Source organism: Papio anubis, chromosome Y (genome assembly GCF_008728515.1).
Source record: "Papio anubis isolate 15944 chromosome Y, Panubis1.0, whole genome shotgun sequence".
Lineage (NCBI taxonomy): Eukaryota > Metazoa > Chordata > Mammalia > Primates > Cercopithecidae > Papio > Papio anubis.
This window is the reverse complement of record NC_044997.1, coordinates 7,866,375-8,010,553: the sequence shown is the minus strand read 5'-3', so window position 1 is coordinate 8,010,553 and position 144,179 is coordinate 7,866,375.

Sequence of the window (144,179 nt, the reverse complement as noted above, 5' to 3'; positions counted from 1 at the left end):
TATGAATGCACCTCTGTTTTGTATTTACTTTAATTTTCACATATTTTTTCCTATTACATTAATTTTATCATTAATTTATCTTCATTTCATCTTATTGTCTAATATGAATTTTTGTGAATGTATTTATCTTTTATTATTTTAGAACATGATGGAAGACAAATAATTCTGATAAAAGATGCCCACTATGCAAACATCTATGAAATAATTTTTTAAACAGCAGAATATACTTGAATATTTATTCTACTCAACAATTTTAGTGAAAGCAAAATTTTTCTAACCCCAGCTATAATCTTTGAAAACTTGGTTTTTATTTGACTTGCTTATTGTAATAGCTTAGCAACTTTCATGTCATAAGACAATGTGTATGCACAATGTGAATGCATAATGTAGTGTGCCAATGCACATGTGTGCCTGTGTTATATGTGTACCTTCAAGCTGTAGTCAAGATTAGCTCTATCCCAAATGCCATCAATTGAGTTTTCTCGCTTGGTACCCCCAAAATAGAGACTGCCTAGTGTTTTATTTTTCTATATTAGTGTTTTACAGAAATATTTAAAAAATAATGGGAAAAAAGGAGAGAATAAGGAAATACATGGTTTAGTTTGTAATTATTGATTAGCTAACTGACTTCACTTTACTAATGCTTACCTTAACTTGAATCAATGAAACTTTATATAAGCTTTTTAAAATCCTTCTGATATAGGAAACAAAAGATTGAGTTAAGAAATCTTCAAATATAATATCAAAGAATTCTAAATGTGTATTTTTAAAATAGTTTTCTTGAGAGATTGTTCAACACTGTTAATTTTTCAAAGGTGCCTGAGACTCTAGATTTCTAGATTTAGCAGCATTTCTAAACTCTCAGTACTAGATGCTAGTAACAACCTTACCAATTCCACTTCCAGTCATAAAGCAGACTGAGAGTGAAATCTAGCGTGTTATCTATTAACCTATAAAATCCCTAGACAATCACAGGGACTATCTGTTACTTCTATGAGTTCATCTTCTATAATTATTTTCCTTCCACAGCCTGATGCAGCCACAGGGACCTGGCTATTTTTTAAACAAGTAAGCAGACTTCCACCAGGGATCATCATACTTGTTGAACTTGCTATATGCTTACATGATTATTTCCTTATTATTTTATTTAGATATTTACTTGAAAGTCACTTTTAAGCAAATTATTGTACATTTGTTTTATATAAAACCAAAATGTACTTTATACTGATCTTGTCTCATATATTTTGTATGGAATGTAGAACTTCAGTTAATAAAAAGCAAACAAAAAACTCTATAGCATAACCACTAAAACAAAAAACTAACATCTAAAATCCCAAATTCAAAGTATAGGACATAATTTAAGTATTTTAAAAAAAAAATTTAAGAGAAAAAAACATAAACCTCATTGATACAAATAAACTATGAGATTAGAAAGCAATCAATGCTTCATAGATAAAAATGAAAAGTGAAAGGAAGGCAGCTTCAAACCATTCAAAGAAACCTCAAACCTATCATAAGCAGCCTGGACCTTTGAAATTAATAGCGCATATTAGCCGAGTTAACATGTAATCAAGAGAGATAATTATAAAATTGTAAATTTTTTGTGTGTAAATTACCATACTATGTCCTAAGCACAAATGAAGGCTTATCAAAATTTAAATCCACATTTTCAATTTGAGGCCCTGAATCCTGCTTCTGAAAGGAGAAAAGAAGCCCTTATTTGCTAAATTATTGTGTTATTTCTAGTCTATCTAGGGGATACGTGAAGAATTGATGAAACACATTTATTTCTGTTTTGCTTAATTCAGAATTCACTCTCGGTTGAGAATGCCAGAAATTTGTCCTAAACATTTAAGTTTCTGACAACAAAGAATACAGTTTTTATACAATAGACAAACTATAAAAAGGAGCAAAAGTTGAAGTGATCTTTATTTGCAAAAACCAGAATATTCAAAAGCAGTTTAATGCATTGAAAAATTTAGAAAATCATGCCAATTCTCATGACAGAATTCTCAAAAAGTATGTAAAACCATAGACGTTAATTCTCAAGTTTATCTATAGTTTCAATGTTAGAAGAAAGTGAAAGCTAAGACAGAATTATAAGCAATCCCCGTGACAATTAAAGAAGAGTGTTAATACAGATCTAGTTTTTAAAAGTGATAGTTTTAATATTGTTTTTATTTAAAACATTAAAGGAATGCAAGCTAAGCTTTTAATAACTAAGAAAACACCTTGGAGAAATGAAGAAAACCTAGAGTTCAAACTTAGCACATTTTGACATTTCAAATAGATTTTTCTGCAAAACAAAAACATAAAAACCAACAGAAACATATGACTAATGTAAAGTAAATGTAGAAACTGAAAATATCCCAAATTTTATCAACAAAGGAGTGAAAACAACAGTTTTAAATTGGGCTAAAGAAAAATGAGAGAACCGATGAACACCAGGAGAGCATCATGTGAGACAAAATATGTCAAAAAAATGAAAAATGAGAGATAAAGAGTACAATCACTGAAGGAAAATCAACAATAAAGGAATTTAACAGCAGACTTCAGCAGGAAAATATTCAGTCAATTTTAAGACATGAAAACTGAAATTACCCAGTCTGAGAAATTAAAAAAAAAAAAGTGAAACAAAAGTTAAGAAGTTAGAACACCATGAGCTATACCAATACATGCAATATGGGACATCTCATAAATATAGAAAAAGAAGAGCAAACAAACAAACAAACAAACAAAAACCTGAAAGCCAAAATGACTGAATATTTCCCAAACTTAACCAAAAATCTTAATCTAAAAGTTAAAGAAGGGCAAAATCTTCACCCAGAATATAGTCAAAGACAGCTATACCAAGAAATATCATAGTCAGTCAAGTGCTTAGACAAAGAAAATTGTAGAACTAGAAAGTGATAAGCAACTTGTTATGTTCAAGGGTGTCTTTATTAAGATTAACAGATGGTTGTTCAGTAGAAATCATGGAAGTCACAAGGTGGTAGGATACAAGAGTTTTAATAGAAAAAATGCTACCAAACCAGAAATCTATAACTGGTAAAATGATACTCGAGAAAAAAATGCCTAGATAAAGGAAAGCTAAAAGAATTTGTGACTAACCTACTCTAAAAGAGAAAATGCTATCACTATTACAACCCTGGCAAAGTTTTCTGTTACTGAACACTCAGTGTTTACACATATAATCTGAGATAATAATAGAAATTAAAAAGAATGGAAAATAACAAAAGCAGCACATTTTTATGTTATTTAAATTAAACTTTAGGTTTTGAAACAAATTAGTGATATTAAAAGTAGGCTATTTTAAATTTACAATAGTAATTGAAGTCCAAATATAACTAATTATAACATAAAAAATACAAAATTTTTCTAAATTAACCATATTAATCGGTTAATTGCTTAATATTATTGGTTATTAATTGGTTAATTAATGCCCTTAATTGGTGGAATTAAGGATAAAACAAAATAATAAAATATTGAAAACAAGTAAATCTCAGAGTAAGTAATGTTTCACTTGTAATAACTTTAAATATGAGCCTTGCATAAAAAGTCAAAGACTGGCACAAATGCACCCTTAGAGAAAAATTCATTTATATAATTTCCTTGAAAGTCTTTCTTTAGGTATAAAGACACAGAGGCCAAAACTAAAATGATACAAGATTCTAGTAAAAGTATGACAAGTGAATACAGAGTGTCTCTTCAACTATAAACAATAGGTGCAGTGTCAGAATCGGTATGATGCAATTATTTTGGAATTCCAGAGTCTATCTGAAGGTTTACAGCTTCCAAAAGTATACCTGTAGAGTAATCAATAATTAAATGTTATCAGTTTTAGAGCAGAGATAAACAGCGTCTATTTATTCTTTATTAACCACCGCTGTGGTATGCTGCCTTGCAAATACCTCTGGAGCAGCTTGCAAGAGCCATGGTAAACAGAAAGTACCCTGCCATTTAAATCTCGGAAGGACATGTGTACAGATTGCTACTTCTGGCTACAGAGGTTGTGATATAGGTGAATAGCCATTGTTTCATTCCCCAAACATTTTGCAGCCTTTTCCACCCCCTACTCAAGCAATATTCAGAATATTTAGAGAGCCAAATATTTTTCCTAACTTTTTTTTTCTTTTAAGAGCTCAGACATTTATGTACAAAAATATTCAAAACTAAACATATATAAATAAAAATTTATGATAAATAGAGATGTTAACCATATCTTCCTTAGATAGTGCAGACTCAAAGAAGACCCAAGAATTTCAGTAAGACTGATTTCCAGGACAGAAAGAGCCTATAGGATAAACAAACAAAACCCAAGCCAATCATAGGGAAAGAAAATCTGATTTTAAAATTAGAGCACTTTAATATTTAAATGCCCTTTTTCAGCATTAACAAAATCACTAAATATAAAGTGAGATCGAAAATTAGGGCTCATTCTAGGAAAAAAAAAATAACTAACAGAAACTTTTCCTACACAGCCCAAATGGGACGCTTACTAAAAAAATAATTTTTAAAATTAATGTTATTAGGAAGGTAATAGAATAAACCAAAAAGCACAGACAGTCATGAACAAAGAAATTATTTAAAAAGAGAGTAAAATTATTTTCAAAACTAAAAGAAATTCTAGATATGAAAAGTGAAACAACTGAAATAAAAATTTACTACAGATAGTTAAAAGCAGACTTGAGCAGATAGAACGTAATATCAGCGAACCTAAAGAAAGAGCATTTGAAATTATTAAGTAAGAAAGAGAAAGAAAAAATATAAAGAAATGTGAACAGAGTCTAAACCTGTGGGACACCATCAAACAGTCTTATTTACACAATTTGGAAGTTCAAAGAGAAGAGACAAAGAATCAGAGAGACCGTTTTTTTTGTTGTTGTTTTTTTTTTATTATTATACTTTAAGTTCTAGGGTACATGTGCATAACGTGCAGGTTTGTTACATATGTATACTTGTGCCATGTTATAGGCAATCTTATCAACCTCGTCAGCACCCAACTACGCATCATTTACATCAGCTATAATCCCCCAATGCAACTCCTCCCCCTCCCCTCCCACAATAGGCCCTGGTGTGTGATGTCCCCCCTTCCGGAGTCCAACTGATCTTTGTCTGTGTTCCCACCCCATGAGTGAGAACATGCAGTGTTTGGTTTTCTGTTCTTGTGGATAGTTTGCTAAGAATGATGGTTTCCCCAGCTGCATCCATGTCCCTACAAAGGACAAACTCATCCTTTTTATGGCTTAGTATCTCCATGGTGTATATGTGCCACATTTCTTAATCCAGTCTAATACCATGGACATTTGGGTTGATTCCAGCCTTGCTATTATTAGAATAGTGCCAAAATAAACACACGCGGTGCATGTGTCTTTATAGCAGCATGATTTATAATCCTTGGGTATATCCCCAGTAATGGGATGGCTGGGTCGCGTGGTACATCTAGTTCCATCCTGAGGGAATCGCCATACTGTTTTCTTCCCATAATGGTTGAACTAGTTTACAATCCCAAATTTCAACGTGTAAAGTGTTCCCGCCTTCTCCACATCCTCTCCAGCCTGTTGTTTCCTGACTTTTAATGATTGCCATTCTAACTGGTGTGAGATGGTGTCTCATTGTGGTTTGATTTGCATTTCCTGATGGCCAGTGATGATGAGCATTTTTTCATGTGTCTACAAGAATGTCTTTTGAGAAATGTCTGTTCATATCCTTTGCCCACTTTTTGATGGGGTAGTTTGTCTTTCTTAAATTTGTTTGAGTTCTGTAGGTTCTGGATATTAGCCTCTTGTCAGATGAGTAGATTGCAAAACTTTTCTCCTGGCCTAGAAGGCTCTGTTCACTCTGGATGGTGTTTCTTTTGCTGTGCAGAAGCTCTTAGTTTAATGAGATCCCACTGCCACTGGCTTTTGCTGCTGCTTTTGGGTGTGTTTGTAGGGGACATGAAGCTCGGCCCATGCCTCTATGTCCCTAGCTACCCCTAGGTTTTCCTCTAGGGCTTTAGGGTATTATTAGGTCTTAACATTTAAGTCTCTAATCCATCTTGAATTAATTTTCGTATAAGGGAGTGGGCAAGGAAAGGATCCAGTTTCAGCTTTCTACTGCTTCTACCTAGCACTATTTATTAAATAGGGAACTCTTTCCTCATTTCTGTTTTTTCTCTAGTTCTGCCCAAAGATCAGATGGCTGTGTGTATTGTGTGGTATTGCCTCTATACCTGGTTCTGTTCCATTGGTCTATATCTCTGTTTTTGGTACCCAGTACCATGCTGTTTTGGTTAAATGTAGCCTTTGTAGTATAGTTTGGAAGTCAGGTAGCGTGGATGCCTCCAGCTTTGTTCCTTTGACTTAGGATTGTCTTGGAGTGATACGGGCTCTTTTTGGTTCCATATGAACTCTGTGCTATGTTTTAATTATGAAGAAACTCATTGGTAGCTTGATGGGATGGCATTGAATCTAAATTACCTTGGGCAGTATGGCCATTTTCACGATATTGGATTCTTCCTATCCTGAGCATGGTATGTTCTTCCCATTTGTTTCTGTCCTCTTTTTATTTCGCCATGGAGCAGTGGTTGCAGCCAGTTCTCTTGAAGGAGTGTCCTTAACCTCAGTTGGATTCCTAGGTATTTGATTCTTTAAAGCAATTTGTGAATGGAAGTTCATTCCTGATTTGGCCTCTCTATTTGTCTGTTACTGGTGTATAAGAATGCTTGTGATTTTTGCACATTAATTTTGTATCCTGAGACTTTGTTGCTGCCATCAGCTTCAGGGAGATTTTTGGGCTGAGACGATGGGGTTTTCTAAATATACAACTGCGTCATCTGCAAAGAGGGACAATTTTATTCTCTCATTGAATATCCTTGATTTCTTTCTTGCCTGGATTTCACCTTAAGCCAGAACTTCCACCAAGTGTTGAATAGGAGTGTGAAAGAGGGCATCCCTGTCTTGTGGCCAGTTTCTTCTTGTTTCTCTCAGGCCTTGGCTCAAAGACTGCATACTGTAGATGTGGTGTTATTTCTGAGGGCTCTGTTCTGTTCCATTGGTCTATATCTCTGTTTTGGTACCAGTACCATGCTGTTTTTGGTTACTGTAGCCTTGTAGTATAGTTTGAAGTCAGGTAGCATGGTACCTCAATATTTCCCTGCAAAGATAGAATGGGCCGCTTCTGGAGGATCCATTTTTTCAGACTGCTGTATGGTTACAAACGAAAGACAGAAAATCTCACTTGTCAGTGCCCTGCCAGTGGAAAGTTCTTAATATCCTTCAGCAAACTTTTCACTTTACAAAGAGTATAACTACTCAACTGATCCAGAGAATGTTCTCGGGTAGAAATCTACTGAAGATATTTAAACAGTTTGGTAATGTATGTGACATATGCCTTAAAAATAATCCCCTCAACAGATAGCTTCTCTTCCCTTAAGCTCAAAAAAAATGGAAAGAAACCTAGGGGAAAGTTGGCAGATAGACTTTACCCATATCCCCAAAATAAAGAAAACACAGTATCTGCTGATATTGGTAGACAGTATCCCTAACTGTATGGAGGCATTTTTATGTAGAACAGAAAAATCCTCTGAGGTAGTAAGAGAAATATTTTAAAAAATAATTCTTTGCTTCAGCCTCCCTCAGTGCCTCCAAAATAACAATGACTCCTCATTTAAAGCAAACATTACTCAGGGAGTTTCAAGAGCTCCGGGCATACAATATAATCTTCATCGTGCCTAGAGACCACAGTTTTCAGAAAAGGTCAAGAAAATAAATTACATCATCAAGAGATTCCTCAGGAAGCTTCCTCAAGAAAATCAGCTCTTTTCCATTGCTCTTTTTCATGGCCTCAGTGTGTGTGAACTGCATCCTTACAAAGCTGACTTTGAGCTACTTTAAAATTATGTGTGTATGGCCTTTTAAGAAAAGGCCTTTTCTTAACATTGATATTTTTAGTAGGTGAGGGACTTCTGAATTTTTTAAACATACAACTTCTTGGACCCACTTTCAAGAGGCATTAAAACATCATCAGAAGTCCAACCCCAAAAATCCAAATCCCCCTCTCTTCAACCCGGAAAACTTGGTACTGGGGTAGGCACCTCCTCTTTCTCTCATCTCTCTAATACCTTTAATACCTTTCATACCTTTCTTCTCCTTCCTCCCTCAGCTGTGAAGATGGTGGACATTGACTCATATTTATTGCACTCAAGTGAAAGCCTGAAAACCAGTGAAAGCAGCTGCTGACAGTCTGGAAGTATTATAATGAAAAACATCAGATAAAAATTATCTAATACACCATACTTACAGGAAGTGTATTTCTTACTTTATCTCTTGCAGTGGGATTATACACTGAGGCACCTTCTGAGTGAAATATCGAACAGAGAGTCTCCATTACCATAAGATTTTACTTAGTTATTATCGTTATAGCAAAAATGATAGTGACAAATAAAAGATAAACATGAAGATTTTGATACTATTAAGTTTACTAACATTCACTGTTAGATGTAGCACTGTCACACACTCTAGGGTCCCTACAATATTACAAGAAGACAAACTGCTAGGTTTGCCTTGAAAATTTTTCTCAGATTTAAAACAGACTCTTTAATTATATGAACTCAATATATTAGTGTTCTGTCTGTTAGTGTTAATTTCACCTTTAACCATTAAGCACTTGATAGATACGAAGAGAACTTGTATGGAATCACTTTTAACTCCATCCAGAAAGACACATTTCTCCAGTGTAAGACTCAAACCCTTAGGCTAGGTGAGGTTGATAGAATAATAGCAAATGCCTTTCTGTGCTTTGGAGGCAAAAGGAACCATACTTGGAGAATCTCATAATGGCAACGCCATTCTTGTAATATCTGAGAGTATGGAGATCTGGAGAGTAAATAAAGCACAGGTGACATCAAATCTTGGGAACAACTATGAAGAAACGTTAACAATCTAACCAGACCTTTCCATTGGTATTTCTAGAAGAAATCACTACCCATAGGCAGAAATGCTGCCTCTTTCCAACATTATTATCAGGTAATAAATAACACCTGTTTGCAACCAAACGTGTCCACACATGGAATTCTGAACCCCTGTGTAATATTTTATAATGCTGGCATGCTACATGTATGCAGGAGAATTGGAAACATCTAGATTAACAGCCCCTGTAATGAGGGTTACCAAAGATACTGGGCAGAACATGCTGTGTCTCTGATTTTCTGAAATTCCACCTGCCAAAAAGATTCTTCCAAACTAACATGCAGAATTCCAAATGACACTGAATAACTGTACGGAGTATGGACATTACACCTCCTATTAGACATAGGAAGGCACCATTACAAGGTATAAACTAAATCAAACAGGAACCCTCACAAATGACAACTTAGAATCATCGGTTTAGGAAATGGGGCTTTACTTTCTCTGTGGCCCCTGGCTACATTTAATCCTCCCTAGGCACTAAATGGGAACAGATAGTATAATAAGAGTGGTCCCAGCATGTTATTTTTATATTTTGCCAAAATGACACCATCATCTGGTGACATTTTCAGTCAAGACTCTTCTTTGGAGTACATTCTCTTGCACACACAAAAATAAATCAGTTGTCTCTGTGCCATCACATGGAGTTTTGAGGGACAGAACTGAAGAAAACATGCACATTATAATCCTATACTGTAAAATTAAAATTGAAACATGCAAGATCAGGAGGCCTATTTTGATTTCTCTGTATTACTTTTCTTGAAGGATTAGTGGTTAGTATTTTCATCATGATGCAACAAGGGTGGAAGGCAACTATAGAAGCCACAGAAGCCCAATTGCCAATCATAAATTCCCTGGACTCAGTGATAATGCAGAATGATTAAACTCTGGATGTCTTTTTGGCCTAAGTAGAGCATGCCTATGCAGTATTCAATGAGACATGCTGCTTCCCTTTCTTTTTGTCCTTTTAGAATTTGTATGTTTTTACATTTTAAATCTCAGGACTATGTTGCTGAAAACTTTATGTAAGTCAGGAAATAGATAAGCCACAGCCAAGAAGAAATATCTGCAAAATACAGATCTAAGTGAGAACTTTCACTCAAAATATACAAACAAATCTTGAAGTTCAACAATAAAATAAACTACTCAATTAAAAGAGTAAAGTATAGAGCAGTATAGAGGTGGTCTCTGGAAAATGCTCTTCTGATTCCACGCCCAAAAGAGACTGTGTGGAAGAATCAGATCATTTGGGGATTGGAACATAGTCTTTTGTGTTGTTGAGGAGTCTTTGGGTGAGAGATCATACCGGAGATCCCAGAGAGGTGTCAGCAAAAGATGGCCGTGCTCATGACCTCACTTTCTCCCTTCATCCTGGGACTTGCAGGGCTATCTGGGAAAGGCAGGAACCATGACAAAGGCAAGTCCACGGTGGAGCAGTGTTCTCACATCTTAGACTGGCATCTCACTAGTGCAGATGAGGTTGAGACAGTGTCTCAGAGGCTGTCTGTGGTGATGGCAAACCTGAAAAGGGTGTCCAATAGTGCTGTTGAGGGTCACTGTGGATTCCCTATGAAAGCGAAGAAAAATCAAAGTTCACTTGAGCGAACAAGATGCCTTGTGTTTGAGACCAAGAAATGTTCAAAGATTCCTGTCTTTGAACTTTGCAAACAACCGCCTGCAAAGTGCAAACAACCTCAACCCTACAACGAGAGAAACACCCCTAATCTGGTGCACAGCCAGCTTACCCAAAATAGCTTTTGCTCTCTGAAATCCGCGTCAACTACATAATTTGTAGCTAGAAACAGTCTTATCCTGCAACATCCCAATGAAAGAGCCCCTTCACCATAAGAAGCCTGTGCAGATGAAATGAAAGAGAGGCTAGTTTACCAGGAAAAAGCCAGACACAGATGCTTGCTTCTCATAATAAAGTAACCATCCAACCCTCTAGTAGAAGTGGGAGAATGAGAGTATCCTTGCTGGCAGCTGCAATGAGACTTGACAATATTAAAAATATCAAAGCTGCCCAGTCATTAAAACGTGACAGTGTTTGGAAGGAAACATTTATGCAATGGATTTCCATGAGGGTCGTTCTCCGTGAACTGGGAAGAGTTTAGTGTGCAAGTCCTTGAATCAGACACAGGGAACCCTAGGCTGACCAGGAATATGGAAGTCAGGAAAAAAAGAGGCAAGTGTGGAGGCCACATCATACCTAGCATCAATCCATTCCAATCCCATTTGGTTCCAGGTATCAAAGCCATCAAATTTGGAGTTTACCAGGTTGGCCCCAGTTTGCTCTTCAAATGTTCCTTGCACGTTGGAGTACTCTCACATGAACACTAGGCCATGGTGTGGTCTGCTTGTGCAGTTAAGGGAAAGTGAGGATGGAGTTGGAAGCACCTTATTTGTTATCTGTCTTCATTTTTATGTAGGTGAAGTTGGGGGACCCCATCCAGCCCTCACAAGATTATATCCTCACCCCTATCTGATCTTATTACTGCTCACACTCTATGTCCCAGAATGGAATCCCAAGACAAAGGAGGATTGCCCTCTCATGTTTTGAAACACCTGCTCAGCTGGGAACCGAATTTGATGTAAATTCAAGGGGTACTGTGGACAGGACTGTTAGTATTTTTCTTCTGGGGTTGGCCACAGGAAAATGAAACACTGGGAAATGACTGTTTTTTTGGTGTGGTGTGCTACTCTTCTTTCTAGAAGGGTTGCTTTTTCTCAGTGGGAGATGATTTGGATGCTGACAGGTCTTAGCCAGCTTCCCACTTCACAGCAGATTAATAATTCACAGAAAAATAAAGAACCTGCAGCCCCACAGCCAAAGCCACCAAAAGGTTGGGAAATTCAAATAAAATAAAATAAAATAAATAAAATGAAAATAAAATAAAAGGGTTGAAGTGTGTTAGCCACATTCCTTTAAGTCTACTCTACTTACAGGCACAACCCCCTCTTTCCCCCACCCCCCCCAAACACATACAATGCCACCCACACACACAAGTTTCAAAAAGATTCCCCACTACAAAGTCTAGGCAGACCTGAGGAATCTTGCAGATACTTTTGGATCCTTAGGAATTTCGCAATTCCCGGGGCTGTTCTTGACATTTCTTCAGGCTGGCTCATGTCTGCTCTGTCCTAGGATCATGGGACTAACGCGTGGATGCCACAGATAAGACAGGCAAGAATCCACCACTGACGAACCTCCATGGAGGACACCTTCTCTGTCAAGATGCAGGGACTTGTCTCTACGCAACACTGACATTCATTTCAAACCTAGCCAGAACTCACCATAAGGCCTCATGCTCTCAGACAAGCGCATGCACATTCATTAGGCAGGTCCGGCAGCCGGACTGTCAGAGCTGTCAGCCTGCTAAGGAGAAAAATGGTACAGGCAGAGGCAGCATGTTATCAGGAAACTTTTCTAACATATAGAAAAGTTGAAACAATTCTAGCCAACACTTATATACCACCTAGATTGCACTCTTACGTTTGTATTATACTTGCTTCATCATTTTTATCTGTACATCCATTCATCTATTATGCTTTCTTTGGGTATTTCAAAGTAAATTGAAGACATCTGTGCTTTCCCCTAAGTATAATCTTTACTTTTAAACCAGAAGTCTGCTGTCTTATGCACCTGACCATCCTTCTATCATGATGCTCCCTGAGCCATAAAACCAGCAAGTTTTTATTAGTGATTTTCAAAAAGAAAGGGAGTGCATGAATAGGGTGTTGGTCAAAGAGATCACATACTTCACAAGGTAATAAAATATCACAAAGCAAATGGAGGTGGGGTGAGATCACAGGACAACAGGATGGGGCAAAATTAAAATTTCTAATGAAGTTTCAGGCATGCATTGTCATTGATAACATCTTATCAGGAGACAGGGTTTGAGAGCAGACAACCTGTCTGACCAAAATTTATTAGTTGGGAATTTCCTGCCCTAGTAAGCCTGGGAGTGCTAAAGGAGACCCAGGCTTATTTCATCCCTTTGGCTTTGACCATAAAAGGTGGTCACCCCCACAGGGGCCATTCAGAGGCCTACCGTCAGGGGCACATTCTCTTTCTCAGGGATGTTCCTTGCTGAGAAAAAGAATTTAGTGATATTTCTCCTATTTGCCTTTGAAAGAAGAGAAATATGGCTCTGCTCCTTCCAGCTCACTGGCAACCAGAAGTCGTATCTCTCTTGTTCCCTGAACATTGCTGTTATCCTGTTCTTTTTTCAAGATGCCCAGATTTCATATTGTTCAAACACACATACTCTACAAACAATTTGTGCAGTTAACGCAATCATCACAGGGTCCTGAGGCAACATTCATCCTCCTCAGCTTATGAAGATGACAGGATTAACAGATTAAAGTAAAGACAGGCATAGGAAGTCCCAAGGGTATTGATTGGGAAAATGATAAGTGTCCATGAAATCATCAACAATTTATTTTGAGAGGTTACAGTAAAGACAGGTGTAAGAAATTATAAAAGTATTAATTTGGGGAACAAATAAATTTCCATGAAATCTTCACAACTTATGTTCTTCTGCCATGGCTTCAGCTGGTCCCTCTATTCGGGGTCTCTGACTTCCAGCAACACTGCAGCAATTAGTAGGTTGTCTCAAGATCCAGGAATGAGATGGTACAAGTGATGGAACAAGGCCCCTGTAGGGACTGGGGCCAAGAGTGCAGAGGAGCCAAATAGAAAGAAGAATGGGCCTTGAAAAGGATACACAGATTTGCTTCCTCTGAGACTGGTGGAAAGGCAAGAATTGCAGAGGTGAACAACTTGGGATAATGAGAAACACACCCTAAAAATGCTCCATCTACTCAGGCAATTTAGAGGGATAGGTCGTGAGTTGTAGGAGAAGCTTGGAGGTGCAGACTAGCTTGTGTGGGTAAGGGAAGAACAGCTCCTCAAAGCAGAGAGGACTGATCACCTGTACTGAAGGCCCAGCTGTGGTTGGGCTAGCCTGGAATTGAGAGGAACCAAACCATATACTTGTAGGTGAGTTTCCTCTTCTAGCTCTATGGAAGAATTGTGTCTCTCTCTTCTGCCCCTTTGAGTAAGAGTGGAAAGAAGGAGATGCTTCAGAAATGGAGCTTCGCAGAACGTAATTTATTTTACTTGAGAAAGGCAGCCTAGTTAATTGAAGATTCTGGGGCTCTCTTGGGTAGTGAAGAGAAGCAGAGGAGAGGGCAGTTGGCTGCTAACCTGGTGGAAAAAGAGGGTTGAGTGGCAGTCTCAGTGATCAAGGACCAGATCTGGAGAGACTTGCAGCTGGAAGAATAAGGATAGCCCAACAGCACAGAATTGCAGAACGAGGTTTCAGGTGGGGACTGGAAATCAAAGACAGTGTGCTGCCACTGGAGGCAGCCATGGAAATGAGCAAGAGTGAAGATCCCTGGGGTAAAGGAGTTACCAGGGCCACAAGGGTCATCCATGTGGCCGTTTGATTTCTGCAGCAGGAAAGTAATCGGACAGGAGAAGAAGAGGATGAGGAGTTGCAGGGAGTCCCAAGTTGGCAAGTGGGATTAGATATACTCCTTTAAGAAATTTTACTCCTTTTCCAAGGGTGTGTCTCAGACCAGACTGGATTTACAGCAATATTTCCAGCATACATAGAGAATGGTTGCTTCCAGATATTAACAGTAGGAAGGCATCCCCCTAATGTCCACTCTTGCTTAGGGCTTCTCATTGAGACTTAAATATATAATGGAGGGACACCCCTCTAAAATTCTGTATAGTGCTTCTGAGAAATGGGCTTGCTCCAGCTATAAAAATGAGTGTTGGAAGCACATATCTTCGAGATGATTGGATTGTTTTCAGATTAATAAATTTGTCTTCAAGATAGTTGACTGACTAGATTCCTATTTATTTAACTGTGAGTATCTGAAGATTTTGAGGAAGATTGACAGCTTCATAAAAAGCACCATGCCTGTATTCCCTCACCTGGAATATCAATCCCCTTCTCTCTCTGAAAAAAGCATAATGCCATTCAAGACCCAGTTTGGATGTCACCCCTGTGGGGCCTTCCCTGGCTCCCAATGAGTGACTCATTTAGACCTCATGCCTGCATGCAGTCTTTATTCACCTCAGTTTTGAAATCATCATGTCTTACTGTGATTCTTTCTTCCTGTCTAAATTGTAAGGTCTTTAGAGATGAGGGCTATATCTGTCTACATTTTTATATGCAGTTCCCAGTATGCTGCTTGATGTGTGATAGGTAGTCAGTAAATTCTTGCTCTGTGAAGTCACAAATGGAAGGATGGCCCATTAATTTAGGGGTTTATATGAACTTGCTAACTCTGAGTCAGAATGACTCATGAACTGAAACATTCAGACAGCACCACCAATAAAAAACATGGGCATTTTATTCTTTTGGAGTTTTACTGCTGAATGCACATTTTGTTTAATTTTTCTTCCCAAATAACTTACCAAATTTTAGTTAAGGGGGGCCAGGCATAGTGGCTCATGCTTGTGGTCCCAGTAGTTTGAGAAGCCAAGGTGGGCATATTATTTGAACTCAGAGGTTCAAAACCAGCCTGGGTCACATGGCAAAACCCCATCTGTACAAAAAATTAGCTGAACTTGGTGGCATGTGCCTGTATTCCCAGCTACCCAGAACCTAAGGTAGAAGGATTCCTTGACCTCAGGAGGCAGAGGTTGCAGTTAGCCAAAATGACACCCACTGCACTCCAGCCTGGACAACAGAGCAGGACCCTGTCTCAAAAATAAATAAATATATATTTATTTATTTTTATATTTTATATTTTTATTTATAATTTTATATACATATGGATAAGGGACTGAGAGATGTTAAAGCACTAAGTAGTATAAATTCCAGAAGGCATGTTAGGAATATATGGAAATGTAGTTTAACAGGATGTGGGGAGTAAATATTATGAAGCTAGAATAGCTAGTTGAATAAGTTTGAAATCTTGCTTTCAAACAAGGAAGGAGTATATTCATCTAAACCTGTTGTGTTTTCGTTAACCTGCTTGCTAAAAATTAATGCTTTTCTAAACAGGTGGATACAAGATAAATTTATGTTCAAAGACAACTTTTACTAAAAGATACATAATTACTAAGAGGAAGAGAAGTAGAGTTGAAGAAGAGAGCTTAAGCTTTTGAATTGTAAGTATTGCATGCTCATTTTGGATATTCAGAATGATGAAATTAAAAAGAATTACTAAACATATGTGTAAATGTTCTAATGTTTATTGCCAAGTAGAGTTATTGTTTATAAATGTGATATCACCTAGCATTAAAATGTACAAGTTAAGAGGAAAAAGCACTAAGGCTTTGCTTTTTAAATATTAAACATTAAGATGAAAAGCAGAGTGAGAAGCTATCCTCACACTAGTGTAAGACCAGACAGATAATTTGGAGAAGGTGTTAATATAGGAAGAGATCATACTTTTGCAGTTAACTTCAGTCCTTGAGGTCTGATAGTTTCATATGTTTATGTATAGTAATTAAATTCCAAATAACCAGGCCTGCAACTTTTGCCATCTTTGTGCTCAGAAACTGAAAGTGTTGTTCTGTGACTTGGCTTGTACTGGGTGAAATTATTTCTCATGAGTTATTCACTTTTTCTAAGTGTTCACAAATGTTTCATTCTTCACATCTTACCTGGGATTGACAGCAAGTTCACCTGAGTGTCATTTGTGCAAGAAGCCTTCTTTTCCATCAGAGAAGTGCTGTTAATTGGCACCCATAGATACTTTAAGAATCTTAGCTCATTGAAGAACTTGTCTCCATCTTCTTTAATATTTTCTCACTTCTATACATTTGATTTATTTGATTTCAACTTTCTGCCTGCCTTAGCCTCTTTTTGGCAAGAATGAAAAGGTAAATTGATTGAGAGAGAATAAAAGGCAACAACATTTGAGTAGAGAGAATTCATCACTTCTTTACCTCCATTTTCTCTACTCCTGCCTCCTCCCTCTCAGCATATAAGCTAAACAAATGTAGTTTACCTCCCCATTGCTTTCCAAATTACCAGAAGAGGAAGCTAATACCTAGAGCCTTTAACTCTTCTTAGCCTAGTCAGTGTTTTGAAGTACTTCTCAGAATAAGTGCATCTCAGCACCTGTGAACCCACCTTTCTGGCTTTGAAATTGCTATTATGGTTGATTTGAAGTCTCACTGTGGTCACTGTAAAGACCATTCTATTTTTAAGTATTTGGAATAGTTAAGAATAATTGTGGTTAAGAATAAGTTATGGTTGAAGTCTCATTATGAAGACCATTCTAAGTATTTAGAAGTCCTGATTGATACATCTATCTTTTTCTCTTTCTTTTGGGGCTCTTTCAGTATTCAATCAATAGTTTTGTTTTTCGTGGTTTTCTTGTGTTATTTTGTTTTGATTTCATTTGGTTTTGGTATCGGTTTAAGAAACAGTGTCTTCCTATGCTGTCCAGGCTGCCCTTAAACTCTTGGACTCAAGTGATCCTCCTACCTCAGCCTTCTGAAAACCTCTGATTATAGGTGCAGGCCACCACACTTGGCTAAAGTTGATACATTATTAACCAACAAAAGCAATTATTGTAACATAAACATCTATGGACTAATTAATTAAACCCCACAGTTAGAAACAGCATTATAGAAGATTCGGGTGCATAAGTATCCTCCCTCCCTCCCTCCTTCCTTCCTTCCTTCCTTCCTTCCTTTGAGGTGCCTTTTCAAACTTGTCGCCCAGGCTGGAGTGTAATGGTACAATCTTGGCTCACTGCAGCCTCTGCCTCCTGGGTTCAGATGATTCTCCTGCCTCAGCCTCCTGAGTAGCTAGGATTACAGGCATGCACCACTACACTCAGTGACTTTTGTATTTTTAGTAGAGACAGGGTTTCACCGTGTTGTCCAGGCTGCTCTGAAACTCCTGACCTCAGGTGATCCACCCACCTCGGCCTCCAAAAGTGCTGGGATTACAGGCATGAGCCAGTGTGTCCAGCCCATAAGTATATTTTTGTTACTTTGTAACTAATAGTATCATTCTTTCATCCCAGAATTGTTTTTGGCAATTTATCACCTGTAACTATTGTTTAAGTGTTAATTATCTTCCTTGAGAAACCACTTCCCTCTTGAGACTCTCCCACTTCCCTTAATCAGAGACTCTCCCACTCTTCTCATTCAGATGCCACAGCCCCCTGGTTCTACTAGTTTTAACACACTGTAACCAGGTCAATTCATAAAATACACTGAGGAATTCTGGCTCTTTTTTTCTATTTCCTAGCAGTAATGGTCATGTAGCAGTTTTAGTCTGTTAAACTAAAATTATGTCACATGATGTTTTTCCTAAATTTGTTAACTCAGCTATTATAGTTCATTTACTTTACTGATTGACTGGTTGATAGATTAATTGATTGATTGATTGCTAATTTCTGGACCCAGAAGTTCCAGAAAACATAACAGCATGACTGAGGACTTAAAAGATGGGAGCAGAATGCAAAATCTCTTGAGCTATTTTTTACTATGAATTTTTGTATCAGTGAGTAATATCTCAGTTCTAAGACATTATGCTCATGTGGAAATTTTCAGGAGGTGTGAAAGCATCTGACACATAAAATGTTCTCGTTAATCTTTGTCATAAATATGCCATGAGGAAAGGACTCAACTCACATGCTCTTGGCATTAATGGCCTACTTTTATTGCCCTCTTCATAATTTGCTATCAATATTCCATTACATAGTACTTGCAAACATTTGTTGAGGTTATTTTTCAAACAAATTCTATGTTTTTTATGGAAGAATTTTTAAAAATCAATTCTGAAGTGATGTATTTTACCCACATTTTCTGCGTCAGTTTCTATACTAAAATAGTGAATATGGAAGTTTCTGTAGTTACTGAATTTTTAGGAATAAATGAATTAAAGTATGTGTGTTAATTTTATAATGTTGTGAGGCTAGTGAACTATTTGATATCATTGTTACAGCTTCCAAGGTTTTTGTGGTTTCTTTTTTTTTTTGGTGTTTCTGGGGTTTTTTTGGCAATTTTTGGATTTTGGAACCTTTTGTCCCCAGTGAGTGTTTTTTTTTTTTTTTTTTTTTTTTTTTTTTTGGTCATTTTGGAACCAAAAGGGCAGCTTGTAACAGCTTGGAAAGAAAAGCAAAAATTTGAAAATGTGCCTTTGGTTATTGCTAATTCAGATATAATGCTCTTGGAATTTAGTTCCCAGGACTGTGCTTAGTCCCTGGGCACAAAGTTCTTAAGTTGGTTTGGGGTGGGCAGATAGGACAAGTGGATGGGAAATGACTGTCTAATTATCATTTGTGATTGAATCTGTTGCGTGCTCTGTAAATTGAATTTTCTTCTGTGTTCTTTGGGTCAGCTGAGAGCAACTGAAAAGTGATGCTTTCAGAAACCTCATGACAACACGACCCTCCAATTTATGTGAGTAAGCTTTATAGCATCAAGGTGAGGAGTTACTGGACATTTTATGTTATGAAGTTATTCCCATTGATTTAGTACTGAGGGACTTTGAAGTCTACAGAATGTCATGTTCAGTGCCCCAGGTGCACCTCTGCCATAGATTAGCTGCATTGATAATGGTCTTTCCAGAAAGATAACTGAGGAACTCATATTTAATCATTCTGATTCTCAGGTATCAACTTGAACTAAAGGAGGACCACATCATTGGAACTAATCGAATGATCGAAGATGAAAGAAAGAATAAAGGTAATGTTTGTGTTTAGGTGGGGAAAGAAGCTGTATTTTTCAGTTCTGATAAAGTTTATTAGCTTCCCAAGTTGGGTCTGTCCCTGTCCTGTATTTTAAAAAATACAGCTTACATTTCATTATCCCTGCAAAATTATACAATTTTGTAATTTTAATTATATAACTTTAAAGAAACATCATTGTCTTCACTGTCTTTTGAGAAACTTTAATGTTTAATATTATTTGCATTCAGAAAGGCCCATGATTTATCCTGGATACTCTACTAAACTTGATTTCAAGGTATTTTGATAAATGTGTAATTATCCAGAAGTTGACAGCAACTTATTGCCTCTGGTACATATTATTCCTAACCATGAGATACTTTATTTTTCACTTATGGAAAATTTTAAGTTCTCTGTCCCATGTGGCATAGTTTCTTATTTCATTGCCTTCTAATGTATGTTTTCTTTTTAATATTTTACTTGATGTTTAGTATCCTGAATTCTTGTATATATTGGCCTGAGACTACAAGATGAGTAATTTTTCAATCTTCTGATATTTTACATGTCAGTGTATCTCTAGGAAATTATCTATAATGAGAAGTGAAATGTTGGTAGAAATTTCAAATAGATTATTAGGAGTGAACCAAGGATGGGTACTTGATGTTGACCAGACACCCAATGTGTGGTTTCTCCTTTTACTACTATCTTGTGGAGACTAACTCTTCTTTTATGGATTAGTACCATCATCTAGGTAACAAATTATACTTTGATGATATATTTACAGAGACTCATGACAGATGAAATGAAAATGACAAAATAATAATTTTAATACAGTAACAATATTGACTGTTACAATGTAATAACAGACCTTTGTCTTCAAGCAAGTTAAGAGTTATGGGTATTAGGGCCTTATGCTCTGAGTAGATGGCGTAACTCTCCTTAGCATGTGTAGCAGGTGGAATTTCACAACATACATGACAGTTACAGCATCACATCACCTGTTGGGTAACAGGGTTTATTTCTTACTTGCCCATGATAGTTTTTACCCCTACATATGCTATTTCATGTTATAAAATAATGATCATTAGGTGTGATATACTGGCCATAAATATTAAATAGTTTTTATATTCGCTAGAAAAACATTATGGTGTTTAATGGGCACTTTCTTTCAGGAAAAGCTGTTTGTTTGCAAGTGGATCTCCTAGCTATTAATGCAAAAAAAGGGGAACTCAATCAATCTGTAAATCGTACAAAAGAACTTAAGGTAATTGGTAAGCACATTGTTTTTTGGAACAGATTTTAAGCAATATACGAAATTTTAGTCATACATAATTTATTGCAAGTCATCCTCTTGAGGTGTTTGGATTGCCATTCATATGACTAAGAAGGTGATAGTTGAAGTTAATTCAATAGTTCTGAATTTCAATCAATATCACATAGGAAAGCATAGATAGTACTTTGAGTCCTAGGTTCCTGCTTGAATCCTCTGTGTGTCTAATTTCTTGTGTGCCTTTGAGTAAAAGTGCTGAGAATTTCTCTCTCCTCTGATCCTCCATTGCCAAGGAGTGCTAACAATGTGGCCCTGCTACTATCCCAGAGAACTTTACCATTATTTGTGGATAACCTGAATAAGTCACCTTTTACTAAAAATTTCTTAGATGACCTTGACTGTGGAAGCCATACGCCTTCTGCCTGGATCCCAACTGCTGCTAACAGATGCACAGATCATATTGGATCTTGGGGATGTTGTCAACAGGTACGGCAGGTAGAGAGTTCCCTCTATGCATGGTAGAGAAGAGAAACACCTTTCTCCAAACACTTCCTCCACCAGTGAGACCCATCCATGTACACGACCTGAAGGGGCCCTGAGGTCGAGATTTCTAGGGTCCCACAGTGGGTTTTCACAGAGAGCCTTTTTCCCAACATCATGCCAGCTTGGCCTGTACCACTTTCCTCTGCTTGCCTTCTTCAGGAATGTGTATACACTAGTCTCAGGTCACCAGGCCTGATTTTGAGCTCTGGCTAGCTTCACAATTAATGTCACAGCTTAGCAGAGGAGACCTCCGTGGAGGTGCTTAGGTGGTGGATTCTCACCTGTCTTCTATGTGGCTTCCAAGGGATATTCCCATTATCCGAGGACAGGACAGAAGTGAGCCAGCCTGAAGAAATGTCAAGCACAGCCCCAGGAATAAGCCATGAAATCTATAAGCATCCAAAAATCTCTGCAGAATTCTTCAGGTCTGCCTAGACGATGTAGGGGTGAGTCTTTTTGAATCTTGTCCCACTGTGATTTGTAGGTACAGTCCACCTGTGTTTTCTGGGGTTGCTGTATCCAAGTTGTGGCTTCCTGCAGAACCATGCTGGGAGTGTTGCGAGTGTCAGATGCCTGCATGTGTGTGTGGCATTGTGTGTTTGTGTGTGTGCATGTGTGTGCCTGTAAGTGGAGTTGGCTTAAAGGAATGTGGATAACTCACTTCAGTGCTTTTTTTTTTTTCTTTGAGTCTCCCAACCTTTTAGTGGCCTGTGTGTGGCTCTGCATGGGCTGTGGGGCTGAATGTTATTTGTTTTTCTGTGGATCATTAATCTGCAGTGAATTAGGAGGACTGCCAAGATGCACTAATGGACAAATAATCTCCATCTAAAACAAACAGACAAACAAACAAAACAAACAAACAAACAAACAAACAGGCCACTCTTCTAGAAAGAAGAAGAGCACACCACACCAAAAAACAAAACAAAACAAACAAAAAAAAACCCAGACATTTCCCAAGGTTTCATTGTCCTGCGGCCAACCCAGGCTGAGGCATTAGCAGTCCTGTCTGCGGAGCCCCTTGAATTTACCTCGAATTAAGTTTCCAGCTGAGCAGGTGTTTCAAGTTGTGAGGGGGCAATCATCATCTTGGGATTTTATTCTGGGAAATAGAGTGTGAGCAGAAATAAGGTAAGACAGGGGTGAAGATACAACCTGGTGAGGGGTGGATTGGGTCCTGCAACTTCACGTGTGAAAAAAAAAAAAAAAGAAAAAAAAAGAAATGAAGACAGATGAAACAGAAGGTGCTTCCAGCTCCATCCCCACATTCCCTTAATTACACAAGCAGTCCACATCTTGGCTCAGTGTTTGGGTGTGAGTACTACAACGTGCAAGCAACATTTGGAATCAAATTGAGGCCATCCTGGCAAATTCCCCATTTGAGGACTTTCGTACCTGGAGACAAATGGGAATGTAATGTGTTGATGCTACCAGGGATGTTGCCTCCAGACTTGCCTCTTCTTTTCTTTACTTCCATGTTCCTCATTGGCCTGGTTTCCTATGTCTGGCTCAATGACTTCCACACTTAACATTTCCCACTTCACAGACAACATGCCTGATGGGAATCCATTGTGTGAGTGCTTTCTTCTTAACACTCTCATGTTTTAATGACTGGGCTGGTTTGACACTTTTAAAACCATAAATTCTTGCTACGGACACAAAGAAGGAAACTCTAGCTTTCTCACTTCTATTGGATGGCTGCATAATTCCTGTAGGATGAGAAGCAGGCAGCCATGTCTGGCTTTTGCCTGGCAATCTAGCCCCTGTTTTATTTTGTCTACATGGCCTTCTCATTGTGGAGGGGTTCTTCCTTTGGGACTGGATGGGACTGCCTCTCATCATAGATTATTCAGCTGACAGGGACTGCAGAGAGCAAAAGGGATTTTGGGTAGGCTGGTTGCACTCCAGGTTCTGGGTCGTTCTCTGTGGTTGCTGAGGTTGTTTTTACTTTGCAGGAGGCTATTGGTCCTCTGATAGGAATCATGGAACATTGCTTGGACTACAGTATAAGGCAGCTCATTCTCTCAGGCAAGCTTTGATTTCTCTTTGCTTTCATAGGAAATCCTCGGTGCCACTCAACAGCACTCCTGGACACTCTTTTCAAATTTGCCATCACCACAGATGGCCTCTAAGACACTGTCTCAACTTCATTTGCACTTGTCAGATGCCACTCCAAGGTTTGAGAACACTGCTCCACCTTGGACTTGACTTTGTCATGATTCCTGCCTTTCTCAGAGAGCCCCTGTGAGATCCAGGATGAAGGGAGGCAGTGAGGTCAAGAGCCTGGCCATACTTTGATGACACCAGCCTCTGGAGTTTCAGGTATGATTCTATCACCCAAAGAACCCTCAGCAACACAACAGACTATATTCCAATTCCCATGGACTGGATTTTTGCATGTAACCTCTTTCAAGAATGGAGTCAGAAAAGTAGTTATCAGCGACAACCTTACAGTCATGAAATGCCTCGACCTCTAGCATGACCTGACCAAGGAGATGACCCGAAGGGACCCTAAGTTCAAGACTGTCAGGGTCTCCCAGTGGATTTTCACAGGCAGCCTTTTTCCCGATACCTGGCAGGCTCTGCCGGTACCATTTTCCTCTGCATAGACAGGCTGACGCTTCTGACAGACTTGTGCCAGAGCCTCCATCACAAATTAGCCTGTGCTAGTCTTAGGGCAGTGGGCCTGAACTGTGAGCTCTGGTTAGCATCACAATAAATGCCTCCATTCCCTAACCACAAATCCTTATGGCTTGACTGAGAAGGAGACCTCCGTGGAGGTGTGTGGGCTGTGGTATCTCACCTGTCTTCTCTGTGGGATTCACAGAATAGTCCCATGATTGTAAGAGAGGTCAGACATGAGCCAGCCTGAAGAAACCTCAGGCAGAGCCCCAGGAATAAATCACAAAATCCTTAAGGATCTAAAAAGATTTGCATGATGCTTCAGGCCTGCCTAGACTTTGTGGTGGTGAGTCTTTTCAAAACCTGCCCCACTGTGATTTATAGGTACAGCCTGCCTGTGTTCCCGAAGATACTGTCTCCCAGGTAGGGCTGTCTGCAGAACCACACAGTCTCAGAAGCTACTGGACTGTGTGTTTTTGTGAGAGTGTTGCAATTGTTGGGCATTTGCCTCTGTGGGTGGCTTTCTGTGTGTATGTGTCTATGTCTGTATGCCTGTAAGTGGAGTCTGCTTTAAAAAAATGTGACTAATGCACTGCAGCACTTCTCTTCTTTTCTTTTCTTTTTCTTTTTTTTTTTTTTATTCTTCCAAATTTTGGTGGGCTAACTCTGTGGCTCTGCTTGGGCTGTAGAGCTCTGTGTTTTTTATTCTTCTATGGATCATGAATTTATAGTGAATTGGGAGCTTGACTGAGACCTGCTGGGGTTCATATCACCTCCCTCTGCAAAGGAAGCCACTCTTCCAGAAAGAAGAGGAGCACACCACACCCATGAACAAACACCTGGTGTTTCCTTATCCTTCAGTCAACCCAAGGAGAGATACTAGCATTCATTTCCACATGACCCATTGAATTTATGTCAAATTTGGTTATCAGCCAAGTAGGAGCTTCACATCATGAGGGGGCACTCCTCTATCATCTTCATTCTGGCACAGAGAGTTTGAGCAGTAATAAGGTCAGTTACGGGTGTGGATACAATCTGGTGAAGGGTAGATGGGGTTCCACACCTTTACCTGAAAAAAGTTGAAGACAGATGACACAGAATGTACATCCAACTGCATCCCTCCATTCTCTTAACTGCACAGGCAGTCCACACCATGGCCCATTGTTAAGGTGGAAGTACTCCAGCATGCAGGGAACATTTGGAGTGCAAACTGGGGCCATCCTGGCAAACTTCCAATTTGAGGGCTTTCATACCTGAAGCCAAATGAAAGTGAGATGGATAGATGCTGGCTGGGATGTGACCCCCACAGTTGCCTCTTTTTTTCCTGATTTTCATGATCCTCATCCTGGATTTGGCTCAACATCTTCTACACTAAACATTTCCTAGTTCACAGAGGATGGCCCTCATGAGAATCATTGTGTGAGTGTTTCCTTTTAAACACTGTCATGTTTTAATGACTGTGCAGCTGAGATATTTTAAAACCATATATTCCTGTTAAAGCCATCAACAACAAAAAAAAAACTTTGTTCTCCTACTTCTATATGGGGACTGCAAGATTCCTGTAGGATGAAAAGCAGGTAGTCATATCTGGCTTTTGCCTGGTAATCTAGGCTCTGTTTCATTGCACCTGAACATCCTTTCTCACTGTGGAGTGGGTGTTTCCTTGAGCTGTTGCTGTATGAGACTGTCTCTCACCACAGTGATTAGCTGCCAGGGATTTCAGGGAGCAAGACACTTCAGGTTGGCTGCACTCCACGTTGTGGGTCATGGTCTTGTTTTGGGACTGAAGTTTTTTGCATTTTGCGGGTGGCTTTTGGGTCCCCTGAAAGAAGTCTTTCAGCATTGCTTGAACTTCAGCATGAGTCAGCTGATTCTCTTATGCGAACCTTGATTTTCCTTTGCTTTCATGGAAGGTACACATTGTCCCTAAATAGCATTACTGAACACCCTTTTCAGGCCTACAGTTGCAACAAACTGCTTCTGAGACACTGTCTCAACCTCATCTGTGCCCAAGAGAGGCCAGTTTGAGGTGTGAGAACACTGCTTCACCATAGACTTGCCTTGTCCTGGTTCCTGCCTTTTCCAGAGCGCACCTGTGAGACACAGGATGAAGACAGGCAGTGAAGTCCAGGGCAGCCATCTTTCAATGACACTTGCCTCTGCAGTCTTAGGTATGATTCCATCACCCAGAGATCCCTGAACAACTCACTAGACTATATTCCAATTGCCATGGAACCTGTTTCCTGCTCACAGCCTCTTTCAGGAATGGAATTAGAAGTGCAGTTTCTAGCAACCGGGTTACAGTCTTGAATCGGCTCCACCTCTAGCAAAACCCGATGCCCGAGGAAGATGGCCCGAGGAAGACCTAAGGTCGAGACTTTTAGGCTCTCTCAGTGGGTTATCTCAGGCAGCAGTTTTCCCAACACCAGGCTGGCTCTGCCTACACCATTTTTCTCTGCTTAGGCAGGCTGATAGCTCTGACAGCTGGACCCCCAAACCTGTGACATGAATGCAAATGCGCTAGTGTCCTGTCACCAGGCCAGAGCTGTGAGCTCTGCCTAGCAACAAGTCCCTGAGACTTGGCAGAGAAGGAAATCTCCGTGGATGTGCATTTGCAGTGCACTTTCACCTGTCTTCTCTGTTGGATACACAGGATATTCCCATTATTTTAGGAGAGGGCATATGTGAGCCATCATGAAGAAAGATCAAACATAGCCCCAGGAATAATCCACAAAATCCCTAAAGATCCAAAAGAATCTGCAGGACGCCTCAGGCCTGCCTAGATGTCGTAGGGGTGAGTCTTTTCGAAACTTGTCCCACTGTGATTTCTTGGTATAGCCCTCCTTTGTTGCCCAGGGTTGTTCTCTCCCAGGTGAGGATTCTTGCAGAACCATGCAGCCTCAGAACCTGCAGAACTGTAGTTTCTGTGGATGTGTTGTAAGTTTGGATGTCTGCGTGTATGTCGCTTGTGTGTGTGTGTGTGTGTGTGCATTTAAGTGGAGTCTGTGTAAATGAATTAGGCTAATGCACTGCAGCGCTTTTTATTTTTTCTCTCCCAATCTTTTGGTGTCCTGTCTGTGTGGCTCTGCTTGGGCTATGGGACCTTGTGTTCTTTATTTTTCTGTGGATCAAGAATCCACAGTGATTTGGGAGGCTGGCTGTGATCATCATGGTCCAAATCTCCTACACCTGCAAAGAAAAAGTCACTCTACTAGAAAGAAGAGGAGCACACCTCACCCAATAATAGACATCTCTGAGTGTTTCATTGTCCTGTGGCCAAGTAAAGGAGAGACACTAGCAGTCCTGTTGGCAGTGCCCCTTGTATTTACCTCTAATTCAGTTTGCAGTAGAGCAGGTGCTTCGTGTCATGAGGGGGCACTTCTCAATCATCTTGGGATTTTATCCTGGGACATAGTGTGAGCATTAATAAGGTCAGATAGGAGTGAGGATACAATCTGGTGAGGTTTGGATGTGGACCCACACCTTCACCTGCAAAAAAGATGAAGACTGATGGCACAGAAGTTACTTCCAACAGTATCACTGCATTCCCCTAATTGCACAAGCCATCCACATCATGGCCTGGAGCTCAAGTGGGAGTACTTCTACGTGCAGGGAACATTGGGAGTGCATACTTGGGCATCCTGGCAAACTCAAAATTTCAGGGCTGTCATATCCAGAACTAAATCAGTATGGGATGAATTGATGCTGGGAGAGATGTGACCTTCACACTTGCCTCTTCTTCTCCTGACTTCCATTTTCCCCATTGGCCTAGGGCTTCCTGGGTCTGTCTAAATGTCTACCAAAATAAATTTTCCAGTTCATAGAGGATGGCCCTCATTTTGATCCATTGCATGAGTGTTTCCTTCTAAACACTGTCACGTTTTAATGACTGGGCAGCTTTGCTACTTTTAAAACTGTAAATATCCATTATAGCTGCCAACAAGGAAACTGTTATTCTCCCACTTCTTCCAGAGGGCCTCAAGATGCCTGTAGGATGAGAAGCAGGCAGCCGTGAATGGCATTGCCAGGTAATCTAGCCTCTGTTTCAATTCATCTGCATGTCCTTTCTCACTGTGGAGGGACTATTTCATTGGGTTGTTGCTGCATGGCACTGCCTCTCACCACAGATATTTTGGCTGCCAGGAATTTCAGGGAGCAAAAGAGACTTTGTGTAGGCTGACTGAACTCCATGTTGTGGGCCATTGTCTCATTGTGGGGGCTGAGGTTGTTTGCATTTTACAGGCAGCTTTGTGTCCTCTGAAAGGAATTATTGGACATTGCATGGACTCCAGCACAAAGCATCTCATTCTGTCAAGCGAGCCTTGATTTTTCTTTGCTTTCATGGGGAATCCACAGTGATAACAGCACTACTGGACACTGTTTTCAGGCTTGCCATTACCACAGACAGTCGCTGATACACTGTCTCAACTTCAGGCGCACCAGTGAGTTGCCAGTCCAAGGAGTGAGAATACTGCTTACCTTGGGCTTGCCTTCATCATGGTTCATGCCTTTCCCAGAGAGCTCCTGCAAGGCCCACAGTGAAGAGAGGCAGTGAGGGCAAGAGCCCAACCATCTTTTGCTGACACGTCTGAGGTCTCAGGTATGATTCTATCACTCAAAGAACCTCAACAACACAACAGACTATATTCCAATTCCCAATGGACCTGATTCTTGCACACAGCTTCTTTCAAGAATGGAGTTAGAAGTGCAGTTTCCAGCGACCTCTTCAAAGTCTCAAAAAGCCTTCTACTTCAGTGAAACCCCACCATGGAGACAGCAAGAAGGGGCACTGAGGTTGAAATATTTAGGTCCTGCAGAGGGTTTTTGCAGGTAACCTTTCTTCTGATACCAGACTGACTCTGCTTGTACCAGTTTGCTCTGTTTAGGGTGACTGACAGCTCTGACCACTTGGTGCTTAAGCTTGCCACATGAATGTGCATGCGCTAGTCTCAGAACACCAGGACTGCCTGTGAGCTCTGGTTAGCCACACAGTGAATTTAACCGTTGCGTAGTGACCAGTCCCTGCAGATTGGTGGAGAAAAGGACGTCCGTGGAGGTCTGTCAGCGGTGGACTCTTGCCTGTCTTCTCTGTTGGATCCACAGGACAGTCCCATGATCCTAGGGGAGGGCAGCCAGCAGCCAGCCTGAAGAAACATCAAGCAGAGTGCCAGGAAGAATCCAAAATGTCTCTAATGTTCCAAAATAATCTTCAGGATTCCTCAGGCCTGCCTAAGAATTCCTCAGTCTTGCCTAGACATTGTAGGAGTGAGTCCTTTTGAAACGTGCCACACTGTGATTTCCAGGAACAGCCTGCCTGTGTTCTCCGGGTTGCTCTCCCCCAGGTGGTACTTACTGCAGAACTACACAGCCTCAGTAAATGCTGAGATACCTGTTTATGTTGAATTGTTGAGAGTGTTGGATGTCTGTGTGTGTGTTGGATATGTGTGTGTGTGTGTGTGTGTGTGTGTCTGTGTGACTGTAGGTGGAGTCTGCTTAAAGGACTGTGGCTAAAACACTTCAGCGCTTGTTTTTTTTGAGTCACACAACCTTTTGGCCTGTGTGTCTGTGCTTAAGCTGTGGGTATCTGTGTTCTCCACCTTTCTGTGGATCATACATCCTCACTGAACTGGCAGGTGGGCTGAGACCTGGTGGCTTACAAATCACTTCCCTCCTCAAAAAAACAAGCAAACAAACAAAAGACACTCTTCTAGAAGAGAAGCACAATACACCAGAAAACAGAGTGTCTCATTGTCTTTCAGCAAATGCAAGAAGAGAGACATTAGCAGTCATATCCACAGGGCTCCTTGTATTTACCTCAAATTCGGTTCACAGGAGAGCAGTTACGTCAAGTCATAAGGGTACACTCCTCCATCGTGTTGGGATTTCATCCTGGGACTTAGAGTGTGAGCAGCAATAAGATAAGATAGCAGTTAGGATACAACTGGGTGAAGGTTGGATGGGGTGCTGCAACTTCACCTACAAAAAAAAAAAGAAGGCAAATGACACAGAAGGTGTTCCAACTCCATTGCCACATTCTTTTAATTGCACAAGCAGTCCACACCATGGTTCTGTGTTCAGATGGGAGTACCCCAACCAGCAAGGAACATTTGAACTGCAAATTAAGGCTATTTTAGCAAACTGACAATTTGAGGGCTTTCATACCTGGAGCCAAATGGGAGTGCAATGGATTGATGCTGGGTGTGATGTGGCTTCAGACATGGCCTCTTATTCTCCTAACTTCCATATTCCTGATTGGCCTAGGATTTCCTGCACCTGGCTTAACGACTTCCACACTGATCATTTCCCAGTCACAGAGAATCCATTGTGTGAGTGTTTCCTTCTAAACACTGTCATGTTTTAATTACTGGGCTGCTTTGGTACTTTCAAAATCATAAATTCCTCTTACATCCACTAACAAGGAAAATCTTATTCTCAAGCTTATATCGGTGGGCTGCATGATTCCTGCAGGATGAGAAACAGGCAGCCATGTTTGGCTTTTGCCTGGTAATCTAGCCTCTATTTCATTTCACCTGCATGGGATTTTCATTGTGCATGGGCTCTTTCATTGGGCTGTTGCTGGATAAAGCTGTCTCTTGCCACAGATTATTTAGCTGCCAGGGATTCCAGAGAGCAAAAGGGACTTCTGGTATGCCATCTACACTCCAGGTTGTGGGTCACTGTCTCCTTGTAAAGGTTGAGATTGTTTGCACTTTGCAAACTTTGAGGCTTTTGGGACCTCTGACAGAAATCAGTGAACATTGATTAGTCTGCAGAACAAGGCAGCTTACTCTCTCAGGCAAGTTTTGATTTTTCTTTGCTGTCATGGGGAATCCACAGTGCTCCTCATAAGCAGTACTGGGCACCCTTTTCATGCTTGCCATCAACACAGATGACCTCTGAGACACTGTATCAACCTCATCTGCACCCATGAGAGGTAAATCCAAGGTGTGACAAAAGTGCTCCACCATGGACTTGCCTTTGTCATGGTTCCTGCCTTTTCCAGAGAGCTTCTGCAAGGCCCACAATGAAGAGAGGCAGTGAGGACAAGAGCCCAGCCATCTTTCTCTGATGCCTGCTTCTGGGGTCTCAGGTATGATTCTATCACACAAAGAACCCTCAACAACCCACCAGACTACATTTCATTTGATTCTTGCAACAAGCCTCTTTCAGCAATGGATTCAGAAGATCAATCTGCAGAGACCACCTCACAGAATCGAAATGCCTTCTCCTCCAGTGGGACCTGACCACAGCAATGGCATGTCCCTGAGTTCAAGACTTTCAGGGTTTTGCAGTGGGTTTTGGCAGGTAGCCTTTTTCACAATACCAGGTCACTTCTCCATGTACCATTTTTCCCCTGCTTAAGCAGGCTGACAGCTCTGACAGCCTGGTGCCTGAGCCTGCTTCACGAATGCATAGGCACTAGTCTTAGGGTCCCAGGCCTGATTGTGACCTCCAGTTAGCATCACAGCATATGTCACAGCTGCCTAGGGACAAGTCTAGCGGCTTGGTGGAGAAAGAGAAGAAGGTGCGTCAGCGGTAGACTCTTGCCTCTCTTCTCAGTGGGATACACGGGATATTGACATGAATCTAAGAGAGGGCAGATGTGAATCAGCCTGAAGAAACATGAATAAATTGTGAAATCCCTAAGGAACCAAAAGGATCTACAGTATTCCTCAGGTCTCCCAAGTTTTTATAGGGGTGAGTCTTTTTGAAATTTGCTCCACTGAGATTTCTAGGTACGGCCCAACTGTGTTGGTTGCTCTCTCCCAGGTATGGTTTCCTACAGAATCACACAGCCTCAGGAGCTGCTGGACTGTGTGTTTCTGTTGAATTGTTGCTAGTGTTGGATGTCTGCATGTGAGTGTTGCACTGTGTGTTTGTGAGTGCTTGTGTGTGTGTTTGCCAGTAAGTACAGACTTCTTAAAGGAACGTGGCTAATGCACTTCACAGCATTTCTTCTTTTTTTTTTTCTTTTTTCTTTTTTTTTTTTTTTGAGTCTCCAAACCTTTTGGTGGCCTGTCTGTGTGGCTTTGCTTGGGCTGTGGGGCTCCGTGTTCTTTACCTTTCCCTGGATCTTAATCCACAGTGAACTAAGAGGCAGGCCAAGACCCTGGTTTGGAAATCACCTCACCCTGGGGAAAAAAAAAAAAAAGAAAAAGCCACTCTTCTAGAAAGAAGAGGAGCCCACCACAAGAAAAAAAAACAGACATCTCCTAGTGTTTCATTATCCTGTAGCCAACTCATGGAGAAATACAGTCCTGTAGGAGGTGTCCCTTGAATTTACCTTGAATTCAGTTCCCAGGAGAGCAGGAGTTTGACATCATGAGGGGACATTTCTCCATCATCTTGGGATTTCATCCTGGGACATAGAGTGTGAGACTCAATAAGTTCTGAAAGGGGTGAAGATACAGACTGATGAAGGGAAGATGGGTTCCTGCAACTTTAACTGCAAAAAGATTGAAGGCAGGTGTCACAGAAGGTGCTTCCAACTCCATCCCCGCTTTCCATTAATTATACAACCTGTCCACACCATGGCCCAGTGTTCAGGTGAGAGTATTTCAACATGAAAGGAACATTTAGAGTGCAAATTGGGGCCATCCTGACACACTTCTCATTTGAGGGCTTTCATATCCAGCTCCAAATGGGAATAGAATGGATTGCTGTTGGGCGGGATGTGACCTCCACACTCGCCTCTTCTTTTCCTAACTTCCATGTTTCTCCATGACCTAGGATTTCCTGGCTATAGCTCAAAGACTTCCACAGAAAATGTTTCCCAGTTCACGGAGAATGACCCTCGTGGGAATCCATTGTGTGAGAGTCTCCTAAACACTGTCAGGTTTAATGGCTGGACAAATTTCATACTTTTAAAATCGTAAATTTCCGTTACATCCGCCAGCAAGGAAACTCTTGTTCTCCCACTTCTGTCAGAGGGCTGCATGATTTCTGCAGGATGAGAAACAGACAGCCATGTCTGGTTTTTACCTCGTAATCTTTTTCACTTCATCTGCATGGCCTTTTCATTGTGGAGGGGCTCTTTCATTGGGCTGTTGCTGCTTGGCACTGCCTCTCTCCATAGATTATTTAGCTTCCAGAAATTTCAGAGAGCTAAAGAGATTTTGGTTAAGTCAGCTGCCCTCCATGTTGTGGCTTGTTGTCTTGTTGTGGGACTGAGGTTGCTTGCACTTTGCAGATTTTTGGGTCCTCTGACAGGAGTAATTGAACATTGCTTGTATGCCACCATAAGGCAGTTCTTTCAGGTAAGCTTTGATTTTTCTTTGCTTTCAAAGGGAATACACAGTGCCCATCAACAACACTACTGGACACCTTTCAGACTTTGCACCACCACAGGCGTCCTCTGAGATACTTTCTCAACCTCATCTGCACCTACAAGAAGCTAGTCTGAGGTGTAAGGACACTGCTCCACCTTGGACTTGCCTATGTCGTGGTTTCTGCCTTTCCCAGAGGGCCCCTGTGAGGCTCAGGATGAAGGGCAACAGTGAGGTCAAGAGTCTGACCATCTTTCACTGGCACCCACCTCTGGGGTCTCAGTCATGTTTCTATAACCCAAAGAACCCTCATAAACATACCAGACTATATTGCAATCCCCATGGGACCCGATTCTTGCACAGCCTCTTTGGAGAATAAAGTCAGAAGGACAGTTTCCAGCAACCACCTTCCAGTCTCAAAATGCCTCCTCCTCCAGGGAGACCCAACCACAGAGATGGCCCAAAGGGGCCCTAAGGTCAAGAATTTTTGTGCCCCACAGTGGGTAGTCACAGGAAGCCTTTATTGCAACACCATGCCAGTTCTACCTGCACTATTTTCCTGTGCTTAGGCAGGCTGACAGTTCTGAGAGCCAGGCATCCTTGCCTGTCTCACGAATGAACATGTGCTAGACTCAGGGAACCAGGCCTGATTATGAGCCCTGGCTTGCATCAGAACAAATGTCACCATTGCCTAACTACAAGTTTCCGTGGCTTGGCGTCAAAGGAGACCTCCATATAGGTGCAACGGCATTGGGCTCTTGGGTCTTTTCTGTTGGTTTCGCCAGATAGTCCTGTGATCCCAAAGGAGGGCTGATGTGAGCCAGACTGAAGAAATCTCAAGCACAACCCCAGGAATAAATTGTGAAATCCCTAATAATCCAAAAGGATCTACAGGATTCCTTAGGCCTGCTTAGACGTTGTAGAGGTGAGTCTTTTTGAAACTTACCCCACTGTGATTTCCAGATACAGCCCGCCTGTGTTCTGTGGGTTTGCCCTCTCTGAAGGGGTGCTTCCCGCAGAACCACGCATGCTCTCCTCAGGAGCTGCTGGGCTGTGTGTTTCTGTGGGAGACTTGTGAGTGTTGGATGTTTGCCTGTGTGTGTGTGTGTGTTTCTGTGTGTGTGTGTGTGTGTGTGTATGCCTGCAAGTGGAATCTGTTTAAAGGAATGAGGCTAACACATTTAAATGTTTTGTTTTTCTTTTTTGAGTCTCCCAACATAGTGGTGTCCTGTCTGTGTGGCTCTGCCTGGTCTGTGGGGCTTTGTTTTCTTTATTTTTCTGTAGCTCATGAATCCGCAGTGAATTGGGAGATGTGCCATGACCCCTCGGCTTTCAAATCACCTCTGCCTGGAAAAAAAAAAAAAAAAGGCCACACTTCTAGGAAGAGGGCCCACCACACCAAAAGGCTGACATCTCCCAGTGTTTCATGTTCTGTAGCCAAACCAGGGAGAGACACTACCACTGTTTTCCACACAAAGCCACACACACATGCAGACATCCAGCACAACACTCCCATAGAGAAACACAACCCAGCATCTCCTGGGGCTGTGTGGTCCTGCAAGAAGCTTCACTTGGAAGAGAGAAACCCTGGGGAACCCGTGTGGTCTGTACCTAGAAAACACAGTGGAGCAGTTTTCAAAGACACCCCTACAACAGCTAGGTAGGTCTGAGGCATCCTGCAGATCCTTTTGGACCCTTAGAGATTTTACAGTTAATTCCTGCATCTCTTCTTGAGGTTTCCTCAGGCTGACTGACCTCGGCTTTCTCTTACAATCATGGGATTAACCTGAGGATCCCACAAAGAAGAAAAGTGAGAGTCCACTGCTGACCCACCTCCACGATGGTTTCCTTCTCCATCCTGCAGGGACTTGTCTCTAGGCAATAGTGGCAGTCATTGTGATGCCAGCCAGAGCTCACAGCTCAGGTCTCCTGCCCCAAGACTAGCACATGTGCATTCCCAAGGCAAGGTTGGGTGCCCAGCTGTCTGAGATTTCAGCCTGCCTAAACAAAGGAAAATGGTACAGGCAGAGCCGGCCTGGTATCAGAAAAAAAAGCTGACTGTGATAACCCACTGTGGGACACCAAAAGTCTTGATCTTATAGCTCCCTCAGGTCCTCTCCCTGGTCTGGTCTGACTGAAGGAAGACACATTTTGAGACTGTAAGGTGGATGCTGGAAACTGCTTTTCTAACTCCATGCCTGAAATAGGCTGTGTGTAAGAATCAGGCCCCACTGAGAGGTGAAACTGGCTGGGCTTCTGGGTCCAGTGGTGACTTGGAGAACTTTTCTGTCTAACTAAAGGATTGTAAACACACCAATCAGCACTCTAAAAATGGACCCGTTGACACTCTGTAAAATGGACCAATCAGTGCTCTGTAAAATGGACTAATCAGCAGAACATGGGTGGATGGGGCCAAATAAGGGACAAAAACTGGTCACCAGCCAGCAGCAGCAACCCCCTCAGTCCCCCCTCCCCCACCCCATGCTGTGGAAGCTTTGTTCTTTCCCTCTTCACAATAAATCTTGCTGCTACTCACTCTTTGGGTCTGAACTACCTTTATGAGTGGGAACTCTGACTGCGTAGGTCTGTGGCTTCACTCCTAAAGTAAGTGAGACCACGAACCCACGGGGAGGAACAGACAACTCCAGAGATGTCACCTTTAAGAACTGTAACACTCACTGTGATGGTCTGCAGTTTCACTCCTGAGGTCAATGAGACCACAAACCCACCAGAGGAATAAACAACTCTGGAAGTGCCACCTTTAATAGCTGTAACACTCACTGGGAAAGTCTGCAGCCTCATTCCTGAAGTCAAGTGAGACTACAAACCCACTGGAAGGAAGAAATCCCACACACATTTGAACATCTGAAGGAACAAACTCTGGACACACCATCTTTGAGAACTATAATACTCATGGCGAGGGTCTGCAGCTTCATTCTTGAAGTCCGTGAGACCAAGAACCCACCAGAATGAACAAATTCTGGACACACTATGGGGATTGGAATATAATCTGGTGAGTTTCTGTGGGTCTTTGGGTGATGGAGTCATACCTGAGACCCCAGAGACCAATGTCTGCGAAAGATGGCCAGGCTCTTGACCTCACTGCCTCCCTTCATCCTGGCCTCATAGGGGTTCTTGGAGAAATGCGAGAACCATGACAAAAAGTAGGTCCAAGTTGGAACAGTGTTCTCACACCTCGAACTGGCCTCTCACGGGTGCAAATGAGGTTGAGACAGTGTCTCAGAGGCTGTCTTTGGCAACTGCTAGCCTGGAATGGTGTGTCCAGTAGTGCTGTTGAGGGGCAATGTGGACCCCCCATGAAAGCAAAGTCAAAACTTGCCTGAGAGAATGAGCTGACTAGTACTGGAGATGCAGCAATGTTCAAAGGTTTGTGTCAGAAGACCCAAAAGCCTCTGGCAAAGTGCAAACAAACTCATCCCCAAAATGAGACCATAACCCACAACCTGGAACATAGCCAGCCTACCCCAACTTTTTGGCTCCCTGAAATTCCTGGCAGCTGAAAGATGTGTGATGATAGGCAATCCCATCTGGCAAGAGCACAATGAAAGATCCACTCAGTAATGAGAAGACCACGGAGATAAAAGTGAAACAGAGGTACATTACCAAGCAAAAGCCAAACACAGCTGCCTGCTTCTCATCCTACAGAAATCATGCAGCCCTCAAGAGTTTCCTTGTTGGTGGCTGTCACAACAGTTTGCAGTTTTAAGTTATCAATGCTGCCCAGTCATTAAAAAGTGACAGGGTTTAGAAGGAAACACTCATGCAATGGATTCCCATCAGGGTTGTCCTCCAAGAACTGGGAAAGGTTTACTGTGGAAGCCATTGGATGAGATCCAGGAAACCCTAGGTCAATGAAGAACATGAAAGTTAAGAAAAGAAGAGGCCAGTTTGGAGGCCACACCCCTCCCAGCATTAATCAATTCCATTCCCACTTGGCTATGGGTATTAAAGCCATAAATTGGGAGTTTGCCAGGATGGGCCCAATTTGCACTGCAAATGTTCCCTGAGCATTGATTACTTCCAACTGAACAACAGGTCATGGTGTGGACTGCTTGTGCAATTAACAGAATAGGGGAATGGGGTTGGAAGCACCTTGTGTTTCATCAGTCTCTCTCTCTCTCTCTCTCTCTCTCTCTCTCTCTCTCTCTCTCTATATATATATATATATATATATATATATATATATATATATCCATTCAAGTTGTGGTACCCCATTCACTCCTCACTAGATTGTATCCTCACCCATCTCTGATCTTATTGCTGCTCACCTTCTATGTCCCAGGATGAAATCCCAAGATGTTGGAGGAGTGCCCCCTTTGACCTAAAGCACGTGTTCATCTGGGAACAGAATTAGAGGTAAATTCAAGAGGTCCTGCAGACAGGACTGCTAGTGTCTCTCACTGTGTTGACCACAGGACAATGAAATACTGGGAGATGTTTGTTTTTTGGTGTGGTGTGTTCCTCTTCTTTCTAGAAGAGTGTTTTGTTGTTGTTTTTTTCATTTTGTTTTGTTTTGTTTGCAGGGAGAGGTAATTTGGATGCTGGCGGGTCTCCACCTGCCTCCCAATACACTGTGGATTCATGATCCACAGAAAAATAAACACAGAGCCCTGCAGCCCAATCAGAGCCACACAGACAAGCCACCAAAAGGTTGGGAGACTCAAAGAACCGCCGAAGTGTGTTAGCCACATTCCTTTAAGCAGACTCCATCTGCAGGTGCGCACACACACACACACACACACACACGGACACAATTCCACACAAAGACATGCAGAAATCCTACACTCACAACACTCCCACAGAAACACACATCCTAGCAGCTTCTGAGGCTGTGTGTTTCTGTAGGGAGCTCCACCTGGGAGAGAGCAACACCAGAGAACACAGGCAGACTATACCTAAAAATATCAGGGGAGCAAATTTCATAAAGACTCACCCCTAATACAAGTAGGCAGGCCTGAGGAATCCTGCAGATGCTTTTGAATGGTTAAGGTTTATTCAGTTTATTCCTGCTTGACGTTTCTTCAGGCTGGCTCACATCTGCCCTCTCCTAGGATCATGGGATTTTTCCGTGCATCCCACAGAGAAGACAGGCAAGAGTCTACCACTGCACTTCCACAGAGGTCCCTTTCTCTACAATCTGCAGGTGCTTGTCTCTTGACAAAGGCGACATTCATTGTGACACTTGCCAGAACTCAAAATTAGGCCTGGTGCTCTGAGTCTAGCTCATGCACATTTGTGAGGCAGACTCTGGCATCTGGCTGTCAGAGCTGTCAGCCTGACTAAGCAGAGGAAAATGCTACAGACAGAGCTGGTCTAGTATCAGGAGAAAGGATGCCTATGAAAACCCACTGTGAGACCCTAAACGCCTCAAACTCAGGACCCCTTTGGGTTGTCTCTGTAGTCACGTCCCACTAGAGGAGGAGGCGTTTCAAGATTTTGAGGTGGTCACTTGAAACTGCTCCTCTGACTCCACTCCTGAAAGAGGCTGTATGCAAGAATTGGGTCCCATGGAGATTGGAATATATTCTGTTGTATTGTTCATGGCTCTTTGAGTGATAGAATTATACCTGAAACCCCAGAGGCAGGCATCAGTGAAAGATACCTGAGCTTGATCTGATGGCCTCCCTTCATCATAGGCCTTGCAGGGGCTCTCTAGAAAAGGCAGGAACCACAAAAGAGGCAAGTCTAATTTGAATCAGTTCTCTCACACCTTGGACTGGCCTCTCATTGGTGCAGATGAGGTTAAGACAGTGTCTCAGAGTCTGTGTGTGGTGATACCAAGCCTGAAATGTGTGTCCAGCAGTGCTGTTAAGGGGCATTGTGTATTTTCCTTGAAGGTGAAGTAAAAACAAGGCTTTTCTGAGAGAATGAGCTGCCTTGTGCTGGAGTCCAAGCAATGTTCAATGATTCCTATCAGAGGACTCAACCCCCAAAATGAGACTGTAGACCAAAACCTGGAGCACAGTGAGCCTACTCGAAATCCCTTTTGCTCTCTGAAACCCTGAAAAGCTATACAATCTGTGGTGAGAGGCGTTCCCACCTGCAACATCTCAATGAATGAGCACCTCCACAAGGAGACAGCCATGCAGATTTAATGAAACAGAGCCTAGATTACCATATAAAACCACACACAGTTGCCTGCTTCTCCTATAGGAATCATGCAGGCCTCTGATAGAAGTGGGAGAACAAGAGTTTCCTTCTTGGTGGTGGTAATGGGAATTTATGGTTTTAAAAGTATCAAAACTGCCTAATCATTAAAATGTCACAGTGTTTTGAAGAAAACACTCATGCAATGGATTCTACTAAGGGTCATTCTCCATGAACCAGGAATTGGTTAGTGTGGAACTCATTGAGCCAGACCTAGGAAACCCTAAGCCAATGAGGTACATGCAAGTCATGAAAATAAGAGGCAAGTATGAAGACCACATCCCACCCAGCATCAATCCTTTCCACACCCATTTGGCTCTGGGTACGAAAGCCCTCAAGTCAGCAGTTTGCCAGGATATTCTCAACTTGTGCTCCAAATGTTCCTTGCACGTTGAAGTACTCCCACCTGAATGCTGGGTCATAGGGTGGACTGCTTGTGCAATTAAGGAATGTGGGCATAAAGTTGGAAGTACCTTCTGTGTCATCTGTCTTTATCTTTTTGCAGTTGAAGTTGTGGGACCCCTTCCACTTCTCAAAGGCTTATATCCTCACCTCTGTCTGACCTTATTTCTGCTGACACTTTATGTCCCAGGATGAGATCCCAAGATGAGGGAGGAGTGCCACCTAATGATGTGAATCACCAGCTCTGCTGGGAATACAATGCAAGATAAATATAGGGGTCCTGTGGACCAGATTGCTGGTGTCTCTCCCTGGGTTGGCCGCAGGAAAATGAAACACTTGGAAATATCTGTTTTTTTGGTATGTTGTTCTCCTCTTCTTTCTAGAAGAGTGGGCAGGTCTCAGCCCACCTGCGAATTCACTGAGGATTCATGATTCACAGAAAAATAAAGAACACGGAGCCACACAGACAGGCCACCAAAAGGTTAGTAAACTAAAAAAAAGAAGCGCTGAAGTTCGTTAGTCACACACTTACCGGACCACACACACACACACAGACACACAATACCACACACACAGGCAGACATCCAACACTTGCAACAGTCCCAGAAAGACACACAGTCCAGCAGTTCCTGAGGCCGTGGGGTTATGCAGGAAGCTCCATCTGAGAGAAAGCAACCCCAAGGAAAAGGGACGGGCTGTACCTAAAAATCACAATAAGGCAAGTTTCAAAAAGACTCACACTTCCAACATCTAGGCAAGACTTAGGAATCATGCAGATTGCTTTCTGATACTTAGGGATTTGGCAGTGTATTCCAGGGCCTTACTTGATGTTTCTTCAGGCTGGCTCACATCTGCCCTCTCCTAGGATTATGGGACTATCCTGTGGATCTCAATGAATCCCACAGATCAATAGGCAAGAAACCACAGCTGACAAACCTCCATGGAGGTTTCCTCCTTGGCGGTCTTCTCTGCCAAGCCTCAGGGACTTGTTGCTAGGCAGCAGTGACATTCACTGTGACTCAAGACAGTGTTCACACACAGACCTGGTGCCCTGAGACTAGCTCATGCAGATTTGTGAGGCAGGATTGGGTGACCTGCTGTGAGAGCGTTCAGCCTGCCTAAGCAGAGGAAAATGGTACAGTCGGAACTGGCCTGCTATCAAGAAAAATGCTGCCTGTGAAAAACCATGGCGAGTTCATGAAAGCCTCAACCTCAGGGCCCATTTGGGCCATCTCTGTGGTCACATCCTAATGGAGGAGGGTCACTGTGAGGTGGTCACTAGAAACTGCTCTTCAAACTCCATTCCCAAAAGAGAACCTTTGTGTGTACAAGAATCCAGTCCCATGGTGATTGGAATATTGTCTGAGGTGTTGTTGAGGGTTCTTTGGGTGATAGCATCATACCTGAGACCCCAGAGGCATTTGTCAGCAAAGATGACCAGGTTCTTGGCCTCACTTCCTCCCTTCATCCTGGGCCTTGCAGGGGTTCTCTGAGAAAGGCAGGAACCATGACAAAGGCAAGTCAAAGGCTGAACCATGTTCTCACACCTTGGAGTGACCTTTTACAGCTGAAGCTGAGGTTGAGACTTTGTCTCAGAAGTCATCTTTGATGACAGCAAGCCTGAAAAGTATGTGCAGTAGAGCTGTTGAAGAACATTGTGGATTGCCCATAAAAGCAAAAAGAAAGAAAAAAATCAAGGATCACCTGAGAGAGCAAACTACATTGAGCTAGAGTCTAAGCAATGCTTAATGCTTCCTGCCAGAAGATCCAAAAGCCTTCTGCAAATTGCAAACAACTTCAGCCCCTACAATAAGGGGTTTGTACAACCACCCAAAACCTGGAGTGCAGCCAGACTCTTCAAAGTCCCTTTTGCTCTTTGAAATCCCTGGTAGCAAAATAATATTTGGTGAGAGGCAGTCCCATCCAGCCACAGTCCAGTGAAAAAACCCCTCCTCAATGTAGAAACAATACAGATGAAAATAATCAGAGGCTAGACTACCAGGCAAAGCCAGACAGGGCTGCCCTACTTCTCATCCTAGAGTAATCATGCAGAATGTTGACAGAAGGGAAAGAACAAGAGTTTCCTTGTTTGTGGCTGTAATGGGAATTTATGGTTTTAAAAGTATCAAAGCTGCCCAGTCATTAAATCGTGACAGTGTTCAGAAGGAAATACTCATGCAGAGGATTCCCATTAGCGTTGTTCTCCATGAACTGGGAAATATTTATCATGGAAATCATTGAGCCAGAAACACGAAACCCTATGCTGACCAAAAATGTGGAAATCAGGGAAACAAGAGGCAAGTATGGAGGCCACATCCCACCCAGCAAGAATCCATTTCATTCCCATTTGACTTCGGGTATGAAAGCCCTAAATAAGGAGTTTGCCTGGTTGGCCCCAATTTGCACTCCAAATGTTTCTTGCACATTAGAGTACATTCACCTGAACACTGGGACATGGTTGGACTGCTTGTGAAATTAAGGGAAGGTTGGGTTGGAGTTGGAAGCACCTTCTGTGTCATCTGTCTTCATTTTTTCTTTTGCAGGTGAAGTTGTGGGATCACAACCACTTCTCACAAGATTGTATCCTCACCCCTATTTGATATTACTATGGTTCACACTCTATGTTCCAAAATGAAAATCCAAAATGATGTGAAGCATCTGCTCAGTGGGGACCCAAATTTGAGGTAAATTCAAGGGCCCTATGGATAGGACTGCTAATGTCTCTCCCTGGTTGGCCAGAGGACAATTAAACACTCAAAATCTGGTTTTTTTGGTGTGGTATGCTTCCCTTTTTTCTAAAAGAGTGGCTTTTTTTTTGAGGGGGGAGGTGATTTTGATGCCAGTAGTTCTCTGCCTGCCTCCCAATTCACTGTGGATTTATGATCCACAGAAAACTAAAGAACACAGAGCCACACAGCCCAAGCAGCACTGCACATACAGGCCACAATATGTTGGGAAACTCAAAAAAAAGAAGTGCTAAAATGCGTTAGCCAAATTCCTTAAGAATACTCTGTTGTAGGAAGTCAGGGACCCCAAACGTAGGGACTGGCTGAAGCCACAGCAGAAGAACATAAATTTTGAATATTTCATGGACATTTATCACTTCCCCAATCAATACTCTTATAATTTCCTACGCCTGTCTTTACTTTAATCTCTTAATCCCATCATCTTCATAAACTGAGGATGCATGCCACCCCATGATCCTGTGATGACTGCATAATCTGCACAAATTGTTTGTAGAGCATGTATGTTTGAACAATATGAAATCTGGGCATCCAAAAGGAACAGGATGGCTGTGATTTTCAGGGAACAAGGGAGATAACCATTGGGCCTGACTGCCTGCATGACCAAACAGAACAGAGTCATACTTCTCTTCTTACAAAAGTAACTAGGAGAAATATTGCTGAGTTCTTTTTCTCAGCAAGGAACAGCCCTGAGAAAGAGAATGCATTCTCAGTGGGAGGTCTCTAAAATGATCGCTCTGGGAGTGTCTGTCTTATGAGGTTGCAGATAAGGGATTAAGGGATGAAATAATCCCCAGTCTCCTGTAACACCCCTAGGCTTATTAGGATTAGGAAATTCCTGCCTACTAAATTTTAGTCAGACTGGTGGTCTGCTCTCAAACCTTGTCTCCTGCTAAGATGTTATCAATGATAATGTGTGCCCAGTGGGATATGAAAATTCATGAGCATTTCTAATTTCACTCTGCTCCTGTGATCTCACTTTGCCCTCATTTGCCTTGTGACATTTTATTGCCCATGAAACATGTGATCTCTGTGACCCACACCCTATTGGTACACCCTTTTGAAATCCATAATAAAACCTTGCTGGTTTTGCGGCTCAGGGGACATCAAGGAACTTGCCAACATGTGATATCTCCCTTGGACACCCACCTTTAAAATTCCCCTCTTTTGGGTGGCACCAAGATGGCCAAATAGGAACAGCTCCTGCCTCCAGTTCCCAGTGTAAGTGACACAGAAGACAGGTGATTCCTACATTTTCATCTGAGGTACGGGGTTCATCTCACTGGAGTGTGTCAAACAGGAGGTGCAGGACAGTGGATGCAGACCAACGAGTGAGACTCAAGCAGAGCAAGGTATCACCTCACCCGGGAAGTGCAAGGGGGAAGGTAATTCCCTTTCCTAGCCAAGGGAAACTGAGACACACAACACTTGGAAAATCAGGTCACTCCCACCCTAATACTGCACTTTACCAGGGGTCTTAGCAAATGGCACACCCAGAGATGATATCCCATGCCTGGATCAGAGGGTCCCATGCCCATGGAACCTCTCTCATTGCTAGCACAGCAGTCTGAGACCTAACTGCAAGGTGGTAGCAAGGCTGGGGGAGGGACTCCCGCAATTGCTGAGGCTTAAGTAGGTAAACAAAGCGGCTGGGAAGTTCGTACTGGGTGGAGCCCCTCACAGCTCAAGGAGGCCTGCCTGTCTCTGTAGATTCCACTTCTGGGGACAGGGAATAGCCAAACAAATGCAGCAGAAACCTCTGCAGATGTAAATGTTCCTGTCTGACAGCTTTGAAGAGGGTAGTGGTTCTCCCAGCATGGAGTTTGAGATCTGATAATGGACAGACTGCCTGCTCAAGTGGGTCCCTGACCCCCGAGTAGCCTAACTGAGAGACATCCACCACTAGGGGCAGACTGACACCTCATACCTCACATGACCAGGTACACTTCTGAGACAAAGCTACCAGAGGAACAATCAGACAGCAATATTCTCTGTTCAGTAATATTCACTCTTCTGCAGCCTCTACTGCTGATACCCAGGCAAACAGGGTCTAGGAGTGGACCTCAAGCAAGCTCCAACAGACCTGCAGCTGAGGGTCCTGATTGTTAGAAGGAAAACTAGCAAACAGATACGACAGTCACACCAAAATCCCATCAGCACATCACCATCATCAAAGACCAAAGGCAGATAAAACCACAAAGATGGGGAAAAAGCAATGCATAAAAGCTGAAAATTCTAAAAATCAGAGTGCCTCTCCCCTTCCAAAGCAACGCAGCTCCTCTCCAGCATTGGAACAAAGCTGGATGGGGAATGACTTTGATAAGTTGAGAGAAGAAGACTTAAGATGAACAAACTTCTTCAAGCTACAAGAGGAAGTATGAACCAAGTGCAAAGAAACTAAAAACCTTGAAAAAAGATTTGACTAATGGCTAATTAGAATAACCAATGTAGAAAAGTCCTTAAACGACTTGATAGAGATGAAAACCATGACATGAGAACTTTTGGTGTTTTAGACATGAAGTCCTGGACAAAATGACACTTATTTCATAGGCATATAATATGGATTAAATGATAATAACCAAGCCTGGCATATAATGAGTGCTCACTAAATAGGAGCTGCTGTCATTATACATATCCTATATATCACTGTCATTTAAAACCACTGCAGCCCCCAGAATAATTTATTCTTGTGATTGACCCAGATAATGATCAACAGCCAATCAACTAATAAGAAACTAATAAAGAAACTAATAATAATGTGTGAATTCTGGGTTTGAGCAAAGACATGTACCACCTTTTACATCAAATTCTAATTTATGTTGATGTAGACTAGGTATCCCAGAGCTTAATCAATCATGACAAAAAAAGGAAAGAGAAGGGGAGGAGAGGGGAGAGACGGGGAGGGGAGTCAGTCTTAGTCACACAACCTCATGCCTCACAGGTGTCCCTTGTGAGCACACCAGCCAAATGCTTTATCTACCTGCAAAGTGACTTTAAAAAGACAGAAAGGAGGAGCTGCTCTGCACTCTTTCTTTAAAATGTGGCACATTATGCCAAAAGACAAATCTGATTCCCTTTCTTGGACTTCATTTTAATTTTTATTTAAAATTTTTAATTTTAATTTTATTTTTGTGAAAGCAGCAAAAACAAACTGCTCTCTCCACCCCATCCTCATTAAAATAAAAAAAATTAATATTGTTTCCTTTGAAAGACTAACACCACTTCTCTTTTCTTAATTAGGCCCAATCAAAATATAGGCATAAACAGTCAACTGGGCAAGGCAAACTGAAAAACATCCCCAAGCCCTGAAAACCTAAATCAAGACCAAACCAATTAGCATTTTATTTAGGTTATGTTTATTTTTTGTATTTTTTTAACTGTCAAGTGATTGACAGAATTTATGGTAGGCTCAAAATGTTAAAATACTTCTAGACTTTGGGGGAAGACATTGAGTTTGTATATAGTCTTTAAACAAAATTATTGCATTTTCCAGCTGCCTTTCAGTTTAAATGTATTACACTTTTACCAGCTGCATAATTCTGGGTATATACTTCTTCCGAGGAGAAATTTTTCTAGCTGAGTGAGGGAAAGAATGTTAAATGGAACCCTCTACTTGCCGTTAGACATGCGTTTGTTTATTGTTGCAGGATGCTAGGAAACCTCTCTGGTTGTCTAACTTTTTGCCTCACTGTCTGAGTGCAGAGACCCTGAGGACTGCATGCAAATTTCAATCCCCCAACCCCAAACTTTCATTTCTCCTTTGTTCAGCATAGCTTAACCACAGCAGGATGCTACCCATTTACTCATGGAGGCCTCAACCTGTTGCTTTTCTTGATGAGGATGGCCCTAAAGATATGCTCCAGAGGTGTCTTCTCCTGTTCATGGGTGGGCTGCACAAAGGAGTGCAGGGCCACCAGGGAGAAGCCCTGCTGGTACAGCACCAGGACCTGGGCAGTCAGGTCACACAGAGCCTCACTGTTGAGGATCCAGGGAGCTCTGCTGGAGTGGAGAGAGCAGAGGCTCATCACAGACCCACCAGGACACTCACCTAGCCCTGCCCAAGTCTCTCTCCCCTTGCCCTCAGGGAGGATCCTTTAGGTTACTGCTAAAATGAGTTTGTCCCAGTGTTTACTGTCTCCAAACAGACTTCATAAGCAGCCTGTCATTTTCCAAATCACCCAAAGGCATTAATGATTGGATATTGGCCAGGCATGGTGGCTCATGCCTATAATCCCAGCACTTTGGGAGACCGAGGATGATGGAAAACTTGAGTCCAGAAGTTGGAGACCAGCCTAGGCAACATGGTAAAACCTGGTCTCAAAAAACAAACAAACAAACAAACAAAACAACCCTCAAAATTAGTTGGTACTTATGGTCCTGGTTACTCAGGAGGCTGAGGTAGGAGGACTGCTTGAGCTGGAAAGGGGGATGTGGCAGTGAGCCATGATTGGGTCATTGCATTCTATGTAGCCTGGGTAACAGAGCAAGATCCTGTCTCAAAAATGAAATAAAATAATAATGGAATGTCTTCGATCTAGAGTCATCTTCTCAGTGATTACAATGAAAAAGTCATTCCCACCCACTAAAAAAAGAAAAAGAAAGAAAACAGAAATAAAGAAAGGAAGAAGGGAAGAAGGGAAGGGAAAAGAAGGAAACTACATTGAACAAATATAAAAATACTAGGTAGCAAAAAAGTAGCATAAACAACGTCAAAGGACAAACTGGAACAAAATTTCTGTTACCTTTAAGACAAAGGGCTAATTTCCTTAATTTGCAAAACCCTCTCCATCCCAAAATAAATTCTAAATGGTCAAAATATATGAATAGGCAATTGCTTAAAAAATGTAAAAGGCTAACCAATATTTGAAAAGATATTCTATCTCAGCATTAGAATTATACAAATCAAAACCAGAAATATGTTTACTTATCGAATTATTTTAAAATTTGAATTTTTAATTTACTTGTTTTTGAGAAGGGAAACAAAGTTCAAATTCAAAAGGTACAAATGTGTACTCAGTAAAAAGTCTGCATCCTAGCCCTATCCTCTACCTCCTCCACTTATTTCCCTAGAGGCAGTCAATATTATCTTATTGTGTATATGCATTAACAATCAAAGAATTCATACAAAAGTCAATAGGTTGATATATTTCCCTTTTCTTCTACACAAATGTCAGCATAACATTACACACCTGACTTTTTAAAATCAATTTTATCAATTAACAGGGTACTTTTTGGCTACGTACGGGGGCTCACGCCTGTAATCCCTGCAATTTTGGAGGCCAAGGTGGGCATATGACTTGAGTTCAGGAGTTTGAGACCAGCCTGGCCAACATGATGAAACCCCATCTCTACCAAAAATACAAAATATTAGCCGGGTGTGGTAGCACATGCTTGTAATCCCAGCTACTCGGGAGGCTAAGGCGGAAGAATGTCTTGAACTTGGGAGGCAGTGGCTGCAGTGAGCTGAGATAGTACCACTGCAATTCAGCCTGGGCAACAAGAGCTAAACTCCATCTCAAAAAACAAAGAAAACAAAACAAAAACAAAAATAAAAAAGCAATATACTTTTCTTAGAGACCATTTCATAGCAGTGCACAGAGTGCTTTCTCATTTTTTTTCTACAGATCCATTGTATGATATGCCATGGAGTATGCAAACTTTTGCTTTTATAAGTAATCATTTAGTGAAAAATGTCATTCCTACATGATTTTGCACATGTGTGCTCATAATACATATAAAAAATAAATTCCTAGATATGGAATGCTGGGTTAAAAATACATGCATTTTGTGCCTGTATCAAAACATCTCATATATCCTATAAATATATACACCTACTATGTACCCATAAAAAAAATTAAAAATCAGAGATGCAAGTATCTATGTCATAAATATGTGTGCACTGTAATTGTTTCAGATAATGCTAGATTTCCTCCATACAGTGTATGGATTTATCTGCCATCAGTGATGTATAAAGTTGTTTGTTTTCCCATACTGTGGCTATTCTCAGTGAAAAAACATGATCCCTGTGAGATGGTAACTTGTATTTCTCTTATTATGTAATTTGTAATTTTTTCTTATTAAACGTTTCATATTTAAATGCTGTGTCTCCTTGTCTGTGAACTGTCTGTCCATTACCTTTGCCTGGTGTCCTTTTGGGTAATTGGACCTTTTTTTCTATAGGTTTGTAAGAACTCTTTACATATTAGGAAATTTAGTTTTTATTTATCTGTCCCCAGTTTGTTGCTTGCCTTTTGACTTTGCATATGGTGGGTTTTGCCATGAAATTTTTTTTAGACTAAGTCTCACTCTGTTGCCAAAGCTGGAGGGCAGTGGCACTATCTCAGCTCACTGCAGACTTTGCCTCCTGGGTTCATGTGATTCCATAAAGAACTTTTTAAATGAAGCTGAATTTACCAATCTTGCTTTCAACGGCTTCTGAGTTTTATGTCATAGCAGAAAGACCTGGAATTATAAAACAATTGTCTTGTGAATTCTCATGACACTTATTTCATTTTTTGCATAAAAATCTTTGATTGATTTGGAATTTATCCCATGTAAACTGTGCATTACAAATTTAACTCCCCCCCGACTACACACACACACTTTTCCTCATTGATTTCAGGTGCCATATATCATATGCCATTTATCATTCATTATATTCCCAAATATGAGTTTATGACTATGATCTATTAATCTATTTGTATAAAACACTAATTTAAACTTTTAATTTCATATTATATTTTAATATCCGGTTAAACAATTTTTCAAATTTTCCTATATTCTTGTTTATAGTTTGAATCTTCTTAATTTGTTTTTCTGAATGATGTATAAAAATCCAGCTCAGTAAATTCCCCTTCGTCCACCAAAAAAAAAAAATCGTTGGGTATTTTTACTGGGTCATGTTCAAATCATAGCTAATTGAGAATGAATGTTTTCACTATGCTGCACATTCCCATGCAAGAAACTGGCAAAATTTTGATTTGTTCAAGTCTTTCTTTGGGTCCCTCTGGGGCATACGAAAGTTTTCTTCACACAGATAGTACATATTTATCAAGTTTATTCCTAGTTATCCTACATTTTATTGCTATTGGAATACTATATTTTCCTTTTTCACTTCTGTAATATTCATTGTATACAAGGGTGTTGGGGAAACAGGTATACCCCACATCATGGTGAGAGTGAATCTTTCTTGAGGACAGGGTGGTATTGGCCTTCACACCTAAAAACGCATACACTCTTTGTCCAGCAAGCCTACTACTGGTGGTACTTCTATGGCTGGAATCATAAATGCCTTTCAAGATATATGGACAAAGATATTTACTATTGGGTTGCTTTAATAGCAATCTTAATTTCAGGACTAAACACTAGAATATCCTAGTGATTAATCTTATAAACCATTCAGAAGATTAAAGTAAATCTGTTATGCGCTGATAGAAACAAATCCAAGATACATTGCTAGTTTTTTTTTTTTTTTTTTTTTTTTTTAAAGTACCTACAGTGTTAATGATATGGCCACTCTTGTGTAAATAATATTAGAAGGATGGACAGATATAAATAAAAATCTTTTTTTTTTTTTTCTGGAAGAAATCACAAAAACATCAACATTGAAGAGAGGGACTGTAGTATGGAGGAAATGGGTAGAAAGTCAATTTTACTTTATTTTATACTTTGGATCCCATCACTACTAACAGGAGTCATTTGGGTGGAAGATTTATGAGTCACCTTTATTTTCCTCTTAAAATATAAAAACAATATTATTGTTAAATGTTTTCAATGTACTTTTAAAATGCGCTTTTTAAATTTTCTAATTTCTCTTACATGTATTCTTCTTTATTTTGAGGCAGAGCCTCGCTCTGTCATCGAGGCTGGAGTGCAGTGGTGCAATCACATCTCACGGCAGCCTTGATCTCCCGGGCTCAAGTGATCCCCCTATTACCTCAGCCTCCATAGTTTCTGGGACTACAGGCACATGCCAGCATGTACAGCTAATTTTTAAATTTCTTGTAGAGACAGAGTCTTGCCATGTTGCCCAGGCAGGTCCCAAATTCCTGGTTTTAAATGATCTTCCTGCCTGGGCTTTAATATCCTTGTTTTTGTTTTTTGTTTTTTTTTTTTGAGACAGAATTTTCCTCTTTCACCAGGGCTGGAGAACAGTGGTGCAATCTCAGCTCACCGCAACCTACACCTTCAGGGTTCAGGTGACTGTCCTGCCTCAGCCTCCTGAGTAGTTGTGAGTACAGGCACACGCCACCATGCCTGAAAATTTTTTGTATTTTTAGTAGATACAGGTTTCACTATGTTGGCCAGGATATTCTTGATCTCCTGACCTCGAGATCCATCTGCCTTAGTCTCTCCCTAATGTGCTGGGATTACAGGTGTGAGTCATCATGCCTGCTTAATGTAGTATTTTTAAAAACAAATTTTAAAACAAAACCTAGGGGTACTTAAGAACCACCTAACATCAGATACTGCAGCTCTTATTTCCATACACCATGCCAGAAATTTACAGCAAAAAAAAAAAGATTCAGTCTAAAACAAGCATTCAGCGTCCTGGAGAAGGCTCCATTAATAACAGTGATAAATGTAGGACTGACCAGGTAAGCAGAAAAGTATGCAATATTTCCCCTGAAGGGTACATTGAGGATGTGCTGCTATATAAACAAATCCAAAGGTAAGTCTGGTAAAGAATCTTGAGCCTCTCCGTATTCCCCATGGAAGGAAACCTGTCAAGGTGTCTCACAAGCAGCTTCTTGGATGCAGGTGAGAGGGACTACTGCTCTAAAGCTTGTCCTGAATCCCAGGGTTCACAGCAAGTGTCCCCAACCATGGGACCACGCATTGGTAAGGGGGGGCTGTACAGCAGGAAGTGAGTGAGCATTTCTACCTGAGCTCTTCCTTCTGTCAGATCAACAGCAATATTAGACTCTCTTAGGAGCGTGAACCCCACTGTGATCTGTGCATGCAAGTGATCTATGTTGCATGCTCCTTATGAGAATCTAATGCCTGATGATTTGTCACTGCCTTCCATCACCCCTGGATGGGACTATCTAGTTGCAGGAAAACAAGCTCAGGGCTTTCACTGATTCTACATTATGGTGAGTTGTCTCGTTATTTCAATATATATTATAATGTAATAATAATAGAAATAAAGTGTACAGTAAATATAATGCACTTGAATCATCCCCAAATCACTCCCACAACCCCATCCATGGAAAAACTGCCTTCCATAAACCAGTGCCTGGTGCCAAAAACATTGGGGGTTACTGCTTTAGAGCAAGGGTTCTCAAAGTCCACACCCTGTTCCAGCAGCACCTGGGAACTTATTAGAAATGATAAAACTTGCCTTGGTGCAGTGGCTCACACCTGTAATCCCAGCACTTTGAGAGGCTGAGGTGGGCAGATCATGAGGGCAGGAGATCAAGACCATCCTGGCTAACACAGTGAAACCCAGTCTCTATTAAAAGTACAGAAAATTAGGCAGGTATGGTGCCACATGACTCTAGTCCCAGCTATTTGGTAGGCTGAAGAAGCATAATAGCTTGAACCCAGGAGGCAGAGGTTGCAGTGAACCGATATTGTGCCACTGTACTCCAGCCTGGGTGACAGAATGAGATTCCATCTCAAAAAAAAAAAAAAAAAAAAAAGAGAAAAGAAAAGAAATGAGAAGACTAGGTTCCCACCCTAGACTTACAGAATCAGAATCTGAGCTATCTGTGCCTCACAACTTCCCCAGGGAGTTCACCTGCCCCAAAGAGTTTCACCTTGGCCCTCCTCCACACACTCTCCTCTCCACAGGCAAGGAAACCTGTGACAAGCACCCAACTTCATACAGCCAAGCTTCTGGAATCCCCCTGCCTTGCCAGCTGTGGGCCCAATCTGGGCCATGCAGACTTCCTCCTCAGTTGGCAGTGAGGCTGGATGGTGCCCATTTGTGTGTACTTCTAGGCCCAAGGCAGGGCAAAAATTAAGAGGCGGCAAGTGACACTATAACTCACCACAGGTGCAAACTTTAAGGGAGCCGCAAAAGCTCAATAACCAAGATAAACAAATATTTAATGTAATATTTTAAAAACTAAAATCTACGCAAAAAATTAATGATGAACAAAGTATCAAAATTTTTGATAAAGATAAGATCAGGCTGGGTGCCAGTGGCTCACGACTGTAATCCCAGTACTTGTGGGAGGCCGAGGCAGGAGGAATGTTGAGCCCAGGAGTTTGAGACCAGTCTAGGAAATATGGCAGAACTCCATCTGTACAAAAAAATAGCAAAATTAGCTGGGCATGGTGGCATGTGCCTATAGTCCGAGCTACTAGGGAGGCTGAGATGGGAGGATCGCTTGAGCCCTGGGAGGCCAAGGATGCAGTAAGCTGAGGTTGCACCACTGCACTTCAGCCTGGGGTGACACAGTTACTTTATAAATAAATAAATAAACAAACAAACAAACAAACAAACAATAGGATCAGTGCTTTTTCCTTTGACTTACAGCTCTAATATGGCTCACACAGTACTGTCACTGATCTTGTCTTTATTATAAAATGTTGTCTTACTCCCCTCACTCTAATTCTGGCCCAGCCCAAGATCTCCTTTGGTCCTCTTGTCCCAGATCCTCCAAATTCTGGGTGTGGATTTTACGGAAACTAGAGGCAGGTTTCATCTGCTGTCAACAGATTAAAAGGCTGCTGTACCAAAAGGACAAAACCACATGTGGCAGAGACACTGTTTTATCTGAAAAACAGAATGGACTTTTGGTAGGAGTGCAAGCCTTTATGGAGGGCAACTGCACGTTGTCAATCAATCCTAAAAATACTATCCAGCACCAAGATCCCCTCCTTTTTGATAAAACTATATACAAAGAGCCTCTGTGAGTCATGGAATATGAGCCCTCAAACTCAGCAGGTCTCTACACTTCGATATTCTTTAAATGTTTCAAATCTTTCAAACTCTTCCTGTGATAATAAAATGAATCTTTATTGAGAGTTTGATAATTTATATATGTGTTTCCTCTTATGCATCACACTAAAATAAGAAATAAAAGTAGTTAATATGTTTAGAAGACAGGGTTCTGGCTGGGCACAGTGGCTCATGTTTGTAATTACAGCACTGTGGGAGGCCAAAGCAGATGGATCACTTGAGAGCAGGAGTTTGAGACCAGCCTGGCCCCCACATAGTAAAACCCCATCTCTACCAAAAATACAAAAATTAGCCAAGCATGTTGGTGTGCACCTGTAGTCCCAGCTACTCAGGGGGCTGAGGCAGGAGGATCACTTGAGTCCAGGAGGCAGAGGTTGCAGTGAGCCAAGATCATGCCACTGCACTGCAGTCTGGGGCACAGAGTAAGACCTCTGTCTCAAGAAGAAAGAAGACAGGGTTCTATACCAGCTGCTTTCCTCACTGTCTCGTAACCCCGGGTATGTGAACACTCAATTTCTTTGTATAAAATGGTGATAACAACATCAACCTGTCTTCCATCATAGAGTGGTTGTAAGGATCAAGTGGGATGACACGTGTGTAATCTACAGAGCACAAAACAATCACAAGCAGTGGCACTGGCCATGGCGAATCAGAGGACTATTCTCCCAGGGATGGTGATGACAACATGGTGTAGGGCCATGAAATCCTTCCTCATTCCCACCCACACCCCTTAAATTCCATGCTCCCAAGTCAGTGTACTACATAAATATTTGTGTTCAATCAACCACTTTATATTTTAATGTTTCCTGAATAAAACATAATACCTTTTAAATTTTTATCTTAAAATCTAAAGATGTATATCCTATCAAAGCTAAGCAAGTTTATGGCTTTAATCTTTGGTATGCAAGCTGTCAAAGTAAGTTTAGCTTCATGGTTAAAAGAAAAAAATAAAAATGAATCTCAATGATCTTAAAGCAATAAAAAGGCTCCTATTGTAAATATGATTAAAGGCCCTAATGCCTTGTTTCTATTTGAACTCTAACCTTAAAAATACAAAACAAAACATAGTTCTTAGAAACTGACCAATTCCTCAGGGTTACTGCTATGCAGATAAACAAAGGAATGATTTCTCTCTTTGGATAGACATACCAATTGTAGCCTGTTGGTCTGTTTCTCACCCTACTTACCAGAATAATCTGTCCACTATTTTGTTTTGTAATGGTTGCCTGATTTCATTTACAAATTATGTAACCATAGGCAAGCTATATAGCTCCCTTCCCATCTCTTGGGACCCTCATTTACAAAATGAAGACTTTGGATGGACAATTGCAAAAGGAGCTTTCCACTTTAAAAGGCAGTAATTTTAATATTTCAATTTGGAGGCTACGGTACCAGTTTCTAACTAAAAAGTAACATTGGATAATATAAGAAATATTTTCAATGATAACTGAAAGAGTTCCCCAAAACCAGAGCTAGAATTGGAATAAGGAACGCCCACATGGCACATGTAGGTGGCTGGGGCTGGAGAGAGGAGGCAGAGGCAGGAAGATACCCGCTGCCAGTGGGCAGGAGAAACGTCACTACAGCCCGAGGGTTCCAGCCTTCTGCCTGCCCAGGCACTAGAGATTCTGGGTTAACTTTTCCCTGGGGGAGTGTGGGGAGCTTTTCAGGGGAGTTCTAGGGAAGAGATGCATGTCCAGTGGTGGGAGAGAAAACAAATGTTTTAACTATTGCTGAGAATAATGGGTCCCCTTCATCCTAGAGGAAAGCTACAAGGAAACGGCATGAGTTATTCTGAAGTTACTTTGGCTTCCTGGCCTTGGCCAGGACCTGACTCTAAGGATGAACCACATGAACAGTCTCATCATAAGTTAAAATTTCTAATTATAACTTCATAGATGAGACATTGGTGAGGCTGTCTTATCTGTCTTATCCACCCCTACACTCCAGAAAGAGAAAAGGCCAGCCTAATCAGAGTGGGCAGCTGCTATGAGGGCTGATCACATCCTTTTTTCCACTTTCTACTCAGTCAGGTTCTGTAGTCTTCATCTACAGTGATCACACTCACGTCATCTGGGAAGGACACGCACATGCTCCCACACTGCCATAATCTTGGCTCCTTGCAACCTCCGACTCTTGGACACAAGTGATCCTCCCACTTCAGCCCTCTGAGTAGCTGGGACGATAGTTGTGCACCAACATGCCCAACTGATTTTTTTTACTTTTAGTAGAGATCAGGTTTCACCATGTTGGCTAGGCTGGTCTCAAACTCCTGCCCATCTTCATCTTGAGCCAGGGCTTTGTCATACTGCAGTGCAAAGGACAGTTCTTTCCTGGCTTCTCCCCAACCTGGGCAGGGGCTGAGTCTCATCTCCTTAAGGGACAGAGGACTTGATGAAGATCCCACGCCCGGTAACAGAGACATCCACAGGCCAGGGAAACAAAAGAGACATGAGCCAGGGGAAGAGCAACGAACACTGAGGCTGCATCTTGCCCAAGGGGGCAGCATCTTGTCCTTCTTGCCTGGTTACTGCTAATGGGCAAGTGGGCCCAATGGTGCCAGAACTTCTAACTCTTACTTTCAAGAAATCAGAAATCTTAATCCTCCTAATCTTTAAACATGGCCAGTAATTGTAATTTTATTTTCAATCCCATATGGCCAAAGTCAAGACCTGGCAGGTTGCAGAGTACGGATGGGGCATTTGATAAAAGTGGGGGATGGATACCCACCCTCCTTCCTGTCTCTGAAACTGGCACTGTCCGGGCGCAATGTGAACATCAGTCATCATGCAGGGAGGAGGCTGACATTCTGTTCATTCCCACACCATTACAAGGTACATCAAAGGCTTCAAGGACACATCTGCAGGTATTTGATACTAGCCTCTATTTCCTAACTCCTCTTTTTTCTATATCAGCATTGAGACAAACACAAAGTTTAGAACCACATGATAACAATTTGAACCTTTTCGAAATCTTTTTTTGTTTGCTTCTTATTCCGGACTCTGTTATAGTAACAGGCTTTTCTAAAATCAAAATATAGAAACTAGTGCTGAAAAGCTGTTTTAGGTGGCATGAGAGTCCAAATATCTCTTGAAATAAGTGTTTTGTTTTCCTTTCAGAAAATAACTGCATATAAATAAATAAACCATTATTTGAGGCACAAAAAAGAGGAAAAGGAATGAAAACAGAGAAAAATCATAATCCACAAAACCACACATTTCTTAAAACTCCTGGGATACAGGAAATTTTGTTTTTGCTACAGCTATGTTTTTTGTTTAGGAAAAACACTCCGCAGCCCCATTTATTCCCTGGAAACGAAGCCCCTTCAGATATTTGCAAAGGGCTAAAGTGAAGTCTTTGCTATTTCAAACTTTATTATTGGGAAAGTATCAGCCTCCACCACAAGAAAGAAACCACTGCATCTAGCAACTACGCATTTCACTTGGCTCTATAAAGCAGGAAATAGTAGGTTGAACTGCAAAAGCTTCTATTATTTTACCTGTAAATCATTTGTGACTTTAATCATTCAAGGTCTGACTTTGCTTTTCTTGCTTTTTTTCAATTTTATTTATTTTATTTTATTTTGTTTTGTTTTATTTTATTTTTTATTATAACTTTGGTTTTCTAATTACATCTGCAGATGGATCTGTCAATACCAAGGAGTGCAACGTGAGAAAGACACCATCTCCCTCGCGTAATTTCCCTCACAGGTGAAGTTGATAACAACACTGCTCAATCAAATCTCTCTCTTTCTTAAAAAAAGTTCCTTCAAGACTGCTAGTGTTAGAACATCAATCTTCCTGGGCTTTGCAGTACATCCAATTTAGCAAAACATTAAAATCAATCACTTTTCGATGCAGGACTTTTTATTGGATAGCTAGGAAATAAGAGTACAATTTTTAAAATGTTTGCAGAAGACAAAGCCTATGTCTTCCATATGTGTCATTTCTAAATCTGTGGAATAAGTTAAAACGTTTATTCTAGGCCCTGAAAAATTTAGACTTCTGTCATCTTATTAAACAAATTAATGTTTCTGAAACTTAAACACATACAACATACAAACACACACACACACATCCAGGCTCAGGAGACCATACCATTAAAACACTATTTTTAAAATTTGAAGTGAAATTTCCATAACATAAAATTAATCATTTTAAAGTGAACAATTTGGTGGCATGTAGTACATTCATGATGTTGCATAACCATCAACTCTATCCATAGGTTCTAAAATATTTTCATTACCCTAAAGGAAACCCTTTGTCCGCTGAGCAGTTACTCTTCCAATTCCCCTCTCTTTCCCAGTCCTAGCAATCACCAATATGCTTTCACAAAAATCTATTCTTTCTTAAAATTTTATTTTAATTGATTATTGTTGTGTATATTTAAGGTGTACAACATAATGCTTTGATGTACATATACTTAGTCAAATGATTACTACAGTCAAGGAAGCCAACATCACCATCATCTCACATACTTAGTTTACTTTTTTGTGTGTGGTAAGAGTACCTAAAATCTATTCTCTTGGCAGATTTCCAGTATATAATATTATTAGCTATAGTCCCCATGTCGTACATTAGATCAGTCCCCATGATGTACATTAGATCTCTAGACTGACTTATCCCACATAACTGTAACTTTATACATTTCACCTACATCTCCCCATCTCCCTGACCCCCCAAACTACACTTCTGCTCTCTGTTTCTGTGTATTTCATTTTTAGTTTAAGATTGCACATATACGCAAGCTTATGTAGTATTTTCCCTTCTGTGTCTGGCTTATTTCACTTAGCAGAAAGTCCTCTAGGTTCACCCATACTGTTGTAAATGGAGGATCATCTTCTTTTTTAAGGCTGAATAATATTCCATTGTGTATGTATACCACAGTTTATTTATCCTGTCATCTATTGATGCATATGTAGGTTGTTTCCATATACCAGCTATTGTGAATAATGCTGTAAATAAGATGGAGGGCAGATATCTCTTCAACATACTGATTTCATTTCCTTTGAAGAAATACCAGTAATGGGGTTGCTAGATCATATGGTATTTCTAGTTTTAATTTTTGATGAACCTCCACATTGTTTTCCATAATGACTGTACTAGTTTACATTCCCACCAATGGTGTGCAAGGGTTCTCTTATTCTCCGCATCCTCACTAGCACTTCTTATCTTTTTTATTTTTTATAGTAGCCATCCTAACAGGTGTGAGCTGATATCTCACTGTGGTTTTGATTTGCATTTCCCTGATGATCAGTGATGTTAATAACCATTCTTTCACATACATGTGGGCCACTCTTATATCTCCTTTAGAGATATGTCTATTTAGGCCCTCTGTCCTTTTTTCAGGTTGGGTGATTTGTGTTTTTGCTATTGAACTGAATGAATTCTGAGACACTATTCTTAACACTTTAATTAAACCATGGATGAACACACAGCGGAATCTCAGTAAGATTAAAAGAAATTCTTTAAGCTTATACAAACCTAAGTTTCTGCAGGTCAGTGAGAGAGTAAATGGCAAAGCAACAGATGCTTGATCAGATGAATTAAGTTGCAGGCTGCCAGACCACAAATGACTGTAAAAACATCAGACTGCCATGACAATGGGAGAGGGGGAGAGGTAAGTTGTTACTGCTTTGCTCGTCATTTCAGAGAATCACACGTAGTCAATAAATTACACACAAACACACACACCACTGTGCTGTAAAAATTCAGTGTCCAGGTATTTGTAAGGAGTCTGCCTCAATAATTTCCATTGACTGTATCCATTAATAAAACCCAGAAGATGGCATTATTGCTCACCTCATCAGTCCGTTTTGTCAGAGAAGACATAGGTTAAGATACATCAAGAACCATTTTTTAGAAACACCAGGTCCCCTGATACTTAGTTTTAGTAGTAGGTACTGAAATATTAAAAGCAACCAGCTGGAAATGGAAACTGAAGTATAAATAAAATATTTCATAGATTTAAAAGTACTTTTGCTAGAGAAGACAGAAAGGATCACCAATTATTCAGAATTGGTAACCAACCTCATTCATACCAAATCCAAGAAGAGTTTTTTACTTGTTAGAAGACAGAAAATTATGAATGTTTTAAGCTATTTTCCTAATGAGTATGATAGCTGACACTCTTAGTAGTTCTCTTGATGTTGATAGTACATCACACTGATGGCATCAAAGACTAGCCAATAATGAATATGTACAAACAATATAAACATTAAACTACGGTATTTACAATGCAAAATGATTTGTCATAGAAATCCTGTCTGGATTTTCCATTATAAAGTCTCAAGACTTAATTTCTCCATGTCCTTATGGGTTTTTTCCAGGTACTCCAGCTTCCTCCCACATCCCAGAGATGTGCACGTTAGGTAAACAGGCATGTCTACATTGTCCCAGTCTGAGTGAGCGTGAGAGTGTGTGAGAGAGTACTCCTGCAATGGAATGATATCCTGTCTATGACTAGTGCCTGCCTTGCATCTTAACCTACTGGGACAGCCTCCAGCCACCCAAGACCCTGAACTGGAATACGTGAGTTGGAAAATTAATGACGGAATGAATACAAACAATTGTAAAATAAAAATGTGTACAGTTCATGAAAATCACACAGATGCGCAACAACAAACAATGTAGGATGAAAGCACTTGGGGAGCCCACCAGATCTGTTATTCTTTTTGAACTTTGTGGTGGGAGGAGTGCTCCTTGTTTCACTTTGCAAACATTTATTCCTTGATTTAACCCACCACCACTACAACCACTATCACTCGCTGTTTTACCAAAATTGGGTAAGTCATTATCTTATTTGTTTTTGTTAATCTTTCTTTATTGTATGTACAGCTCACATTTATTTCCATGCTTAATATTAGAAATGTTTTGGTCTTTATGGAGAAGTTTGGTAATGTTTTCGTGACCAGAAATATGCCATAGGAAATTGACTCTTGATTTTCTCAATTAGCCTATGGTAAAATTGGTTTCATTATACATTGTTTCATTTACTGTAAGAGTTTCCAAGAACCTACTGACAATGTTAAATGAGGACTTACTATGCAGAGGTAAACAGCACCAAAAACAATGCTGTTACAGCCAAGCTCTTAGAGAAAACGTGTAAGAAAAATAATGCCTCTGTACAAGGCACTTTTAAGGAGTCTGAGTTTCAACTAAGAGTATGATTGCTCTGATACCTTCTCAGAAAACTGTGTTGAAGGCAGAGGATCCCACTAAAGGAGGACCTTTGTTGGGTATCAGGTGCTGAGGCTGCAAACACACTCCCACCCTGGAGTCCACAGAGCCCCTCATAGCCCACATATGTTCTCACCAACCCACCATCTGAAAAGTCAAACTAGGACCCAGGAAATCTACTAGTTCTTTCAGAACAAGAAGGGACATGGTGGATTTTTCAAGTGTGAAACAACCAACCACCATTTTAATTCATCACATCCAGGCAATACCATTCATCGGCAATAGAACTGCTAAGACACTACAGCTCATCCAAATTAGACTATTAAGTAAAAATACTGAAAATGAGTTAGATCCATAGCTCTGACCTGGAAGAATATCCAGCATAGATTGAGAAAACCATGAGCAGAGTGATACACATATTCTTTGTGCTCCTTGTTAGAAAACCAAACCAAATCACTATAAATGTGTCTAGGTACAGGGTACAGGGAAGATGTAGAAGGAGATACCCATTTGGAGTTTAATGTTGTTAAATCAAGGGGTTGGAGACTGAGTTTCAGGCAAGTAGAGATCAACTATTTTTGTATTAACTTACTCACAGTTTCATTTCAAAATAACAGAAATAATGTTAATGAGGCAGAACTGTGTAAGATGACAATGATAATGGAATAACACCATTAAGTGTTTCAATCATCAAAGTCAGGGCCAGCATCATCTTCTAAATATCATGAGTCTAACAAATTCAAGGAAGAGAAAAAGAGAGAGGAAGATAGAGAGGTAAAAAGGAGATAAAGGAAGTTTTTATTTATCCACAACATCTAAGGATAAGTACCCTTCCCTCACCATACAAGTCTCTCTCTCTCTTCCTGTCTCTCTCCCCCTCACTCTCTCTCTCTCTCTCTGTCTTTTCTCTCTCTCTCTCTATTTTTCTCTCCCTCTCTCCCTCTTTCCCTCTCTTCTTCTGTCTCTCTGTCTCTCTCACACACACAAACACACACAGCTCTCTACCTGTGCTGTCCAAGACGTTAGCCACATGTGACTATTGAGCACTCAAAATGTGGCCAGTCTGAATGAATGTGCTATAAGTATAAAATGTTCAACCAATTTCAAAGACTTAGCATGAAAAAGAGAATGTAAAATATCTAAGTAAGAAGACTTTTTATATTAATAACACTAAAAAGACAATACTTTGGATATATTGAGATTGAGTAAAATATATTAATATTAATTTCATGTATTTTTACCTTCTAAAAATGTGGCTTTTGAAAAGGTTAAACTTACACGTGTGGCTCAAAGTATATTTCTATTGGACAGTATATTTCCATCTGTTCTATATCATTAATTACCAAACGTTTGTTTCACAGCATCTATCACAACTTTTAATTCTACAAATTGTCTACTGAAGGTTTTTTTTTCATATCTTCCCTATGAAATATGTTCCACCTGGCCAGAACCCATGCCGAGTTTATTCAACAAAACCCAGTCAAATGAGAACAGGAGCAGACAGTTCTTGTGCTCAAAACAGGCTTCCACACCTGCATTTTCAGCTTTGCATGAAAGATTATCACTTTCTTGTGTTAACTCCTGAATTGATTCATGGAAATAGAAAATCATACACAAGATTTTGAGGAGGGCGGAGCAAGATGGCCGAATAGGAACAGCTCCAGTCTCCAACTCCCAGCGCCAGCGACACAGAAGACCGGTGATTTCTGCATTTTCAACTGAGGTACTGGGTTCATCTCACTGGGGAGTGCCGGACGATCCGTGCTGGTCAGCTGCTGCAGCCCGACCAGCGAGAGCTGAAGCAGGGCGAGGCATCGCCTCACCTGGGAAGCGCAAGGGGGAAGGGAATCCCTTTTCCTAGCCAGGGGAACTGAGACACACAACACCTGGAAAATCGGGTAACTCCCACCCCAATATTGCGCTTTAAGCAAACAGGCACACCAGGAGATCATATCCCACACCTGGCCGGGAGGGTCCCACGCCCACGGAGCCTCCCTCATTGCTAGCACAGCAGTCTGTGATCTACCGGCAAGGCAGCAGCAAGGCTGGGGGAGGGGCGCCCGCCATTGCTGAGGCTTAAGTAGGTAAACAAAGCTGCTGGGAAGCTACAACTGGGTGGAGCTCACAGCAGCTCAAGGAAACCTGCCTGTCTCTGTAGACTCCACCTCTGGGGACAGGGCACAGCTACACAACAACAACAACAACAACAACAAAGCAGCAGAAAACTCTGCAGACGCAAACGACTCTGTCTGACAGCTTTGAAGAGAGCAGTGGATCTCCCAACACGGAGGCTGAGATCTGAGAATGGACAGACTGCCTGCTCAAGTGGGTCCCTGACCCCTGAGTAGCCTAACTGGGAGACATCCCCCACTAGGGGCAGTCTGACACCCCACACCTCACAGGGTGGAGTACACCCCTGAGAGGAAGCTTCCAAAGCAAGAATCAGACAGGTACACTCGCTGTTCAGAAATATTCTATCTTCTGCAGCCTCTGCTGCTGATACCCAGGCAAACAGGGTCTGGAGTGGACCTCAAGCAATCTCCAACAGACCTACAGCTGAGGGTCCTGACTGTTAGAAGGAAAACTATCAAACAGGAAGGACACCTACACCAAAACCCCATCAGTACATCACCATCATCAAAGACCAGAGGCAGATAAAACCACAAAGATGGGGAAAAAGCAGGGCAGAAAAGCTGGAAATTCAAAAAATAAGAGCACATCTCCCCCGGCAAAGGAGCGCAGCTCATCGCCAGCAACGGATCAAAGCTGGACGGAGAATGACTTTGACGAGATGAGAGAAGAAGGCTTCAGTCCATCAAATTTCTTAGAGCTAAAGGAGGAATTACGTACCCAGCGCAAAGAAACTAAAAATCTTGAAAAAAAAGTGGAAGAATTGACGGCTAGACTAATTAATGCAGAGAAGGTCCTAAACGAAATGAAAGAGATGAAAACCATGACACGAGAAATACGTGACAAATGCACAAGCTTCAGTAACCGACTCGATCAACTGGAAGAAAGAGTATCAGCGATTGAGGATCAAATGAATGAAATGAAGCGAGAAGAGAAACCAAAAGAAAAAAGAAGAAAAAGAAATGAACAAAGCCTGCAAGAAGTATGGGATTATGTAAAAAGACCAAATCTACGTCTGATTGGGGTGCCTGAAAGTGAGGGGGAAAATGGAACCAAGTTGGAAAACACTCTTCAGGATATCATCCAGGAGAACTTCCCCAACCTAGTAGGGCAGGCCAACATTCAAATCCAGGAAATACAGAGAACGCCACAAAGATACTCCTCGAGAAGAGCAACTCCAAGACACATAATTGCCAGATTCACCAAAGTTGAAATGAAGGAAAAAATCTTAAGGGCAGCCAGAGAGAAAGGTCGGGTTACCCACAAAGGGAAGCCCATCAGACTCACAGCAGATCTCTCGGCAGAAACTCTCCAAGCCAGAAGAGAGTGGGGGCCAATATTCAACATTCTTAAAGAAAAGAATTTTAAACCCAGAATTTCATATCCAGCCAAACTAAGTTTCATAAGTGAAGGAGAAATAAAATCCTTTACAGATAAGCAAATGCTTAGAGATTTTGTCACCACCAGGCCTGCCTTACAAGAGACCCTGAAGGAAGCACTCAACATGGAAAGGAACAACCGGTACCAGCCATTGCAAAAACATGCCAAAATGTAAAGACCATCGAGGCTAGGAAGAAACTGCATCAACTAACGAGCAAAATAACCAGTTAATATCATAATGGCAGGATCAAGTTCACACATAACAATCTTAACCTTAAATGTAAATGGACTAAATGCTCCAATTAAGAGACACAGACTGGCAAACTGGATAAAGAGTCAAGACCCATCAGTCTGCTGTATTCAGGAGACCCATCTCACACGCAGAGACATACATAGGCTCAAAATAAAGGGATGGAGGAAGATTTACCAAGCAAATGGAGAACAAAAAAAAGCAGGGGTTGCAATCCTAGTCTCTGATAAAACAGACTTTAAACCATCAAAGATCAAAAGAGACAAAGAAGGCCATTACATAATGGTCAAGGGATCAATTCAACAGGAAGAGCTAACTATCCTAAATATATATGCACCCAATACAGGAGCACCCAGATTCATAAAGCAAGTCCTTAGAGACTTACAAAGAGACTTAGACTCCCATACAATAATAATGGGAGACTTCAACACTCCACTGTCAACATTAGACAGATCAACGAGACAGAAAGTTAACAAGGATGTCCAGGAATTGAACTCATCTCTGCAGCAAGCAGACCTAATAGACATCTATAGAACTCTCCACCCCAAATCAACAGAATATACATTCTTCTCAGCACCACATCGTACTTACTCCAAAATTGACCATATAATTGGAAGTAAAGCACTCCTCAGCAAATGTACAAGAACAGAAATTATAACAAACTGTCTCTCAGACCACAGTGCAATCAAACTAGAACTCAGGACTAAGAAACTCAATCAAAACCGCTCAACTACATGGAAACTGAACAACCTGCTCCTGAATGACTACTGGGTACATAACGAAATGAAGGCAGAAATAAAGATGTTCTTTGAAACCAATGAGAACAAAGATACAACATACCAGAATCTCTGGGACACATTTAAAGCAGTGTGCAGAGGGAAATTTATAGCACTAAATGCCCACAAGAGAAAGCAGGAAAGATCAAAAATTGACACTCTAACATCGCAATTAAAAGAACTAGAGAAGCAAGAGCAAACACATTCCAAAGCTAGCAGAAGGCAAGAAATAACTAAGATCAGAGCAGAACTGAAGGAGATAGAGACACAAAAAACCCTCCAAAAAATCAATGAATCCAGGAGTTGGTTTTTTGAAAAGATCAACAAAATTGACAGACCACTAGCAAGACTAATAAAGAAGAAAAGAGAGAAGAATCAAATCGACGCAATTAAAAATGATAAAGGGGATATCACCACCGACCCCACAGAAATACAAACTACCATCAGAGAATACTATAAACACCTCTACGCAAATAAACTGGAAAACCTAGAAGAAATGGATAATTTCCTGGACACTTACACTCTTCCAAGACTAAACCAGGAAGAAGTTGAATCCCTGAATAGACCAATAGCAGGCTCTGAAATTGAGGCAACAATTAATAGCCTACCAACCAAAAAAAGTCCAGGACCAGATGGATTCACAGCTGAATTCTACCAGAGGTACAAGGAGGAGTTGGTACCATTCCTTCTGAAACTATTCCAATCAATAGAAAAAGAGGGAATCCTCCCTAACTCATTTTATGAGGCCAACATCATCCTGATACCAAAGCCTGGCAGAGACACAACAAAAAAAGAGAATTTTAGACCAATATCCCTGATGAACATCGATGCAAAAATCCTCAATAAAATACTGGCAAACCGGATTCAACAACACATCAAAAAGCTTATGCACCATGATCAAGTGGGCTTCATCCCTGGGATGCAAGGCTGGTTCAACATTCGCAAATCAATAAACATAATCCAGCATATAAACAGAACCAAAGACAAGAACCACATGATTATCTCAATAGATGCAGAAAAGGCTTTTGATAAAATTCAACAGCCCTTCATGCTAAAAACGCTCAATAAATTCGGTATTGATGGAACGTACCTCAAAATAATAAGAGCTATTTATGACAAACCCACAGCCAATATCATACTGAATGGGCAAAAACTGGAAAAATTCCCTTTGAAAACTGGCACAAGACAGGGATGCCCTCTCTCACCACTCCTATTCAACATAGTGTTGGAAGTTCTGGCTAGGGCAATTAGGCAAGTGAAAGAAATCAGGGGTATTCAGTTAGGAAAAGAAGAAGTCAAATTGTCCCTGTTTGCAGATGACATGATTGTATATTTAGAAAACCCCATTGTCTCAGCCCAAAATCTCCTTAAGCTGATAAGCAACTTCAGCAAAGTCTCAGGATACAAAATTAATGTGCAAAAATCACAAGCATTCTTATACACCAATAACAGACAAACACAGAGCCAAATCATGAATGAACTTCCATTCACAATTGCTTCAAAGAGAATGAAATACCTAGGAATCCAACTTACAAGGGATGTAAAGGACCTCTTCAAGGAGAACTACAAACCACTGCTCAGTGAAATAAAAGAGGACACAAACAAATGGAAGAACATACCATGCTCATGGATAGGAAGAATCAATATCGTGAAAATGGCCATACTGCCCAAGGTAATTTATAGATTCAATGCCATCCCCATCAAGCTACCAATGAGTTTCTTCACAGAATTGGAAAAAACTGCTTTAAAGTTCATATGGAACCAAAAAAGAGCCCGCATCTCCAAGACAATCCTAAGTCAAAAGAACAAAGCTGGAGGCATCACGCTACCTGACTTCAAACTATACTACAAGGCTACAGTAACCAAAACAGCATGGTACTGGTACCAAAACAGAGATATAGACCAATGGAACAGAACAGAGTCCTCAGAAATAATACCACAAATCTACAGCCATCTGATCTTTGACAAACCTGAGAAAAACAAGAAATGGGGAAAGGATTCCCTATTTAATAAATGGTGCTGGGAAAATTGGCTAGCCATCAGTAGAAAGCTGAAACTGGATCCTTTCCTTACTCCTTATACGAAAATTAATTCAAGATGGATTAGAGACTTAAATGTTAGACCTAATACCATAAAAATCCTAGAGGAAAACCTAGGTAGTACCATTCAGGACATAGGCATGGGCAAAGACTTCATGTCTAAAACACCAAAAGCAACGGCAGCAAAAGCTAAAATTGACAAATGGGATCTAATTAAACTAAAGAGCTTCTGCACAGCAAAAGAAACTACCATCAGAGTGAACAGGCAACCTACAGAATGGGAGAAAATTTTTGCAATCTACTCATCTGACAAAGGGCTAATATCCAGAACCTACAAAGAACTCCAACAAATTTACAAGAAAAAAACAAACAACCCCATCAAAAAGTGGGCAAAGGATATGAACAGACATTTCTCAAAAGAGGACATTCATACAGCCAACAGACATATGAAAAAATGCTCATCATCACTGGCCATCAGAGAAATGCAAATCAAAACCACAATGAGATACCATCTCACACCAGTTAGAATGGCGATCATTAAAAAGTCAGGAAACAACAGGTGCTGGAGAGGATGTGGAGAAATAGGAACACTTTTACACTGTTGGTGGGATTGTAAACTAGTTCAACCATTATGGAAAACAGTATGGCGATTCCTCAAGGATCTAGAACTAGATGTACCATATGACCCAGCCATCCCATTACTGGGGATATACCCAAAGGATTATAAATTATGCTGCTATAAAGACACATGCACACGTATGTTTATTGCAGCACTATTCACAATAGCAAAGACTTGGAATCAACCCAAATGTCCATCAGTGACAGATTGGATTAAGAAAATGTGGCACATATACACCATGGAATACTATGCAGCCATAAAAAAGGATGAGTTTGCGTCCTTTGTAGGGACATGGATGCAGCTGGAAACCATCATTCTTAGCAAACTATCACAAGAACAGAAAACCAAACACCGCATGTTCTCACTCATAGGTGGGAACTGAACAACGAGATCACTTGGACTCAGGAAGGGGAACATCACACACCGGGGCCTATCATGGGGAGGGGGTAGGGGGGAGGGATTGCATTGGGAGTTATACCTGATGTAAATGACGAGTTGATGGGTGCAGCAGACTAACATGGCACAAGTATACATATGTAACAAACCTGCATGTTATGCACATGTACCCTACATCTTAAAGTATAATAATAATAAATAAATTAAAAAAAAAAAAAAAGAAAATCATACACAAGAGTTAAGCAGTTCGGTCTCCACTAACAGATTAGCATGCAAAATGGACATCAGCACTCTGTGGTCTGTTTTTTGACTATGTAACTGTCACTATTCCACACTGAGGGGGGGAAGCACAACTTTTTACTGCATTCATGTTTTATGGTTTACTCCCTCCCTGTGTCCCTTAAATGCCTGCTCTTTTAGAATCTCTAGTAACACAATCACATCGTTTCCAAAATGTTTCTGCATTCCCCACCTTCTTCTCCCCTGTTGGAAGGACACAAACATCCTCCTGAGTCATACATTTCACCCTACGCAGTAATTACAGGCTGCGAGTCACTGATGTAGCAAAACTAGAAATAACTGCTGGAGGCAAGCAACCAGTCGGCATCCCACACAAATTATTCACAGCACAAATATCAATATACAGTAGGCCCTCCAGTTGGTTGTGTTGATTCCCTGGAAATACTTTGTACTGAATTTTCCAGATGATTTATCTTACGCTCCAGAAAGGCAATGTCTACCTCACACACTTAATCATGTATCTGTGTGGTTTTAATGTTTCAACTTAACATAGCTTTCCCCTTCCTGTGCTTTCTGGTCTGGTTCCTTGGGTAGTGGAATGGAAAGGCTTCATGATATCTTAAATCCCCACACATTCATAAGAAATGAGTAGGATTATTACTTTGTTTTAACCACAGTGCACTTTATCTTAGTCCTAAATTACACAGATCATATTAGGCAAATAAGGAACAGAGATCTGGAATTAAAATATAGGAGAGAAAGATGGTTATTCACCAAACCTGGCTCCAGGCAGATGGGTGCTATATTGGTTCCAGCTCCTGATCTGGAGTCAGATTACCTGCATTCAAATGTCAAATTTCCCTTACAAGAGACATGACTTTGGGTGAATTATGAACACATATGGGCCTCAATTTTGTCAGGAGAGGATAAAAATAACACCTTTCTCATCAGGCTGCTATGAGGATTAAGATAATGCACATAAAGTACTAGAACTGCACCTGGAACTCATAACTCCTCCATATATGGGAGCTGCTAAAATCATTGTTGATTTTCATATTCATAACCCTAATCACCTTACACATTGTTACCAAGCATGACAGACTGTCACTCCGATGAGTTGATCCTTATGTCTCAAAAGTACTGCAGCTCTGCATCAATATTCTTCAGGTTCCACACCTGACTTTAATTTCCCAGCCGTTTCTGAATGTGAGCCAAAAATGGTCTAGAACATCAAGACTCAGAAAAATAAATGAGGCAAAAGTCATGCTGATGGAATGCTTCCTCTGACTTGCACCAGAATTCCACTACAGACTTCTGAAGTACTTACGGAAAAGGGTGCAAGGAGGAAGGGGCATGGCTTGTCTGCAGTGGGACTGCAGAAGCCTAAAGAGCTGGTTCTAGAAAATGACCCCATCTCTAGAAGTGAGCAGGCAGCATCAGGAGGAGGGCCATGCCTGTCTCAAATCCATCCCAATTTGTAAAACTAAGTGTGTAAACAAAAAATCTCCCTCTGAATCATACAATGTCAGCTTCTCCACTTTCCTTCTTAACCCACAATTTTAAATTTCCTCTACCAACTGCCAGAACAATGGCTCATATCTTCAATTCTCCTACTACCCCCTGCGTCAAGCCTGCCTTGCCTGCAGCTCTGTCTGGGAGCATTTCAGGCTTTTATTTTTTATTTAAAATGAAACAAAACAAAACAAACAAACAAAAACAAGTCCTCAATGTCTATCTTTAACTATGGCATAGAAAGGGGAGGCTGAAGAGTTAGTGTCTGGCCACATCCAGGCACACAGTGGTGGCAGTCTCAGAAAAGAAAGGCAGGCAGGGTGAGAACTTGAGGCCGCTCCAAGGGCTCTCCCACTGCACCATGATGCTGCATGAGCTGATGTCCACCAGCATTCTGTTCAGGTTAACATGTCTCCCATGTCTGTGCTCCCTCAGGTGGCTTCCATAGGCAAATTAGTTCCATGAAACAACACTAGGTAGGCATTGGCCTGTCCCTACCTGCTGTCTCTAACTAATCCTGAGACAGAAAAGGTACTCCTAACCCAGGGTTAAAACAATAAATGAAACAAATGCAATAAAACTAACCTAGTGTCTGTTCCACACCCATCAAAGAAGGTGCTACTTTGCCTTCTCTTGCCTTTTCATCAGACCCCATTCTCAATCTCTTTCTTTGTTTTTTCATCATAAGAAAACAAAGCCAAAAAGATAGCTGGAAGATGAGGGAGAGGGACGGCAAAGACAGCTCCTAGGTCTCTGGTTTGCATGGACCTGAACAGCTGGCGGTGACTATCACCACTTGGTTTTGGTCATGTTGACAGCAGAGGGCCTCTGTGACACCCCATAGAAAACATTAGTAAGGCCATTAATATAGGATCTTCAGCTCAGAAGGAGAGCTTTGGGTGGGGGATAGAAAACTGAGGATCATGTACCTTTGCATAAATGCTCCCTAAGGACAGGAGCTTGGATAAACTCTCATTATGAAAGAGCATGTGTAGAGAAAAGCAGGTCTCCAACCAAGAATTACCAAACTCTGAATATTTAGTGGCTGAGTACAGATGGGCAGATCTGCAAAGGAAGCTGAGGAGCAGCCTGAGAGGCCAGAAGCAATGCAGGGGGGAGCATCTCATCAGTGACCTCCTCTTAACCAGTGTGCCAGATCCCACAAAGCCCTTCATTCCTTCCAGGATACACAGCAGATGCCCCGAATGCTGGACACAAAGGTTAATAGGGTACTCTCCAGCACATGCATGACTTTCTGCTTCACTAGTTGGATTGTAGGCTTATCAACAGCTGGTTTGAGATTGTAGTCTCAAACCTGTTTATACCAGTTGCACTGGTTACAATGAAAAAGCCTAATCAAACATTATATGAATACAAACTGAAATAGAGTGGTGCCCTCTTCTCCACAGGGTATATGCCTGAAACCACAGAGAGTACAGAACCTGACTGCTGCCAGCCATAACACATTTCTGTTCATGTCTTCCACCTACAAATTTAATGCCTTTTTCATCTTCACTAAGCACTTGTCATGCACTGTGGCCATAACTTTTGCAGCCTGAGGTGTGACAGCAAAACTACTAGCATGAGTTTTTTCCCTCTTCACAATTTCATAGATAGAAGATTCATTCTTTCCGTAGATCTTAGCAACTTCAGCATATGAGTTTTTTTTTTCTTTCTCACTTAAAGGAAGCACTTTACAGCTTCATTTTTGCATATCCAAATTGCCAGCATCATCACCTTCGTGCTTTGGGGCCAATGTTGAGTAAAAATAAAGGTGACAAGAACACAAACAGTGCAATCCCAAGAAAGTGGAACTGATCCCTGAGTGGACACTAAGTGAGTAATGGGTGGGTAGTGTGGACAGCATGAATACACAGGAGAAATAGATGGTCCACATCCTGGGCAGAATATAATGTGATGGCAAGAGATTTCACCATGCTACTCAGAAATAGTGAGCAATTGAAAACTATTATTATGAAAATTGTTTCTAGACTCTTTGATTTCATATTTTGGAAACATGGTTGACCACAAGTAACAAAAACGACAAAAAATGAAACCAACGATAAGGAGGAACTACTGTACAGTGAAGGAGAGTTATTCCTAAGAAACCAAAGATTCTAAAAGAAAACTGTGGGAAAAAAAAAAAAAAAAGATTGTCAGGTTAGATCAAGGTAAGCAAATAATAAACGGTGAAGGAAAAAGTAATTTTAAAATGTGCAGGGTAACACTCAGATATCTTTGTGAGCATCTAAACTCTCCCTCCATCTTCAAAATGTTGATTGAAATGCTTAACTGGTGTATTATGGGTTTATGCCAAAAGATGACGCAGAGACATCTGCCATCAGCAGAAACACTGTCAAACACCACAGACCTGCACCTAACGATGGGCATATGAATGTATGTTTTCAAAGAATTCATTGTGAAAACACAATCAATTTTTGTATTTTAAGCTAAAATAAAATATTTATAATATTCACCTTTTGAAAAATAATTCCCTATGTCAATCAACCTTTTTGATTTACTGACCAATTATGGTCTCGACTGTGACAGTGAAGGAGCCGTCAGTGTTGCCAGACCCTTCAGTAAGATGAGGCATGGAAGATACCCACTGGATTTAGAGATTAATGGGACTGGAGAAAGGTAATGAAGTCAGGCTCAGGATAGTCAACTGTTATGTGACAATGTCACAAGCTGTTCTTCCCTATCAAGTTCTTTTCCACTTAGTGTTTTAGAATTTAAGTGCTGCTTTTTAATCTCCTTTATTGAGCAAATGGTTTCAATGTATTCTACAGCTGAAAAAGCCCTTAATAATGAGAATAAGGATGGTGATGATGATAGAAGTATTATGGAAATAATATTAACAACAGTAACAATGATAGCTAGCTTCCATTGAAAATATATTGTCCCACAGACATTGTTATATATGCTTTACATGCATCCTTGCTTAATTCTCAGTCTCTCAGTTATGTACTATTATTATTTCCATTTTAAAGATAAGACAACTCTGGACCAGACAAGTTGAGTAACTTCTCTAAGTCTGCAGAGCCACTAAGGGTTGAACCTGACATTCAAACCCAGGCATTCAGAGCCTATGCTCTTAACTTCTACACTGTGAAGTCATCCAGATTAACTAAGCTAATGTTCTCATTCTATAGATCATAAAATGATGTCCAGAGAGATTAAACAACTGGCTGGAGACATGGCAGACACTCTCAGATCCCAATCCTATGCTCTTTCTACTATACCACAGTAGTAATGAGTGCAGTAATAGCAGTAGAAAATGACTCCTAAAAACCAACAAGTGCTGCTTCCTTGCTTCTACACAATGGTGTGCCTCCAAAGTGTTCCTTGTTAGGCACTGTTTTTTGTTTAAGCTCCATCAATACTCAGCTTCGTGGGCTCAGGTTTTTCTTGAAAGGTTAATCACAGCTAAGAAAAACAAAGCCTTTTAAAAATGTGATGTGTATTTCTTCCATGAATTTAGTGGTATAATTGTAATCAGGAAAATAAATTAAAGGATGAACATATGCAACGTGCTTACTGCCATGGGAGTCTGCAGTGGAAGAACCACAAAAACAAGAATAGTTACACAGTGATAATACATATCCAGCATAAACCAGACACACTTAATTTCAGGGTATGATGCAAGAAAATAAGCAAGGTAGGCCGGGCGCAGTGGCTCACGCCTGTAATCCCAGCAGTTTGGGAGGCCGAGGCGGGTGGATCACGAAGTCAGGAGATCGAGACCATCCTGGCTAACACGGTGAAACCCGTCTCTACTAAAAATACAAAAAACTAGCCGGGCGCGGTGGCGGGCGCCTGTAGTCCCAGCTACTTGGGAGGCTGAGGCAGGAGAATGGCGTGAACCCGGGAGGCGGAGCTTGTAGTGAGCTGAGATCCGGCCACTGCACTCCAGCCTGGGCGACAGAGCGAGACTCCTTCTCAAAAAAAAAAAAAAAAGGAAGGTAAATTTTTAAAGCAAACTCAACTTTCCAACTTAAGTGTTAAAAGTGTCATTCAAAGATATTTACAAAGAGAATGACACCATTAAGGAGACCAAAATGCAAATAACATGTTACTGACCTTCTCCATGTCCCAAGACTTCCTGCCCACAGTGTACAAATAAAAGGCAGAGGACAAAAGTGTAAGGTACAGGTGCACAGGGCGTCATGCCAGACCTCTACAAGGAGTATGAGCTCCGTCTGATCTGAGCTTCCCTGGATGACAAAGCTGTCACTGTAACCAGGTCTCCTTAGACACCTCTCTGCTCTCCTAATGAGAATCATTTCCATAGTTCCTGGTAATTTCTATCACAATGATGCTTTTCTAAAAACTCACTCATATATATTTTATAGGATCAAAATTTAATAGGAATTGCCAAATTGCCCCACATTGGTCTTATCAATTCACAGTCCATCTATGGAGTGAGACCATGTGGTATTGACTTCTTAGCAAAGTGGTAGCTGCTGAGCACACCTGCATCACGATCATCTGGGAGTGGGAAGAGTGTGTTCACATTAGGAATGCGTGTCCCAGGCTGTACCACAGATCTACTAAATCAGATGTGCATTTCAATAACCATGGTCATTGACTTGTTTGCTCACTCAAGTCTGAGGATGATTCTGTGAGAGGCTGTCTGGAGCCACGTTTGAAAAAACACTATGAAGCCAAGGGTGAGCTCACTGGGAAACAGTTCCCGATCAATTCATAACGCCTGCATGGTGGCAGGAATGGGGAAATCATAGTAGCTGGATACATCACACCAATCTCTCCTTTCTCCTTCCCTCCTCATTCCTGACTGCCTAGAGAACTCCTATTCATCCTTTACAACTCTTTCTAGAAGAGACTTCTTCAGCCAGCATGCCAAGACCTCCCTCCTTGTGTCAACGCACCATCTAGCACTCACTATCACAGTTTTCTAGCATGTCTCCCAGGACAGGCAGGGACTTTTTCTTGTTCATTTTGTTCTTCTCACAACTAGCTTTTTGCCTAGTCTGTAAATAGAATTCAATGAATCCTTAGCAAATGAATACATGATTGAAAAAACAAAAGCAAAGGATAGAGCAAATACAGAACCAGTTCCTGGGAAGGACAAGACAGCAAAACCCAGCCTCCTACTTTCCACTATCCTGTTTCCCATAAAGATCCCAGGTCTTCCAAGAGTAAGGAAAATCAAGCTGATAAATGAGTACTGGTGGCCAGCAACCTTCCCACTGCAGCCAGGCTTTGTCTCCAGGCCATAAACAACTCCTTGCTCACAGGAGTTGTACCCTGTTGGGATCAGCAAACAGCTGTAGCAACAGCAGCGTGTGACCTGCCCAGCTTGTTTAGGTGGCATGTGTTTGTGAGAAAAACTTGCTCTGTGGTGTTTCTCTATAATGATTACTTGGAGAAATGATGTTATTTTTAAGGGCTGGGGAATATCAAATAGGCTTATTTGGCAAAAGCCACAATCTGTTCACTTCACTTTGTGTGCATATGTGAAAATCCTCACGCTAGTAGCCAGTTTTCAAATCCACTGGGAAGAAACTCCAAAACCAGGTTGGGGGCAGGAAAACACAACCCTAGGATGACAAGCATGCAAATTAACACTGAAACCAGGCAAAGGACTAGTGCTGACGGATGAAAACACTGAGGTCAGCTATATGGAAGGATTAGGAAAATTCTAAATAGGGAAGCATTCTGCCCACAAGTTTTGTTAGGAGAGGACACTAACACCAGTCATTTATGGTCCCAAAGCCCAGTATATTGGCGTTGGGGATGTAGGTGTCTGCTGAAAGGACAGTGGCACTCAAAACTCAGGATCCAGATACACTCTCCTCTTAACTCTTCAAGCTCTTAGATAATCAACTAGTAGAGTAAAAATAATTGAATCATGGACTACTAATGCACATGGCAAAAACTCAATAGATATCCTAGTCAACAGATTCTTCTTCAGCTGTTCTGTCAAGATGATAATGAAACATCAGACAATCTGTGAGAACACGATGCCAAGAGGAAGAAATATAAATTGGGCTCCTATATTCCTTATGAAAATTACAAGATTCTAAATAATCAATTAGTTTCACATCCCCTGCCAACTCCCCTAATCTCTGCATAATCATTTCACTTCGTGAAATTTCTTGGGAATCCACTTACTATTCTGTCATCATGGACAGCAAATGAAAATCAAGTTCTCTGCAGAACATGAGAAACTTTGCACTGTATTGTAAAATGAGCTGATTGAGGGCACTTAATCCAAGAACAGCTAATTCTTAAGACCTCAAAGCAGAGTGGATAAATGTAAGGAAGGAGGAATGCAGCCAGGTTCTGATCGCACAGAAAAATGGATTCTGAGACTTGACAGGCTGCCTTATTAACAATTACAGTAACTAGGGCTATTCTTTTCAAAAGAATGCCTTGCAAGTTAGAATATAAAGACCCCATCTTTGGAGATCTGAGGTAGAAAAAATACCCCTCCTTTTAGAAAATAAGTTATGCCAGGCTTTGGGAGCAACATAAAAGATGAGAGGAAGCTCAAGGGGAATGGTTTAATTTTCTGAATGGCTTATCTTTCTAATTTCATCTCACTCAACCTCTTACACATTGGAAGGTGATTGTAAACTCTGGTATATTAGGAATAAATTTCTTGTTAAAAATAATAAACACCTTCCACTGACCAAGCTCTTAGAAAAGGATTAGAGAACCACTTTTCACTTTGAAAAAATCTTAAGACTCCCACTAAGAACTTTTGTTTATGTGGGTTCATCTATCTATATTCATAAAATTAGAACACTTAAAACTAAGACATTTTAAAAATAAGACTATCCAAGCACATATTCATTAGTGATGATGCCATCATGTCATGTAGCCAATGGAAAACTCCATTGTGCACTTGTCAGAGAAGAGTGAAAAGGGTGAACAAAGATCTTAGTATCATTTTGAAAATAGTTGGGACCTGAAGAACCGCCAGGGGTATCCAGACAACACTCTGAGAAACATTGACCTAGAGTCATGTCTAGTTGACACAAAAGTGTATTAGAATTCTAGAGATGTCAACTTTTTCAAGAACCACCTCTGTCATAAAAACAAACATACTGTGTATTATGTGTCAATAAAAAGTTTTTTTTTAAATAACAGATGCCAGTGCGAGAACTTTAATAAGTATATGTAAAACTTTCCGGAAGCTGGCAAGAAAACTGACACCACATTTGTTTTACAGCCTCTTCAAGTACAGATGACTCAGTGCTTCTACATATAGCTGTGCAGGGTCTCTACCAAGGGCCAGGCCTGTCTGGGTAAATCCATTCCCTTCAGCAAACACTGCAGGCAGGCAAATCACCTTAAGAAACAGTTGAACTCAGTGGTTAAGAGTTCAGGCTCTTGATTTCGACTTTCTGAGATCAAATCTTGAATTGGCCTCCTGCCAAATGACTTTGGGAAAGTTCTTAATCTTCCTCCAAGTACAAAAAGGGAGAATAACAACACTTACATGGTAGGATCTTCATAGGAATCCTATGAAGGGTTATGTTTCTAGGACACAATAGTACTTAATAAATGCCAGTTATCATTGTATCTTGTTTTACAATATACAAGACATCCCAAAAGTTTCAAAACAGTTTTATGCTGAAATTTCAGAAATATAAGCACTACAAACTTACCTCAAATACCATTTATTTAGTTATATAAATTTTAAGTAATAAAATTTTAGGTTTTTTTGTTTTCAGTCCCACTGATTAAAATTGACAAGTGCTGACTGAAATAAAAAGTACATTATTAATCTCATGGTGGAGTGGGGAATAATTGTACACACAACTGCTAGACAAAGAAGATTTTTTTACCATTAAGACTTAATTCAATAGACATTGCTGTGGTCTGAATGTGTCTCCCCAAAAGTAATGTGTTGGACACTTAATCCTCAATGCAACAGTGTTGGGAAGTGGGTCCTTCTCAGAGGTGCTTAGGTTATGAGGGCTCAGCCCTTATGAGTGGATTAATATCATTATAAAAGGGTTTCACAGTCAGAATTTGGTCCCTGTTGCCTTCTGCCTTCCACCATGTGAGGATGCAGCATTTCTCCCCTCTGGAGGATAAGGAAACAAGGCACCATCTTGGAAGTGGAGATCAGTCCTCACCAGACAACAAACCTGCCAGCAACCTGATCTTGGACTTCCCAGGCTCCAGACTGCAAGCAAAACAAAAACAAAAACAAAAACAAAAACAAACAAAAAAACAAAAAAACCTCTCTGTTCTTTATAAACTACCCAGTCTTGGGTATTTTGTTTCAATATCACAAAGAGGACTAAGACGGACATTTACTGAGCACCTACTATGTGCCATGCTTGTGCTAGGTACCAGGAAGATAAAATGAAACAAGACAAGAAGATTAGCCAATAAAGGTTTACAATGCCAGCAGGTGCAAGTGTGGAAACAAATTCATAAAGCATGTGTTCTGCTGTATTATTCAGGTCCAGGTATGCTCAGTGTGCTGGGGTTTCAGGTAATAGGGTGCTATGCCCAGGATACAGCCAAAAAGGAAAGGAATAGTATTCCCCTCACTGACACTTGGAAGACACTTTCCCTCCTTGTGATGCGGATTTTTTGTTCACTTGTCATTAATTCTGTTTATCTGCAAGAAGCTCACCTATCTATAGCTTTGTCTTTGCAGTAGCTTTTCAATAGCAGAGCTTTATTGAGCTTTTCCAGCTTTGTAAATCATAAATTGTCCTTTCAACATGCATAGCGACAAGCATTTCAACGCACACACTCTATTTACACATCATAACAACAGCTTCTTATTTAGATGTCAAATTCCAGCAACTAAAAACTCAGATGCACAAAACAGCAAGAAGCCAAATAATTCTCAAAACCATAACACTTTCCATAAACTTCAGTCCCCTTTATGCAGTCCTTCAGGTCATATAGCTCTTCTTTTCAAATACACATATATAATGAGTCTGTTCATCTGTTTTTCTAGGAGATTAAAAGTACAAAAATCAGGGGAGTCATTTGAAAACATGGTGCTCAGCTTCATGAATTCCCTAAAAGTTACAACCCAGGGCTACTGGGTTTTCTCCTTTCCTTTCCCCGCTCCCACCCCCGCTTCCAACCACTTCCCCTCTACAGCCCTCCCCTCACCTCCCTTCCCCTCCACTCTCCTTTCCTTTCTGACAGGGTCTCACTTTGTCACCAGGCTGGAGTGCAGTGATGCCATCACAGATCACTGCAGCCCTGACATCCCAGGCTCAGGTGATTCTCCCACCTCAGCCTCCCAAGTAGCTGGGACCACAGGCATGTACCACCATGCCCAGCTAATTTTTTGTATTTTTTTTTTAGATATGAGGTTTTGCCAGGTTGCTCAGGCTAGTCTTGAACCCCTGGGCTCAGGCAATCCACTCACCTTGGCCTCCTAAAATGCTGGAATTACAGGAATGAGTCACTGTGCCTGGCCACTACTGTGTTTTCTGAGGCAAATTAGTTTTAATAGAACCAGAAAGGACTAAGTAATATCCATAAAGTATATCAGACACCTATACTGTTACTGAAGAGTTATGTGCCCTAGTGAAAAGACTATTTTTTATTTTCTCATATCTCAAAAGATTGAAAATTACAAATCCTTGCAATTTAGGTGGATGAAGCGGGAGTCTCTACTTTTAAGAATTTAAAAATTAGCCAGGTATGGTAGTGTGTGCCTGTACCCTGGCTACTTTGGAGGCTGTGTTGGAGGCACTGCTTAAGCTCAGGAGTTCAAGGCTACAGTGAGCTGTGATCATGCCACTGCACTTAGCCTAGGTGACAGAGTGAGACCCTGTTTCTAAAATAATAATAATAGTAAGTAAATAAACGATAATTAAAAATAAAGCTCAACTCTACATTCAAAAGTTTCTTCAAATTTTTCTTAAAATTTCTAGTCCATGTGCAGAACTCACTTGCTTAAATAAGTTATCACTTATATCTAGTGAATATCATTATGCTATAGAAAAATAGTTGAAAAATGAACATATTGTAGAATTATTGACCATTGTTGTTTATTTAAATGCTAGAAAAAAAACTAAGTTTTATATACAATACATTTGAGAGAAGTTTATGATTTTTTGGTTTCTATAACTTTTAGTTATTTGACATTTGCAAACTAAACTGGAAAACTAAGAAAACTAAAAGTGATTTATTTTCTTCTCAGATAACTGAAGACAAGACATTTTTGAGAAGGTGAATTTTCCATATCATTGACTTATTTCAACATTTTGAGTGGGGCACAGCTTTATTCTAAATTTTTACGAATTTTAGAGTTGATTCAAAAAATACAATGTGAATATTATATAAAATCAGATAATAAGGTAGTATGTAAAATATGCATGGTGGGAGGAGTAAATTGTGAGGATTATTCTGGCCCTGCAAAACACAGAAGCATCTCAATTTCTCTTTTTCCACTGTGATTTTTATCTATTGTGTTATTTTGATATTTGTACATTTATTGGGAGCTAGCAGGGTGAGTTTCATATGGGTAGCATTTATTTTAACTAAATTTGGTTTTCACTTTAGAAACAAGTTCCTCCTCCCTCCTTTTTTTTTTTCTGCTGCCAAAGACCATTAGGCTTATAAATAAATACACAGCCCACAGGGAAGACTTGAGGAGGTTCAGGTAGACATTGCATTTGAATTCCCTGAGTTTGGTTTTATCTTAACAGCCTTCATACTCTTTGGACCACATCTGGGCAAGTGAAGTGAAGTGGGAAATGAAATAGTTGGATCAATGACGTCAACAACGAATGCCGCTGTTCAAAACCAAAACCGCACATTTCAGACAGAGGCTAGGTGTGGAATATACATATATATAACCTAAATCTTCTCATTTTCTCCTTTTTTGGTATGGGTAGAAATATCATGTAAGAGGCCTGTTACACAGATAACTAATGGGAGAGACATGTGCGCAGATGTCACTTGAGCCTCATTTTCCAAGCAAAAATTCAGGATTTCTGGTCTAAAACCATAGAGGATATTTTAAAGCCAGATGATTCCAGAAAATCTGAGACATGTGTCCACCACAGCTGTGATGCGGTCCACTCTCTCTCACCTACCCACTCCAGAATTTCTTACCCTTCATAAGATAGCCCCTACTCGAGATGGGCCAGACTTCTGCAACAAATGATAGACAAAGCAGGCTTGGTCCCAATGTAAAATGAAGTCTCAGAACTCACTGCTCAGTCACTTTGGAGAGTGAGATGAAGAGGCTATGCCACAGAGGCCCTTGGGCAGCACAGCTGCAGTGACAATACGAGTCAGTGCCAGGAAGAGGAAGGATCAAGTTAAATGTGATCCAATAACAAAATCACAACTCAGTCCCCATTAAGTAAGGCTTAGTTAGATGCTAATAAACTGGATCTAATTTTCTGATGGCCATCTTTGACAAGGAATAAGCTCTGCTACAATGAGTGTCCTAGATAATTCAAATATAGACATTACAGTGGGGCTTAATTTAAAAAAATTTTTTTTCACAAAGGAGCCTATCTCCTCAAATAGATTCTGAGGTGATTTCAGTTGGAAGCACATAGTTCTTTAAAACTCTTACATGAATCATCAGGAATAATCATACATTAAAAAATACTTTTTATATTTCCATTTTTAATTAAATTATATACACATATATAAATACATACACATATATGTATTAACTTTCCACTAGGAAACCCACACTAAGTACCTAGGGTTTGTCTGTAATAACTGAACACACTATCACAAAATAACCCAATGTCCTGGCCACAGACAATAGCAAATGCTTCAAGAGAAAGAATAGAGCCCTTTCAGCCAATTGTATAATTACATAATATGACCATGTTTACAGTATCAAAGGCAGGCAGAACAAATTACCTTGCTACTTCAAATTAATAGCCCCATTTACCTCAATTATATGGCAGGCAGGGTCTAAATAATGTGAGTAATTACTTCAATTCATTCAGATGGTATAGATTTGCCCTGTGTGTCTGCAACTATTTTTTCCTTCCAGTACACACACCTTAACCATTAGCAGATACCAAAATGCACAACAGCAAACTCCTATCAGTTTCATCTCTAACCAGTGTAAGCAAATTCTCTCCATTATTTGGCAGATTAAAATTTGTTATACTCTTAATAATCCAGGTTGACGTTTTCTTTTCTGACAAATCTCACTGGACCATATAATTTTAGAGCTAGGAAGTACCATCCAGGGACCACAGTCTAAATGCCAGCTCCCAGAAGCAGTCCAACCAGAAATCCAACCTGCTCACTCATAGCACATAAGGCAAGGAGGTCAGAAGCCCAAATGCTTGGGTTCAAATCCTGTCTCTGCCACTTACTAGCTGAATGTCCTTGACAAGTTCCTAAACCTCACCAAGTCTCAGAGTCCTCTTCTGTACAACTGTGGTAATAAGGGATTCTGATTTATAGGAATTAAATGAGACAATCCACATAATGCACTTAGCATGCTTCTTGGCACATAACAACTATTGTTAAGCCCTTACTATAATTATTCTTATAGCAGCACCACCTTTAAAAGGTTCCCCCGAAGGAAGTGTCCATGTCCTAATCCCTAGATCCTGTGAATATTACCTTATACAACAAAGGATGTGATTAATTTAAAGACCTTGGGAAGAGTGCTTATCCTGTTTTATACAAGTAGTCCCTAAATGCAGTCACATGGATACTTGTAACAGACAGGCACAGAGAGTTTTGAGACAGACAAACAGAAGAGTATGTAGGCACATGGAGCAGAATAAATGTTAGACCTAATACCACAAAAACCCTAGAGGAAAACCTAGGTAGTACCATTCAGGACATAGACATGGGCAAAGACTTCATGTCTAAAACACCAAAAGCAACAGCAGCAAAAGCCAAAATTGACAAATGGGATCTAATTAAACTAAAGAGCTTCTGCACAGCAAAAGAAACTACCATCAGGGTGAACAGGCAACCTACAGAATGGGAGAAAATTTTTGCAATCTACTCATCTGACAAAGGGCTAATATCCAGAACCTACAAAGAACTCAAACAAATTTACAAGAAAAAAACAAACAACCCCTTCAAAAAGTGGGCAAAGGATATGAACAGACATTTCTCAAAAGAAGACATTCATACAGCCAACAGACACATGAAAAAATGCTCATCATCACTGGCCATCAGAGAAATGCAAATCAAAACCACCATGAGATACCATCTCACACCAGTTAGAATGGCAATCATTAAAAAGTCAGGAAACCACAGGTGCTGGAGAGGATGTGGAGAAATAGGAACACTTTTACACTGTTGGTGGGATTGTAAACAAGTTCAACCATTGTGGAAAACAGTATGGCGATTCCTCAAGGATCTAGAACTAGAAGTACCATATGACCCAGCCATCCCATTACTGGGGATATACCCAGAGGATTATAAATCATGCTGCTATAAAGACATATGCACACGTATGTTTATTGCGGCACTATTCACAATAGCAAAGACTTGGAATCAACCCAAATGTCCATCAGTGACAGACTGGATTAAGAAAATGTGGCACATATACACCATGGAATACTATGCAGCCATAAAAAAGGATGAGTTTGTGTCCTTTGTAGGGACATGGATGCAACTGGAAACCATCATTCTCAGCAAACTATCGCAAGAACAGAAAACCAAACACCACATGTTCTCACTCATAGGTGGGAACTGAACAATGAGATCACTTGGACACAGGAAGGGGAGCATCACACACCGGGGCCTATCATGGGGAGGGGGGAAGGGGGAGGGGTTGCACTGGGAGTTATACTTGTGTAAATGAGGAGTTGATGGGTGCTGACAAGTTGATGGGTGCAGCACACCAACATGGCACAAGTATACATATGTAACAAACCTGCACGTTATGCACATGTACCCTACAACTTAAAGTATAATAATAATAAATAAATAAATAAATAAATAAATAAATAAATAAATAAAAGAGAAAAAAAAAAGAGCAGAGAGCTGAGGCTACGAACCAATGAATGCAGACAGCTGTCAGACGCTGCAAGAAGCAAGGAATATATTTTCCCTCTAGTGTCTCAAGACGGGGTGCGACTCTGTTGACACCTTAATTTCAGACTTCTGGCCTCAAGAGCTCCAAGAGACTACATATCTATTGCTGTAAACCACCACATGTGTGGTAATTTGTTACAGACAGCAGCCCCAGGAAACAAATACACTACCTCAACGGGTGCAGCTCTTGTTTGACCTTTAACCTGCAACTTACAGATGTTAACAGTGACAATGATAAGGCCAAAGATAAAGATGACTGAAAAACAAGAAACACCAAGGGCTGGTGTTATGAATTGAGCTTAACAAAAGTAAAGAAGCAGAAGAATGCAAGAGACAGTGAGCAAAGAGGTATGACTGAAGGATACACTGTAGTGAGATTTCTTAAGGAACTGGGAAGACCGATAGGGTTGAGGAAAATATTTATTATTTAGGTTCACCAGCCCAATTGGGTTAACATCCAAAGAACTGAGCCCTGAACAAAAAGTTACCTTTTAAGCATTTCATGGGGTGGGGGGAGATATGTGCAGGGGGAAGCATATTACAGAAGCAAGAAACAAAGACAGTTACTCAACTAATGGAGACATGCATTACATCATTTCTTACTTTCCAAGGAAACACATGTTTTACAACTTGAGTGTGTTTGTCTAGTGACCTTGTGGCTGTAGAGCTACAGAAACAAGGTCTTTCACAAGGTCTGGGAAAGGAGAAGAGATAAGGCTCACTAGCCACAGAAAAACAGGCAGTTAATTTTCGAAGGACTTCAGTTCTTTCTCTTTCTCTGAGGGAACTGGGTTTTCCTACACGCAACTGAGTTGCTTACACATTCTTTAATTTCTTTTCATTACTGTTCCATTTCCCCCCTTTGGTGCTTTTTATAACAAAGGTGTTAATAGAAAGCACCACTGTTTGCCACTTTTGCAGGACTGAGCTGCTTCTTCTTCGGGCAGTGGCTGATATTTGGTTAATGCCATCAACTGCACACTACTGTGCTGGGTTCCTACTGCCTCCATAGTTGACTCAATACTCCTAATAAACAGGGGTAAAAGGCAAGGGAGGATGACGCAGATGCCAAGAATAAGAAAGAACCCACGAATGAGAGTTTTCAATCTTCCAAATGTTGAGAACCATTCTTCAAACAAGGAATCTGGGGACCACCTGGGCCAAGTCTGGTGCTCTCAATAAAACGCACCAAAGGCGGGAACTGGAACATGGGCACACTTGCGCATTCTAGCTGTGATTTATACTACAGCTCGGCCATTTTCATCAATTTCTAGGCAACAGTTGGTTAAATTAAATTTTCCACATACTTCTACTTCTGAGGCTAAGAGGTAATCTAAAGCCAATCTATTCTGATATATAGCATTTCTTATTTGTGTTTCTTGTATTGTCAATAAATTTAGTGCCTTTGATGTTTCATTGGTTATAATTTTAAGGACTGCCCACAACCTTATGATGCCATTGAGCATGTAGATGGGGAGTATGCTACCCCTATGACCCACCTTGTGCCTAGGTAGCTGACCTATAATATTTAATGATTGTTTCACCAGGCCATTTATTAGTTTTTCAGTTTTTTATATCTGCATCCTTTTTGATATTTGTGCCTATTTTTGTGATGCATTACACATTGTGCTTCTTCTAGTTCTTCTTTTCACTATAAACTGGATATCTTAAGAATCCCCCTTGCTTTAGAGGAATTAGAAAGAAGAATGGCTTGATTGTTCCTAACACACATTCCCCTGTCCATTTAGCCAGCAGTTGCTGATATGCCCATGCTCCACAGATCTAATACAAGCTAGAGAGTACCATCCAAGCATTTGGAGCATCTAGCTAATGCCAAGTGTGGTTTAGAGTAGAGAATCAAGAGAAAGGTTTTGGATCTGGTAAATAGGAGTCATTCTTGGGGTTTCTCCATAGAATTTTCTTTTTAGTTTCATCATAACACTGTTGCCTGAGGCAGATTGTTTCTCCTACTGACTCTGTGAAATCCTTTCCCCATCAGGTGATACAGTACTTTCCAATTATGGAGGGTTTAAACAACCAAACACTGGCTGAGGCTGTTGGTTCACTGGCAAGGTTAGGTGAAGTGGAGTTATCTTGTGGCATTAATTCCTTTGCCTTCCATGGCCACTGGTCTCCCATATTAGTTTCTCCACATACATAGCATGAGGAAGTTTCTGAGATGCCAGCTATATTTTCAGCTAGTTGAGCAGAAAAGTTTTTGGTTGATGGGGGAAACTCAGGTACTGATAATCAAAATGCTTATAGAATGACTTATGAACCCAGAATTGTGGGGTTGGATTCATTTGATTCCTTCTAGTCTTTTTAACAATTAGTGGAATTCTGAGGCCTGCTCCTTGTCTCCTCACTGGCCTTGGTATATATATACATATATACACACACACATATATATATACACACACACATATATATATATATGTTTACTTTATTTCCCTTGGCCAATAACAGTGCTCAGGATAATGCTATTAATTCAGCCTTCTGAGGGGAAGTCCCAGAAGTTAAGGCTTGAGCCTGGACTACTGAGTGTTGGGTCAATACTGCATATGCTGCATATCACACCTCATTTGTTATGAAACTGGTACCATCAGTGAAGTATTCAACATCTACGCTCTCCAAGGGGGTATCTCGGAGATCTTCCTTGCTTGAGAACACTTTGTTCACCGTATTTATGCAACAGTGGGGCAGGTCCTGCCAGCCGTGAGGTAACCCACCATCCTTCCAATCGGGTTCCTCCACAGGCAGCAGGGTAGCTGGGTTCAAGGTATTTATAGTCTCCAGTGTCAGTTGGGGATTTTCACACAGAAGCCCTTGATTCTTTAGCATTCTAGAGTTGGAAAGCCAGTGATGTCCTTTGTGTTCCATTAAGGTGACTGCAGCATGTGGCACCTCAACTATTAACTTCTGACCTAGGGCTAGCTTGTTGGCATCTTCTATAAGGATTGCTGTAGCTGCCAATGCCCTGAGGCAATGGGGCCAACCTAAGTCCACAAAGTCCAGTCTTTTGGATAAGTATGCTACCAGCTGATGCCTAGAGCCCAACAACTGAGTTAAAACTCTGACTGCCATTCCTTTTTGTTCATCCACATACAAAAAGAAGGGCTTTTTTTTTATGTCTGGTAACCCTAGTGCCATGGCCTGGATGAGAGCTTCCTTTATATCCTTAAAGGCCTTTTCATGTTCCTTTTCCCATTGTAGGGGCTCTGTTTCCCCTTCTGTAGTAGCCTCAAATAAGGGCCTTGCTATACGGGAGAAGTTTGGAATACAGTTTCTGCAGAATCCCACTGCACCTAGAAATTCCCTGACCTGCCACCTTGGAACTGGGGTGGGAAATGCACATCCAGGCTCACGGTGTGCACGTCCAAGCCTTGCTGGCCTTGGGATACCATGACTCCTAGATATCCAACCTCCTGAGAGCAAACTTTTGTCTTTCCTTGGACACTTCATACCAGCTTCACAAAGCAGGTGGAGAAGTCCCTCTGTTCCTTGGAGGCATTCCTCCCTGTGGGGGCAACAAATAGCAAATCATCAATGTAATGTAATAGCACACAATTATCACTAGGTGGCACAAAAGCCTCAAGGTTGGTAGCCAAAGCCTCCTGAAACATAGTGGGAGAATTCTTGAACTTTTGAGGCAACCTTGTCCAGGTATACTGAGATTGCCCCTACTGGAAGGCAAATACAGGCAGACTTTGGAAAGCAAGCCTCAAGCAAAAGAAAGTATCCTTTAAGTCCAGACATGTGAACCATGCGACTTCAGCAGGAATCTGTCCCAACACTGTGTATGGGTTGGGTACTATGGCATGGATAGTGACAGTGGCCTTGCTTACTGCCTGGAGGTCCTGCACTGGCTTGCATTCACTATTTGGTTTGTGCATGGGCAGCAGAGGAGTATTCGAGGAGGATTTGCATTTCACTATAATCCCATGTTTATAGAGCTGATTTAGATGTTTTGTTATGCCTTCAATTGCCTCTCTGGGTAAAGGGTATTGACGGACTTGTACAGGAGCAGCCTAAAGGTTAAGCTCTGCTACCACTGGAGTTCTGTTTGCAGCAAGTCCAGGGGGGTCATCCTCAGCCTATACACCTGGTACCTTGAAAAGCATTCCCTACATATTGTGTAAGTCCAGCTCTGGCAGCTTCCTGGTACATAGTTCATAGAGCAGCTATTTCTCAGTTCTTGGGACAGTTAGAGTCAATACCATTGCCTTTGGCTTTCCTATATCCAGGGTCACATTCCCTTTAGGTGTAAAGGAAATCTTGCCTGCAGTTTCTGGAGTAAGTATCTCCCCAACAAGGGCACTGGACAATTTGGCATATATAGAAACTCATGCTGAACTCCTTGTCCCCCCAATAACACATCTTCTGAATTTGCAAAAAAGGTCTCTGTTCTCTGGCTCCAGTATCCCCTATGATAGTAGCTCAGTTCTTTGTGGGGGGTGCTAATCATGTGAGTTACCACAGAGAAATCAGCACCAGTATCGACCAAAAAATCCATTGATTGGTCCCTTATTTCTATAGAGACCCTACACTTCCTGGGACCTAAAAAGATGGAGTCCAGTCTGTCTCAGTCTTCAAAATTCTCTGCCCCTGCTAAGCCAATTAGATCAGGATCTGCCTTTGAAGCAACATGACTGGCAACCAAACACTGCAGTCAGGTGTTAGACCATTGATCATCATCACCTTCCTTTTCCTTTTTGGGGCATTCATCTTTCTAATGGCCCATTTGCCTGCATCTTGCACACTGATTCCTGTCCATACCAGAACCTGCTTTTTTCCTGGTCTTGTCTGCACTCTTCCTTGGCCTCTGCCTTGGCCATACCCTTTAGCAAATCCAGGGTTACTTTCTGCTAGCGTAGATGCTATAAATTGAGCTGTCTCTTTGTTTCTATTTCTGGTTTTTCTTTCTTCCTTTGGTTGGGCTGTCTGAGCCACTAATGCCTTGTAATGTTCCTCTAGGCAGGGTTGTAACCACTTGGGGCAAGTTTGTCCCACATTGAGCCAAAAGTCTACATAAGGAAACTCGTCTAGGTATCCTGGTTGTCCTCCAACTCCAGTGACCACCTTAAACACACAGCCAATTTGTTCCCTGTATATTGCACCTTCAGAGGGCCACCCCACATTGAAAGCAGACCAATCTATCTCACAGTATGTCCTAGCTTTTGAGCATCCAGTTTCATCCCATAATCATCTCTAAATCCTTTTTTAAAATATTTTTATCATGCACTCCAAAAGAGTTCGTTTCAATGTTTTCCCTCCTATTTCCTCTCTTGCAGTGCACTTGCACTCTCAGGTCCACCAGGTCCTTTGATGGGAGTTTCAGATGCTGCTGAGCCAGGAATGTGCTTTCCTCTTCACAGCCTGCTGCAGATGTGGAACTGGTCCTATCAGCCATATGCAATATCCTAAGTCTGACTTCCCTCAAACATGCCTTGGGCACACAGCCTGCGCTAAGGGATCTGTGCCTCCCCACATCACTCCTTGCATTGGCCTCTCCTGAGACCATCTCTTTCACACCACCTCCTTTGCCCCAGGACTCCTCACTGGATGAAACGAGCCTCTCTTATGTCCCAGGTGCATCTAGTTAGGCTACCACATTCAAACACATACACCACTCCTATCCCAGGCCTCCTCATAAGATGAAATGAGCCTCTCTCGTCATCCCAACTAGGTTCACATGCACCCACACACTCCCCGTTGGGGTGGCAAACCACTCTTGCCACCACATCAGCAAGCTCTACCTTGCTGCACTTGTGGCTCTATCAGCCCATTTTCTTCTTTTTTCCAGTTCCAGTGTTAGTAGGGACACGAGGTTCATCCAAATTGGCAAGCCACTCTTGCTGCCCCCAGTCACTCTAAGATGGACTAGTGGTTGATCCCTGGGAGGTGGTCAAGCTCCCCTTTGTCCTTATGGGACAGGCTTCCTTGCCTTGGGCCCTTGCTCCTTACTGTGGTTCCTGAACTGCTGGTATCATCCTGAAGCCCGATCCTCAGTTCCACTGTGCTGCTGGGCAGGCTGCCGGGACATGGGCAGAGCCAGTCTCCATCTGGGTGAAGTTCCCTCACAGCGTGCCTTGGATACCAGGTCTCCCCTGTCCCCTGGACTCTGGTCCCATAGGCAAAAGAGACAGTAAATCTCTCATCTCCAATCCCTGTATGGTTCAACAGAAATGTAACTGGATTTATTAAAGAATCAGAGACCAACGGGGTTGAGGAGGTTACTTATTACTTAGGTGCACCTGCCCAGTCAGATTAACATCCAAAGGACTGAGTCCTAAACAAAGAGTTAAGTTACCTTTTAAGCATTTCTTGGGGGCAGGGGGAGATATGTGCAGGAGGAAGCGTATTATAGAAGCAAGAAACAAAGACAGCTATTCAATTAATTGAGACATGCATTACATCACTTCTTACTTTCCAAGGAAAAATATATTTTACAACTTGAGTTTATCTGTCTAGTGACCTCTCAGCTGAACAGCTAGAGAAAAGGGATCTTTCACAATGTCTGGGAAATGAGGAGAGATAAGGTTCACTAGCCACAGAAAAGCAGGCAATAATTGTTAAAAGCCACCAGCTCTTTCTCAGGGAGAATTGGGTTTTCTTACATACAACTGAGTTTCCACTTACACATTCTTTAATTTCTTTTAATTTCTGTTCCAACACAAGGGTTCAGGGAAGAAAACACAGACAGCATGAGGCTAGATACTCACTCTATAATGGGTCTCATCCACTAGAGACAGCAATTTCCATTGCCATTGCATTGTTTGTTTTTAAATAACATGTTTATCCATTTAGTACTCTAGGCTTTTTCCTTATATTTATTATGTTTTTAGTTTGTACAACTTCTTGAATCTATGGATTGATCTCTCTTACAAATCTGGGGAAATTCTTAGCCTCAAACACTGCGTCTGCTCATTGAGTCTGTCTCTCCTCCTTCTGAGACTCCAATTATACTTACCTGAGACTTTTCATTGTGTCCCACTTTTATGCTTTTTTCTATATGTTATATTTTTCCCTCTTAGAATTTCAGCATAAATCATTTATATTAACCTTCCTTCTGGGTCACTATTCTTGTTTTCTGCTATATATGATCTCTCTGTTAAAATCCCATCCATTAAGTTCTTAATTGCAGATATATTTTCCAAGTAATAGAAAGTCCATTTGATTCTTTATAGATTCCAATTCTGTTCATATTTTTCATGTTTTCCTCTCTTTCCTCCATTAAAAATTATTTTCTTGAACATATTAATTAGTTGTTTTAAAATCTCTCTTTTTGTGTTGTTAAATCTAACTCCATTCAATCCGGAACATCTGTGGATCTCTATCACTTGTTTTTCTCTTAAAATCCCTTTTTTTTTTTTTTTTTTTTTTTGCTAAATCTAATTCTATTCACTCTGGATCATCTGTGGATCTGTTTCTATCATTTGTTTTTCTCTTACTTTTCAGGGGTAGTCACATTGACACACCTAATAATTTTTTATTGCATATCAGACATCATATATTAGAAAGTTGAAAAGATTTTTGATGAAGTTATCTTCCCCAAAAGGTGGCTCTCCTTTCTTCTGCCAGGAAGATAGAGTTGGGGATGGGGGTGCAGGCTGATGACCTAAACCAATCAAGAACTATTACAAGACTCAGGTTGCTCCTGGCTTACACCCTTTGCTAGGACTTAGCCCTCCTGGACTTCATTGAGAGCCTGGTGTGTTCACCATGCCCTAACCCCTCCCAACCTCCAAAAGCAGATCCAAACTATAATGCTTATTGTCTCAGCACCAGAAGATTACTCAACACCCTTTCTGCTTTCCAGAGGGATTCTGCTTATCTTTTGAACTTCTTGTCTCATGCAGTCCAGAATTTAGCATCAGTCTTGAAGATAAAGCCAACTCTGCATTTCAGGCTCCTAGAGTCTCCAACTTTGTCTCTCCATTCCAGTCCTAAGAGAAAAAGCTCTGCAGGTTTATATTTCCCCGAGCTGCAACACTCTATCCAAGCAAAGCCTAGGTCCCCATTATTTTGTCAGCACTCAGAATTAGAAATACCCCAGAAATAAATTAGTTATAGACCATCAGCTCACCTCTCCACAGCTCTCTTCTTAATATTTTAGCCCCCCTACTCCTCATTGTTTCAACACTTCTAAGATGTCCTTAAACAGAATGTTGCTTTCTGTACATTGTATGTTTTTTCTTCCTCTTCTTGGGATCATTAGTTTGCCTCAGATTATCCAATCCTAGCCAGAAACAGAAATCTCTCCTTTATATTTTTCAAAGTGCTTTCATTGTCATAATTAATTTCCACCATATAAACTGATAAGAAAAAGAGGGCAGGGTCAGGTGCAGTGGCTCATGCCTGTAATCCCAACACATTGGGAGGCCAAGTCAGGTAGATCATGAGGTCAGATGATGGAGACAACCTGGCTAACATGTTGAAACCTCATTCCTACTAAAATATATGAAAAAATTAGCCAGGCATGGTGGCATTATTTTAAACCACAACTTCAGAGTAGTTTGTGACACAGTAAAAGATAACTGAAACAATATTTATCAAGTTCTTTCTAGACAGTGAGTATCTAATAAGTCTAGACACAGTAATCACACTACAGACAAAGGAAGGGAGGATAAAAAGGAGGTCACTCTAATTGAAGAGGAGATGGTTAATGGGGGATGGATGCAAAGACCAAATGTGGGGGAAAGAGAGTGGCAGGCCTAAGGTCAATATTTATCTTGTCACTGTGGAGAAGAATGTGATACCAGCAGTGTTTAGTCTAAATGGTGTGTGAGAGACTCACAAAACAAGAAGGGGGTTGAGGTTTTGGGGTTGAAGGAAATCATTATTGCAGTCCACTCCTGAGCTAAAGGTCAAGCCTGGGAGCCAGTGGGAGGAAGGAAACAGAGGGATTAATAGAGAGATGCTGGAAAGAAGAATCAAATGGATACGATAGCATTGGAAATGAGGGAAGGGAGAATAAACCACAGTGCCTTGGTCTTTCCATTTTGAGGAACAAAGAGCCTAAGGTCAATAACACATCACTTATGCAGAGGCCCATTGGCTAACAAACTCAGCCATCCAGACACAGTCCCCTCCTTCTCAGACTGCTCCAGTGCCATCCATGACATTCTGTACGGGTCCTATATGCAGGACATGGCCCCAGCTGCCTCCACTGCCTGCCAGTCATCCCCATCTGTACTCAATCCAAACACTTGACTCCGTGATCCTCAAACATGCTAAGCACATTCCCACCCTGGGAGGAGCCTTCTGTAAGAGAGTGGGGCAGGTCCTGTTCCTCGGGGAATGCCCAGAGTTAAGGGGAAGCAGAGAAAAGCCCTCAAAGAGGAGTGGCCAAAAGAGGTGATGACACTGCACCATGAAAGGGAAACCAGAGATGCAGAAAGCCAACGTCAGTTCATGCACATCAAAATCTTCAGGGGCATAAAAGTGAATGGAAACAAAGTTGAGTTGAAGGAAGGAACAAAGAAAGGCAGGAAAAAAGACAGAAATGTGTGAAAGCCTTTGTCAGCAAATATCTCTGGGAGACAGAGCAGTGAGCAGATGCCCAGAGGAAGCAAGTCAAAAGACAGCTTCTTCCCTCACCCCACCATTTTGGCAGCACCCACCTGGGAGTGGGAACGAGAATGAGAGAAGCAGTCTCGCTCTTACTACGATGCCCAATTAATTCCTCAGCAAGTCTTTCCCATTCATTATAGTCATCTTTTCTTCATAAATCAAGTCTGCCAGACTCAAATACTGGAACATTAAGGAAGTGCTCACCCAAAACACAGAAACATCAATATGGAAACTGCAGACCCCAGAATGATAACATGGTGAGCTATATTTACATCCTATGGTTGGTGATGCCTCAGCACACTTCACTCTCTAGAAATTTAGTCAGCTTAATTTATGTGGCTAATTCCTCATTCCCTTTCAGCTGACAGGCTTCTTATCTTTTCCACTTGGAAACTTTTCTGTAGGATTTCCCAAACCTTCACTGTCCTTCATTTTTGAAGTATCTGCATTCTGTCTTGAGTTTCTGGTAGATAAGGTGGGCTCCCTTAGATGCCGTCTGCCTATACCCCATGACTGTCAAAAATGTCCCCACCCTGGGATCAAGCATCAGATCCTAACAGCACTGACTGAGTAAAGGGCGTGTTTCTCCCTTTGGTGGGATTTTTCTCTTCCAAGCCATTAAAACACTTTCAGACGCCTTTTCATATCTTTGCTATCTTCAGATTAGATGCTTAATGCATAAATCAGCCCTACAGTAGAGCAATGGAGTAGGGGGGAAAGGCTGAAGCATTTCCTCACATACAACCCTATGTTTGAGTTTTTTAAAAAATCTATACTCAGAAAAAAAAGATAAGGCTAAAATCAGATCTCAGATTTAAAATTATAAGGAAATTGCAACTAGCTTTAGCTAAGTTAAGCTGAGCCAATTATCAACAATCATAAAACATGACTTATAACAGGCCTTAGTGCCTCTTATAAGTACAATAGAGCAATTAAATCTTTACAACTGAGACAAAAAAAGTACCACATAATTAGACACAGCCAGAAAAGGGTTCAGACGCTTCCCTTCCTGTGGCTAGTCCATTAGGGCAGGCATGCAGTCATTTCTTCACTGCCAAAAGGCTGATCCATTTCCTCATCACTCAACCTTCCTGAATCGCATCTGATCCTGGCCACTAAGACGGAGTTTCCTTTGGCCACAGGCCACTAACAATCCTTACTTTCCCCACCTATCCCACATCAAAATACGTACAAGCATAACAGTGTTCCTATCCCACAGATTACATATGAAAAATATCTAGCTGTCTATTAAAGAAATCAAAGGTCTAGCTTCTGGAGCTAGGCACCAAGGTTCAAATCCTAGCTGACAACACCCTAGCAGTTTTTTCATCTGTAAAATGTGCATAATCATAGCATATATTCATTGAGTGTTATGGGAATTAAAAGAATTAATATATGTGAAGGACTTTGAAGCATGCCTGGCATATATTAAGTGCTATGTGAGTTTGCTGATGTTGTTATTACGTATTTCCCAATAGTATCATTATTATCATCAAAATCATCATTATTAAGCACTTCACAATAGCAGGAGTTGCCATCAGCAGCCAGTTGTGAGGCTGTCATGATTATCCAGGCAGGACAAATCTGGGCCACTGGTTAGAGGAATGGAGAAGACAAGCTGACACCAAGAGACAGTCCAAAGGCCTGCCATAGATTCTTGGTGCAGGAAGGAAGGGTCTGGAGACACAAAGCATGACTCCAGGATGCTGCACCAGAGAGCATGGGAAGGTATTCTCCACAGAGTGAAGCAGGGAAGTGAGAAGACCAGGAGCTTGGGACAGACACAGTTGCCTGAGGGCCCTCCAGGACTTCCACAGAGGACAGCCTTGGGCCCAGCAGATGCTTGCTCACCTTGAACATGAAGCTGCTTCTTTTTCCCTCCTTGCAAAACAACATTGACTGGACACAAAGCCAAGGTCAACCCTAGGAGAAGATAGGACAAATAATCACAGCAAGTACATCCCCAAGGACCCTTTTCTCTTGACACAGGGACATTTTCTGAAGGTTTACTCGGCCCCAGTCATTCCAGATATGTTATCTCATTTCACCCTGACAATAACCCAGAGGTCCTGTGTGCCCAGAAAGGGTTAAGTGACTTGCTCAAGGCCGTGGGGTTAGCAAGGAGCAGAAGTGAAAATTGAACCTGGATCTATCGCAGCTGAAACACGCCCCATCCTGATGAACAGTTTTTAAAGCTTATTAGAATTGGCAGGAAGGCCTCAGGCATATTCACAGCAGCCTGGAAGCAGAAAAGTCCCACTTCCCTGGAACACCTGCTAAGCCAATCACAGCATAGAGAAGTAGATGGGCAGTGACAGAGAAGAGAGAGGGGGGTCCAGGCTACAGACCCAGAAACTTGTGTTCTGATACCAGAGATGGGATTTCTCTGGACCTTCATTCGTCCATCTTTAAAATGGGGTTATTTGTCCTTCCTGCTCTACTTCTGGTATCACTGAGGAAGCTCCTATCAGATCAAGTCTCCTGCAGATAACAACTATAAAGTCTGCACACACACACACACACACACACACACACCCCAAAGCAACTTTCTGAGGGCCCTGGAGAGGAAGTCAAAGCAGGCAGATCCTGGAGGGCATCAACACTTGCAAGACAGGTACTGCACTGGGCGAGATTTTGTCCCTGATGGCTTTTAGCCCAAAGGCAGTCCCTAGTTTGTACCACAGGAGCAGCTAAAACTCAGACAGAAACCCACAGTCTTAATGGCTTGAAGAAACAGAAGACGGAACACAGGGCTACTGTAGCTGGTAGAATATGAAGAGAAAACCCCAGAAAGGAGAGAGCCAAAGAAAAGAGCTCCAGATTCTGTGTACAAACTCTGCCCAGATCTCTGGCAGACTGCTGAACCATGCATGCATGAGGTACTCACTAAGGAACCCAGCTAAGGCTAAAAGAACAAATTTCAGCTGCCACCAAAGAGAAAGAGTTGGCAGCTGGAGTATAACTGCTTGTTTGTTAAAGCAAACAAATAAACAAAATCAACAGTCATCAGAAGAATATAACAGAATCCAGTCTCCACACCATCACAGTCACAAGTCCAGCATACAATTCAAAATTACCACAGAATGTCATAAAAAAAGTTAGTCATTCTCAAGAAAAACGGCAATCAATGAAGACCAATCACAAGTTACACAGGATGACAGAATTAACAAACAAGAATTTCCAAATAACTATTATAACTAAATTCAATATCTGTTCAACCTACCTCACAGAGTTGTCAAAGGCAAAATATGGTCAGGCAAGCAAAAAGTGCTTTGAAAAGTTTCACATACATGACATCTAAAAAATAAAAACAGAAGTAGTCTCCACTTTTCATGTCTGTTCCAGAAAGCAACAATTTTAATACGCATCACTTTTCTTCTAGGATTAAGTTATACTGAAGGACTGATCAAAACCCTATTTTTAAATAAATTGCAAAAATAAAAATGTGTGATTATAAGTCAAGGTCTATAATGCCTATTATACCACAAATCATTTTAAAATGCAAAAATGGGGTACATGTCACAGTCTATTTTATGCACTGTGAGGCGACAGTATGCATAGTAGTTACCATCATTGGTTTTGAAGTTAGACAAACTGGGCTCAAATCACAACCTCATGACAGAGAAGCTTTCTTCCAAGGTGAGTTACTTAGCCTCTCTGCATATCAGTTTTCTATAGGAAAATATCAGTATTAATGGTCTCTGCCTCTCAGGATTGTTGCAATAATTCACATTCAGGCCTGCATAGCAACTTGGTGTATAGTCAAGTGCTAAATATATAGCAGCCACTGTAAAGAAGGTCAGGGAGAGAAGGGGGCTAGCCCAGCATTGTCCTGCTAGCCAATTACAGAACTGGGAGTAGAATCTGGATCTAATTCTTCCATTTTTAAAACTCTTCTTCACACAAGTTTTTAAATAGACACACATGCACTATAAATTGGCTATCCCAAGTTCCTTAAGCATTCTAAAACACACACATTAAAAACACAAACTATAGCTCTGTCATGGCACAAATTTGCTGAAAAATTATGAATTTTAGAAGTCAGAATATTTTATTTTAAAGTACTTTTTATTCGTTCAAATTGGAAAAGTCTTAAGATCTGGTTTAGAAGGACACTGTCCTTTCTAAAATGTGACCCTGGAAATTTTACGTGAGTGATTTTCTATTTCCAATCACTTTAACTAGTGCCCACACCAAGCCTCAGAATTCACTCAGACATGATCCTCGATAGCATCTTCATATGGGAGGGTCTTACTGCAGCCTTTGTAAGCAGAGACCAAGTACCTCCTAAATATGGTTCTTTGCATTCACGATTTTTCTTTTCTCTTCCTTCCCATTTCCCTAACAGTTGACAAAGCATTAAAGAAGTTAAGCTGTTAAAAAAAACAATGCTCGAGGGGTTAAAGAGGAAAAGTCACATTTCTTTGCCTGAATAATGTGAGGAATTTTATGCCTATTTGTGAAACTTGGGACTTTGTTTTTAAAAAAATTAAATAACAGGTGTTGGGATGGGAAGCCACTGAGAAAGGCAGTGTCCTCCTCTGCATAGCCCTCTTGCTCCCCATGACCGAGTGAAGGGCTTGAGAAATAAAATACAGGAATTAAACACTGGCAGAGATCATCCAAGTAGGCAGATCCGAATCCAAGCCAGGACCCTCTAGCCCAGTTCTCGTTTTGTAAGAAGAAGAAATTAGAACCTTAAAATGTTTTCAGAATAAGACCCCAAACAACCAAGCCAGGAAGAGGACAGAGAACTTAGAGGAGGCCAAAGCGGTGCAGGAACTTCTGACGGGTGTAGGGTGAGAGGACTGGACCAGGAGACAATGATGAGAACTCAGCCAGAATGTTCTAGAATTACAAGGAATAACTGGTCCTATTAATATGCAGAAACTTGGCAAGGCAGAGTCAATTCTCAGTTATGTTTCCCATTCCAGGAGAATGTGACTGAAAGCTGCAGAAATGGGACAACGTGGACCCATGGTGAGTCGCCAAGAACTCTGGATTCTTCCAGGGGCTGACACTACCAGGTTGACTAGCCCTGGGAGATTTCTTTCTTCATAGATGGCCTCAGTTTCCTCATCTTCACAGAGTCAGACAGGTAGGGTGACCCCAAAGGTTCGTCTCTCTTCTAAATGATACTAGGAAATCTCTGTTGGCTATAAATGAACTCATCGATAACATTCATTTCCCATTTAGATTTTGTGAGGAAGTGACTTTGGACAACCATTGTGTACACACACCTACGCACATGCACAAACAGTACTTTCAGTCTGCAATTGCCTGTTTATTCCTTCAGCACCATTAGGTCAACACTGTTAACCAGAGTACACGACCTCTACCCCAACACTAGGCCAGACTGCATGATGTCAGCTCACTGGGTGTGCTGCGGAGTGCCAAATGCCCACATATTGATCATCTTGTCACACCTACAGATAAATCCAGTAAGACTTAAAGTGCCTTACTATCAGTTGATTAAGTAAGGTCCACAAAAATACTCTGTATTCTCTTATTATTATTATTATTTATTTTTTTTTTTTTAAGATAAGAGTGTGACTAGAGTGAAGTGGCATGATCTCGGCTCATCTGCAACCTATCTCTCCCGCATTCAAGCAATTCTCTTGCATCAGCCTCCCAAGTAGCTAGGACTACAGGCGCACACCACCATACCTAGCTAATTTTTTGTATTTTTCAGGAGAAATGGGGTTTCACCGTGTTGCCCAGGCTGGTCTCGAACTCCTGAGCTCAGGCAATCCACCTGCCTTGGCCTCCCAAAGTGCTAAGATTACAGGCGTGAGCCACTGCAAGTGGCCAAACACTCTGTATTATTGAATGCATTCTATCAGTACAAGGAATTTTTACTTTCTTCCACCCTGCTGTCTACTACCTCAGAGAGGAAGCATCCCTCCAAAGTTATCCCACTTTTCCCTATCCTTCCCTGTCCTGGAAGCACTAAAATCTCTCTGGGCTGCCCTTGCCCTTGTGAACACTGACTTCTCTGACCAATGCCTGTGGCCCTGGTGACCCAGGCTGTGCCACATTCCACACTGTTCTATTGTGCAGCTGCCCACCAATATGACGAACAACAGCCCTTGGAGGGGGATCAATTAGACAAACCTCCTCATTTTGCAGATGAATAAACGGAGGTTCAAAGGAATTCTTTACATCATTCCTGTCTTGGGGAGGAAATCTGGCACTTACATTTAACTCTTCTTTGCATTTGGTATAATAAAAATAGCTATCATTTACTGAGAATTATCGTGAGGCCTAACCAATGCCTTTTCTGTGGACTTTAACAACTCCAGGAAATATACCACATTTTACAGATAAGAAATTCACACCCAGAGGGCCTAAGTAACTCCTCTGAGGTCAGAGCAAATGAGAGAGATGGGTCTCCCAGCAGATCTGCAGGCCTCAGCCCAGATCTATGCTACACCAAAGCCCATGTTTTTAATCACTCTTCCAGCATTATTCCCTGACATGGAATGGACTGATATTCCATGATGGGCTGATACACAGGCACTCATTATTTAGTGAAAACTGCTGCTATTTGCCCTCCTCACCCAAGATAAATAAAGGCTGATCATGAGAAAGATACTAGTACACTCCCAGGAAGGCAGCCAACTCTATGTAGATGAGTGATGATGGGAACAGCAGACTGGATATCTATGGGTGTCTCACGGCCATTTTAAAGTACTCAAGGACAGGTGAAGCAAAGAATAGGCTCCGCTTCAATGCTATTTTTAAACTATTGATTCACATGCAATGCAGTGTTAAAGTCAAAAGAGCCTTAGCCACAACCGTATTTGCAAAAATTATGTACTTTGTTTTAAAAAGCGCCATTTGTTAGCCCAGCATTCACTGTGGAGCCAGTTGGGAGATGACATATTGACAAGTTGGACTCTTTCAGGACAAAGAATACAAGCCATATCAGTTATATTTCTTCTACAGCCAGAATGCACAGGACTAGCCATCAAGGGGTAGAAGCAAAAATGGCTTCTCTCATCTTAAACCTAGTGATATGGTTTGGATATTTTTACCCTCCAAATCTCATATTGAAATTTGATCTCCCATATTGGAGGTGGGGCATAATGGAAGTTGTTTTGGTCATAGCAGGCAGATCCCTCAGGAAAGACTTGTCCTCCTTCGAGGTAATGAGTGAGTCACATGAGAACTGATTGTTAAAGGGAGCATGGCACCTCTTTCCTCTCTCAGTATGTGACACAGCAGCTCTCTTTCCACTTGCACAATGATTGGAAGCTCCTAGAAGCCCTCACCAGAAACAGATGCTGATGCCATGCTTTTTGTATAGCCAGTGGAATCATAATCCAAATAAACCTTTTTTCTTTATAAATTGCCCAGCTTCAAGTGTTCCTTTATAGCAATACAAACAGACCAAGACACCTAGTATGCTTAGGGTTTTGCTCACTGGTCCTACGATTTTTGATTCTGCAGATTTGGAGGTGCTGGTTCCCAAGAAACCCAAGAAAGGAATGCTTCCTGGGGGGGACACTGCAATGGTTTCACTGAACTAGAAGTTGAGATTGCTCCTTGGCCATTTTAGATTACCAATGCCACAGAAACAAAAGTCAAAGAAGTCACCCTAGTGACTGGGGTGAATTATCCCAATTTACACAGGGAAACTGGAATGCTGACATACAACAGGGGCAGGGGAAACTATGCCTGGTACCTGGAGAGTCTCTAGAGCACGTCTTGGTTCTTCCATGTACAAGAGTAAATATCAATGGAAAACTAAAGCACCTTACAGACACACACAGAGAACCACTGAGGATTGATATCTTTAGGTAACTCTACCAGGTAATAAATAAACCTCTGCCACAGAAGGTGCTGGCTGAGAGCAAAAGCCAAGTCCCAGCAGTCACACTTTCCATACTGGAGCAATGTTAATTCCTCCTCTCATTCCACCAATCCTGTCTAAATTTTCTATGTCCTACAGACTGAACCAGGAAAATAATTCATGCCACCCAGAGAGAGCCAGACACCACGCCAAATGGGACTTTATGTCTTCTCTTGAAAGTGTGAGCACTGTGTGAAACATAGACACATCATAGGTAGAAACACAGCTGTCTTCTTGTTGTGCCAAGTTGAAAATGTGCAGGAGGATACATGGATGCTGAGAATCTGAAAGGGTGGACTGTGCTTGTCATTTAGTTGCTGTCTCTCTGATCCAAATCTGACCTGTGTGGTAGGGCTACGACTATGCAAACTGCATCCTTGCTTTGCCAGTTAAATTTCTATTGGGTTCTGCCAGTAGGGGCTCAAGATGGAGAAGGGAGAGGGGAATCTTAAATCAATATACCTTTACAGTAAACTGGTATGCATGTGCAAGAGTTTGAAATTATTCTGAATTATGGCTTTTTCACATAAATCTTTCATTCATTCAGTCACTCAACAATCATCCTCAGCACTGACATCACTGAGCCCCTAAGGACTTAGCTACTTAAGAGAACAAGGCAAAACCATGCCCTCATGGAGCTTACCATTATGGTTGGAGGACATACCACATAAAGAATAATAAGATTTCAGATGAAGATAAGTTCCACAAAGAAAATAAGATAGAAAGCAGAGGTTGAAATTGAGATGGGCAAGGAAAGAGGCTGTTTTGGGCAATGTGGTAAAAGAAGGCCTCTCTGAGAAGCTGGCATTTAGGCAGAGACTGTAAGGATGGGAGGGGAAGAGGTAATGAGTTGGGAGAAGACCTGGGACCCAAGGTTTCCAGGCAGGGGGGTTCTATTACCCCATCAGAGAGAAACAACCTGGGTCATTTGCAGCAATGCCACAGTCAAAGGAGAATCACCATCGTCGGGGAGACTGTCTGCTTATTTCCAACAAATCCTACAAATCAGATATAGCTCAGTGGTTGAGTTTATGTCCTCACTCTGGCATGTGGTTATTTTTCTTTACTTTCACTTTACATCACAAGCTGTAGAGAAATGAATTACATCCCCCTGGGTTTCTCTGTTCTGCACAATTAAGAATGGCAATTTCTTAGTTATAAGGTGGATGACGACGTTAAGATTTCCCATTTTCTCTTCACAGGGAGGCTGTCATCACTTAATATTAATTGATCCTGCTTTCCATCCATAAAGCGGATCTGAACCAAATTTTTGGTCACAAAAATGTCAACTATTACACTATTAAGGTAAATTATTAATGGCACCTCCATTAAAGCACAGTCCTGCTGACATGGCATTAGCTACCTCAAATGCATATGACTGTTTCTTTAATGGGGTAAAAGGAGTAAATTATTATATTTCTTCCTGAAACTAGATGAATCACCTGCACCTGTCTCATTTAAGGTTGTTGGGGATTTTCCACCATTACATCACATCTGAGAACACACAGATAGGGCTGTAATATATCTTGAGTTCCAAGCAGAAGAGCATGTCAGTTGAATGCAATTTTATTTTTCTGCTAGAAAACAGATAAAGTGAAAATGGCAAGAAGACACAAGAAACTTTCACAAGTTGAGGAGAGCTAGTATCATTTAAATAAATATTCCCTAGACAGATAATTTGATGTTTATTTCTAGAGAGGTGGTGGTGGTCCCGAATTAGGAAAACCTAGTTTAAAAAAATAAAAGAAAAAGGAGGAAAACAATCAAATTGTATCTACAAATGAACGACCCGCAATGAAACAGGGACATATGGGAAGAGTCGAACCTCATTACTACTGATGGCAGTGACCAGATGCTGGCACCCAGTGAAAAACAATTTTCCAATTCAAGGGAGGGCTTAGTGTCCTTACAAGATGAGACACAAGAGAGCTGGTGCTCACTCCTGTTCTGTCTCTCTGACACTCTCTCTGTCTTCCCCCATCCCCTGTGTTCCCACCCTCCATCTCTGCCATGTAAGGACACAATGAGAAGGCTGTTATCTGGAAGCCGAGAGAACCCTGACTAGAACCCAACCATACTGGCACCTTGATCTCCAGGGTAGCAACTTCCAGCCTCCAGAACTATGAGAAAATAAGCATCTGTTGTTTAAGCCAATCTCTGGTATTTTTATTATGGCAGCCCCAGCTGTCTAAGGCAACTCAGGAACACTTCCTGTCTTGTTCACCCATGTGTCCCCAAGATGTGGCATCTGGCTCAAGGTTGACCTTCAGTAAATATTTGTAGAATCAATCAATCATCCTCCTGTGGTCACTATAAACCTAAGGGCAAATCCCAGATACTCAAGAGGCTGAGGAGAATCACTTGAACCTGGAAGATAGAGGTTGCAGTGAGCAGAGATCACACCACTGCACTCCAGCCTGGGTGACAGAGCGAGTTTCCATCTCAAAAAGAAGGAAAGACAGAAAAATGAAATCAGGACATAATGTCCTATCACAGGACCGGGCTCACAGTAGCACTCAACAAAAGTCAGCTCCATTCTGGAGAATAAAGAATAATCTCATTAGAACTCCTGGGAGAAAAACATGAGAGACCGCCAGGGAAAGGTGTCAGCATTCAGTTCTAGGTTTACTAGGATGCAACTATCCAGGACAGGCTCATCTCAGCTAGAAAAGTGAACAAGGAAGACAAACAGGAAGATAAGCAAGGCTTGGTACTTGCCCTGAGGGAAACATAAATAAGATTAATATATGATGTAATCAAAGTGTCAAAAGGACAGTACTGACAAACTACAGGTATGCACAAGAGAGTAATTGTGATAGAATGGTTGTCATGAAGGAACAATTCCAGGTGAGTGGGGTCCTGGCAAGCAGTAAGCATTGGGAGCTGTGCAGAAAGAGCTGCCTGCACTGAATCAGAGAAGCAGAGAAAGGAGGGTCCCGGGCAGGGGCAGCAGGCAATGCCATGACACACCATCCTCCGGAGAACAATAGGTAGAGGATCTGTGAAGGGCAAGACCAAGTTACAGAAAGATCTGAGCTCTGGCCTGAACCTCAACTTCATCTATCCAGGGGAACCCCCTAAAGGGCTGTGCAGAATCAGATGTGTGTTTTACACAAGCAGGTCCTAGCTACAGGGCAACTTGGCAATTTATCAAGAGTGCTGACATTCACATCCCTCAATTCAGTAATTCCTGAGGAAATAGAAATATGTACAAAGATTTATGGACAACATTGCTTATCACATTATTCATAATAGCCCAAAGCCCAAAATAACTTAAATGTCTAATAAAAGGGGACTGTTAAATAAATTATGGTACACTGAGTAATTAAATAATATATAGCCATTAAATTCCGAGCTTAGGGATGACAGGGTGCATACCTCACTGTACAACGTTAAGTCGCAAAAAAGCAGGACACAAAATATTTGGTGAATTTTCATTAAGCGAATATTTACTGATTATCTGTTAAATGTCAGTCACTCTCCTAAGTACTGAAGAAGTAGCAGAGAATAAAAGAGAGAAAATCCCTGCACTCATGGGAAGGGATTCTATCTTCTAATGGAGGAAAGCAGACAACAAAGAGGAAATAAATAGCGATAACATATATAGCAGGTTACATGGTAAGAAGTGCTATGGAGAAAAGTCAAGGGGGAAAGACATAGGCAATTGGGGATCAGGTAGAAATTTTAAAGGGGTGGTCAAGGAAAGTTTCAGAGAGAAGGGGGATAAGAAGATGATCAAGAAGGTGAAGTTTTCCACGTAGAGGAATAGGTAGTGCAAAAGCCCAGTGGAGGCCTGGCAGGTTCACAAAAGAGCAAGGCCAAAGCAGAAGAACACCAAAGTCAAGTGGTGGGAGAATGAGGTCAAGAGGAGCTGTGCCACTCCTGGTGTGGTTGGGGCCACAGGAGAGCTCTGAGCAGAGCAGGATCTGTAGGAGGATAAGGGCAGTAGCAGGGAGGCCACGTGGGATATCCCCCAGTGTTGTCCTAGCTCTTAAAATGGGTGTATGTTTATTTTATAATCAGGAAACAAAAGATAATTCCATAAAGGACAGCACAATGCACAAAAGCAGTGTGGATATTGCAGCTGAAGCTCAGGGAAACAAACATGTAAGGAGGTCAGTGAAATAATTCAGTGACCAGCTGTGAAGCAAAGGGTGACAAAGCACCACACGGAAACTTCATGTGTTCATGAAGGTTCTTAGGAGCAAAGTTACTGTTTGTAGTAATGAAAGACACATAACCACAATGCAAAAAAAAAAAAAAAAAAAAAAATGCAAAAGGGAGAAAAAAGAATTCCCCCATCATCTCAACATTCTGTATACCAAGACTTAACATCTTGGTATACTCCCTTCTAATCCTTTCTCCTAGACATACTTTTGTTTTTCCCTAATCCTCCCACAATGCCCAGCACATTGTAGGCTCTTAAATATTCACTGAACAAATAAATGGAGCACCAAATGCAAGACCAAGTCCACCAAATAATCGTGTGTTACATTAGCTATATTTGAGGCATTTACACACAGGGTTTTAACAGGCTTGGCTGAAGGGACAGCAACTACACGCAGGGAGAAGGCATGGTCACAGGTATCCGCACATTTAAGAGGATGGAGGTGCCATGACTGACTCATCAAGGGCATCAGAAGGAAGCAATCTGAAAAGGAAGATGCTGCCTTCAGTTTTGGTGACTAGTTGGGGTGAATGCACAGAAGGTCCCTACAGAGACACTCAGCCCTCCTCTCTCAAAGCTCAAGAGCAGTTGGAGCCTCAGCACAGAGATGGTCGCAGCAGAAAGAGCAGTCAAAGAGGAGGGGGAGGAAGAGAACGACTTGCAGGCCCTACTAAATGCCAGACATTGTGCTAAGAACTTCACACATATCTACCCGTTCTAATCTTCACAAGTGCCCCATGGACACCCATGTTCCTTTTATAGAAGAGGACACTACAGGCCTGACAGCCTCAGTGATTTACTCAGTACTCTGAAGCAGAGCAAGGACTCAACTCCATGAACACGAGGGCTTTTTCCACTCACTCTCCTTTCTGCTCATAGAAGCTTAAAGTATACCCAGAAGCCCAGGGAGAAAATGTGTTCAGATGAATTCATTACATAGGGCCCAGTTTTTTCTCTCCAACTCCTGGGAACAGAGCATGTTTTCCTCTTCCAAAGGCATGTCTTAAGTGTTTTCCAACTTAAGATTAAAACCTGTTGAGTTGTTTGTTTGTTTATTTGTTTTCATTTGTATGAGTCTTCTGTCTCCCACCAGATTAGAATACTGCCAGGACATGCCTCACGACTTCCCCACCACATTGGCCCAACACTCTGCACTCAGCAGGTATTCAGCAAATGTTCTGATGCTGATGATGACCATCCTTTGCCAGTCTTATTGGGCTAGTCCCTGTTTCCTTAGTCCTTGAACACTTCTATGGTAAGTGACCCAACTACCTCTGGCTCAGTCAAGGCAAAGTCAAGTCCAGATGGATAAACCCTCTTGAAAGATGGCAGACAACAGGCAGGTGAATTTGGGTGGACAGGCACATTCATATGAGGAGAGAAGGCAAACCGTCCTTCTCCACAGGACTTGCTATGAAACAGTCTGCAAACTGATTGGCTCGGGGCTAATTCAGTCTATCCATGTGTATTGCTTGGCTCACATGTGATTTTCACTTGTTAAAATTGTAATTAGTTTTTATATATATATATATATGTATATGTATATTTGGAGTAGCGTCTTGCAGTGTTCTAATCTGGTAGGAGACAGAAGACTCATACAAATGAAAAAACAAACTCAACAGGTTTCAATAAATAGGTTATATATATTTAATATATATTTAATATATAGGTTATATATATTTAATATATATATTTAATATATAGGTTATATATATATATATTTGAGATGGTGTCTCACTCTGTCACCCAGGCTGGAGTTCAATGGCACAATCTCAGCTCACTGCAACATCTGCCTCCCAGGTTCAACTGATTCTCCTGTCTCAGCCTCCCGAGCAGCTGGTATTACAGGGGCCTGCCACCACACCTGACTAATTTTTCGTGTTTTTCGTAGAGATGGGGTTTCACTATGTTAGCCAGGCCAGCCTTGAACTCCTGACCTCAGATGATCAGCCTGCCTCAGCCTCTCAAAATGCTGCGATTACAGGCGTGAGCCACTGTGCCAGGCCACACTATTTTTTAACAAGTGAGAGATTTCACATAAAAAACTGGATCTCTGTAAGCCACCACCTTGAGACAGGCCTTCCTCCTTCATTTCTTCACAGCCCCCACCCCATGCAGCTCTCCAACTGCACCTCCATCCCCTGCAGGCCCCTGCTGGAGACCCCACCTGCCCCTGTCCAAGTCCACCACGTGTACTCACTGGCACTCAGAGTCATGAATCCAGGAAGTGGTATTCACAGGACACATCTATCTTGTTTCCACTTGAGGCCTCTTCAAATTTGAATAAGCATTCCCAGGCTGTTTTTCATCACGTTTCTCTGACTTGTTCAATCCATAACCCACTTCAGCAGCTGCTGGCCAAAGGAAAATGGTGGGGAGGTGATTTTTTTCTGAGATTTTGTCTTTAAACACCCTAGAATCAAAGATGGCATAATTTTCCTGAAGAATACATGAAGAATTCCTGAAGAATTCAGCCTTTATGAAACTGGGAGAATAATTCAATATATGACCTGACCACAGAAGACTGTGCTCAGTACACAGGCTGGCTTCTCCTTCTTCTAAGACACTATCACCAGTCATCCAGAGATTTTTTTAAATGACACCAAAAGCATACCTGTTTTATATCTTTTTTCCCCATCTGAAGAAAATAATACCTCCCACTTCCTTGTTCCACTATAATCTGTATCCATGAATAAAAAATGGGATCTAAAAAGCAATACCATGCATTATAGTGTCAGGCCACCTATAAAAAAAAAAGAGAGATGTGTCACCTTCACTGTGGTTGCTAAGAAAGAATACATTGTTGTTACACTTTCAAACTCCAAGTCCTTTCTACCCTCAACAGTAATTATTTAGATAGGAAATTTATTTTCCTAAAACATCTCTAAAAGTAGATGGTAGTATTTCTAGGGCCTTGTCTAAAAGTTCACTTTTTCTTCTTTTTTAGACCAAACTGCAGGGAATAATAGTATGCTTCCCTGATCTCAGAGAGTCATTTTAGACCAAAATGAAAACTGACTGAACACTAATAGCAGGTATACAGCAATTGGAACCAGAAATCCACATGTATTAGAGCAAAAATCTGTACTTCCTGATTGAAAAGGAAATAAAGAAATGTTAAAGTAATGGGTACATTAAGGTGAGCTGAGCTTCCAATCTTCCATGGGATTAAAAACAATGAAGACTCTCCATTTGGGCAGAATGACTTTCATGAAAGAGCTTTCCATCCTCTTCCCCAGCTTCAGCAGAAGAAATTTTCCTTCTGTGTGCTAAGCATAACCAATGCTTCCCTCCTGTCTGCAGTACAATTGCTGCCATCAGAACATATTTCACAAAAATATTAACCAGCCAAGAACATCACACACAGAAACAGAGTGACCACTTCCTTTTAGAGATAAGAATTTCCTTTTGCTTAATTCACTTACGGTACCCAGCTTCCTGAAGCATTTTGGCAAGCTCCAAAAAAACAAACTGAACCTCAAAAAAGCAACTAAGGCATGGAGCGGACAGAGTGGAAGGAGGTGGTGTAGTGACAACCAGGCTCTACTTTTCAGTTATTAAAAAAAGTCTGAAAGAATGGATGAGAATAGGAAGGCTTACTTTTGCCTTAATAAGGCAACATTAGTATCCAAAGGGCCAGAGCAGACATGATTTATGTGAAATAGGCATGAACTGATGACTTGTAAAATACTGTGTAGTTCTGCAGATAAAATAGCTGACATGTAAAGGGCTGCATATTTAACTGCTAAAAAGCAAGCCGGCTGTCATCCACTCCGGCAAAGCAGAAGAGAAATGGACAAGGAAGCTTCTAAGTGCTGGGAACAGGAAATCTGGCCAGATGAGCTATTACCACCAGAACAGAACTGCAAAGAGCCCAAAGGCTCGGCAAGTCACTCATTCATGCAGATTTACTCATGTCTACTATGGGCAGAGCATTATCAGCGAGTCAAACAATGTGGTCTTTGCCCTCAAGGAGGTTAGCCTAGTACAAGAAGGAAGATATTCAAGTTATAACACAAGATGGGAAAATGGCAGGGGCTTGGATTGAGTATTTGAGATGGGCTTTGCTGGACAGGCTCCAAATGTGATGATGTAGAGATGGAGACACAGCAAGACCAAAGGCATGGAGACAGGAAGCTGCCCCATCTGAAGGGAAAGGGCAGGCAGTGTAGTTTGGCAGGCTGGAGAGGCAGCGTGGGGCTTAGGGTGTTGGAAAGCTGGGTTCACCCACTAGCCCATGTGGTGCCTTCATGAGAATTAGAAAAAGTTGCCCTCTTCTCTGAGGAATGCAGTGCTGTCCCAGCTATGTCTTACTGAGCACAGAGAGGTCTGGATCTAAGTCCCTGTCTACCCCTTGGGAACAATTTTCGTAACTGTATATGGCAGTGCTGCTTCAGTAGGGGGGAATTTAAGCAAAATTGATTATGATTAGCTAGCCATATACATAAATGTGGAAGTGGAGGTAACGATTTCTTAAAGAGGACACGAAAACCTCTAAGTACAGAAGAAAATTTGGATAAAGTGGGCTATATTTGATAAAGTGGGATGTTTCCTCAAAATGCACATTGAAGGGTGAAAAGGCAATCCAGAGACTCAAATAAGCTATTTGCAGTACATTTGTCAAGTGGTACACTGGTAAACCAGCTCTCCAAGAAAGAGAGGAAGCCCCAATTTGTAGTTTGCCTATTTCTGTGGTGTAAACACACCCACCATGGCAGATTTCAAGCTGCCAAACGTGATGCCACTGAAGGCAGAGTCAACAACAGATGCTAAAATCAGCTCTCAAAAGCTAGTGTGTGTTGGCTCCTATACACAAATGCCTTCATGCAGCAAAGAACTCAAATCCATGGTGAATCAAAGAATGCCTAACAAACTGATAAGGAAAAGATACACTATCCAGCAGCAAGCAGGTGAAATGCCTCAACAAACACACATGAGGACATGCAAATGGTCAAGCAACATATGAGTAGAAGCTCAACTTCATGATTCATCAGGGAAATGAAGAGAAGACCACAGTGAGATTTAACAGGCATCTACCAGAATAGCTCAAAATTTTAAAAACTGATAATAGTGTGTTGGCAAGGATAAGAAGAATATGAAATTCCCCTACACTGGTGGTGAGAGCGTGACTTGGTACAACCACCTTGGAAAACTGACAATATGTTGGAAAGCTGAATACATGCCATTGCATGACCCAGAAATTCCTCTCCTGGGCATATACTGACAGAAATGTGTACACATGGACATCAACAGACACGTACGCAGATGCTAACAGCAGCACTATTCATACCAGCTCCAACCTGGAAACTGCCCAAACACCTTCTAGGAGAATAGATAAATACATTGTGGTATATTCACACAATGAAATATTATAAAGCAAAGAAAAGGCAGAAGCTAGGATTACACGCTACATTAATGAATCTCAAAAATCAGAAAGAAGTAGGGACGGGGGCAGCCAGACACAAGGAGTACATTCTTTCTTACTCCCTTTATACAGAGTTCCATCTCCAGTGTTAAAAGGTGGGGTGCTGGTTACCCTTGGGAGCACAGTGACTGCATAGAGGATGAGGGGGCTTCTGGGGTACCAGCTTTGCTGTTTCTTGATCTGGGTGCCAGTTACACTGGTGTGTTCTGGTGATGATTCACTGGGCCACACTGAGCAGTGTCCATATTGATTTATGGGCTTTCCCATACTTACACTAACATGTTCAAAAATAATAAATAAATATGTGACCTGACAAATGCACAGACACATCTCCAATAATAAAGTTACGATGGAATAAAGCAAAACACAAAATTTTCTATGTACTAGGTTTGAATTCTTCTAAATAAAAGCTAAAGCAACATTTACAGTAGTCATGTTCATCTGATGCTAGCTTATCCAATAAAGCCACTTGTGTATACACTGCAGAGTTCTGAGAAGGAAAAAGGACTCTTCTGTCTACCAGGCTGGCCACAGGTTCTACAGGGTGGCGGCAGGTTCTCCCTGCTGGTCCCTGCTGGAGACTTTGATGGGAACAAGGCTGAGTGAAGACTGGATAGGCTGGCAAACAAGGGAAGGCACTCGTGCCCAGCCTGCTGCATACTCAGGCAGACCTGCCTTGCTCTGGAAGGCAGGGTGTTTGAAGACCTCCAAGAAGGAATCTCTTCCTCAAATATCTTCCCACTTTTGTCACCTCTTTATGGAAATTCTAGTATTAGAGGTTCATTCCTTTGAAATCAGAATTACCTTTCCCAAATATCTCCTTTGAAATGACAACCATCTTGATGGAAAGGCAACAAAGTAAGCTCCTAGTAGCCACTACCACTTTAGTATGATTTCATTTTCTCTATAATTTTTAATTTACATTTAATTTATTTGATAAAGAACCAGTTCCCTGATAGCAGAAACGAGAGGGTTAGCAGGATGAGAAGAAAGAATTGGAAAGGGTTGGGATGGGGATCAGGAGAGTACCAGGAAGCTTAGAAAACTCTTGGGATTCACAACTTTGAGTTCAAAGTTTCAATCGGACTGTCCCAACCTTGAGGCTTCTGCCGCAGCTCATCCAAAAGGGCACTGTGCTTGATATCACAGGACATAAAGGGGCTCTGGGCAAATCATCCATGTGATCAGACACAGAAAAAGGAAACTTTTAAATGTTAAATTAAACCAAATTTGGCTTGAGGATGCCTCCATACTTCAGTCATTACATAAGGAATTGCAACTTAAGTTAATAGGCAAGTTAACTGAAAGCCTAACTTAGGACGTATACTTCTGTAACAAATAGTCGAGTCTCAGTCAATCACAGCAGCAGACACGCAGTCAATCACAGGCTGCGAACTAATGTAACCAAGTCAGCTGTCTCCGTACCTCAGTTCTCTTTTCTGTACACAAAACACAGCCAGAATATGTTTCAGGCAGGTCACTGAACCTGTTCTTGGTTGGAGGCTGCCCGACTTATGAATTTTTCTTTGCTCATTCAAACTCTATTAAATTTAATTTGTATCAAGTTTTTCTTTTAATGAATACCAGCCAGCAGCAAAACTGTAATATCATTGAATCCTTGAATCTCAGATTTTACAGACTGATTTCTCTGGAGTGCATGCAACCCTGGTTAAGCAACTGTTTCTAAAGCACAGCACTCTCTGGAAAGGGAAACAAAGGAAGTACTTGCTGTTCATCAAAAGCTTAGTGTGAATTAGTTCCTTCTACTCTTTTGTGTAGAGGCAGCTACGCTGCTCCCTGCTGCCACACCTGCATTCCTTTAATTTCTCCCTGGATTCTTCCACCAACTCCCACCCCTGTCAAAATAGGAAAGACTTTTACATCACTCCAAAAATGTCTATACTATGCTCAAAACAAGTCAGAAAAGTCTAGCTTACAAAAAGTACGAAAATATAAGATATAACAGTGCCTTGCACATGATTGTAGAGTGTTATAGACTATACTATTTACCATGTGACGTTCCCAAGCCATGCTCACATTAAAGTCCCGCAAGAGGATGGAGGCAAAGGATGGGTATGTTACTTCTGAGGGCAGTGGGAGGAAGGCAGAGAAAGGGGTCTAAGGAATAGGACTGCCCGGTGCAGGCAGAAGACACAGATGTGCTGCACATTCCCTCACACAGACATTCGGAGAGTGTCTCCATAAAAGGATATCCCTCACATGGAACAAAGTCTCTAGTAAGGTGGACGGTAAATGGTAAGTAGGATGGCTTTTTTAATGTGGCTCAAAAATTCACTCACACTCCTTCTACTGAGCCTATTGAGAAGTGGGGTCTATGTCAATTCCCCTGAATCATGGGCTCCATGACTGCTTAACCAATAGAATATGACGGAACAACACAGTTCCAGTTTCTGGACCCTGCCTTAAGAAACTAAGACCATTCACTCTTGGGATGCCTGCTCTTGGAGTCTGGCCGCCATGCTATGAGGAAGCTCAAGTAGCCCCAAAGAGGGGCCCATGTGGAGAGGAACCAACAGCCAATACCAACATGTTGACCATCTTTCCAGCAAGCCATGTTGGATATAGATCTTCTGCCTCAGTCAAGCTGCTAATGCCATGAGAAGCAAACACAAGCTGCTTCGCAAGCCCTGCCAAAGCTGCAGATTCCTGAGCAAAATAAGCTACTGTTGTGGTTTTAAGCCTCTAAGTTTTGGAGGGGTTCACTTATACCATAAGCCACTAACATACCAACTCTGCTCACAATGACCATAGCCTACCGCCTCTTTGGCACCTGCTGAAATTGGCCTGCTTTTAGGGTCCTGGTTTCAGCAATTCACCATTTGAAGGATGTTTGGGTTGTTTCCAGTGTGGGCTGATGATGAATAAAGTGGCTATAAACACTCACATAGAAGTTTTTATGTGGATATAAGTTTTCACTTCTCTAGGGTAAATACCTAAGAGCAGGGTTGTTGGGCTATATGGTAAGTGCAGGGGCCCTGTTAATGAAAAAATGCTTCTCTTTACACATGCAGGATGACCAGATTCTATTGCCATGAGAGGTATATGGAAAGTGAGACCTCTCAAAGATCAACTAGCCCATGCTCAACTGGGGCATCAGCTCACTAGGTAGAATCATGCACAGCGGTGCTATTCACTGACTTTTTCTCCTGTTATTGTTTGGTTTTGTAAAACACATGCTAAAAGTCACGTGTGTCTGGTGAGACTCCCCCAGTACTTCATCTATGTCCATTCTGCTCCCATAGCTCCACCCTTCCAAATTCCTAAGCTCACCTCACATTGACACCTACTGTCTGTCAGGTTACCTATTTTATGTGTGAGTTCACTGTTGGATCAGCTTTGATTGACAGTTGCCCACATTTGTTTCTCTTTTTATATTTTTGACTTCTCAGCAGACATCCTTGCAACTATGTGTATGGGTCTCCCAAGCATCAAGGTACCAAGAAAAACTTTCCAAGAAGTCTTCAAAGGTAGAGCAAATAGAGGAAGTCTTTCCCCACTCCTACGGTGAAACAGTGGGAAAATAGTCATAATATGCATATAGTTCACTAGCAGAAATGAATACAGGTAATTAGGAACCAGATGCTTTCTAAAGAGGAAAATAAGGTAATCAGAAGAAGGTTCTGAGACACGAACTGCAAGAAGAGGATGGTAGACATTGCAAATAATCTGGAAGCAAAGATCCCTTAAATAGTGATGTTCTGGAAATAATTCTGGCTGAATCAAACCTAAAGTGGGATGTCTCTTTGGCACAAGGTGGATCAGCTTCTTATAGGAGCTATCTGTTCCATGAGGGAGGGAACTTATGTTCCAATTCATTCTTCCATCCATTCATTCAACACACATTTACTAAGATCTACTTTGAGTCGGGCACCTGGTTAGGAAACACAAAAACTGAGAATGGCAGGCCCTGCTCTCAGGGAGATCACAGACACAACAACAGATATCCACAGTGCAATGTGGCTGACGGTTCTGGAGGTCTGGGCAGAATGTGGGAGCATTCAGAGCAAATTACCTCTATGTAAAACACAGAGATGGGTGTGGTGATGTTCACCTGCTTTTAGGGTCCTGGTTTCAGCAATTCACCATTTGAAGGATGTTTGGGTTGTTACTTCAGAGGCTGAGGTGAGAGGGTCTTTTGAACCCAGGATTGTGAGGCTGCAGTGAACTATTATTGCACCACTGCACTGCAGCCTGAGTGACAGAGCAAGACTTGTCTATAACGAAACACAGACACACACACACTCACAAACACAGCACGTCACCAAATACTTGGCTCCAGAAGAAGCTGACCAACAATGGGGCACAGTGTCCTGTGTCATTAAATGTTGAAATGTTTACATTTTTATTTTAAAAGTATTCTAATTTATTTCTGAAATGTTTCCCATAATTTCCAGAAAAACACTGGAAAACCACTTCAAAAGGATCACCATCTTAAAAGATCATTTTTCAGCTACAACATAGAAAAGCCTTAAAGTTCACTTTTACTATCAACTAGCATGCACACATTTAAATAATGGAGGCAATAAATGTAGTTATATTTTCAAATATGAATTAGTTTCATAAAGTGTAAGCCCACATTTGCCACATTTGCTGCTAATCTGAGGCAGCCTATAAAGCTGTACAGCACAGGGGTTGGTTTTACAGACTCTGGAACCAGACTGCTTAGGTTCAAATCCTGGTGCCCTTATTTCCTAACTGCATGACCTCAAGGAAGCCATTTAACTCCAGGTTTCTCATCTGTAAAATGCAGACAACTGCAACATCTACTTTTAGGGTGAGGACTAAATAAATTAGGGTAACTTAATATTTAACAGGGCTCAGAAGAGCTCAGACACATAGAAAGAGCAGTACAAATGTTAACCATTTTAGTACTCCACTAGAATTACCATTATGTGGTCAGGTTCCATTAACCAGAGTCTATGATTAACCAAATCCCCCAGTTCTGAGGATCTTGAGCACTATTCCATAAAACTTGAAGGATTCCTGAGGACAAAGTGTAAAAGGCAGGAAGGAAGGAGAGAAAGAAATTAAAGAAAGAAAGAAACTAGAATAATCCATGTGTCCATTAACTGTGGATGGACACAACTGTGGAGTAGACACACTCCGGAATGTAAGTCAGCAATAAAAAAAACAGCAAGACACGATATGACATGAATGAATCTCAAAAGCTTGGTGGGCTTTACACAATATTGTAGAATTCCATTTATATAAAGGTCAAGAACAAGCCAAACTCACTATGATGAGATACAAGGCAGTGGTTACCACTGAAAGGGTGAGGGCAGAGAATGACTGAGAAGGAGGATGAAGGCACTTGCTGGGGTGAGAGTAATATCCTCTGTCTTGAGAGGGACTAGAGTTACACACATGCATGTATCTGTCAAAACATTATGTAAACTCTCCAGATTTGCACATTTCACTACATGTATATAAATTTTCCCTTAAGGAAACCATGAACACCTATTGAAGTCTAAATAACAAAATGTCCACTGAAGTGGTTTGGAATGACCTGTACTAACATCTGTAACTTGCTTTAAAATGCATAAAACAATCAGCTGGACTTATAAGGGTGGATACAGTAAAGGATGGATGGCGGAGGCATGTAGTTAAGCAAAGATGGCAAAATGTGAATTAGACTCTAGGCATGTATATTTAGGTGGTCATTGCTCTTGCAACTTTTCTGTATCTTAAAAAATGGGATGGGGATATCGTCAGAGTGTCGTCTCCTTAGTCCACCAAGTTAGAAATTTGGCAAAGCGCCCATACCCTAACAAGCCATGGGACCACGTAGTTTCAATTCTGCTGAAAAGAGAAGACAGGAAGAACACAAGTAGCTTTACAGGAACTCACATCACTCATGCCAAAGATTTTCTGCTTGTTTCCTTGTCAAATAGACAAGGCAATTATTTGAATGCAAGCCAAATATTCCTGCTGAAGAGGGAGAAAAAGAACTCACTGACTTGTGTTCCCAATTTATTAGGTTTCAATTTCTGTACCAAATCTACCAAGTAACTGCACAACACTCCACTTGCATTTGCCCTATGTCCGCACAGCCAAAAACCAAACAAAGAAAAGCAAACCCATGTGACCTGATACAAAAATGCAGCCAGAGGCTGACGTGTCAGCTGTGGAGCTTTGAATTACTCAGGCGGGCCAGAAACCCCACTGAAGGCAAAAGAGGACGCAGAGCTCAGTCTGAGGTTAGAGTGATTTCACAGAAGTTAGCGCACACGCACCAAAGAGCCCCAGACAGCTTGCTTCGTAACCCCTCTGAGGGTTTTGATGACATCGGGGGGTCACTTAACTTCGTTGAAATTCAGCTGTTCAGAAGTACAAACTAGGAAGCCCAGCTGCGTGGGGCACGAGCACGGCGCGGGGAGGCAGTGGCCCTACTCACAGGCCCAGAGGTCGCTCACATTACACCCGGCATCCTTCCTTGCCAGGTCTTACGTATGCTGAGATGACGCACGACGGCAGGGTTTGGAAGATGCCTAGTCTAATTGAGCGCCCAGCTCCTGAAACAGCTGTACCGGCTACAAGGGAGCTGTTGCTGGAAACTGGGGCGGCCATTCACAGAAGTTGCACCAGAACTTTTTGTTTTCTTTTTTTTTGAGACGGAGTCGTCCAGGCTGGAGTGCAGTGGTGCGATCTCGGCTCACTGCAAGCCCCGCCTCCCGGGTTCCCGCCATTCTCCTGCCTCAGCCTCCCGAGTAGCTGGGACTACAGGCGCCGGCCACCGCGCCCGGCTAATTTTTTGTATTTTCAGTAGAGACGGGGTTTCACCGTGGTCTCGATCTCCTGACCTTGTGATCCGCCCGCCTCGGCCTCCCAAAGTGCTGGGATTACAGGCTTGAGCCACCGCGCCCGGCCTACTAGAACTTTTTTAAAGGTACTTTTTGTTTGTTTTAAGCCCCCAAAGAAACTCACTGACACCACCCAGCGTCCATAGGGATCCGTAGGGATCACCCGTAACCACACAGAGCAAGCACAAAGGCACGGAGACAGCAGGGGGCGCGTCTAGGTCTACAACCTTCTCCACGCGGTTCTTGCTGCCAAAGGCAGCGACACCTGAGGTGAAGGGTACCGGCCCTGGCCTAGGACTGGGGTGCGCGTGCCTGACCATGGTGTTTCCTAAAATACATAACTACCTCCTCCTCGCCCAGACCCATATCCATCCTGGCGTTCCCTGAGTCTAGAGAAGGGGGGTTAGAAGAAATCCCTTAGATTTCTTCTTGGGCGCCACGCGGGGTCCCCACTACCCGCCAGGGACGCGGTCCATAGTGCCAAATTCTCTAAGGGAAGAAAATCCCTTACAGAAGAGAAGATCCCTGTTTTCTGTGCTGGGGACTCTCCGCGCCTCGCGTCCCTGTTTTTTTAGTGGCTCCGGCGCTTCCTCGGAGCACGCCACAAGTCTGCCTCTACCCGTCCAGCACCTCTGTCCCCAGAGCAAATCCACCTCCCAGAGCACACACAGAGGGGCAGTCAGGCACCGCCTCCACCCTGCCATAACCCAGCCGCGCGCACCCCTGAAATCCGGAATCCGCGACCAGCTCCCGCCTGTTCTTTTCTGAGGACCCCTAAGGCAGTGTGCCTTGAACCCACCTGTAGCCTTCAGGCTCCCCCACCTCCGCGTCCTTCCTAGGCGCTTATAAGCCTGCAAAACCCACGACCCCTAACAGGCTGCTCCGGAATGCCTCTCCCTACATCTCTCCAGGAATGACTCCCCTACCACTCCATAAAAACGTTAGTCCAAGATTCAGGCGTCACACGGATCAGCCCAGGTTCCCCGCCGACGCGTGCCGGGGACGGTAGGGGGCGCTGTTCTGGGCTCCGGAGTCCTGGCACAGAGCAACCTGCAGGAAGGCACCACGCGGGGTTCCCACTACCCACCAGGGACACAGTCCACTGGGTCAAATGGAGGGACCTATGCTGGTCGACAACCCAAGCCCTGTCGTGCCCCCACCTACCATAGGGGACTAGCGGAGGAGAAAGCGCGGCCCCGGGTTCCCTGAGACAGCGTGTTCCGTCCCAGGGTGACAGTTTGTGCCACACAGAGGCGGCGGCGCGGGGAGGACTTGGGCGCCAGTGGGTGGAGGCAGGGGCGGCGGCGCCTAGCGCTCCTGTGTCTGTGCCTCGCGAGATCTGTGCCTCTGTCTCTACTCCCAGCCCGCGGCCGCCGCGCTTTCGTTCACTGAGCTCAGCGTCCAGCGAGCTCTGGCTCCTGCACCGACTAGCTCCAGCCTCCGCCGCCGCGCATCCATTGGCTAAGCTTCCTCTTCCTCTGAACTCAATTGCAAAATATGCTGCGCTGCATATTCAGGAAGAGCGCGCGGCCCCTGACAGCAGCCGCTGGAGCGGTGGGCCTGCCCAGCTCTCCCTGTGCCCCCCGGCAGCCCTGCGTGGTCACCTCCACGTGGCCGAGCTGCAAGCGTCCCTGGCAGCATCAGGGTCCAGGGGGTCTGGGAGGCTCAGGGATCCTCCCTCCCAGGCCCTCCTAATCAAGGTTCTGTGCTCTCAGGAGAACGCGTGGGAGACTAGGATCCCTAGTCTCAAAGCTTGAGTCAGGATGCTGAAAGGGCGACTGCCATCAAGGCGCTGATGGCTGAGGGTGAGGTTGGGGCGGACTTGAGAGAGGACCATTTCTTGACGCCATTCCACAGGTGGGCGTGTCCCCAGACATCTCAGGTGCTGCTAAGATTATCTCTTGCAAATTAGTGCTTCAGGGAACGGTAATGCCACTGTCTCCCTTGCCACCCCTTAGTCTATCTACTTAAGATGTCCAGAGGTTTGAGAAGATCTGGAGAATCATCTTTTGTGGCAACTTGAGGCAACCAAGGAGAAAATTATGTAAAGAATGAACCAGCAGTAAACTGGGCTGCATTAGTAAAGTGAAGATGTGAGGCAAGGAACCCAGTAGAAAAGATTTTCTTTCTAAAACTAAACCAAGCAGAATTACAGTGTTGGCTTTGGTACTTAGTGGCTGTGTGACTTTGGGTAAGTAACTTAACTGCTCTGGGCCTATTTGTCACATAGCACTTATTCATGGGTTATTATATGTAAAGGGTTTAGGAAGCACCCTATAACTTAGCTATTATCATTATTATAAGGGGGCTGGAACAAGAAGCATGAGATAATCTAATTATCTGTGTTCTAATTGGGTACAGAAGGCCCTGTGTGGGCACAGTTAAGCACTGGAGTCCACAGCTGGAGGGCTGGTTTAGGGTCCCAGCAGTGTTTTGATGAGATCCTTCTGGTACTAATAACACTCCTCCAGCGGGTAACGAAGCACTTGTTTGTTTTCAGGGACTCTTCCTGTTACCACAGCTTCTCAGAGACTTTCTCCCTTGTTTTCTCTTTCCATAGCCTTTCTGGTTCTGTTTTGCTCCCCCTCCCCCACCACTATTTTGTTTTTCGGTTTTTTCTCCTTTCCCTTTCCACCCTACCATTTCCTGGTGTCACTCACCACCACTATCCCCAATGTTCCCCATTTCCCACCTACACTTAAGCTTGCCACATGAAGGAAAATAAGACCAGGTGATCAACCAAATCCAGGTTCAAACAGTAGTGCGTGGGGACATATGTTCAAGGGCATCACCAGTAGTTTTGAACACCCATTTATGAAGCCAAAGGGAGGGGTCTTCCTGTTATCTATCTGCCTGAGGCCTTGAATTGCTGCAAGTCAGGGTCCATGTGAAACCTTTCTGATCCTTTGCTTGTCCCTAGACCAGAGAAAGAAAATAACATTGATAAGTGTTAACCGGTAGGCATTTAAAAGAAGATAAAGAAAAAAGAATGGGATGGTGCAATACAGTAAAACCTAGTTGCGGTTGGGAAAGGTGGCTGATATTGTTAAGCAAATCATTTTCATGCTATAAAACTTTTGCACACCATTGTGGTTTTTGTGCTTTTTTTTTTTTTCCCTAAAACACCAGTCCTTGAGGTTAATATGCTATTCTTGTTTCCATTTTCTTTCTTTCAGTATTTTCCTGAGTACTCATGGTGGGTGAATGTCTTAAATGGTTTTTCCCCTGCTTGGAGCTGCATTTTTGAGGGTTTTCTAGAACTCTTCATCTTATTGATACTTTTATGCTTACTAGCACATAGTGGGTGTTCAGTAAATATGTGTGGAATGAATGGATGAGCCAATGGCATCCAGATCTTTTATGGTTCTTTTTAACCTGCATTCAGCCATTATCAGGCATGTGCTAATTCTCTTTCACCTGGAATATTTAATGAGGAGCCAAATGTTGGATTTACTTGTGTTCTGTATAGAGCCGACCAGATTTTCCACTTGGCTGCCACAGACTGGCCAGCCATGGGAGATACCCTGGGCCACTGGGTCTTACCTCTAACTGACCTTGCCTACCCAGCCCCACCCCCAAAGATGCCAGGACTTATCCTAGTGGGTTACCTTGGCAACCTCACAATGTCATTTGTTAGAATGTCCTAGGGCGGTAACTTTTAATTATATGGTCTCATTGGGATCATGTAATAGTGCTGTTTTTCCTCTGCTCACACTTCCTCCCCCTGTGATTTAACACTAAGTACTCGAGGATGGCAGAAGAGAGAACTAGACTCATCTACACCCTGGAGTTGCAATAATTATTTATCTTTATCATCACAGTTAATATTTTAAGTGTGTTACAACCACAGTGACCTCACAGTTTGGCCAGCTGCTCTGTACTAAACGGTAATAGGAAACTGGCACTGTGACAGGTGACAGTCATGAATGTAAGAAGCCACGGTGGCAGGGGCCTGAGCTCTGTGCCCCAAGCCAGTGGTATTGGAGGAGCCCCCTGCCCTGTGTTCATGGTGACAGGCACAGCCTGCACAGTTGCACTGCTGGGAAGAGCACGGCACCTTTTGCCAGATTAAAGCAGAGCACACTTGTGCCAGTGTCAAAACATGCTTTTGACTCCCCAGTACAGTGGATATGTGAATTAGGGTGGGGATAGGGAGCTGGTTAGGACATTTTTGCATATGCTTTGATCAGCCAAGGGGAGGGGCTTTTGTCCAAAGTATGGTCAAAACAATACTTTGAAAATGCCACCCACAGACATCACCAATTTGAGGAAATGTTAGATGTTAGATGATAGACAAATGTCCCATTCAATCCCATACAAAAAAAGAAAGGAAGAAACACCCACATTTATTGTTATTCTGCTCCTGAATCCACTCATTTTACCTCTGAATTCCTAGTCTGAGTCAAGCAGTTCAGGGGAGCAGGGGTCCTCCTGTGGCTGAGATGGAATTTGTTCTCTGGAACAAAGAACCACTGGGGACTGAATTTCAGGAATATTGTGTGCAGCACATTGCTATTTGTAGAACTCACTCTGAGGAACAGTTTGACTTTACCAAAAGCCATCCACATCCACACCTATTCACTGGTTATTTCATTTGTGGGACACATCTGTTGACTTGCATTTGAGCACTTTATTACCAGAGATAGAGGGGAAGTGTGTGTGTGTGTGTGTGTGTGTGTGTGTAGAAAGCCTGTACATTCCATAGATGTCAAAATAAGGGGATCATAAAAATAAACCATCATTAAATGAATGGTGGGAAAATATTTTGATATATTAATTAATCTGATTTCCCTTCCACCATCATTTCCCCACCCTCACTACATTTCTTACTACACTCTATTAACCCTCTTTCCATCAATTTGGACAACTGAAAGAGTTGTCAAAAGGAGAGTTACCATAACAACACCAGAAAAACATCAAATTCTTGGCTTTTGAGTTTCAGAAGTCAATGTCCATGCATGAAATGAAAATACATGGAAAAATAGAAAATCAGGCAGTATCAGTGTCCCCCAGTATATCTCCTTCCCTTTTGCTACCCACCCACCATCCCATACACACATTCCTTCAAAGAATCAATAACAGCATCATGACTGGATAAAAACAAGGAAGGAAAGACACAGAGGATATGTTGATGGCAGCGATTGGTAGGACATAGGGACTGAGCAGAGTCAGAATTCAGAAACCCATTAGGCTCCACGTAAGTGAAAATCATCCATCCATAATATCTGGGAACACTGTGGACAACTGTTAAGCTCTTGGGATTTGTGCAAGAGGAGCATTATACAACCTTCAGTGAGGGAAGGAAACACCGCTGTTCATCCTTACCATTGACACTGGACAATGTACTCCCATCAAGAGCATCCAGGGCACAATTGTGGACCATCCAGAGATGCTAAATCCTATTCCATGAGTTCAACTCTCATTTAATAGCCTAGAATGCTGGTAAGCTCGTGAGATGGAAAGCAGGGCCCTGGAAATCTGAGAACATCCAAGAGTATGAAAAAATGCTCCCACCTACTTCCCATCACACCTGTACATAGAAGAACTGGAATGGACCAGTTCGGTATCCCCCCTTACAAGGTAGTACTGTTATTCCTCAAATATTCCTAGTCCTCACCTTCTGGCCCCATGGTAATGGCTCTTCCAGGCTCCTGTGACTGGGAGATGAATTGTGAGCAGAAGCAAAATGCCTCACTTCCTTGACAATTAATCAACTGTTAGGACAAGACCATTCAGGGCTTTCTGTTCCTTCTAGCAAGGTCACTGGCAACCTTCCATATGATGGCTGCTTATCTGTCTAGATCCCTGAGTGACTGTGAAGCTCAGCCCCCAATTGACTTGTACTCTTTACAAAACATGAACAAGAAATGACTTGTTGTTAAGCCATTGAAATTACAAGTTGTCTGTTTTTGCAGCACAACCTAGCCTAGACTGACTGATACACCTTACTAGGATCCACTGAATGTTCTTAAAAGCATTATGACTATACCTAGGAGCAGGAAGCCCAAAGGAAAAGATACAAGTAGAGAAATATTTCCCACATTAACCCGTAATCATAGAATTCCCAAGGTTAACAGTTAGAGAAGCCCATGATCAAAAAAGCTATAAAGAGCTGTTATTTACTCATTCATTTAATGAGCATTTACTGAGGATTTACTTTGTGCCCACACTGTGTGCTAGGAATAGGGGATACAGCAGGGAATAAACAGACACTCTTGCCAACCTCAAAAAGCTTTCAGACTAGTAACAGTTGGAGACACCATTAATAAGTGGTAAACTGGGACTCCACTTGAACTTTACAAGGCTAAATTTTGTGCTTTCTTCACTCTTCTAAGCCACCTAAAAATAAGAGATCAGAACATCTTTGAGTTAGCTCGAGAGAGTAGGTGGGATTTAACTCCAGGCTACCTTATGTCTCCCTCCTTAATGCTTGCTGATACCTGAACTCTCTTTAATAAGCAAAACTTTTCATTCCAAAATTAGTACCTAAAACAGGGCCTGACAAATAACAGGCACTCTCTAAATGTTTGTTGAATGAGTAAAACATGCATGCATATATAAAGTGGACTTACATAATTGTAACTATTGATTGAAATATCAGATGCACTCTATCTCACGCCTGCTAAACCAGAAGCCAGCAATCACTCAAGATAGGTGTTATGCTTGATCCTGAGGAATACTTTTTTTGAAATATTAATTGATGGCCTTTACAATCCCAGCATTTCCTGTTATTTCCCGTTATCTCTCCCCTTTTCTTCAATTTGAGAAACAGCTAAACTCTATGGCATCCATATCTCAGGGAATGGTTGTTTCAGCAGAAAAGTATTTAGGGTCTCAAAAACTTGACTGTTTGAGTTTCAAATATGCAAGGGGACTCAAATTTAGAAAAAAAAAAAAATCTTAAAAGAGCCAGAAAAATGTTTCCCAACCTCGAGAGCATAACACATCCCCAGACTGCAGGGAGGGAGAAAGGACCATGAAGGGAAGCAGGAGGGGGTGGACACTGTAAGCTCCTGAGGAAAGATAAGCCAATATCCGGCCTCTACAATTTATTCAAATGAAAGGGCAGCAAATGCCACTCTGGCATAGCAGGGTAGATTGTATCAAACCAACTATACTATGGATAAACTCTGGACAAAATGTAAAACCCAACTCTCGGAAGGCAGTGGAGGACAACTACAAATAGGCAGGAACTAGGAGGGAGGGGACGTTTGAAAAATGGAAACATCGAGGGGTGGGTTTTGCAGACCTCAGAAAGTGTCCCACAAGGCAGCCAACACTTGGGCAGAAACCCACAGTCTTCCCAACAGAGGAATCAGAGGACAGAGTTCCTAGTGACCACAGCAACTGAACAGATGGTCCTGAGGGGTCCTCTGGATTCCCTGGCCCGTGGGAAGAGATAGAATGACTCCTAGGCTCTGGGGGTGGGGGAGGCACAGAAGGGACAAAGGGCTGCAAACAGTCCCACAAAGATTTCTGTAGTGAGTGAAGGTGCAAAAGCAGCAAAATGCTTTCATGTCCTGAGAGGAGCAAGGAAGTTGGCTGAAAGACAGCCTTGTGACAGACCCCAGAGATAACACAGCAGAAAGCAGTATCAGATGACAGGTGGACTGAGGATGCAAAGATAGCCTGTGGATGTTGTCCTGGATGTTGATGATACAGACCAGGCACACTGAATCCTGCTCATGCCTTCCATGATGTGAGCCCTGCAGAACTTATGCATACCTCTATGGGAGCTGAGACCCATCCTGAAATGGACTGGGAATAAATGTCTACCACCTCTTTCACCATCTAAAATGTTATAGAACCATAAGGCATGTTTTCTTCCTAGGACATCTAATCTCTACTATGAGATAAATGTATGTGTTTGAGATGAGGGACAAGATTAGACAATGAAGGTTGAAAGTTACGATTAGCAGAGAATGAGAAGGACCTCTTCCCACCCCTGCTATGCTGTAGAGATGGAAACTCTACTTAGAGTTATTTCACTCTTAACTGATAGCAGGTGGTTCAGGCTCTCACATGTGAGAACAGCTTCTCAAGATATCTGCTTCCCACCCTACTCACCAAACCACCCCACCTCTCCACCAAATACAAGTTTCTGTAAAGGGACTCCCTTGCAAGAGGTGGTGTTAACTGAGATGTAACTGAAATGCCCTATATGGTAGCCATTTATTCCTGTTTCCCCAACCACATGAGGGTTCTGATTTAGTCACTTCTCCATTTTCTGGAATGGGAAATATCAATATGAAATAACACAATGAGTAAACAAATGAACAGACAACTGAATGAATGGATGAAGAAGTGAATACCATTCATACCAGGAGCTGATGCTTATATATTGGAATAACAATATTTCTAGCAAAGCCTGCTCTTTCCCTCCTTCAGACTCATTCTGTTCGTCACACATCTTTCTGAGTTGCATTTAGAGGGTTTAAAAATCAATGGCTGCAAGCCCACTTTTCTCCCTCCCATTGTCAGTGGTCTTTCTACTCCGCTGAAATAAGAGTTCTGGAATAGAGTTCTCCATCAATCACACCTGAGGTCTTTTCTTTTGGCCCTGGAGTTTCCAGGCTCAAGTACTGAGAGTTGGACAAGCAGCCTTGGCAGTCTGGGGAAAGAGCACGAGAGACATTTTAACAGTCCTACAGTCCTGATTGGGGCAGCCAGCCTTGCCTCAGAAACAGCTGGATGGCAACAGGCCAGGCTCAAACATTTGCCTTCTTCTCCAGGAATTACTATCAAGCATCTTTGCTAATGCTATTACTAAGGAATTATCAATATTTTACAAGTGTTATCACTTCATGAAAAGATGGCAAATCAAATCATATTGGACAAGACCTTCGTGGTCAAGATACAATAAGGCAAGGCCTTGCTTTGATCTCTCCTTTTCTCTCAAGGTTATTACGCTGACTGTTAAGGAGGGAACCGTGATTTTAAAAGCCGCCTCTTCTCTGTATTTTCTCTAACCACAGTTTCAGGCTCTAAGCCAGTCCCTATGAATAAATATCAATTTAAACAACTAAGAGTGTGCCAGCCAGGGTTTTTACTGCATACCAGAGAAAGGGGCTCTGGTCACCTTAACTGGTAAAGAAAATTATAAAAAGGTTTGGGCAGCTCACAGAATTGATGGCTCAAGCCTGATAAAACAGGCTTGAGCAGTGTGGACATTCACCCATCAAAAGGTATAGTCTAATTCTCCTCTCCTTCATCTGGAGAGTTGGTGACACATGTGTAACCAGTAGAATGTAACATAAGTAAAGCTGTATGAATTATGTGGCTAGTAGGTAATGTAATTTCTGCCTAGATAGCCAAATTCACTGATGAGATATTGAGACATCATGTAAATAGTTCAAGTGATTAGAGTCCACCATGTTTTGAGGAAGCCCAAACTAGACCACACAGAGACCATATGGAGAGGACTCAAGGCTACATGAAGAGAGATGGAACTGCCCAGCCAGCTCTTGGCTGATGCAGCCCCTCACTTAAACTGCATGAAAGACCTAGCCCAGAGTCACCTAGCCAAGCTTTGCTCAAATCCTGACCCACAAAAATTATGAGCCGTAACAAAATGACTGGTGTTGCTTCAAACCAATATGTTTTATGTTTACTGGTTATGCAGTGTGTTAGTCTGTTCTTCCGTTACTATAAAGTACTTGAGGCTAGGTAATTTTTAAAGAGAAGAGGTTTAATTTGGCTGAAAGCTCTGAAGGCTGTATAGGAAGCATGGCATTGGCATCTGCTTCTGGTGAGGGCCTCAGGAAGTTTTCAATCATGGCAGAAGGTGACGGGGGAGCAGGCCTGTCACATGGTGAGAGTGAGAGTGAGAGAGATGGATGAAGTGCTGGCCTCCTTTAAACAACCAGGACTTATGTGACCTAACAGAGTGAGAACTCACTCATCATACTGAGGAGAGCACCAAGCCATTCATGAGAGATCAGACCCAGAGACCCAAACACCTCCTACTAGGCCCACCTCCAACATCTGAGGTCACATTTCAACATGAGATTTGGAGATGAGAAAACATCCAAGCATATCATGCAACAATAGCAATAGACAAGCAAGCAGAAAAGAACAGGCAGAAAAAATGGAACGTAAGAACAGGATCAAAAACAGTTTCTTCACACAGATCTTTTTTTTTTTTTTTTTTTTTTTTTTTTTTTTTTTTTTAATTTATTTATTATTATTATACTGTAAGTTGTAGGGTACATGTGCATAACGTGCAGGTTTGTTACATATGTATACTTGTGCCTTGTTGGTGTGCTGCACCCATCAACTCGTCATTTACATCAGGTATAACTCTCAATGCAATCCCTCCCCCCTCCCCCCTCCCCATGATAGGCCCCGGTGTGTGATGTTCCCCTTCCCGAGTCCAAGTGATCTCATTGTTTATCATGAGCTTGATTCCCTCCACCCAGCCCAGACTTCACACTGCTCAGTCACTGGTCCTATACATTGCAGGACAAATCAGAGATGGAAAAGACTGAGCAGAATCAGGAGAGCCTTTAATTATTAAGGTGATCGTTTGCTACAGTATAATAATAATAAATAAATTAAAAAATATATTTAAAAAAAAATTATTAAGGTGATCACTGGCTCAGTCGGACTAGGGTCCAGAAAGTCTGAGCCCGGAACAAAGGGCTCAATCACCTTTTAAGCAGTTTGTGGTGGGAGTTACGGGCTGCAGGAAGCGTACTTGCAGAAGTGAGAAAAAAGGAAGTTAATTACTGCTTTACGTTTGTTACACCATATGCCTTACAACCTTGGGAATCCATGCCTTTGTAGCAGTTGCTTATCAAGCTTGTGACTTTACAACCACGCTAGGGAGGGAAGAAAGAACTTGCCATGCCTCAAGGAATGTAAACCCAGAGATAAGCATCTCTGGGAATAGAGGAGGTATAAGCAAGTAATACTCTCTCTTAATCTGCCCACGCCGGCAGTGGAGCTATATTATATTCTACCTTCAAGAAAAAGAATACGTTTTTTGACATTTCATTCTAATAAAATTCATTAATTCTACCCCTTCATTCCCCCACTTGGTGCTTGCCATAAATGCAGATCAATAAACAGCTCCACAATCATTTATTTCTTCCAGTGTAGGCTCACATTTTTTCTTGAGGGACTGATTGGTAAAAAATACCAATTTTTGGTGGTAGTCGTTCTATCTACTACTGCTTCAACGGTGGACTGGATGCTTCTGATGAGAAGAGGTAAAAAAACAAGGCAGTATTAGGCATCTTCCAATTATGACTATAAAACCAATCATTAGAGTTTTAAAGCCTCCAAGCCATGAGAACCATCCTCCAAAAAGTGTACTTGGGCCCCATCTGGACCAGGTCTGCACTGGGACATGGGCTAGTTTTCACATCCTAGCAGTAATTTCCATAACAGCTCTTACATTGTCATCAATTTGTAAGCAACAGTTGGTTAGATTTAGTTTGCCACAAACTCCTCCTTTGGAGGCGAGGAGATAGTCTAACGCTAGCCTATTTTGACATATGGCATCCCTCATTTGGGTGGCTTGTATACTTAGCAAATCCAGGGCTCTAGCTGAGTCATTGACTATAATTTCTAGTACCACTTGTAATCTTATAATTCGGTTTAGCATGTATGCAGGAGTACGGTAGCCCCATGTCCCACGTTGGGCCCATGTAGCTGGTCCATAATATTTTATGATCCTCTTGGGAGGCATTCATTGTCTTTCCAATTTCCTATTTCAATGTGTTTTCTTATGTTTGTGTATGTTTGTGTTTACCTTTTTGATGGTAGTTATCTGGGTGAAGATGTTTCTTCTGCTTTTTTTTCTTTCTTTGTTATAGGCTCAGTAACTTAGATCTCCTTGGGTTAATGGCAGTAAGAAGAAAGATGGTCTTATTGTTCCTAACACACAGGCTCTACTCCAATTTTCAGGCAACAGTTGGTAGGCCTTTGTCCCATAGATCCAGTATAATCCTGCTGGTGCCTTCCCAATATTTGGGATATCCAGCCGATAATGTGACTGATTTAACGTGGGAAATTGGGAGAGGGGGTTGAAATCCTGCACAGAGGAATTATCCGTGTAATTTCTCCACTAGGCTTTATTTTCTGATTCCTCAAATTATTGTTGACTTAGACAAGTTGTATCTCCTACTTGAGTCTGAAAGGTTTTTCCTCATCATGCTATGCAATATCTCCCAATGATAGGGGTTTTTAATAGCCAAACAGTCAGGTTGGCATTGCATTTTGTAACAAATTCTGGTATACTAAAATTGTCTTGTGGCATTAATTCTCTGGCCTCCCAGGGCCATTGATCTCCCCTGTTTGTACCTCCACCAACACATAACATGATGTGACCCCAAGATTTGTAGCAATGCTTTTGGCTACTTGAGCAAACAGGTTTTCTGCTGTGATTTGGTGGAATTTGAATCCTTGATTCTTTGGGGTCAAAATGCTTATTAACGGATTTATAAAACCTGAATTGCTGCATCGGGCTAACTTGAACTTTAGCTTGTTGGGTCTTTTTAATAATCACAATTGGAATTCCTGGGTTTCCTCCTTCCCAGTCAAAGCCCTTTAGTCCTTTATGTCCTTTAGTCCAGAAAGGCATATTTGGTTTTAGTACAGTCAGATTGATGGGGTTGCGTGTTTGGATTGTGCACCCAATCTCTGCTTTCAGGCTGGCCAACAAAGCCACTCTTCCTGGGTAAAGGGGCTGACTGAACTCATAAGTAGTGCACTGACTATAACAGTCAAGGTAATCCTTTTCTGTTTTTCCCATGATGATCTTAGCAGCTTTGCTACCGATTCTTTCCTGGACTAGATCCCTACAGACCACCGCTAGATTGTTCAACTCGCTAAGATGAGCAGCTTGGCAGACATCAAAATCTATGGAGACAGGACCTTTGTGTGAAAATACCTTTGTTTTGGTTACAAGCTTCCCTACTGCAGTGTCTATTAGATTTGTATACAACAACAACAGGGGTTCTCCTATTTGAATTTCAAATCAGAAACTGTAGGGCAGGGATTCTGGATCATAACAGATTTGAGGCTGCCCATTTCCTGGGTCACAAAGAGAGTAGCTGGTTTGACTACAAACACTAGTTCTTACCTGAGTCCCTGTACACTCATAGTAGGTCTGGTATATCAGAGTTTTAGTCATGCCTTTTCCAGACCAAGCTTCCATCATGCAGTGATGGCAACTATCTTGGTCTTCTTAGACAGCTGTTAGCATTTTTACTACTAGTACAATCAGGTTTAGACTATGCACAGGCATCCTCCTGTGCAACAAGTTCGACAGCAATTGCAAAGGTAACATGATAGTAAGACAATCAGTACAAGCAAAAGAATAATTACACTGGCAGATTCTATCCACATCTACTTATCTGGCACTGGCTTCCTCAAGCTTCTGCCATGCATAGACTGGTCAGCTTCCGGTTGTGTGACTAGAACAAGGTTTGGTGTTTCCTCAAGCTTCGCCATGCATGGACTGACCAGCCTCCGGTGTGGTCAGAGCAGTCATCCTTCACTGATGCACCTTGGTCTTTCTGCAAGATCAGTTGAGTTAGATTATCTGGATCTTGCTGGCTTGTCCACCAGTCTGGGGCTGGGGCTGCAGGTTTCAGCTGGCTATGATGAATCCAAGGTGTGATACCTGCAACTTTAACAGCAGTAAGGGTAGACATGATCACAACATGGGGGCCAACCCATAAGGGCCCAAGCGTGGTGGGGTTTCACCATTTAACCCATACAGAGTCTCCCGGTTTAAAGGGGTGTATTGCATCCATTAAGACTGAAAGGTATTCTCTCTCCTACCTAACCTTGTTCTTCTTGCATTACTTCACCTAATGCGTGTGTTAGTCTCCTTAGGGTTAGTTTTCCTATTTCTTTTATTTTTTTTTTTTTTGGGGGGGTGAGGTATTTATTGAAAAAATCTTAAAACTCTTACAAGACACTAAGGAAAAACAATTTGAATGAATTAAATACACCATGTACATTTACTGGAATCCTCAACAGCATGAAAACATAAAGTCTCTGCAAGTTTCTCTGTTTCAATACAAATCAATCAAAATTGCAACAGGTGCTTATGGGAACTTATCAAACTGATTTTCTAATGCACAGAAAATAGCAAAGGTATTTTCTAATGCACAGAAAAGAGCAAACCAGACTCACCTGAAGAGGAATGAAGGGTGTGTGGTTGGAGTGGGTTGCTAACTTAAGAGATATCAGAAGTTACTGTTTTATTCTGTACTGCTGTTCAGTTTGTGTAGACACACACACACACACACACACGCACAGGCATGGGAAAATTGACAAATGGTGCAGAATAGAGAGCCCAGCACAGATCTAAATATATATATATTTATAAAGCATATATATATGTTTTATTTATATATATTTATAAAATATATATATATGAAAAACAATGTAATATAACAAAATTGGCATAGTAAAAAATGGTTATTGAGTGGGCTACTTAATTATTATTCTGGGACAATTGGTTATTCATAGGAAAGAAATAAATTTGGATTGGAACCTGTTAACAGATGTAAAAACAAAATTTCAGATGGATTTAAGACTTAACTGTGTAAGACAAATGTCAACATTTAAGAGGAAAATTTTGGAAACTATCTTTTATACCTTATGACAGGTAGGGGTTTCTGAATTAAGATGCAAAAATGTTAGCCATAAGATGAATGTATATAATTCTATTAATTAAAGTTTATAATAATGAAGAATAGTAGCTCATTAAAAGATTTCAAAAATGGTATGTGCAAAGATAAGCCATAAGCTTGGAGAAGATTCTTGCTGTACATAATCCTATCAAAGGATAAGTATCTATTTTGTATAAAGAAATATTATAAGTTTATAAGCAAAAGATAGACAAGCCAACAAAATGATAGCCAAAGGAGTGAAAAGCCATATCATTTATAGGAAACACTAACAAAAAAATTCTGTGGTCTGAATGTTTGCATTCCCCCAAAATTTATATGTTGAAACTTAATCTCCAAGGTGATGATATTTAGGAGGTGGGGCCTTTGGAAACTGATTAGGTCATGAATGTGATTAATGCACCTATAAAGGGCTGAAGAGATCAAAGTTCTCCTCTTTTACCATCTGAGAACAGAGCTAGAAGGTGCCATCTATGAACCATCAAATGTGCCCTCACTAGACACCATATCTGCTTGCATCTTGATCTAGGACTACCCAGCCTCCACAACTGTGAGAAAAATAAATCCCCTTTTATTTGAGCTATGAGTGGGGGTTACCGACCATATACTGTATCATAGGGTGAAGAGCCAGTAAATTTAGTGACAGTACAACTGACCTGAAGAAGGACCACTGGTAACATCTGATCCTATCTTAAACAAGTTTCTTGGCAAAACTTCTTCAGCAGTGATTCAGTGTTTAGTTCATCCTTTCAATTTTTCCAGAGCTCTGTGGATGACAGACTGTATGCCGTTTCCATTTAACTTTAAGCATTTGTGTTATCTGCTGTACTACTTCTGCCACAAAGGCTGTTTCGATATCTGAGCCTAAAGTTAGTGGTAATCCAAATCGAGGAATAATGTCTTTTAATAGTATCCTGGTTGCTTCTTGGGCTTTCTCTGTTCTGGTGGGAAATGCTTCAACCCACCCTGAAAAGGTACAGACTAACACTAACACGTACCAGTAACCACAAGCCCGAGGCAGCTCGGTAAATTCTACAGGTAGGTTTTCACATGGCGCTGCTCTAGTTTCTCGAATTCCTGAGGGCTGAGTAGGCCCTCGTCTTGGGTTGTTTTGAGCACATATGACACATTGCTTACAGATGGCTCGAGTGATGGCAGTCAGGCATGGTACATAGAAGTATCGCCCTACAAGAATTTCTAAGGCCATCTTCCCCATCTGTGTTCCTTGGTGAAGTTGCTTTATAAATTGAGGAGTGATGGCCTCTGGGATGGCAAGCTTCCCATCTGAAAACTTCAACCAGCCTCCTTTTTGATATCCCCTATTTTCCTGCACGAACCATGCCTTTTCACTGGAGGAGTAGTTAAGAGTTTCTACAAGGAGGGGGGGGTTCTAATAATGGCATGACGTAAGTGTCTCCTTTTTCTGTCATTTTTGTCATTGCAGTCCTTTTTGCTTCCCTGTCCTGTTTTCTGTTTCCTATAGCCTCATTACTTCTCTTTGTTTGACATCCTTTACAATGAATGACTGCTACTTTCTTGGGAGCCCATACCGCCTTTAGGAGCTGCGCTGTGTCTTATTTTGTTCTTTATTTCTTTCCTTCAGCAGTTAATAGTCCTCTCTCCTTGTAGATGGCCCCATGAGCAAGCAAGTTGGCAAAGGCATATTTTGAGTGGGTATGGATATTCACTGACTTTTCTTTTGCTAGAAGTAGCGCTCTTAAGAGAAATATTACTTCTGCCTTTTGCACTGAGGTTCCTACCAGTAGAGGGTGGGCCTTGGTGACTGAGCTCAATGTGACTACTGCATATCCAGACCTTCTGATACCTTTGGATATGATGCTACTTCCATCACTACAATACTCTATGTCCAGGTCCTTTAGGGGCTGGTCTTTCAGGTCTTTCCAGCTTGAAAAGACTTCATCTACTGTTTCTACACAGCACTGACACCCTGGGCCACATAACGGGGGCTTCCCATGTTCTGTATATTCTATTGGCAGTAGCGTGGCCAGATTTAGGGTGTTTACAGACTCTAAGGTGACGTATGGATTTTCACACAGGAGCCGTTGGTCTCAGCATTCTAGGGTTAGACAGCCAATAGTATCCTCTCTGTTCCATCAGGGTGACAACTCTATGGGGCACCTGAATTATCAACTTCTGTCTGAGAGTGAGCTTGTTAGCATCTTCAGCTAACAGAGCAGTGACAGCCAGTGCCTTGAAACAGGGTGGCCATCCTGAGGACAGCAAGTTTGGTTGCTTGGACAGATAGGCTTTGGATCAATACCACAATCCTAACGTTTGCACCAAGACCCCTGTGGCCACGCCCTTTCTTTCATGAACGTACAGGTAAAAGGGCTTTGTCTAGTCTAGCAACCCAAGTGCCGGAGCTTGAATTAAAGTGTTTTTGATCTCCTTGAAGTCCATGTCCTGTTCTTTTCCCCAAAGGAGTGGCTCCTTTTCACCCCCTCTGGTTGCCTCAACTAAAGGTTTTGCTAGGAGCGAGTAGTTGGGGATCCATATACAGCAGAAGCCAGCTGCCCCAAGGAACTCCCATACTTGCTGCCTTGTGTCTGCTTGAGGAATGCTACAAACAGTCTCTTTTCGCTCTTGCCAAAGCTCATGCTGCCCTTGGGAAATATGGAAACCAAGGTATCACACCCCTTGGTCGCAGATCTGTGCCTTTTTCTTCCACATTTTACAGCCGGTTTCCACAACGCCGGAAGGAGATTCTCTGTCCCTTCAATACATTCCTTTCTGTTTGGTGCGGCCAACAATAGATCATCAATATATTGTAGTAAGACACACTGGTCGCGATGTGGTGTGAAAGCCTTTTCAAGTCTGAGGCAGGTGTTTTCCTCAAAGAGACGTTCTTAAATCCTTGGGGAAGTCTAGTCCAGGTATAGTGAGACAGTCCCCACTCAAAAGCAAAGATGTTTCGGTTTATAGAGGCTAACTGAATGCAAAAGAATGCATCTTTTATGTCCAGGCACGTGAACCAAGCAGCACTAGCAGGTATTTGTCAAGCATAGTATTGGGGTTAGGTAGAATAGCATGCAGTGTAGGTGCCACCTTGTTGACTGCCCTTAAATCTTGCAGAGGTTGGTAGTCACCAGACAGTGTTAACACTGGCAGCAAGTGGGTATTCCAGGAGGAGGCACATTTTTCTATTATTCCAAATTCAAAGAGGCTTTTTAAATGTTTTCCAATTCCCCGTAAGCCTCCATGGGAATAGAATATTGGTGAATTCGCATGGGGTAGGTTCTGCACAGTAACTCTACATCCACAGGTACTCAATTCACTGCTAGCCTGGGGTGGGGCTTTCCTCTCCCCAGACTCCTGAAAATTTAAGGAGCAGATCTGTAAATAGTTTTTCTCCTTCAGCTACAGTATATCTCTTTCCACATTCTTGACAATTGCTTTTGTAAAGCCTCCATTCCTCCGTTTTTGGAACTGTAAGTGTTAATATCATAGCCTCTTTCTGTCATAGGCTTAAGGTCACATGTCTATTGGGTGTGAAAGAGATTTGAGCCTGCAACTTTTGTAACACGTCCCTTCCTAATAGTGCCACCAGGCAATCTGTCAACTATAAAAACTTGTGTTGGGCTTCTCGGTTCCCAATTATAGACCTCATAAATTTGAAAAAAGGCATCTTTTCTGTAGTACCTGTGGCTTTGATAATATTCACATAGTCTTTTGATAACGGTCCAAATGTCTGAGTCACAACCGAGTGTTCAGCGCCTGTATCTACCATAAAGTTTACTTTTTGGCCTGCTACTATCATTGAGACCATAGGCTCCTCAAGGCCCAGTGAAATGGAGCCCAGTCTGTCTCAGTCCTCAAGATAATTGTTGGCTCCTGCCAGCCCAATTAGATCCATGTCAGCCCCTACTATGCCCTACTATGTCCTGTAGCAGAAGGAGGTCCTATCTACTCATTCTGTCCCTAGTTGTTGCCTTTATCTTTTCCCTTTTCTGGGCACTCATTTTTCCAAAGCCCTCTTTGCTTGAACCTGGCACATTGATCTCTCTCTCTCATCTAGGCTGTCCTTCCTGACCTTTCCTGGCCTCCTGGCCTGACATAGTTTGTCCCCTACCCCGACCACGTCCGCAACCACACCCATGTCCTCTTGCAAATCTGGCTTCTCTTTTAATCAAGGTTGCAGCTAAAAACTCTGCCTTCTCTGTTACCTTACACTTGGCTTCCTTCTTAGCCTCTTCATCCTGACTCACATAAACCTTGGTTGCCACCTGGATTAACTGGGATATGTTCATGCCTTCAAATCTTTCTAATTTCTGCAACTTTCATCTTATGTCATTCTGTGCCTGACTTATGAATGTTGCATTAACCATGCACTGGTTCCCTGTCGCTTCAGGATCACATGGTGTGTATAGCTGGTGAGCCTCACAAAGCCTTTCATAGAACTCACTGGGGCTTTCATCTGGATTTGACGAACCTCTGATACTTTTCCAATATTTGTTGTCTTTTTCCCTCCAGTTTTTATTCCTTGTACTTCTCAATATCTTAACACATTCTGCAGTCCTTGGGCCTGATTTGGGTCCCAGCCGGGGCCTATTTCAATGGGTAAAGCGTGCTGTGCCTACTGCTTAACACTGAACATGCATACAGGGGCATTGCTCTCTAGCCACTGATGAGCTGCTTGTATTACATGGCAGTGTTCTTCTGTATTAAACAGTGACAGGGGAAATTGCTTGCAGTTTGCCCAAGTTGGGTTGTGGCTTAGAAAGTTGGACTGCATTAAGTCAATGAGAGCCTGGGGCTTCTCCATATCGCAGGGAGTATATTGTTTCCAGTTGAAAATGTCAGTAGTCGAGAGGGGCTGACAGACATCAATCTGTTCCCCTCCCTGAACTTCATTCTGTATGTCTAAATAGGTTTGTCCTCTGGTCTCTCAGAGAGGCATTTGCATGGCTCAGGCACGTCCAGACTGGAGCTGCCTTGCCCTATCCTGAAACTCCTCCTTTGACTTATCCTGCAATCTTTCCTGTCCTTCCCCCTGTGGGGAAGTTTGGGGAATACTCTCTTCTGAATCCAACCCCGCAGAGTCGGCTGCCAGAGCAGCTTCTTGCCTAATCCTCATCAAAGACAGGTAAATTGGAACATATGGTTTGGAGTTTCCAACTCTTTGGGCAGAGTTTGTGGGACCAGTTTTTCCCAGTTTCCTTGCTGCTCCTTCTCCTGGGCCTGTGCTTTATAGGTTCTTTCTACAGTGCCCTCATTTGCACAAGCCACTGATGTCTTACAGTAATCTTCAAAGCAGGTCTGCAGCCATTTTGGGCAGTCCTGAATCAGGCTTAGCCAGGAGTCTGTGTAGGGAAACTGATCAGGGTGCCCAGGTTGTTCCCCTACTCTGGTTACCACCCTGGACACTTAACCAACTATTTCCTTGTCTGTGGTTACCCTGGCCGGCCACCCTACATTACAGGAGGGCCAGTCAATTTCACAAAGGGTTCTCAGCCTCTGTGGTGATAACTTCACACCATAATCACCATCAAAGCCTTTCCTAAAGTTCTTCAACATACATTCTAATGGAGTTGGCTTCAAGGCTTTTTCTTTCATTTCGTCACTTTCGACACATTTTCACTCTCATTTTCACTCCTGGAGTCACCAGACTGGGTCCTATTACAGGAGGTTGGGACGCTGCTTGTCCAGGTCACAGCTAACTACTGCTATGAAGCTATCAAGCTGATCCTGTAGGCCTTACACAGTAACCTAGGTCTGGCTCGTCCCACCCGCTTGGACGGACAGTCTTCGCTAAGAGACTTGTGCCTCCCCACCTCACACCCCTCGTTGGCCCTCTCCCGAGACTGCCTCTTTCACGTTCTTTCACACTCCTCCCCCGTTTCCCAAGAACCAGTTTCCTGAGACCTGCTCACGCTCCTACCGAATGCTAATCTGGGTATGAGTTTTGTCGGAGTCACGGGCCCCTCCCGGTGATTACTCTCTAAAGTCGGACTAATCGCCACACCCTGGGAGGTGATCAGGCTCCCCTTCCATCTTCATGGGATGGGCTTAACTACCGCGTGGTTCAGTAGCTAGCCTGTGGGCTGCTCCTGTGACTGTCCTGCAACTCCCGATTGATTCCGTTTGCGCTGTCAAGGGAAGGCTCCAAGGACACGGGAGAGCTGTTCTCCTTCTGGGTAACTTCACCTAGTGGCGACAAGGGTCCCAAATCTCCCACGTCCTGGGGCTCAAGCTCACAGGCAAAGGAGGCAAAAACCTGCCGTCTCCAATCCCAGATGATCCCCCAGAAAATGTTGCGGGACAAATCAAAGATGGGAAAGACCGAGCAGAGTTCAGGAGAACCTTTGTTTATTACGGTGATCAGGAAGAGTACTTTTTTCGTGCTGCAGGAAACGTACTTGCAGAAGCGAGAACAAAGGCAATTAATTACTCTTACATTTGTTACACCACATGCCTTACAGCCCTGGGAATACCTGCTTTTGTAGTTGCTTATCAAACCTTGTGACTTTACAGCTGCACTAGGGAGCCAAGCCAGAACTTGCCATGCCTCAAGGAATGTAAAACGATGGAAGAGATAACCCTCTCTGGGCATAGAGGAGGGATAAGCAGTTAATATTCTCTCTTAACCTGGCCCCCTTGGGCGGGGAGCTATATTACATCCTACCTTCAAGAAAAATAATAAATTTTTCGACCATTATACTTATAAAATACATTAATTTCCCCTTCATATAGAAACATAAGAAAATTAGCAGTGAATTTTCAGAGTGGCATACCAATTGTTTTCTTAAGTGTAAAGTTAGTAACCTAAAGCAAAAATCTCCAGAAATAATCTCTCTGCCTTTCTTTCCTGCCATTCCTATTTGTCCCCACTATAAAACAAAACTCAGTCAAAGATTCCACGTGCTGCTTTTTTGGGTAGGCACCTGTTTTTTGACTGTATCTTTTTTTTTTTCCAAAGGGGACCTTTTATACTCTCATTTTTGTGTTTTAAAAATATTGATTAAAATATGTAAGAAAATCTAAGCATTATAAGACACACACACACACATACACACACACACATGAATTCACTTTACGGGATATATATTAAGACTCATCAACCCTAAGATCATTTGGAGAGAGAGAGCCCTGTTGCCCACAAAGGGACAGTAACAAAAGTATTCCTGTTAGGCTGGGCGCGGTGGCTCAAGCCTGTAATCCCAGCACTTTGGGAGGCCGAGACGGGAGGATCACGAGGTCAGGAGATCAAGACCATCTTGGCTAACATCTCTACCGAAAAATACAAAAAACTAGCCAGGCGAGGTGGCGGGTGCCTGTATTCCCAGCTACTGGGGAGGCTGAGGCAGGAGAATGGCTAAACCCGGGAGGCAGAGCTTGCAGTGAGCTGAGATCCGGCCACTGCACTCCAGCCTGGGCGACAGAGCGAGACTCCGTCTCAAAAAATAAAAAAATAAAAATAAAAATAAAAGTATTCCTGTTACTTGTTGACAACCGGGAGCTTACCTCAGCTTTGAGTTACTATTTTTGATTCTCATTATGACACTTAAAAGAAGCCTTTATTAGCATTTTTACTTAAATAAAACCAAGACACAATTAACAGCAGCTTCAGGATTTTCAAACCCTGACATCTGCAAATTTCCCAGGAAGTGTTATGAATATTACAAGTAAAATCTGTTTGAGAGGGAAAAATACAGCCTCTGCCTCATTTGCCTGACCATGCATCCAGTGGACTGTCATATATTCCTGAAACATAAGCCCTCCTGGGCATAGGTGGAATGACAAGGATAACCCACAAGTGCCTGTGTTGTCCCATCTCCAGATGGTGGAAATCTGGAAAGCCACAGTTTTTCCACATGTTTTCATCAGCAGGACTATCAACAGCTGTTGCCAAGACTTGGCTTTCTGAGCTGCCAAATAGGACCAGGGAAGATCAGGTCAAACGCACATATTTCATTAAGGCTGAGGATTGGTGTCTCATGTTGTGTTCCAGATCTTTATCACTGAACAATGAATCATGCCTAAACATATGGACTTAAAACAATAACCATTTAAAAATTTCCTCTGTGTTTCCATGCATCACGGATTCAGGCAGGGCTCAGCTAGTGGTTTTGGCTCAAGGTCTCTCATACGGTCATAGTCAGATGGCTGGAGAGGGACCCTGAGGCTGGACCTGCTGGCTGGGCATCATTCTCTCTCTCTCTCTCTCTCTCTCTGTTTCTCTCTCTTTCTCTCTCTCCCCCCTCCCTCTCTCTCCCTCTCCCTGTCTCTCTCCCCTTCTCTCTGTCTTTCTCTCTCTCTTTCCTCTCCCTCTCTCTTTCCTCTCTGTCCCTCAGTAGTCTCTACATGGGCTAATCTGAGCCCTCACTCACACAGAAGCTGAAGGCTCCATAGCGTGTATTTCTATGAACAAGGTAGAAGATCCACCACTTATTATAACCTAGCCTCGGCTCACAGAGCATCACATTCATCATACTCTGCTGGCCAAAACATTCACAAACACACCCAGATTCTAGGAAAGGGAACATAGACACCTCTGCCCTAATGAGAGGACTCACACTGTAAGAGGGGCACATGGAATGGGAGTTATTATGGCTGTGATCTTTAGAAATTACAATTTGCCACGGGTTTGGTTCTCTAGAAGCAAAGGTTGAAATAGGGGTTGTTTGGTGAGTTAAGGAAGAGGGAGAAGCAAGGATGTGGCTTCAGGTGAAGTCCATCTTCAATGTGATCTTGTAGGCAGTGCTGGATCTCACTTTGACTGTAGCATATGGCCCTACTTGAGGCAAAAATGTGGGGGTTTTGTACACACATGCCAGTCAACCCCTAGCTTAGAGAAGCCCCAGGAGAATGGCTGTAACTCCCAGGTATCTCATGGACAGGCAACTCCTCTTGCTTAAAGGCATGTCCCAGACAACGCTTGCTATGTGAGCCTTTAGTAGCAGTTAATAAAAAGATCGCTGGAGATCTGATTGCGACTGCAACAGCCTCAGCTACATTAACATATGGGGGCACATTCGAGGCCTGTTTTATAGAGACTGGCAGGTAACGACCTGAGTTTCAAGGTGAGTCCAGGGACTTAGTCCTTAGGATGAGAGGTAGTGAAGGATTTAGCAGAAGGTATGTGCTTGATACATCTGAGGTGTATACTCTAAATGGGATTTGGGGACCCAGTCAGAACACACTTGGTGTTCAGGGCAGGAAGTCTACTTACTGGCATAAGCAAAAAAGGAAATATATTGGTTCATGAAATGAGAAAGTCAATAGACAATCCTGACCCAGAGTGGATCCAGGGCTCAGAGAGCATCACCAAGGTCTAGCACTTTCTCTTCCTCTCTCTAACAGCTCTTCTTCTATCAATACTTTTTGTGGACTATATTCTTAGGAGGTATGTCCCTTTTTGGTGGAAAGATGACTGCCAATAATGCCAAGCTTATGAGGCTTTTTCTTTCCCCATCAAGCTTACAAAAGTCCCATCAGTGAGTGTCATTGGCCTGAATAGCCTGACCTGATCATATGGCTGGCCATCTCTGAAACAATCACCATGGTCAAGGTGATGTGATGCTCTGATGGGCGAGGCCTGGGTCACATGGCCACATTTGGAGCTAAGGATGGAGTTAATTTCACTGGAACCCTAAGGATTAAGGTGGACACCAACTGCAGTTGGCCATTCTGCTTTGTCAATCAGCTCACACCAAAAGTGGAAAGGAGAAGCAATGTCACAGGAAAACTGGAAAGTGCTTACCAGACGTGGGATAAGACCAGAAAGGAAAAAATATCCCCAACAAAGGAAAGTAAAAACCATGTGAGGAATCAGTCACCGGTGAACTACAACAGCAAGGTTAAAATGATCATGGTCGGCACAGTGACTCTATTCAGAGCCAAACATCCCTGAACCTAAGTTGCATCAGACGCCTCTGCTCAGGGACAATCTTGATTACCAACTTTGGAGCAAGAGTCTTGCAGTTGAAGAATCAATCACCCAGGAGAGACAGGGTGGCTCTGGTTTAGGGGCTGGAGGATTTGAAAGCAGGCTAAAAAGTCGTCACAATTATGTTCTCCACCAGGCCGGAGGGCTTTAGTGAACACAGGACTTCTAAAAACTCTACGTTATAGATTTTATTTGATCAAATCTTAAACAAAGATTAGAGGTCTGAAAAATAAAATCTATAAAAATAGTCAAATAAATTGGTGCTAAATAACCAGGAAAAACAAACTGAAACACACACATAGACACACACACACAACAGAGATGGAAAAGTATTTTAATTAAGTCATCTTTCCTATTAAAAAAAAGATGGTAACTAGCCATTCCTGAGTTCTACTGAGGATGAAATAAAAATCAAATGGGCTTAACTGAAACATTGGGGAATTAAACATGAGAAGGAATTCTTTGTGCAACATTGGCGTAAATTTTAAGCTCTATTTAATTGTAAGCTTCCTCTAGGTAAAAGAGTTGTGTCTTCATCTTCCCCAAAGTCTGAAATGATGGATAACTGAAAACTCTGATAATAACACAGAGAGAGATAAGTATATCAGCTTCTATAACTTTGGAGATTTTATTTCTGAATACAAGTAAATCTGATTTATCCATTGTATCAGGAATATTTTGGCTGCAAGTACAAGATAACCTGATCTTAGTGGTTTAAACAAATAGAGAAGTTGTTTTTTTACATAGTTTTAGTTAACAAAAGTCTGAAGACAACAGCTCTTGGCCCAAGTTTGCAGCTCATGATGCTATGGGCCTTTCCCTCATGGTTGCAATGTGGCTGCTGCAACACCAAGTATCACAATGGTCTTCCCTCAGAGAGAGGAAGGAGGAGGGAAGAGACAACATGCATGTCATGGAAGGATATGCTTTCCCAAAAACCACAGAGTAAACAAACACTTAGGTCTCATTGGTCAGAATTATATAGCTTGGTCACCTTCAGCTGAATTTTCTGGAATTCAGGCAGACCACTTGTTTCTCTCAACCTCAGCTTTCTTCGTTAACCATTTATAATTGGCTCTATTTTCTAGTTTGGGGAGTGCTTTTCCCAAGCTTAATCATGAGATTCTGGGACATTATTGATACTAAGAGATACATATCCTGGCTGTAGATGTGGGCATATGATCTAGACCCAGCTATGCCTAATAATCCAATCACCTGCCCCCAGCGTTTAGATTACAGGTAGTCAGGTGGCCTTAGTAGAAACAATCAGGTTTCTTCTCCAGAATATTTTATTTAGAAATAGAGAAAAAGAGGTAGTATTATTTTTGGTGCCACAGCTGGAAATGGGCTACTGGCAAACATCTTCCCCACCATGTGGAGAAAGTGTATCTTTAGAAGGAGAAAATGAGGCCACAACAACATAGAGATGTGTAGAGTTTAGAGAGCATATGACAGCAAGAGGGAGAGAAAGAACTACAGTCTTTGCAATCTCATTTAAGCTTCTGAATTCAATTGTAAATGGACTTCCATTTCTGTGAGCCATAAATTCCCCCTTCCTTCTCAAACCGATATCATTGGATTTTTATCCACTGCAAATAAGAGTCTTATTTATTTAAGAAATTGGACAAAAACTCAATAATGTAAAGGCCATTTGTTTGGAATTAAGGAATTGGTTTGCCAAGAGGAAACCAAGAACAAGCTTCATGAATTTGTTTTAAACTAATAGGATTTTT